The sequence below is a fragment of the Leptinotarsa decemlineata genome, unplaced genomic scaffold, assembly GCF_025532065.1.
Source record: "Leptinotarsa decemlineata unplaced genomic scaffold, Ldec_3_MD MMD2_tig00026354_RagTag_RagTag, whole genome shotgun sequence".
NCBI classification, from domain to species: Eukaryota; Metazoa; Arthropoda; class Insecta; order Coleoptera; family Chrysomelidae; genus Leptinotarsa; species Leptinotarsa decemlineata.
The window spans coordinates 2,133,713-2,277,891 of NW_027412702.1; the positions used below are offsets into that span (position 1 = coordinate 2,133,713).

Here is a 144,179-nt window from a genome sequence, read left to right on the forward strand (position 1 = left end):
GTACCATAAGAAAGTTTATCTGGAATAGTTCTAAATAAAAATCCTTGATAGCATATATACACCTCTTATGTGGTAGCCACTATATGTAAAATACTGAGTCATACATACAATTACATTGGATACTTTTTCACAATGCATATTTTACGCTAAGTAATTTGGACGAATAATTCAAAAGTTATCACGATAAGATTAACTTGACGCAAAGCAGTAAGCCATTACGCGTCGCGTCTACTGTAAGACGACAGGTGACGATGCGCATTGTTAGAGAGGTGGTCTGAGCAATGAAGCGTCATCGCCGAGAACGCGACCCGAACGCGGGCAGACGCGTGAGGGCAGACGTCGTTGACGGTGTTAGTTTTGCGAAATTGCTTCATAAGTAACATAATATGATTCTCGAAGCTATTCATTACTCAGTGCATTTAGCATATTTTTTAGTTAATGTATTTTTGAATTAAAACAATTTGTTTAAAATGATCTGTCACGAAACTTAATGTGACAAATCAAATTATACGCGGGGAACAACTGGTAATACATAAGTTATACTCAAATCTATCATGCATTTCAAGTATTCATTCGCTACTCCATTTTATAATTGCAATGATAATCGGCAGGAAAGTTAGAACGGAAACCTTCATTGTTAAATGTATCCAAAAAGTTGGACGGATTCAACAAAACACACTTCAACTCTTGATCCGTGCCCTTTCGACCCGACACAGGGTTTATCAATGGTACTAGGCTGAACCACGAATTCATCGCTGGAGTCGATTATCCTTAAAGAGCAAGCCTGAGAAAGTGGAGGCGATCATATTTTTTCTTTCGAAGATGCCATCTATGGGATCAACATAAGACTCAATCTATGAATATCCAAGAAAACACTAGGTTCTCAGACATCGACCGTTGAATATGATTAGTTCTCTTCGAATGAAGCTCTCACTTTGAGGTAACTATTCGAAACCAGAGCCCAGAAACAAAACATTGGATAGCCTCGTTCAAATTTGATATTCGTGAACTTAGTACTCTGTTGATCCCGTATTGGTGAGGAAAAAATTTATCTTTTTACTTTCTCAGATTTGTTCTCTGAAGACTGTTGAGTTCACAACTTCATTCATGATTCAGCCCAGCAGCATTGATGAGGCCTATGGTGGAAAGAAACAGTTGTCTGCTTGTGGATCGCGAATGCTTTATTTCCAATCTCCGGGATCAACTGTTTGTCTTTCAGTGGAATATGCAATAAAAAACATAGGACGAATTTTGTTCGGCGTTCTATGTCGAAGCCTGGTTTAGCAACAGACTGCTTCGGGACGCTTCATTCATCTTTGATATGTATGGATTTAGGCTTCTCTCTATTTCATAAATGGCATATCAGAAGACAACTTATGGAGAATATATAATAATAATAATAATCGATTTCATTTAGTTATCAATATTACATAATAGGCGAAGGTTAGCTATACAGGGTGTAACTAAATAAGTGTAAAACATTTAAGGAGGTGATTTCTTATCGAAAAAAAAGATAGGATCTTTCATATAAAAAAATATCATTGGAGCATCCTTTGTTGAGATATAGCCCTTTAAAGGGGGTACATAAAATGTGTATAACAATTTTTTTCACAAGCACTAAAAAAGTTACAATATTGAAATTAACCTGACGTTTTGTACTACCAAAAAGACACTCTGCCAGAAATTTATTTGGTTTACCTCATGGTTGTAAGGGGTGGAAAACGCAACCCCTAAAATTCATTTTCAATGTAACTTTTTGTCTTATTATTTGTTTACCATTTAAAAACTTATTTCCGATAGCCTGTTCCATTCTAATGAAAAAATGTCTCTAGAGTTTCTTGCCCAAAATAAACCAGTTCGCAGCAAAAAATTATTTTACGAAAAACTACAGAGATACATCGTCATGAATGCGAAAATACGAAACTAATCTATCTAGTAGGTCGCTATTAGCGATAGTGACAATTAAATTGGTATGACGCTGTCAGATTGTGAATTTTCGAAATTGAATTGATACTAATGGTGTGTTGTTGTTCTGTTCTCAATTTGTTACTTTAATAATTCACTTGTTATTGAAATGGCATACACAAATGAGGAAATGGCTGATATGCATTACGTTTACGGTCTGTCGCAGGGGAATAGGTTAGAAACTTCTAGAAGATATGCTGAAATGTATCCTCAACGGCAGCATCCTTCACATAGAATTTGCTCGACTTCATCAACGATTACGAGAATATGGTTCATTCGACAAAAGAACGCAGGATTGTGGTCGTCATCGAGAAGTACGAACACCACAGCTTGAGGAAGCAGTACTTAATTTGATTGAAGAACAACCTACTACAAGTACTAGAAAGATTGCTTTCCAGCTGAATATTGATCATATGACGGTATTTCGAATTTTAAAGAAACAACTCTTATACCCTTATCATCTGCAACGAGTACATGCATTGTTACCGCGAGACTTTTCGAACCGTCTTGAATTTTGCAATTGGATGCTGGAAATGATTAGAAGAAATTGTGACTTTCTGAAGACGATAGAATTCACAGACAAATATAGTTTTTCTTGGGACAAGATTATTAATTCTCATAATTACCACATATGGGCTGATGAAAATCCTCACGCTATTGTCGAAACTAACCATCAAGAACAGTTTTCTCTTAACGTGTGACTCGGAGTTATTGGGGATGATTTAATTGGGGTTCATTTTCTACCTCCTCGATTAGAAAGTGAGGCATACGTTCAATTTTTAAGAGAAGTGCATCCAGTAGTGTTGGAGGAAGTTCCTTTGGGTGTCAGAAGGGATATGTTTTTTATGCATGATGTGGCTCCCGCCCATTTTAGTCAAGTAGCACGTTAGCATTTAACTGAAACATATGCAAATCAGTGGATAGGTCGAGAAGGACCACAGAACTGACCTGCTCGATCCCCGGATCTCAATCCTCTCGATTTATTTATTTGGGGCCATTTACAACATTTGGTTTATCGTACTCCCGTTCGCGATGTAAAGGACTTAAGAAACCCCATCATCAATTCGTGCTGGGTAATCGGAGAGACTCCAGGAATATTTGAGCGAATACGTGGCTCAATGCGCCGACGTCTAGACGTATGCGTAATGTCTGAAGGTAGACATATTGAACATTTACTATGATTTCTACATGTTGTGTGTTTTGTTATTAATAAATTAGTTTTGTTTATTACCCTTCAATCGTTTAATGCAGGTACTAACTACAAGATAACAATAAATCCAATTCGCATTTATGACGATGTATCTCTGTAGTTGTTCGTAAAATAATGTTTTGCTGCGAACTGGTTCACTTTGGGCAAAAAACCCAAGAGACATTTTTTCATTAAAATGAAACAGGTTATCGGAAATGAATTTTTGAATGGTAAACAAATAATAAGACAAAAAGTTACATTGGAAATAAATTTTATGGGTTGCGTTTTCCACCCCTTACAACCATGGGGTAAACCAAATAAATAACAGGCTAAGTGTCTTTTTGGTAGTACAAAACGTCAGGTTAATTTCAATATTGTAACTTTTTCAATGCTTGTGAAAAAAATTGTTATACAAATTTTATGTACCCCCTTTAAGGGGCTGTATCTTAAATGCTCCAATGAAGTTTCTTTATATGAAAGATCCTATCTTTTTTTCTATGAGGAATCACCTCCTTAAATGTTTCACACTCATTCAGTTACACCTTGTAGTTACTCTTACACTTAACATAATATGCATTAATAAGAAAAGAGAGTAACTGGACAAAAAAAAATAGATTGTGTGATGGAACAAATTAGTTGAAGTATACAACAAGCAACATAGTTTAAAATAAAAATTTCATTTTTCTGGTCATGTATTGAATTTTGCCTTCAGTTTCTTTTGAAATATGGATTCCGAGAATTGCTTGAGATCTTTGATAATCGTGTTGTGAAAAAATACAGCTAGGAAAGAAAATTATTTTCAGAACATGGCTGACAAATGTGTAGGATTTGGTTATTTCAAAGGTTGAAGGAAAGCAGCTCTAACCTCTTTGTCAATTTATTGAGTAGAAGAACAGGTATTTCAGATTTCAGTACTGAATAAGTGATTTTGCAGTAGTTATTTTCCCTGAGAACGGAAATTGATACCCAACCAAGATTGGCACGAGCTTGGGAAATATATTCCAATTTACGTTCTCCCAATATGGAGCAAACACAGGAATTTTGCATACGTTTTGCACACGTATTTTATATTGATTAGCCGAATCCAAGAAGAGACCATAGACAGGGTCTTTATAATTGATGATCGAAAGGATAAACGATTGGGACTGTAGCTTTTTGTACTAGAACTTTGAGAGTGGCATAGGATTTCATCATAAGCTGTTTTACATGTGCGTTAAATTTTAAATCTTCATCGAAAAAGATGTCTAAGTTTTTGCAGAATCAATCTATTTGACTATTTGGTCACCTATCTATTGTTTCATATGATTTTTAACATATTGTTTTTGGTTTATGTTCCTGAAGAACATGACATGGTATTTGCCAGGATTCTGCTTCAAATTGTGTTTGATTTTGGGATGCTAAGATATTATTAGATGCGATACTATGATATAATTTCGGATGAACTGAACTGAAGGATGAACTTCTATTATCAATATATACCTTTTGATATCGGTTGTTCAAATAATATTTCAAAAAATGTATGTCATTGGCTGAACATTGATAATATTTGAGCTTGGAAAGAAGGAATTGGTGGCTATCACTAACATCAAGTACAGCCGTAATAGTTCCTCTTTCGAAATGATGCCTGATAGTCTGGAAGAATGTTTTCGAATATAATAAAGACTGTTGGTGGAGTGTTAATAGCTGTTCGAAAACAAGATACTTATTGGATAAATAAACTTATTACAGGCAGTTATTGATAGTATGAGTTAAGTAGCCATCAATTGCTGCAGTACTTAAGCATACATAAAGTAATACGGTCTGTTGCACATGCATTAGATTTTAGACTATCGATAATGTCGTTCACTTCAAAAATGGTGACAAATTCAAAATTAAAATTGATGCCGGTATTATTGAAGCCATTATTGTTATAGAAATGAAGTAGGTGACCGTAGGGTTTTTTATCAACTAAGACAGATCAGAAGTATTAGTTGACACCGTCTGTATTCTGGAGGTGACTAGAAACAACGACTGATGATCATGAACTTTAATTGCGAAAACCAATACTGCACTTTGTGACACCAGAAACTTATTCGTCAGTTATTTCTGACGAAAACTGGGTAAACTCTCCCTAGATTCTGTGATATGGATGGGTTGGTGCTGTTTTGGTCATTGAGGCCATGTTAATCACTGAATCCAAGGTGCTAATGTCGAATATGTTTTTGCTCCAACTCTAACAAATATTGTGCTAGGGAAGATGCCGGGACATTTATTCGGAAGTTTTCATATGCCTGGACATAGTTTATTTTAATGCAATCTCTGCGTTATCTTTATGTCCAATCCAACTATGATTATTTTTATAACACGCGGTTATAGAAATGAAATCAACCCCTTTTAGTCGCACCCCTAAACTTTGGAAATCGCTGGTGAGTTGGGGTTTACTTAAATTAATTTTGTAAGGATCCGAATCATAATAATATGATATATTGGCTTTTCAGATTTTTTGGTTTTCTGAAAGTTCTTACTAGTCGGCAGACTGCAAATCACTCTCCTTATCTTCATAAGCGTTCTCAGGTAGAATAAGACTCAAATATTGAAAACAAATTACGTTTGGATGTTTCATCTTGTTTTCGAGTGCTAAGAAGAAAAGGGGATTAAAAAAATAAAGACCTACTTGTTGTTGTTGCACGCTCGGTTACACTTTCTGCCCGCTAGTGTTCATGGCAAAAAATGAGTGTCTAATTCTCAAACTTGAGGGTTGTGGAAGTAGTAGTGCATCTGCACCTGCTCGCAATCACTCCAGATTGCATTCGGATCACTCCATCGCCAAGCTTTCAACTTATGCTACTCTCTGGAGGTGGTGGATCAAATCATTTGAATATCGACTACAGATGTGAATTTTTTTCGTGAATATGCCTAACCGAACATGCTTTCATTGATAAAATGGTCACTTTTCTGGTAAAATGCCATCTTCCATCCTATAACTCTACCAATGAGCCTTAGGACAACCCTAATAAGCCGACTGTGGGCTGTATTTTGGGAGCATACCACCCTCCTTCCTACACGTTTTATGGTTTAGGGGTCGTGTTTGATTAAAGGCTTACATTTGACACTCACATAACTCACAATGTATCGTCGGCATCGAAGCTATTGAGATATTTTTCCAGAAACTGGTAAAACTTTCCAAATGTTATTACGCTCAAATTGTTGTAGGTATGTTACTTCAATAAGAAGTAAGATAGATCATGCATCTTTAATTTGGTCTCCGTTTCGTTCAGCGATTAGAATCTGTTCAGCGTAATTTTTGGTTTTAAAGTGCAATGGATTCTATCCAGATAGGGGCACAGGCAAAAATATTATATTAATCATATTCAACTTAGAAGCCCTTGCGGATAGAAGAAAATACACCGCTATCAAGTTTTTAGTTAAACTCTTGAATAACGAAATTGATTGTAGTGACTTGTTAGGAAAACTTCAATTTCTTCGACCTAGATCACAATCTAGGCATATGAATCCTATGAATTCTATATAGGAATCCTAGAACAAATTTATTGAAAAAGTTGTCGATATTTGTAATGTGTGATTGAAGGTGATTGACAATGTTTCGTGATGAATTTCACTAGTTCGGACTTCCATTGTCTATATAAAATGATTTGAAATCCCTGAAACAAGTAAAAAAGAATAATTAAAAAGAATAGTTGAAAATAACAATTATATTAAGCAACAATAAACCTGAAATGAAATGATAGTGAAATAACCTACAAGTAAAAATATAATAATTGAATAAATAAAAATTAAAGTAATGCAAAAGGAAATAATAAAAAATAAAAAGTGTAGAGATTCCAAGTCACGTTAGTTCACGACGTTTCGATTGTTGGTATCTACAATCGTCTTCTGGTGATGACTGGATTTCACTAGTTCGGACTTCCATTGTCTATATAAAATGATTTGGAATCCCTGAAACAAGTAAAAAAGAATAATTAAAAAGAATAGTTGAAAATAACAATTATATTAAGCAACAATAAACCTGAAATGAAATGATAGTGAAATAACCTACAAGTAAAAATATAATAATTGAATAAATAAAAATTAAAGGAATGCAAAAGGAAATAATAAAAAATAAACAGTGTAGAGGAATCTCTTCAGAGTGAGTTGTTCAATGAAGTGTCTGGCCTGTGCTATATACATTATGACAGCAAACAGTTTATTCAAAGAACAATTAGAAATTTGATGATTGTTTTCCATTTTCTTCTTGTAATCTGAATCTCTCTTAATACTTTTTGCTTCATTTCTACGGCCCAGAAATAAAACAGAAATAAATGGATTGAGACCAATAATTCTCCAAGGCCTGAGAAATTTCATGTTCAAAAATCTGCTGGAAAAGTTCTTATCTCAATATTTTGGATTCGTCAAGGATTGATTATTATTGATTTTCTGAAAAAAAATTGAATAATATCTGAAAATTACTATTTCACGTTAGATACAACTCCACCAGAGAAGTATATGAAGAAAACAGCGGAAAAATATGCAAAAGTATTCTGGCTGCGTCTATCTATCATGTTGTTCCTAAACTAAAAAGATCTGAAAATCGTGAATGTTCCAATGAAGAGGCAATAGATGATATGAAGGTTTTGAAAATAATTAATGTTTTAGCTCTGAAAAAATTTCAGCAAATTGGAAAAATTGAAAAGAAAACTTTTGTTTTTTGAAAATGGCTGATCCTGTTATCCAACTAACCTTTTTGAAAATACTTTGAGTTTCAAATGTTCCTACTATCGTTGGCTATGAATTTGTCAATGCATTTTCGTATTTCCATTCTTCTAACTGAAGAAAGGGATAAAGAAATGCTATATGGAAATCTGAAAAAGCTTTTCGTAGTAGAGTAACCTTCGTGGAAAGGCAATTTCGCAATGCGCAAGAAAGGATAATTTGATGCGTCAACAAAAAACCTAACGAAATTGCTAGGCTCAGATCATCAGCTGTATATATTGGCCAGAACAGAAAATGAATTATTGGGAATCATTGAAAGTACTCAGGAAAAATAATTATTTTGTAGAAGTTATATGTATGAAAGAACATATTACGACAGGAACTAATATGGCACAATGTAAAAATGAAATATTACAATTAGTTTTCACAGTTGGTTATTGCAATATAATACCAAAGATCTTAAATTATGAAAATCAATAGTGAATGTTTTGATATAAATTCTACCATCATTAGAAAATCAATCGATTGATCAGTTTTTTGATGTTCCTGGTGATAACTACTGAAACACAATTTTGTTAGTCTTAAACGAATCTATTCTTCAAGCAAGTGTTTTAGAGGATTATTTCTCATGAGACCGAAATTAAAATCAATTATTAATCAATTCAGAAATATTATATGCTATGAATATTGTGTAAATTTCAATCTACCAAGAGAGTGGATTTCACATTTACTGACCCTTGAGACACACATATACGCGGGCTTAACGCATAGATAAATGCACACTATTATAATTATAAAATATAAAAATATATTCAACCTATAGATGACTAGATAATGTGTCGTAGTGAAATTTTGCTTTCTTTGTAGGAGACTGCTCACTTTGACTCTCTACATTATCACTGTTCAGACATATCTCATTTTTGAATGTTATTAAAAATTATTCATTCAGTGAAACACAGGTTATGTATACTATAGTAAACACAACTCTATATACTATAGCTAAATGCGCTCAGTCTGGCGAGAGAGATGTAACGCCTAATTAGTGGGAGGAGAATCGCTCAGTCGCTTGCGCATGGCGACCGTCGCCACGGCAGATGCGTCGACACGCCAGCAATTGGTTTCAGGTGTGGCTATAGTTGTTCCACATCAAAAATACCTCGAAACGCACATTAGAATATTCATAAATGAACCGTCTAAAAAATGAACAGAAGAAAGGTTTCAATACAGCAAGTATTGTCTCAGAAAAGTTGCAGGGTAATTAGTTATATGGCGATTCTAATACAATAGTTTCGTGAAAACTATTTTGTGGGGTATTATAGTAACTTTCTGAAGTATCACTAACCTTCTCAAAATTGGCCCCTTGAGACTCATGAAGTCCTCTTAGAGGTTTGAGACCAATGAAAACAAACATTCTCTCCACAGGGTTTGTAGGTTGCGGGTCATTTTGAATCTCACAATGGAACACGAATTGTTTTTTGGTGTCTTTTCCTACAAAGGCATCATCTAGAGGACCTACAGAAAATATACTTCATTGAATATGAAATGAAAACTCTGAAAACTCTGATAGTTGTTAGTTTCGAATGCCGCTGATAGGTAAAAAATGATTTTTGGGATTTGATATCAGAAATAAACTTCGGAATAAACCGCCATTGTAGCCCTCTGTTCATCTTAATTTGCACTTCATTACACATGATGTCTAAAAATAATACACCGGCTGATTATAGAAGATATTTAGAGAATTTGTTGCAACATTGCATCTAGCAAAAACATGAAATTGTTAATTATTCTTGCCAGATAACGAAATGTATCGAATTTTCGAACTCGGGTTGAACAGATAATTTCCAAACATACTTTTAATAATCCATTTTGAAGAATGTCATATGCAGTTCTCCTACATTGTCAGTTTTCAAACGTTTTGTTTACAACTGATGATAAAAAATGATACAATGATTTTTGTAACCTTGACTTTCATACCATGACCGTCTTAATATTGTGCGAATAAAAAATAATTGGTATTTGCTGACGTTTGCCTATCTAAGCTCACTAGACCACTTATCTATTTTGGTTGTACGAACCCTAATGGCTTAACTACATAGGATAGGACATGGTCAAGTTAAAAAAGTTCACATCCGGGCCATGAGTGATTGGGACGAATCACTTTGTTTCATAGTCCAAGAGCTAATGACAGAGTGTTTAGATGATATCACCAATCAAATTGAGGATTAATAGATTGATTTTCTACGAGATTGGTTTATCAGATACTCATTTATTTTTCAAATGTTTTACAGTTGGGAAACACATTTCCCCAATTTCCAGTTCTTTAAAATTGACGAACTGAAATTGAGAAAGGAGAAATTTAGACTTACTCGTGAAAAAATTCCATATTTCAAAACAATTTTTTTAAATAGTTTTTACGAAATCATAGTAGTTTTCGTGTGATGCACTGTTTGGAACTTTTGGTGTAGTAATGAATATTACTGGAGTTTTTTCCCAACACCAAATCGTTATTTTCAACACCTCGACACCTGTTTCGATCACCAACTGATCATCTTCAAAGATGAAGATTAAACTAGTAACTAACGCGGAGCTAACGCTATTTATGCTAAATAGATATCCCATACAGGTAAACCATCCAGGTGTACCACCCATACAGGTATACCAACCTAAATTAATTTCACAATTTTGCCTTATCTATTATTTTACAATATATGTTCAATTGTTATAACTGTATATAAAACAATTTTCAGCTATATAAAAATTAATTTCACAATATTGCCTATCCAAATTTATTTTTACAATGTGTCCTTATGTAGTAATCAGTAAACCCAACAACATTATCTTATTTTATTTTAACAAGCTATATAGTATGCTCTTTGGTATAGGTCCGTCATCGTTATTCATAATATAATAATAATAATAATAATAACAATAATATTATTGTTTACTTATTTCTACACTCTCATAGGCAACTAGTTGCTTGTTGTTGTTAACTTGTCTAACGAATCTTAATGAACTGAAGTCTATGGAATGGTTTTGTTGCAAAATATAATGGGCGATTGCTGATTTTTCAGATCTTCCATATTTTAAGTATGCTATGTGTTCCTAATATCTTACTTTAATAGATCTTTTTGTCAGTCCATAATATTTTGCATCGCAGTCCTTACATTCAATTTCGTAAATTCCTGACTTTGTCTTTGGGACTTCCCAAAAGGCTCTGTAGTGTATGACTTGTTTTAAAAACCACCTTCATACCTAGTTCCTTGAAAATCTTTCTAAAGTTCTTCGTATATTGGTGGTATGGAACTAAGATGTATTTATCTTGGTTTTTGTCCTTTCTGAAAGTCGAGATTTCGTTCATCCTCAACCTAAACTTCTTTTTCCTTATTATGTTATCTACAATACCCCTCGAGAAACCGTTAGTGGCTGCTATTTCCTGTATTGTACCTCTTTCTTTTTTGAACCTATCATAAGTTAGAGGGAAAGTCAAAAGACGATGCACTAAAAAATTCAACCCAACACGTTTGTGCTGTTCACAGTGAAATGAACTGTCAGGAATATACCTGTAAGTGCTTGTTTCTTTTCTAAATATATCGTATTCTAACCCTCTATAGTGGGTTCTAATAACCAAAACGTCAAGAAATGGTAGTTGTCCCTTATTTTCTTACTCATACGTGAATTTTATTGATGGACATCTATCATTTAAAATGGAAACAAAGTCCTCAATATTCGATTTTTTGGTATCGAATATCGCGAAAATATCATCCACATACCTTAGCCAATTCCATGGGAAAGCTCAAATCTCAAGGAAAACATTCTTCACCACTACGAGAGTACCGGAGAAAAATTCTAGTGTATACATTTCAGTAGAATACAGTATGTGAAAAATGATTTTTTATCCTTTCAGAATTTGAACCCTCCATAATTTTAGAAATGGATCAATATTCAATATTGTGAGATTCTCAAATATGCTGTGAATACGTAATGGGTTCTCATCAAGTATCAGCCAAAGCAATCACAAACAAATGACTTCGAATTACCACAAAATGTAATATAAAGAGGGAATGGAGAGAAACTGAAATCCGGAAAAGTCAATAATAATAATATGTTTTTTCTTAATAGGTTTACACCCTCGAATATAGAAAATACAAATAATTAGAATATTCAGATTACAAAAAAAAGTGGCAAACAATCATAACCTCGAAGTTCCTAAAATAAATTGTTTGCTGTAATAACGTAAACAGGGTATTTAAAATTCGATCCTCGCCATTGGGATCTCGAAAACTATGAGAGATACGAAGATTTTTAAATTGGGGCAAAGTTGCGCATCTACCTCACTAACAATATGCCGTTGAGAAAGTTCTGAAATTCCGAGTATATCCGGACATATCCGAAAAAAACAAAATTTCGGAAAATGGTTTTTATTTTTTTCTCGTATATAATGATGTTTTCAGATTTGCTATCCGTCGTTTCATCTTCCGGCCAATATCATCAACTTTATTTTTTCTTATGGGCACTACATTGGATTCTTTCTGTTTTGAATAGAACCAGATTTTACCTTTTCAATGGTGTATCAGAAATCATCATTCATTTTCGAAAAATTGGGAATATTGAATTCGCCACTGGAATCAATGAAGTCGCCCCGGAGCGCCAATTAATTTTTATTGTTGTATTTATTTTATTTTTATCGTTGTCTTAAAATTGTGTATGTTGTTAAAAAAAATTCATACTTATCTTAATAGGCTTTTTGATATTTCTGAATTTGACTTTCGAATTCTTTCACTCAATGACATTTTGTTATTGTACTAGTAATTGAAATTTTGGCGAAAAATGGCTATTACAAATACGCTAGAAACAGTGTTTGGACATCGGAAATTTGTGTCCCGAAAGACGACAACCACATCGAACTATGTTCAAGTTATTGGATCAAAATCTCACCGAGTTTGGTTCACTTGAACAGCCCAGGAAATTATACGGAGACGAAGTGGACCAGGAAACTAAAGAAAATTTGATAAATGAGGTATGTATGAGCTAAGTTAGACATTGTGTCCTTTTCAATAAAAATTAATAATTTGCAGATAAACATGAACCCGGGGAAATCTATGTGTGAAATTTTCTCCGAAATGAATATTTGTCATACAAGTGCTTGCAGACATCTCAAAAAAGCGGTTCAAAATGTTTCAAAATACACATATCTCAAAATTTGTATCTAGCTAATCCCAAAAAGCTATTAGAATTTTGTAATTGGCTAATAAGAAGACCTGATTTTCCTGTTTCCCTAGAAAATATAATTTGGACAGATGAAAGCACTTCAACGAGTTGTGGAATATTCAAACGAAATAACGAACATATTTGGAGCATAAACAACCCCAGGTAGTTCCGAGGAATTCGACTTCAAGTGCGATTTAGTATTAATGTGTGGGCAGAAATTCACAAAGATAGAATTTTGGGTCCTCATTTATCTGACGAAATTCTGAATGGAGAAGTCTATTACCAGTTTTAAATGATTTTCAAAGACTATTTGGATGATCTACCTTTGGCTAACTATAACAACATCGGGTTTCAACATGATGGTGCTCTACCGCACACTACCAGTCGAGTATCTAATTACCTGACTGAAAGGGTTGGTAGAAAGACAGTACTTTGCATTTACCTATATGAAAAACACACAGAAAACTCTATAAACTTTTGTTTTTCAACCCATATATGAGCCCAAAATCATGAGAAACGACAGGCTACCCATCTGGTCATTGTGAGGCTGATAATTTATGAAAGATCATCATGTTAACATCATCGGTAGACTTCTCTCCGTATGCCGTGAGGGCATTTGGCTCAAAAAACATGCCGCTACAGACGCCCCAACGTGGTCACCGCAGAAAAGGAAGAAGAGAAATGCAGAAAGGAAAAGTAACTTGACACTATAGTTTGCCTGTGATCCCAAATATCAATTGAAAATGTGAAATTAGGAAATATATTTATTGAATTGGTTGAAATCCTACTGCCGGTAATGCAAGATATTTTTTCGATTCTTATGTATAATTCATCTATTACCGAGATGCCTGGTTTTGCGTGTGATACGATAGTAATCATTGTGATGGATGGTTGACTAAACAGACTCCCAGTGCTAGGAATCGCACGTTAAAGAGTAAGACCTCTGAGTTTCCGTTTACATAGTGGAGGGAAATTAAATGAAATCAGTTTTATAAAATGTTGATCTGATGACGATAATGCTTGTATTAGGTAACTGATTTTCTGTTTTGTTCCATAGAAACATTTCTCACTGAAGAAAAACGGTGATTCAAAAAGTTATTTATAAGGTACATGATTTAATATAGCCTGTATGAAAATTGTTAAAAGTAGACATGAGTATTTTTTTAATACATTTTCATTATTATTTTGAATGTTTTTATTATTTCAATAGCCTCTGGCCTGGTTGATAGTTTTATCAAGGATTCTTCGTATTTCGAGAAAACAAATACTAAAATTCTCAGTGATTTTTTTTTCTTCTGAATAATTGCAATCAAATCAAAAGAATTGATTAATAAAAGATGACCGTGACTAAAAATATTATCCTGATTGCCTTGTTCCGATATTTAAAAACAATATTTACGCTACATGCATGATTTTGTATCACCATTCATCTGACATGTGTTTTGAAACGTGAACAATGAAAAACAATTTGAATGCAGTTTCGAATGATGACCAAGCACAGTTGCAATGACCAAAAAGCAGTTTCAATGATCTTTCCGAACAATTAGCGATTTTTCGAGAAGATATAACTGATATTTTTCTGGAATATAATCGAAATTCTAATTATTGAATTGAACCACATTAGCCGTTGTGTTGCACTTAAAATTTTCTACATGCGACTTCACAATCTATGGTTATTCCACGTACGACATTTCACAGTGATTACTATCATAGGTTGACATGGACTCTGTGTTGAAAATATGTTCCATTAGATCAGACGGTAAAAGTTATCAATTTACGTTAATTGAGAAGCAATCGCGCAAAACCCGATAAATCCACTTTCTGTAGTTCTGAATAAAGCAAGAGAAACATTTATTATGCAATGGGTGGTATATTTTTGGCAAATACGTGATGAAGGTTGATACTTGAAATCCCGAAATTTTGGTGGAATTGATTCAATAGAACTTAAAAAAAAAGAATAATTATTGGATTTTTCGGCTTTTGCACGAAACTCAAATTTTGGCCGTGTTTGCTCAAAATTTTGCCCTGAAAAATCATCCTTCATTAACGCACTCAATATTTCTTATGAGAATAATAGTAATAGTAACAACACAATTATTGTGAAAACATTTTTTTCTTTGAAAATATATGAAAATAAATGAATATGCTTCAAAGCAATCACAAAGTTGCTGCTGTTTCACTATCACTGTCGTCATTGAAATCAATAATGAATTTATTTCCACTATTAATATGGAAGTGTCCAATCTGCCAGGCTTCTTTGGTAATATTGGATACTTCTTCTTCAATTAGCTCTATTACCTTCTTATCAGATTTTGGAAATTTTTTTACACCTGATGCGTTGTTTAAATTTTCCCCAAATCAACTCGATGGGATTGAAAACACAAAAATAGTGTGGAAGTCTCAGTATGGTGTATCATTACTTTTCAGCAATACTCTCAAGGCCATACACTTTTTCGAATGTTTTTGTCTGTAAAACTTCAAGTAGTCAGTTTTTGGTATAGTAATTTTCAAAATAGAAATTGTTATCCATTAAAAAAACTTTGTTTTTCATCTTTCCTCGAATTTTTATTCGGTACTTTGATGAGCTGTCGCGAATGATAGGAGACGTTGTCAAGAACTATTACACTATTCGCATTGAAATTTGGGATCAATGTGTTTTCAAACCATTTCTCGAAAATATTAGTTTCCATGCTTTTATTACAGTTAACATTGCAGTCCTCAAGTTTTTCCACATAGTTTCAAAGAATTCGAAACCCATCCTCCACTTCCTCCGCAATGCACAATGATTAGTCGTGATCCTTCGTCTGAAGGCATGTTAGGCGTACACATTCTCGAACCATCAGTCCACCTTTTCGTAACTGTGTCGTGAGTATCATACCAAGATTCGTTCAAATAAAAAATATGCCGTTGTTCTTGTCTATATTTAGTTATTTGTTCTGAGTATTTGTTACGCAATTCCACTATTCTTCTGCTTTCCATAACTGCTTGACGTTTGTTCATTATTTTAAATCTAAATTATAGTTTCTTTATCCAATTCTGAAGAGTTTTGTCACAGCAGCTCACGTTATGGCCGAAAGTATTCAATTTTTTTCTTATGATTTCAGTTGTAGAAGTCTCATTGCTTTTGTATCAGTCGTATATTGTTTTTTTCAAAGATTTTATTAGATGAACATCTGAAGGTTTTGGTAATCCTCTATCACATCGCGACCTGCGTTCATAAGGTTTGTTTTCGACTATTTTACGTGCAGTTGAGAAAGGAATTTCGGTCAAATCTGATGTTGCTTGTAGTAGTTTTTTTCCTCGAAACCAAACTTGAAATGTAGATTCTTATATACATTGAAACATACTCTCTGTGTTTCAATATTCAAATGCATCCGAATCTTATTTACTGGTATCTCTATTTCGCATTGTTCGCATTGTTCGCTATTGAAATCATTACACTGGATAAAGTCTGCGTTGTTATCACACTCATTATTACTATTAGTACTTGTCCAAGGACGCCACATTTTCAACAGATAACAAAAATTTCAAGTAATCATAACTGCACCAATATCAAATATGAACACTCAAATCGTGATCAGTTCCTGAACTGAACATTGATGATACGTCGGCGATAACCATCCCCGCATTTCCCGATTTTTATTCGTCTCCGTAACATGTCTTCAAATTTAATTTTATGACTCTTCAGCCAATTATAAACCTCGGTTAGTAAAAATTATTCAATACGAACCGCCAATTCTACATTCCACGTGGACTAGTTGGCAGCCGGTTTATTTCTATGAATTGGTTTTTTTTGGCCTTTGAGAGTGCCGCAAACTTTAAGTTTACACAATATCGTCTACTTCGACTATACCATATAATTTCTGGCATATCCATCTCTTCCCAAGTAGAACGAAATTGTTGCTTCAAAAGGTCTTTTAATGATACTTTTTTCCGTAATGCCACGGTGTGAACTGACTGCATATAAAGCGAGATCTTTGTCATTAGCTTTGTTTTTCAGCAGCCACTACACAAGAGATGAAAGTGCAATACAACACAACAGTAACGATTTATCGGGTTTTGTTCAAAATTTGGATTTGTCGCGACTTGCATGAAACGGGAAACTTCATCTACGATTTTGTATGCGTTACATCTCCTTCTGCTCGAGTCTGAATTCATGCATCGACAGAAAGTATTCCAATCAATATAAATCGAAGTTCAACTATAATTTTTCACAGAAAGTGTATTTATCTGGTTGGATAGAAACAAACTATAAATTTTTGTACCGCTCGAATCAACGGAATATTGTTAGATTTCAAAAAAATGTTTCAATGCTCATTTTTCAAATGAAAATTGTTAAAGTTAGAGATTACTACAACCGCTAATAAAAATATGTTTTCTCCCCTACACATCAAATTTCCGACGATGAAAGAGTGAACTTATGACAAAAAAACGAAGAATTTCAGTAAATTTGACAGATGTCCAGTAAAACAGTGTAATCTAGTCACATTCAAACCAATTTGATAAATTCTGATAAAATCAAAGCTGATAAACAAAGCACCCGCGATAAAACAGCATACAGAGCTCTTCCGATAGATCTCACAAGTGATACTAGGCTGAGCCACCAATGCATTGTGTACTAGGTTGAGTATAAATACACATGTGACCAGCTCTTTACCAGCCCTTCACCAGAACGCCATCTGGTCGAAACAGTAACTAAAACTAAGGATCCCCAACTCCACTCATCTTGGATAATATCATTTTAGTGGACTTTATTTTTCCATTCTGGAAACTATATCCATGTTCCTTTATACGAGCTTCGAACGTTTTTCCAGTTTGACCTATATAGAAACTCCCAAAATATTATGAACGATCAAACTGAACTGAATATTTCACTATTACTGAATCTGGTCACTTCTAGGTAAAAAAAATTGAGTGTAATTACGGAACTTTCGAAAATTTAATTTATTCATATAGTAAATGAATTTATACCTGACCTTTTCAGGTAGATTCATTCATTGGAAAGTAGGCATATAAGTAGGTAATATTTTAGAGTATAAAGTAGTAATTTAGAAGTAACGCTTGAAAAAGCTATTGTATAGCGAAAAACGTGTCGCGGCTTTGGTAAAACCCTTTATAGTGAAAATCATACAATGAACTCTATTAATGAGTTATAATATGGATTTTCATCAAGTAACGATATTTTTTTTAATTCTCCATATCCGCAACAGTTCTTGAAATGTAAAAAAACAGACAACTCTTTCTTATTCGAAAAAAATATTTCTAACTTCTCAACTATTTGTTAATGCAAATTAGCTGTGTCGAATCGATTGGCAGTGCAATCATAAATTTTGATGAAGGCGAACTGAAATAATGTGAAATAACTATTCTAACACACTGTATATAATTTCCATTAAAAAGAAAGGGTTTTCATATTCAATGGCGGCTCTGGTTAACATAAGTCGAAAAACAGGTGAAATAGATTATCAAAGAGATAACGGCAGGTAAAGATCACGCCCGACTTTCGGACGCCCAGACATAATTGATGTACTTTTCTTTCAACATCTGCCGAAAGGATTGATTGAAATATGTTGATACAACACTCGGAGTATCTATGCGATGAAAATTAAAGCAATTATATCAACAACAATCAGACACAATGCATAATATTACTGTGTCATCCGAGATGAAATTGAGAAGACTAGCGAGAATTGAGAATGGCATTTCCTTAAACTCATATTTCTTGCATGTTAGAATTTACTTGAGTTACGAAAAGAGGTGACTTTGCAATCATATTTTATGTTTCACGTTCAATACAGTTTTTTTCATTAAACCATTTTGCTGACAAGTATAATTTTTTATCGTTTTACAATCATAACTTTGTCCTGGAATTTTCTCTTGAATGGTTGCTAGTTATTCCCATTTCAGCACAAACAAATTATTATATTTGTATTGAAAACATTGATGTCCTGAGTTGATTAAACATTTTCTAGAATCAATATCATTATTCTTGTCTAGTATATTGAACGAAAGTCATTTTTTGTGGGGGAAAATCAGTTTTTCATCGACCTTTTTTTGGGTATCTTTATCTTCCACACTTTGAAAAATATGAAAATTATAATGGAGAACTTTATACAGGTGTAGAAAAGGGTAAACATTTTAGTTTACACCGATAAGTTACTGCGTAAAATCAAATTATTTTCCACAAAGAAAAATTTTCTATCAGTAAGTTGTCGTATTCAATGATTTTGCCTATGGAAAAAATTGCTTGAAAATAATATAATTCTTATTTGAACGTTTCGGAGGCCAAAATCTGCTTCGTCTTCAGAAATGAGCAAAATTCAAATATATAAGCAGTTATTCCTTTGTTAATTGCTGATTTTTATTTCCCAACTTCTTCGACAGCTGTCAAAAGAGTTTTGAAATATGAATTACGTCAATGTTGGTGATTGACGCCCGAAACATTCGATGTAGTACAAAATGTTCCTCGATATCAGTCTGCTGCTAGTTTGCCACTAGCCATATTTTTTTTCAAGACGTTTACCCAAGTACGATCTATTTCTACGAAGCAGTTCGAAATTTGTATTTTGTTTTGTAAGAAGTTCTAACATCAGTCCTGAAATGTAAGTTATAACGTTAGTTGTGAACGGTGTCGGAGAATGAAGAGTTGGTAATTGTTGAGTTGGATGTTGTTGACTTTTTGATGCTGTTTGTAAGGTCATTTTGTTTCTGATTGACTCTTTATTTTCTATTGCATTCCCCGTTAAATTTATTAACGAATCTGGATAAGCGTAATCTTTCAGAACATAATTTAATAATAATATTTCTTCATTGAAAGTTTCAGTTGAATTGGATATTGTTTTTGCTCTGTTATAAAAAAAAAATATTACCTATACCTTTTTTAACACTCGAATGATGATTTGATGTGTTTTTTTTTTTTCAATAAACATTTATATTGAATTGATCTGATGACATCCTCAGCAGTATGTGTAGCAAAGGGAGTTGACCATCTTGTTCAATCTATATTGAGAATTTTATTGTATTCAGATCATCATGGTTTTTATTCTGCACAGCAAAGATATCGTCAACTGATCTCCACCAAACTTTGGGACCACTCTGGTCAAACATAAAAATAGAGGAGCTAACACATTTTTTCTGAACATGTCCTTTGATACTAATATAACTTTGAGATTTCTGAAAAGCTGAAGTTTTTTCATGAATTAATGAAATGAAGATTTCCATTCAATGCACATCACTGTCCCTTCATTTTTTTTAACTCACGAGCTCAAATGACGAAGATATTTTCTTTCAGAGCAAGCGGAACCTTGATGGCTAGCAAAATATGTTTCATCAATCAGATGTCGTGTCGCCCTGCTACAAATCATAACCCTAGGAAGTCTTTGAAAGCTCATGCAAAAGAATAAATAAAGATTCTGCCTTCCAAAGTGCGAAGAATAGCACCAATGAAGTCAACTGAAATGACTGAACCTTTATTGAATGCTGACATGCATAGTGGTTAAGATCATATTTTATTCCATAAACTGAAAAAAATTGAAGTTACAGGCAACAATAATCGTGTCTGTCAAAAAAGACAACATCAGTTAAATTCTGAAATTTGCTGTTACTTTCATGTCCGAACAGAGAATTCGAGAATAGTAGGAACAACAATGAAACGCATCAACAGGTGATTTGGAAATAGAGTTTTTCATACTGGGGAGCTAAGAGTGTGCCAATTTTTTGTATTTGGATGGAGAAGTGAAAGACAAAGAGCTTCTTCTTCTCAATCACGATACACTTCAGATACAAACTTCGCAGTTATACAGTGGCAGGACTCTGATAAGTAGAAATGTATTTTAGAATCGAAATGTGACGTTAAAGTCGAAATCTCGGTACTATAGTTTATTCACGTTCATAAGAGAATGACGTCACAAGATGACAAGTTACGACGTTGCCAACATGTGCACTATTCGAATTTTCCAATTTTGTTGTACTGTTGATTTGTTTTATTGCTATTAACCTTACTTACTATTAATTCACTTAGTTGAAATGCACCTTTGTTGAGACTGTTTCGACAATGCTTCGAGCATATCAAAAGAAATGATTAGTACTGAAAAGAAAAGAGAGACTGACAGTTTCCGAGTTTTTTTTGATTCGACAACGTATGAAATTTTACTATCAGTTGAGCAACTTACAAAATGAAATTTTTCTAGTTTCATTGCTATTGAACGCATTTCATTAGGAATTTCAAAGTTGTTATGCTGGATATACAAAATTACCAAAAATGACGTCATTCTCTTCTTAACGTGTAATGCCCCTTCCCCGTCAACGCCGTTAGCATCGCTTCCAAACGAAATTCTAGAGCGAATTCTATGCTCGTATGTGTGACAGAAAGAGATAAGTGATAAATGAAGGGTATAGGCACCGTATAGAATGGTATAGGTTATGTTCCGTCATAATTCAATTTTTCAATAATCAGTAACAAGTTTTCATTATTCATTTAATGAAATGGAAAATGAAAATAAAATGCGAGTGACTCATGATCACTGGCAAGTTTTTTTTTAGATTTCGCTGACATTCACTCCGAAGTTGTCACCAAAAGGTTTACTTCCCATTTGCAAGGAAAACAAAAAAATAAATTACTTTGGGAAAGGCTGGCCCTAAAATTGAATAGTTCAGCCCAGGGTAAATGGTCTGTCAAAAAAACGGTGGCAGACTATAAATCCAAAACAAAATTAAAAAGCAGTAAAAATGCAAAAAATTTATTTCAAACCAGTGAAAGGCCTTCATGTGCGGTATCGCTGACCTCTTTTGAGGAGAGATTACCCTCTCATGGAAAGAACTGGAACATTTGGGGACGGAAATGTGGCAGAGAAAGGTATATTATACCAGATACCAATATATAACTCTGAAATATAAGTGTTAAATATTTTCAGGAATCAAAATGAATTTTTCTGAAACATTGAATCCACAAGTACTTTGGAAGTTGAGGATCCTGTTTTAGTGCCTGAAGCAGATGAAACTAGTGAAATAATTATTAATTGAATGGAACTGGCCGATACTTGATGAAAATCCATATTAAAAAACTGATCAATATAGTTTATTGTATGATTTTCACTATAAAAGGGTTTTACAAAAACCGCGACACTGGTAAGAAGTTTCGTGTGTTGGTATAGATATGTGGATGACGTCCTGGTATGTTTCACAGGAACGAACTGACAGTTGACAAACTTTTTGAAGTTCATCAATTCTCTCCACCCTTCTATCAGATTCACAATGGAGATGGAACAGGACGAGTCTATACATTTTTTTGACTTGACAATAACAAACAACAAACATAATTTTTCAATTTATCGTAAACCAGCACATACAGATATTTATCATTCATAATTCGTCAACTCACCCATATCAGCATAAGGTAGCAGCTTTCAACAGTATGATCCACAGACTGATAAATGTGCCCTTGCCAGAGGCGAATTTCAATAAAGATCTGATATATAATGAAGCAAATAGCCTTCAACAATGAATACGATAGCGTTCTGATACATTCTTCATTATCAAAAAAGTTATACAGTCAAGCTTTGAAAGAAGTTTACCCAATTCGAAGAGAAGAGGATAAAAGTTATAGAACCTTAACCTACTTAGGCCAACCCACTACAAATATTTCAGATTTTCTGCACAGCAAAGGTGTAAATACTGCCTTGAAAACCAACAACAACTTAGGCTTGCACATTAAAAATAACAAAGATAAAAGTTCCTCATAAAGGAACACAAATATAGTTTTCAGAATGGAAAAATAAATTACATATATGCCAGTCATTTAATCTCAGAGGGACATGAGTTCAACTATGAATACAAACCCCTCCATTTCCAGAAGAAAGGTTTGAAACTTAACCTGTTGGAGAGTAAGGAAATTAACAAATTCAAAAAATCTCAACATCTTATGAACGATCAAACTGAATTGAAAAATTCGCCATTATTAAATCTGTTCCTTTGTAGGTCAAAATAGTTAGGTATATTTACAGGTATACTTTCAAAAAATTTATTGACAGTGTTAATGAATTCACATTTGACCTTTTCAGGTAGATTTATGATTTAGGTAGACGACTAGGTACTAGGCTAGAGTATAAAATGGTTGTAATTTAGAAGTGACTCTCAGTTTATACTTGAACAAGCTATTGTATAGCGAAACACGTGTCGCGGTTTTTGTAAAACCCTTTTATAGTAAAAATCATACAATAAACTATATTGATTATTTTTTTTTAAATAATTATTGATGAACATAACTATTCAGAAGGTCCTAAAAGTTATTCCTTAGGAACTGAGTTGCCTCATGCTGAAGAAGTTATTGGCACAAGTTAACCGAATAGAGCAAAAAGCTATTCAGAAATAAAAAACAAATGTTGAAAAAATACATGAAGAAATATTAGATGTTTTTCGGAACATTGAAAAGTCAATTGTTGCCGTATCTGTATCTTCGGGCAACATTGCTGACTCACTGAAAAAACGGTAGAATCAAAATGATGATGTAGTCATGTTATTTTTCAAGTACTGAGAATAAGTTCTCATTTGTGGTATTTCAAGTGATAGTACTAGTTTTGTTTTCCTTTTTATATATTTTGTTTTATATTCCTTTTTTGAAACCAAATAAACTATTTTCTAATGTGTGTGTTTTAAAACCTATATCAATTTCAACTGGAATAAAATCAATGCAAACTTAAAATGTTTATTTGAAAGACATATCATGTGAAATATAATTCAATTATCGAATTTCTTTTATTGTCAGGATTCAAATTATCATCTAGAGGAAATGTTTTATTTGGAGTGTCATCAATAAGGTCTGGAATTTCTATATTTCTAGCAATACACAAATTATGTAAAATTGTACAATCTACTTCGACGCTGCCAACAAAATCTGGAGCGTAACGTAATTTTCTTTCGGACATCAAACACTTGAAACGCCCTTTCAAAACTCCATTGCATCGTTCAATACAATGCCTTGCTGAAGCATGTCTTGCATTATATCTTTCTTCAGGACTATTGAAGGTCGGATTCAAAATTGGAGTCATAAGCCAAGGTTGCTGAGGATAACTAGAATCTCCTAACAACCAACTATGATGATCACCTGCAACATAACATTGCCTAAGTTCATCTTGAATTATGAAGTTTCTCCAAATAAATGAATCATGGCAAGAACCTGGATATCTCACGTTAATATTGAGTGTTCGCAAAGTATAATCACAAATCTGAAACAGCTAGAATTGTAGAGAAAATTTAGAATTTCTTGAAAAATACCTACAATTTGTACATTTTTTAAATGGTACCCTTTCCGGTTCAAGTAATTGTGTTCCTCTTCTCGTAGTCTTATAATTGCTATATGAGTGCAATATATTGCTTCTATATCTCCTGGGAATCCTGTGTGTTTCATGAATGTTCCTTTTATTTGAATTTTAAACTCACTATTTTGACGAGATTCAATAAATTTTTCTGACATATGCTAAATCAGTCATGAATTCACTTCCTTGATACATTTTGTAATAGATAAATTGAAGGATTGTCCAATTACTCTTTGGTAACTACCAGTCCAAAAAAACAATATCTGCAAATATTCTTATATTTGGATAATATACTGCGTCATAATGTGTCAAGTGTTTTATATGAGGTGATATTTTTAGAATTGAAAAATGAACCATATCCTTTTTCGACTGAAAAAGTTCTTCAAATCGTTCAACTAATTGGAGTGGATCAGAGCCAAACATCGTCCTTCTCTCTAAATGAAAATTTCTCAACACCATCCTTCGCTCTTCATCAACACGTGAGTGGTGTAGCATCTTGTATATTGATAAAATATATATATAATATATATATAATATATATATATATATATATATATATATATATATATATATATATTAAATTCTTCTTCTACAAATCCTACATAAAGTATACTTCCATGAAAACCAAAAATTCTCCTAAAATTTGCCGGACTCTTTCAACAAGCAATTCTACATCGCAAAGCGAATTATGGAGTGCCAAAATAGATTTCTACCATCACATTTTAGAAACGAATTGAAGCGATTCTGTTCAAATCTGTTTAAATCTGTTTTCTGTTAACCAGCTGTCGCACTCCTACGAACGACAACCCTCAGAAGCCGAAACTTGTGCGAGCTAAGGACTAACGATAAATCTATTTATCACAGTCCCAAAACAGGTATACAGAAACATAAGGCTTATTTCGTAAAATTTGAGTTCGACTTCACAAAAAATCATGAGTGACGTATTACTCGATACTCATTCCACTCAAAATAATTTTCAGTTGCGTAATTTTAGTCAAGATTCGCAAATTGGTCTAAAAAACAAAATGATATTTGTAAAATTTATAGTCATCGCTGAAGCATATGAAAAGGACGCTGAATATATCCGTTCCGTGGTTCTCATGTAATTATAATTTTTTTTCTTACAAATAATTTATGTGATTATTATTTGAAGGTGAAATGCTCTCCCCTATTTTTGACTCTAACGTTTAACGGTTTTCAATCTTCTATGCAGGTAGATATCTAGGTATAGTCATTAATATTCTATTTTATACACCAGATGTAACCTTCTCTCTCTCGAGCGGCGAGTAAGAAAAAACTCATTCACAAAACACCTGTTGAAGTCGTAGTACAATTCTCGTAATATGATTTTGGAATATAATATACAGTTTCCTATTCGTTCTCTTCGAAGATATTGACCCTACGAGATGAAAGATGAGATCAAAGTCATCTTGGAGTATTTCATGTCAATTACAGGACGATTAAGATTTATATGTATACAAAACTTGAATATTGTCTTTGCACTTTCAGCTTGAGTACAAGTTAAATTGTTACGCTAAGAAAATTACCTATCTAATTCAAATTCACAAACTTGTTCGGAAAATAATCTTAAGTATGACACGTATTAGTGTCTACAAAAACAATACAAATGTTATGAATACCATATGGAAGTGAAGAACTCATTTTTAATGACTATTTCCCTCAATTTATAAAAACGAAGAGTAGTTGAAGCTAGGCAGCGTTTTTAGAGTTCACACCTATTGAATGAGTGTTTGTCTCGTGATTTCACCAAATCATTATACACTCAGAAGAAATTCGAAATTTATGGATTTGCACACATTTCAACCGATCGAACCCTCAACTTAGTCGATAATAAGCGTCATCCAACAGTGACATACTTTGGTGAACTCACCAATAACATCGCCCCTTTATTGAAAAAGAAAGATTTGAATGTGGTTTACATAACAAATGAATAATAATTTGAGCAAACTCATTGAAAACATTGGAGACAAATCTTCTGTGTCAGATAGATCAGGAGTATATAAGTTGACTTCTGGTTCTTGCCCGAAACTTTATATTGGCCAAACGATCAAAGAATGAAAGAACATAGGAGCTATGAAGACCATCTCCAAAGGCCATATAGGAAGCAACTGATTATGTCGAATTTTGTCAATATAAACATGCGTGCGGTTTCATGAACTGTTCAGTGAAACTGTCACAAGAGAGTGCAACTTGAATGGAATTCCGCTCATCTCCAAATATGAATCTTCTTTCTCCAATCATTTATACGACACAAGTTTCTCTCAATGACACGTTGGGTTGAAAAACATCACATTATAAAATAACTAAATTCAATATATTTATTTGTTGATTTCAAATGAGAAAACCAAAAGTATTATCTCTAGTCATCTCTGGTGCCCTCAGTTTCGTATCACTACTAACAGTTGATGCCTTCATTCACAAAAGGTCAGAGTATAAACTACTAGGTACCTCATTGAAACTGCACTAGATAGTTTAATGAATTGATGAATCAGAATCAGAATCTAGGACTATCTATCAGTCATCTTCAGTATCCCTGATGCTGAATATTTTTTGAAACTTACCAATATTTAAGTGGATATTCTCCTAAAAAAGGATCGATAGCCTATTATTCAAACATTTCAGGTACTGCCAGATAGAATCAATTTTTTGGCAACCTGAAGAGAACCTGTAAATTCTTTTTAACAAGTATCGTCTGTGGCTTCTTTATAAAAGACTTAATATCAAACCAAATGACAATTTCCACAGTGAAAATTTGCTATCCAAACCTAAATCTTTCATTGACAGTTTTCAGTCAGAATTACAACAATATTGTATTTTCAATTTTTTGAGAAAAAGTTAAATTAAGTACAGAAATAGCGACCTGAAAAGTTACATAGAGCATTTTTTGCAACGAATATTTTCCAGAGATTAAATAGGAATGATGTCTTGTGAAATGATGATCTGTTAGATGAGACAATAAACTAGAAAATCCTTCCAAAATTAATTAGAAACGGTTCCTAACTAAATTCAGTTATGCGAAGAGACTAAACAGACCCATGTGTTTGACTGTGAAAAATACTTAAGTCCTAGACAAATTCATTTTACCAGTTAAAGTTTATCAAGGTCAAACTGGTGGGTGACAAAAAAGTGGTAGATTTGTTAAAGACTGAATAGATCCCTGAAATTACTTCAACCGTTGTCGCAACCAAATGCCCTTCATCCAGAAATGCGGCAACTGGGATCTGAACATCTGCTACAATAACTCTGAAGTGAGTGGAACCATCTTCTTCTCGAAATGTCGTGAAATCGTTGAGACAAATCAACCTCAAGAACCAGAATGTAATTTAGGCTGAAGAAATTCCCTGAATGTCATAACAATATGGACAGAGGAGAATGAGCTTCATATGACGTCATCAACATCGACCATAGTATCATTACCAGGAGAAGCAATAACTTCTACTATTGTAGGAAGAGATAAATATCTGAAACAGATTTTGGATTCTAGATTGAATTGTAACCGTCATTTTGACAGAATGAAGAGAAAAACATAATCTATAAGATTTTGGTTGTGCCTTTGAATTGAAGGCCAAATATTCAAAGACACCAACGACAGCATTGGAGACACTATTGAATCTACCCCTTCAGATTTTGTTATTCTGACGAGATGAGAGGAATTGAGTAAAATAAAAATTTGAAAATATGTAAGGGAACGATAATCATACATTTATACGAACCACATGACATGGAGGTAGACTTCGAGGTTGAATTCATGAACCGCGGACAGTGAATGATGGACAATTATCCCGCTAATATATCAGGCATAAACTCCATAGGGACGTCAGCGAAACGTCAGGAAGAAATTCCAAAAATCTACGGCCCGAAAAATAGTGACACTGAGAACTTCAGCCGCGAAAGCCTAAACCATTTTGTCAAAATAAACAACTGTTTCTACACAGGGGATACCTAAGAAGAAGGGAAATTGGGCTGTATAAAGTGACCTCAGAAGTAGAAGATTCAACAAAGGGACACGAATCACTTTGTCATAATTCATGCGATTTCGAGGCTCTGAATTATGGGGGTAACAAATTTTGTCCAGATTAACGGAAACAAGATTACTGTCATGATTGTCATAAAAAAGTAAAAGTTGGGACTATGGGGATGCAATAATTTCCAAAAATAAAAAAGTCTGACTGTTTTCAAGCAACAAGAATGAACTGATATGGAGAAATCAGCCTCTGACCTCGTAGATCATTGAACTTTTCGAAGCAGGTTGAGAACAATCAAAATTTCTGAATAATTACTCCAATATGGAATAAAAAACAAATTTTGTCGAAAAGGTGGATTTTTTCAGAAAGATGCATACCATTTCATTCAGTTGGGCGGTAACAGGTTGGTCGGCATGAGTGGTTCATTCTAGTCATTCAATCGAATACTATGGGAACGTTGGTTCGATCCCAACTGCAGCATTTCCAAAGTGTATTATTACATCATGAAAATATACAATGAGCATAGCATTGAATTCTCATCAGTTAAAATTCGAAACCCGAATTTAAAGAATTTCCCTTGAGGATATTCTTCATCCGTTTAGCAACTCCCTGGTATAATGTGTTAACTATTACTGTTTCCAATTCATTGCCTCTAACACTTTTTCAATCAATGAAAATCAGGGTCACGAGGATTTCAGTTCAGAAGTTTTAACTACCAAGGAGTGAGCGTATAAGCAATAAAATTATGTCTGGAATTGTTACGTTAGTGGTCTAACATAAAAAATTGATGACATTTCCATTGAAGTGATTGGCCATGAATCTGAAAAGTTATTCATTTTTTTTTCAGTCATTATTGGATTATTGAGATGTATTGAAAGTTGGTTTGAAGCAAATTGATACCATGAAACAAAATTCGTTCTGACATGGAAACAACATTGTTTGTAGGTATTTATAATAGGATAATTACAAAAGACAGAAATAAGAAGGGACAAACTCTTTTTACAAATTATGTCGAATGTTTTTAATTTGAATGAATAATAGATGTTCAAATTTAGTCAATGTCAATCAGAAAAATCAACCAGTCATATAAAGTAGCGACATATGATTGAGGTAAGAAATGGAGGTGAGTTGATTGAATGACTTCTTGAAATTGAAAAATTCGAAAAAATTGAATTATACTTGAGAAAGCTTACCGATCAATGAATGAGTTCTTCATTTTATCATCTGTTTTAAATCTGTATCAAAATCTGTTTTCCCGTTAATAAGCTATCGTCTCCATACGAACGACAACTCTCAGAAGTTGAGAAACTTGTGCGAGCTAAGGACTAACGAGATCTTACCTTTTAACGTGTGATTCCTAACATGTGATTTCTAACTTCAGTAGAAAAAAGAAGAAACTAATGAGTTCTTCAAATATGAAGCACACTTTTGAATTAATGTTATTCGAAAACACTGTCACTCAGACAAAAATAACACTTCACTCAACTATTATGATAATTTCACTGTAAGACTGCCTTTCTATTCTCTCGCTATGATCGCTCATGCCATGACTAAAGTGAATCCTCAGAGTAACTTGTGGAAACCTTGAATAACCAAAACAAATGCAAAGTTTCTGGAAAAGTTCCAGTTTCATCTTTATTCGACCTTCTTTTGTTCTCGATTGTTCTTTGTGTTTTTCGTTATCTCCTTCAACTCCATTATTACTGTTTGTCTAAAGAAGTCCAGATATCAGAATCAAACTCTTCCTCGATCCTATTCCTTGAAAATAGTATGGTAATTTCAGTTTTCCTTCCACATTCTGTCAGTGAAAACTGATATGTTAGTGAATCTTAGATTTTTTTATAAACTCATTCTACAGAGTTTTTACGAAATCAGAAGTTAGGAAGCGCGTACGCCTTCTCGACTCCCTGTAGAATGTATCAATTTTTGTATATGTACTGAATTTGCTAGGATTCATCTTCCATGGAGCCAATCCTCCACCTGATCATTTCAGATCACTAACTCATATTATCCAAACGAAGACTAATGTCAAGATATGATTAGATTCAGTAACTTTTCAACGACCCTTATTCAATTTTTCAGAGAGATATTTGGTTTATTTAATTAATAATAAATAATTTTCAAGGAATTTTTCACTTTTTCTTGACAACAAAGGTGATCCAGATCTCTTTTTCTGTCACATCCAAAATGCATAATTTTTCAAACAAATGCATTTGAAGGAAGAAATAAAATCGATTGAAAAGGTTACCACACTTCAAAACAACTTTCTGATATTTAAAATTACAACGACGTTAACTCTGTTTTCTCTTGGCGTTAAATGCCACTTGGTTATTTGATAAAAACGTCTCTGTTGTTATTTAGCGAAACTTCCCAGTTTTTTCCTGTACTGCCTGTGCGAAAGTAGCGATTTACATTGAATTTGAATCGCTGGAGATTAAATCCATTTAGAAAAACGTTCTCAGGAAGTTCATTTCACATAAACGCAGTTCTACGGATGAAAGAGTTCTCAAACAGTAAAGTTCAAAGTGTACTGAGTTGAACCTCAAAACGATGAGCAACCACAATCCGTCGCGTATTTCTGATATGTACCGATCTTGGTGGAATCAAATGTGCCAAGTCACTTGAACACCTCCCGAGAACGTATCTATAAAAGAGAGACAAATCTACAACCTTTCTTCGATATTCCAGGCTATCAAGGTTGCACGTGATGTTCGCGTCTCTAATCAGCAACTTCAGGGTATGTTTGAGGGCAGAGCTCCATACATGAGAATAATACTCTGAAGAAGGTCTGATCTGAGCTGTATTAAGCATCAAATATTGCTGAAGTGTGTACAGTTTTCTGGTCCGGAACAGTGTTCCAAGATTTTTAGAAGCAGCTTTTGCGATTCCAGCAACATGATTTTGTGCCAAGATATATTGGTGTCCATTTTAACTTAATTAACTAAAACACATTTGTTTCGATCCCTCAGGTAGCTTCGCATTAACTCTAATCCGATCTTTTCCAGGGTATCAAGCAGGCCGACGTGGAAGATACTGTCGAATGCATTTGAGAGGTCCATAGAAATGCATATACTACTGCCTAACTTCCATCTAATGCCTATGAATATCAAAAATAAGAGAAGAAACCGCATTTTATGTGGATCTCGATTCTCGGAATCCAAATTGTTCGTCATTAGGAAATTTGTATTTTTCCAAGTAAACCACTATTCTTCTTTTCGATACAATGACATTGATAACACCGGTCTATAGTTTGCACACTTCAGTTTGCTACCAATCTTGTACAATTGTTTAATGATAGTTTTTCAAACGGTAAAAAATACCCCTTCCTCTGAAATTCTTTAACTAGAACACAGATATGTTTTCCAAGTACTTCGACACTCTCTTTGATTGTATTGACCAATATATCATTCTCCCTTTCTTCGTTTGATATGTTCTGCTAGATTTCTGCCGATATTAGTAAAAAAAATTCACAAAAAGTTCGCGATTTCCTCTTTATTTTGTCAAGTATCCATTTTAACGTGGCAGTTCCTCCACATCATTCTCATCCCTTTTTTCTGTGCATATTTTATTTACCGTGATTTATAATTTTTTGGAGTTGCCAATATTAACCTCAAAGGTTTTTTTATAGAACTCATATCGTGAATATCGTAAAGAATTATTTCATTTGATGTGTCTGTTATATGTTAATTAATAACAGTTCACTATCGTTCTAATTCTCTTGTCCCTCTTTTTTATTGAATATTGCGATCCAGCTTCTTCTCTTCACCATTCTATTATTTGTCAGAATTGTGGAGACGTTGATGTAGTTCAACAATTTATCGATGAAGGTACTAGCTGCTTCTTCTACACTGAAAACGTTTTTCCAAATGGATTCAATCTCCAGCGATTCAAATCTAAGGTAAATCACTACTTTCGCACAGACACCGCTCTGAGAGCTCCACAAGGATTTTTCTGTAGTGTTTGTGTATTGACCTTGAAAAAAATCTGTTGAAGCTTCCCAATTTTCGCTGATTATTTTTGTCTTCATTTCAGAATGATTATTATTCGTATTTGATTTTTGTTTGTTGCTTTAGTCTCTGTGTTGTATGGAAGAGAACAATAGCCACAAAGCTATTCACTCGTATCATTTCTTGAGCGCTTGCGTAAAATCGTTAAGCTGCCAAAATGAAGCTATGAGAATTTGCTGTATCTTCAGTTCCATAGCTTCTCCTGCATCTTTGATAATTAGCTCATTCCAAAAAAACCAGTAGATCAGAGATATCTATAATAGTTGTAATATTTTTGTAGAATTGAATTATGAGTAAATCATGAATGATACTTCACAGAATTTTGACAGTTCAGACTTTCCAGATGATTTCATTCTACTCCCTGGCTTCAATTTTTCTCACCTTTGCATTGGAAATAAAAAAGGTCGAAGAGTACGGTAATGCAAAATCACTCCCGTTTTCGTTACTTTCTTTTGACATTTCTGATTCCTGAGAAAACTGATAGATTCCTGAGCATATTAAACTGACTCACATCAAATAATTATGGAACAATTTGAATTGAAAATGATGGATTTTTGAACTGATTGTATTTGAACAAGCTGAGTTGCTTCCATCTCATTGAATATATTTTTGATGTACAGGTCTTCTTCAAATTTCCACAATCCATATTTGTTACTATTTTTACCACCAATTCAAATATCGTCAACTACATGTCATTGCACTTTCTGCTTCAAAATATATGCATAATATATGCATTCAATACCATTCAAAGCCACGAGCTTGACACACAATGTAAATCTTTTCTCATGAATGTTAAAATAATAGATTTGTAAATTAATTTCTGCAACCAATACATAGTTGATTAGATCTCACAAATACGTAAACAAATTAGCAAGTTCAATTTGCAACAGGCCTGAAATCCACTTTCTGGATAAATAATGCATCGAAGCGCATCATATTCTATCCTGTGTTGAACTGTATAAAAAAGTAGATTTCCAAACTGTTAAAGAAACAATATTGATTCCTTTTCAGATTCCTTTTTTTGAAAGAAGAAACGTTTTGGAAGTTTCTTTATCTTTTGGCATCTGGAATGTTCGTCAAATTTACTTCAATTAAGTTTTCAGAGTCTGAACTACATTTCAATATTGATATTCCATTATTTAAAGAGATATTTTTCATCGATGAATTCACGAAAAATTTACATATGTTGTAGCTATTTGACTGACATTTTTGATGAGTATATTGATAGTTTACTGTCAACATGCAGAGAGGACAGAAATGAACATTTCTATCAAATAATAGTCAGTATAACAATGAATGAATTTTTGGCAATATATAAAAAGGATTCGAAGCTCTATAACTTCTGTTTAATTATCTGCGAGCGCTTTTTTTGACAGCTGGTCGTACTGTCATTCTCTAGGCCTATATATATATATATATATATATATATAGGTTTTTTCATTTTCAACAGTCCTATCGTACATATAAAAACACTGACGTAGTAGTAAAATCTCCTGAGAACACCCACTTGGTTAGCGAAACCCGCGTCGAGAAACAGTAATTTTTTTTCTGGTATTGTGAAAGTGTTTCCAATAGATGTTCCTTATTACTTCATTATTCAAACAACAATAAATTCCACCCAATTATCAACTGAAATGGTATAAATTGAATGATGGACCTCTGGTGAATTTGTTTTTTATGGAGAAGTTGGTAATTATTGAGAAGAAATCGAACTCAAGGGGAATTATTCAGTTGTAACAGCAGAGCTTTACGAATTATTGACCTAATAAATATTTAAAAACATACTGAGTATTTCATTTCTCAACTCCGATTCTGGCAATTTGAATTTTTTCAGTATGCAGACAATTAGACAGCTATTTACTTGAGGTTGAAATAACTATGATATAAAATCTGCTTAGTGTGAAATATGAAAGTGAAATCAACTTTTTGTGTAGTATAAAATAATCGGTAGGACATCTATAATAAGCAATTTATAAACAACGTAAACTATGAAATGGTGTGGAAACCTAATTGCTGTTTTCATCCAAATATGAGCCCCCTTTGATTGAACGTATTTTGTTAATGACGCATGTGCATTATTTAATTGTCCCAATTATATTTTAGTATGAATTTCAACAACATTATTTATTATATCATATATTATAGGAGCCTATGCACATTCAACTGAAATATCCTAGTAATCTACTGCTCGTATTTATGACATATGGCTATTGAAATTCAATGTCGTTTCAAAGTTTACTCCAAGGTCCTTATTACACGTCGTCTTGATTTCAAATAGGTTGGAGCCTGGCTCCCTTACCCTTTGGACTGATAAAAGTCCTTATTATAATGGTTATAATTTTGCTCATACGCCTCTGGTCGAGTCTCTTATGTTATCATCAATGATTGTGGCATCATCATATATCGAATGAAACCGTATCCTCCTGAAGTTCGGATAGACCATAAATTAATTCATATCCCATTCGAATGGTTGAAAAAAATAAAACAAATCCGTATTCCGTGAGAAGAGGTTGGAGTTCTTCAAATTGCCTTTCAATTTCTATTATGATATAAACTCGTCTGCGATTGGAAATAAATTACAATAGCAATTAATTCTGGGAATTCCCAAATTACCTGTTCACAATGGTCTCTTTGAAATGAAGTTTTGGTATATTTATATTGATAGAAAAGTTGATAAATATACAGTATCTAGGTATTATTATAGATCAGCATCTGATCAAAAGCTTCTATCAATAAGAGATATTTCAAATAAAAGAAATCTTATTCTATATAAACCTCTAGCGGAATCTGTTCTAATATATTGTATAAATGTTTGGGGTGAATTGCATAATAAAGCAATCAGTCGACTTCAAACAACACAGAACACTAATGAAAATTCTATTGAAGAAACCTAGGTTATTCTCAATACACCAACTATATAAAGATAATGAGATCTTGAATGTCAGCGGTTTATACTTCTATCAGTGTCTTCAGTGGCTTTCAAAAACAAACAAAACTACGAAAAAACCTGGCAGAATAATACAGGGTGTAACTGAATAAGTGTAAAACATTTAAGGAGATGATTCCTCATCGAAAAAAAGATAGGATCTTTCATATAAAAAAATTTCATTGGAGCATTTCTTGTTAAGATACAGCCCCTTAAAGGGAGTACATAAAATTTGTATAACAATTTTTTTACAAACACTAAAAAAGTTACAATATTGAAATTAACCTGACGTTTTGTACTACCAAAAAGACACTTAGCCAGAAACCTTTAGCCAGCAACCCCTAAAATTTATTTCCAATGTAACTTTTTGTCTTATTATTTGTTTACCATTTAAAAATTCATTTCCGATAGCCTGTTTCATTCTCAACAAAAAATATTTTCTGGGTTTTTTGCCCAAAATGAACCAGTTCGCGGCAAAAAATTATTTTACGAATAACTACAGAGATACATCGTCATAAATGCTAAAATACGAAACTAATCTATCTAGTAGGTCGCTATTAGTGATAGTGACAATTAAATTGGTATGACGCTGTCACTTTGCGAATTTTCGAAATTGAATTAATACTACTTATGTGTTGTTGTTCTGTTCTTAATTTGTTAGTTTAATAATTCACTTGTTATTAAAATGGCATACACAATAGAGGAAATGGCTGATATGCATTACGTTTACGGTCTGTCGCAGGGGAATGGGTTAGAAGCTTCTAGAAGATATGCTGAAATGTATCCTCAACGGCAGCATCTTTCACATAGAATATTTGCTCGAATTCATCAACGATTACGATAATATGGTTCATTCGACAAAAGAACGCAGGATTGTGGTCGCCACACTGAAACCGCAAGACTTTCCGAACCGTCTTGAATTTTGAAATTGGATGCTGGAAATGATTAGAAGAAATTGTGACTTTCTGAAGATGATAGAATTCACAGACGAATGTAGTTTTTCTCGGGGCAAGATTATCAGTTTTCATAGTTACCACATATGGGCTGATGAAAACCCTCACGCTATTGTCGAAACTGACCATCAAGAACAGTTTTCTCTTAACGTGTGGCTCGGAGTTATTGGGGCCTCATTTTCTACCTCCTCGATTAAATGGTGAGGCGTACGTTCAATTTTTAAGAGAAGTGCACCCAGTACTGCTGGAGGAAGTTCTTTTGGGCGTCAGAAGGGATATGTTTTTTATGCATGAAGGGGCTCCCGCCCATTTTAGTCAAGTAGCACGTCTGCATTTGACTGAAACATATGAAAATCAGTGGATAGGTCGAGGAGGACCACAGAACTAGCCCACTCGATCCCCCGATCTCAATCCTCTCGATTTCTCTATTGGAGATCATTTACAGAATTTGGTTTATCGTACTTCTGTTCGCGATGTAGAGGACTTAAGAAACCGCATCATCGATGCGTGCAGGGTAATCAGAGATACTCTAAGAATATTTGAGCGAATACGTGGTTCAATGCGCCGACGTCTAGACGCATGCGTAATTTCTGAAGGTAGACATATTGAACACTTTCTATGATTTCTACAAGTTGTGTGTTTTGTTGTTAATTAATTAGTTTTGTTATTACACTTCAATCGTTTAATGCAGGTACTAACTACAAAATAACAATAAATCCAGTTCGTATTTATGACGATGTATCTCTGTAGTTGTTCGTAACATAAATTTTTGCTGTGAACTGGTTTATTTTGGGCAAAAAACCCAAGAGACATTTTTCGTTTAGAATGAAACAGGTTATCGGAAATGAATTTTCAAATGGTGAACAAATAATAAGACAAAAAGTTACATTGGAAATAAATTTTAGGGGTTGCGTTTTCCACCCCTTACAACTATGGGGTAAACCAAATGAATTACTGGTTAAGTGTATTTTTGGTAGTACAAAACAGGTTAATTTTAATATTGTAACTTTTTCGGTGCTTGTGAAAAAAATTGTTATTCAAATTTTATATACACCCTTTAAGGGGCTGTATCTTAACAAGGGGTACTCCAACGAAGTTGCTTCATATGAAAGATCCTAATTTTTTCGATGAGGAATCACCTCCTTAAATGTTTTACACTTATTCAGTTACACCCTGTATACAAGATTCATTGAAAAACTATCTATCTGAACACCCAAATCCAGAAAGAGTCATACACAAAGATTTATACTTAACTTCGGACCTGTTCTATACAATATGTTACCCCTAAAAGTTAAGCATAAAACAAAACAGGTGACCTACAAACGGAAAACTAAAAGTGTTATTCGCGAAAACAATACACTGAATTATATTTTCAACTGATACATACTCCTCTATTACTCACTGCTTATTCTTTCTTATTTTCTCCTTCCCATTATCATAACCAACCCAACTGATACAAAATAATTCTTATGATGACCATCTACTCAATATTATCATTATTATTTTTCAAAACTCACACTGTATGAAAAGTAAATTAAGATACCCAAATGGAAGAATGAGAAACTACGACACAAGCATTTATTGCTTAGGTATGTTCTGTTTCCTTTATGTTTACGATGGATTTTCTTTATAGTGGATATTGTACCAAAAATAAATAAAGGGCCTTTATTCATTCGAACAAATTATATTTTTGTAAACATGTAACTTCTATACTATAATATATTCAAAAATGAAAGTACTTCTCTTACACTTCATATGGTACAGAGGTTTGATTTTTATATTTTAAAAGTAGTTCTCAGTGAATGTAATGGAATGCAAAAAAAAATTCAATGAGAAAAAGACTAATTTTTTCTATGGTTCCTCTGAAAAAATCTTTTGCCACAAAAACCTGACTAGAGTTTTGCTAAAAAATTATTTTTTAAATGATTCTTTATGTAACACACAATTTCTGCAATGAAATCCGTGAAACCAAAAAAAAAATAATTAACATAAATTGTAATTGACTTAAATAACTTCCTGAAATTTTAGAAACTACCGTGAGCTTGGATCTATGAAAGTTTTTATCGTAAAAGACAATATTGTTTCAATATGCTTTTTACTAGTTTGTTCTAGAGAAGGAATAGTGAATGAATTGCCAATAATACTTACATATGAGTTAATTGATGGAAAGTTGTGAGAGCTTTCTGAAGAACCTCAATGAACATATTTTACCAGTTGAAATTCTATTTGATTTTTTTTTCATCTTCATACAATTTATCATAGCGTTAGAGTACTTGCATTATGGTTTCATGTGTAGTAGCGTTTTAAACTATTTCAAGATTTGTTATTACAATTTGACGACTTTTTCAACATCGAAAAAACAAAGTAATTGATATCTTGTTGAATTTTTATTGTGAATTAAATGGTTGGTTCTTGTTCATTCAGATGATTCAAAAATATAAAATTATCATCAGTGTACCTCCACCGCCCTTTCAGATCATTCCGATAAGTTCCAGTGGAAAATTTAGTCAAATGTTACTCTTGACAGGAGATGGGATAAAAATTATTTCAGTTGATAAAATTCATTGTAGTTAATAATTTCAACTTGTTCTTCTGAATACCAGATTAGTAATTTCTTCAAAATAGTCTATGCCTATTTTTGTTATCGGAAGTATTATCGAATGTGCCCAGAATGTCCAAGATGAAAATAAATGTCTTCAGAAAAGTATTCAGTTTTGATTTTTTCTGGTACTGATCCATGGATCACATTCCTCAATTGAGAGTATGTCTAAGGACAGAGATATTCAGACGCTTTACGTGGGTAACTTCCTCCCTTCTTCTTCCATGGGTTTTTCTATATTCTAAATACCTTAAATGGTCTGATCGAAAGACTGAGGAAATTCTACTCCAACCTCAAAGACATAAAGATGACGTAATATGAATCATATTGGATATGAATCCAATATGATTCCTTCATAAAAAACGAAAATTTTTCTATCCCATACCACTCATGGGTAACCTTTGGTTCTATCGAAAATTTGAAAGAATATCACACAAAGTAGTAACCTATAAAAAAATGCATTATATTACTGTCTGTATTTTTTAAGGATATTAAGGATATGACAGTAGATACTTGATTGATAACGAGCTGGGATAGGAGATATTTTTGAACAGTTATTATAAACTGTATTTTGTTTTCATGCAATATGTTTTTCTCTTTTCCAGTTATTTGCAGGGCCACGTATTAATGAACAACTAGATCATTTTTACAATAATTTCGATTTGAACACCTCGTTGATTCTAACTCAACCGTTGCCTGTTTGAAATATCAAAAAATTAAAGCTGCTTGAGATAATGTTACCAAGTTAGATACAAAATATAAGAGTTACAGACATCTTCTTATCTATATAAATGAAAAATTCTAGAAGAGCATTTAGATGTGAACCGTTCCAAATAAGAAGTTTGCGAAGAGAAATGAAGATCTTCAGGATATGGAATATAATAGGGAGTCGAGAAATACGGACAAAAAATCTAGATCAGTTGAATGAAATCAGAAAGATGAATCGATACAAAAATCAAATATGCACCATATTTACTTAAGATAGGGGTACGGTCTGCTTCAGAATGAAATACATTCAACCAACAAAAAAGATTGGTCCAGAGTACCTACTTTATCTCAGTATACAGTGCATTTCTTTAATGTCCCCCCCTTTTTATTTTTTGAATGGTCAAATCAAAAAATAAAAATATGGGATAATGAAATTAATTCATGAATACTGTATTTTGAAGTGAAATTGACAGATGAAACTTTCAAGATGGCAACTGAGCGCCATCTGGAAAAAAAATTAAATGGAAATGGGGGTCTTGTGACACATCTTTCTGAAGATCCTGACGAATACTTCACAACCCTAGAATATGAAGTCGATATCTTCACCTGCTACAAAATGGAGGAACATATAATAATTTCCTGTTTATAAAAACGACAAAAAATGTCAGTACGACAATGAACATCATTGTTCAGTTAGAATATTTTCATTCAGTTTTCGGTTTTATTAGTAAAAAGGTACCATGTCAATAATCTCTGAAATGGTCAATTCTCGTCCATTGGAAGGAAAAATTGAAACGATTTTAATTTACGTCAGACGCGTAACTTTCACGAGACCGAAAGGATTTTCAATGAACGATTTTCGAATCGTCCTGTCTGTAGAAAATATTTGAGGAAACTTGTTTGTATCCAAGTTCACAACTACCGATAGTATATATAACAAAAAGCCCCCAGGTCATCCGTCCATTCCGGAAGAACAGCAAGTGCAAATAATTGGTGAGATGCTAGTAAACCCTGAACAGTCTACTTATTCCGTCGCGAATGTTTGTGAAGTGTCTCCTTCTACTGTGTGGAAACTTTTGAAGAGGAATAGATATCATCCATATAAAATTAAAATGGTACACCAATTAACTGAAGATGACCCTGATCGAAGAACATAATTCTGCGAAATCATGACGGAAACCATTGCAAGACATCCTACCTATCTCCACAATACTTGTTTCAGTGACGAATATAATTTTTTTTAAACGGCAATGTTTACAAACAAAATTGCCGTTATTGAAGTGACACCAACCCTCACGTTTTCCGGGAAACACATACCTAATATGCAGAAAAAATTAACGTTTGGGCAGGAATATTGGGAAACCATATTGTGGAACCTCTATTCATTGATCAAAATTCAACAGGAAAACTGTATTCGAATATGCTGGAAACTACTGTTGACCCTCTCATCACTGAAATCGTCGAAGCGAATCCTGATGAATTCGATTTGGATATTGTATCCCAACAAGATATAGCACCACCACATTACTCCGGACAAATAAGAAACTATTTGGATACTACTTTTTCCGGTAATTGGATTGGCCGTCGAGGTCCTACAGAATGGCCAGCCCGCTCGCCAGATTTGACACCTCTAGACTTTTATGGGGCTATTTGAAGCAAAAGATGTATGAAACTGAACCTGCTTCAATATTGCATATATGGCAGAGAATGATAACGATTTGTAGAGATATTGACGTTACTGTGTTCGAAAATGTTCGGCGTGAAATATCGGATAGGCTGTTCATATGTCAAGAAGTTCAAGGCAACCATTTCGAGAATCTTCTGAACTGACCTCAAGCTTATTACCTTAAATTATGTAGTTAAATGTCAATATATTCAGGCAATTATTAAAAGTTCCGCTATTTTGTACTTTTGGAAGATATTAATATTATATTCTAGGGTTGTGAAGCAATCGTGAGGAGCTTCAAAAATATGTGTCACCTTTTCCATTTAATTTTTTCCCAGATGGTGCCCAGTCGCCATCGTGAAAGCTTCATCTATGAGTTTTACTTCAAAATAAAGTATTCATCTATTAATTTCATTATCCCAAATTTAAATTTTTTGAGTTGACCTGTTCAGAAAATAAAAGTGGGGGCGGTCATTAAAGAAATGCACTGTATGATATTGTCTCAAAATTGAGACAACCTCATAAAATATATTTTTAAACCGATTGTAATGTTTTCATTAGGTATATATACGAAAAGTCTATGAAAATTACCAAATTTCCTAAATAACTCATGAAATAACTGTATTCTAATTCTTTCTTATGTCCAAATAAAAACAGATACCACCGTTTCAAACTTATAGATGAAACCAATCGTTTATTTCATATCATTGTGTTGTGTTGGTCTTTTACTACAGTGTAATTTGTTTCTCATATATATTTAACAAGACTCATGATTCAAGAACTTAGTTATAGTTTTAACATGGAAAAACTCTTTTTCGGTGGGTAATTTCATTATTACCTCTTAAAATATTGAAGAAGAACAATATTTATAGGGTTTGTTGTAAGAATGAAGTAGGAAAACAATAATTTTTTTGAGATAATTTGATTACCCAGTAAACATTTCTGAATATGAGACATTTGGATCACTATACATTTAACTAATTGATTGAGTTTGGTATTCTAAAAAAATGTTTGAATGACTACTTAATAAACAAAAAATAACCTGTTGAAAATTATATTTATTTCATGTGGCTGCTTCCACTTCAAGTAAGTCACCCTGTATATTTTCTCAAACCGCTTCACAGCAGAGAAAACTGATGGTGAATTGAAATGAAATTTGACTGGGCTACTAAACTGACATAACGTATCTATGAAATTCATGTCTCCCATTTGAATTAATTGTCAACGATTTTTGAAAACGTCAAAAATAAATAAACGTATTCGGAGCTGTGATAACTCAAATCTCGAGCGATGCCGAGGCAACACTTTATCGAGGCGGTAGAACCAACCGTAATAAAATTATCCGCACGCACTGTGGCAGTCCGCACATATATAGGGCCGTCTTATAGCTCTTATAACTCAGTGCATGTTACACACATCTTATGTCCCACACGAAGTGCGCGAAAAAGAGATTGTGACTACACCGGCGAACTGAAATTCCTGAAAATTCCAAATGACTGATTCACACTTTTCGTGAAAAGCTCAACCCAGTCGTGATGACATTGTGATTTATCTTAGGAAATTCAAAAATTGAATGTGATTAGAAAAACCGCCAATCGAAGTTATTCAGTATTCCATTTTTCGTTCCAAATTTCACAGAAGAAAATGAGTGATAAAGTGAAAATGTGATAAAATAATCAACCCCGACTGGTTCGCGAACGAACTTTGTGATAGAAAAACTGACGATTTTGTGATATATTTCGACTGACTTAACCTAAATCAAAATGCCACTAAGTTATGAACAAACCAAAAGGAATCCCTTGCGGATCCTTAAAAAAATAATGACCGTAAGAACTTTCGTAACCTATATTATTTTATTAATATACGTACCATACACATTTAGTAGTGATAGATATGACCACTTCAACAAAACGCATAGTATTAGAAAACGACAAGAAGATACATTAGAATCAGAACATGTACAAACATCGGGATGTCAAAGGTGCAGAGTAAGGGAAGAAATCAAAAAGAGAAACATATACGCGATCAAAGAGAAAATTTTGAAACAAATGGGTTTTGACGAAGCTCCCAATATAACAGGAAAAATTCTTCCTACCGTGCCTGCTGAGTATCTAGCTAGAATTGAGGAGAAAAACGAAGGAATGCAAAGTGATCAACCACATTCTGCAGGAGGATATTATGCAGAGGAGGAAGACGACTACTCTATGAAAATGGAAAAAATTTGGACATATGCACAACTTGGTGAGTTATATTTTATCTCGTTTTTAGAATTTTCAATCAGCAGTTGATATTTTTTGGGTTCAGATAATCATCAGATTGTATACCAACATTTCGATTATTTATTATTTCCCTGGAAACATAAATATAACAACCAAAATACTCGAGAAGTGAATGAGGTTTGTCATTATGTGGAATTAATAATAAACACTCAAAATTCAAGTTCTCTGCAAAAATAGTCAGTTCATCATTACGTTACATTCATCTAATTTATTCATGCCATATATTCTCGAGTAGATTACAGTGAATATTGTTATCTCAGTCCTATTTTGTTTCAATTAAAAAAACATTTCAAATACAATTGTTCTGGAACGGTCCAAAAGTCCATGAAATACATATATTTGATAATTGTTGAAATTTTTTGTGTACATACATGGCTACAGTTGTTATTTGCTATCTCAACGTCTTTGAATTTAAAAAGTAAACCAGATGATTTTTTATGTCATCAAACTTGCAGATATCTTCTCAACTGAACGACTCATTATAAAGATGTCGTCGGTTATTTAAATTAAATTTTTGAGAAGATGATTATACATATATTAAGGGTTATTTTGTTAACAGTAATACTTTTCAATATTTCTCAATTGCAAATTCTGAAGAAAGCTTCCAGAAGATTCGAATATTCGAACCTGAAGAAGGCTCAGTTCCATAACCCGAAACTTTATATAGGTGGAAATAATTTTCAATCTTATTATTTATCAAAAATACTTCTTCCTGAAAATGCTGGAATTCAACAAGGTCGTCTTTGACATTACTGAATGTATTAATGGAAAAAATATTATCAAAACTTGATTGTGCAAAAATTTTTATGAATATTTCATAATAAAAAAAACTTTCAATAGCTCCCGGATTCTGTATAAAATTAAGATGCACACGTGTTATTACAATTTAAATTCCAATTCAAATTGAATCACCTAAAATACCGGGTGTGTGAACTTTGTGAAAATAGTTGACGACATACAAGGGCCAGATTGTTGATAATTCACTCGTCCATCAAATATAATTCCATGGAGTTCAAACAGATCGGTTCAATTACCCAACTCGGAACATAAAATATTCTTTAAATATGTGTTTCCATTAACCAGCTGTCATCTTCAGATGAACAACAACCCTCAAAATTCTAAACATGAGCGACATAAGGATTAACGAGGTTCTACCTTTCAACTTGCGCTGTTTTCTTTTTTACCAGGCAGCAAGTCACATGTCGTTACATTAAAAAGTAATGTTATGGTAACATATCGATAGTGATTCATTTGTGTGTCTTGAATGTTCTTATGCCAGACCTCCGTTATTTTATGAAAGCTGAAACCAGTACCTTTCCCCATCATAGGTAGGGAAAGATGGCATACCCTGAGGAATCATCGTGGCTTCGGCAGATAACAGGTAGCAAATGTATGAAAACTCTTCACCAGATACTCTTGAACTGTAATAAATTTCAACTCTACTTACGTTATATTGAAATAGCCGAATTTTGTATGTATGTTATTTAAGTAACTATGAGAGGATACTTCCTCAGTAATCGGACAAATTCGAAGTTTCTAACACCTGGCCAGACAAAGATAAAAGTTAGGTGTAGATGCAATCGCGAGTGAGACAGTGAGGTGTGATCCAAAAACAAACAGTGCTGTTTATTTTAATTAGTTGTAGTGAAAGACAGAGAACGAATCTTGTCGGTGGTCCATGTCGAAGCTTGGCTATGCAATTGACCGCCTTAGGGAGCCTCGTTTATTTTTGATATTCGAGGCTTGAGTTCTCTGTCGATCTTTTAGGGGGCGCTCTGGTTGATGTTGAAATCTGTTTGTCTATCAACCAATTATCAGGATACCATTGGAAAGAAAATGAACATTTCTTCAGAATGATGTGCCACTTGACCGTCACTTCTCATTTCCGATTCTCAGAGTTGAACTCATGAGGCGTTGAACCAAAAAAACTAAAAATATTCAGATAAATAGATAGAATTCAATAATCTAAACACGAATCATATACATGAGACAGTTTCAGTATAATAGATACACATCATCATATTGAAAATAAAAAAACAAATAGAATACTAATATACTGAGAATTGTGCGTGAAAAATCTTTTGAAAATGCAATTTTGCAACATGTACATTTAACATGACAAAAAGTAGATTTATTGAACGTACATAACTTAAAACTCAAACAAAAACACATTCATGACATGAAAATGTCAAATACAATATTCAAGAAGAAATCTCTTTAGGAATGTTTTGAATTTATAAATAGATATACGATTTTCAATACATGATAGAAATTGGTTGTGAAACTCGCTTTCAGCATACATGGACAATTTCCTATACTGATTCAACTTGAATTTTGAGGTGAGAAGGTTGCCACAACGTCTCGTACGATATGTATTGACATTTTCATTTTCTTTAAATTCAATGATATAGATGGATATTTACAGTTTGTATTAATGAATGCCAGTTACAGATGATATGTTGTCCAAGAAAGTCCTTCGAATTTTACTAAATTTCAGATCAAAAATTAAACGAAGGGATCTCCTCAATTTGAAATTGGGTTAATGAAAGCAATGATAAGAAGTATATGAAGTATATAAAAATTAGATTGAATTTTTGGGAAAGAAAGTTTTTGGCTTTATACTACTCCATCTTGATACAAAAAAAGCCAAAAACTTTCAATTGAAGGGGTTATATTTTTAGGAGTGATTAATTTTTGGGAAAGAAAGTTTTTGGCTTTCTACTACTCCATCTTGATACAAAAAAAGCCAAAAACTTTTCTTCCCAAAAATTAATCACTCCTAAAAATATAACCCCTTCAATTGAAGTAGATTGAATTGTTTTGAACGCGAAATAAATTCAGTTCGATTTCCTAGAAGTCAACTTCAGTTTAGAGTTTATCATTATGTCTAAATTTTCTATTTTCATAAGTACTTCCAAACTATATACATGCAGCTTTATTCAAGTTGTCGATCAGGAAATTATTTCGATACAACTGGAAAAAAATACTAGTACTGCTGTCCCCTTATTTCATTTTTTGAATACGTTTTCCGGTAACAATGATGAAAGTGTCATCAGCATAAATAAATAATCTGCTATGCTCAATGAAGTTAGGCAAATCGTTGATGTATAAGAAAACAAAACAATGGACCAAGTACTCCACCTTGAGGGTTGCTCAAGGAAGTTGATATGACTCGAGAAGCTCCTAATCAATCACAACTTCCAGTGGCTCCGCCGATATACATTTGATGAAACCCTAATGATTTTAATTCAATTTCAAAAAGTTTCGGATTGTATGTTTCACTAGCATGATCCAAATGAAAAAAAACTGTGGTTGAGTAGAAGATACGGTCTCTATTGGGAAGTGCTTCTGAAACCCATTTTAGTAAAGTGGACAAGTTTTCAATTTATGATTTGTTCATGAAGAGCAAATATTCTCGATAATTAATCTCTATGGTAGATACCACGTTAGCTACATCCAATCGATTCGGAAATGATCCTTGTATCACAAATATGTTCGGAATAGATGCTTGATGATATGCCTCACCAATACTAGAATTTCCTTGAATCCAATCAATTTTCATCCAAAGATTCAGCAAACAATTTTCTACTCAAAAAGTTTCCAATAATTTCTACGTGAGAATATCGTCATTTCATCAGTAATATCAAAAAGTGAAATCCAAATCTTTGACGTATGTCATCAAAACTGATATACATATTAATCCATTAATTTGTGATTATATAGCGACTAAATACCAGTATCAAACATATGTTATTCAGCCTGTCTATTTTCAGCAATAATATTACTGAAATAGGTGTTCGCGAACGACTTCTATTCTCAATTATGTAAGTTGCACGCAGATATTTCTTATGAAAACTTGTTAGTGGTCTTAACGCCTATTAAATACATAGCGAATCCAACTTGGTATGCTGTCGTATCAATCATTATGAATTTATTGAATACCGAGTTGAATTCCTCTCAATTTCTGGTTCCATAGGCTTTCCATAAACATAATAAATAATAAATAAAAATTAACACGCGCACTCATTGACAGATGAGATATTCGATAAACGAGGACATGTGCATGAAATTTAATGATAGTTATCAATACGGATAATTATTATACGTTACTAATACACTATTATAGGCTCGGTGTAACAACGTAACAATAATCGTTATCAACTTGAAATTAATTTTCTACTTCCTACAGAAAATATCTTCAAATTTATATTGAGAGTATTGATTGAGTTTTCAAGGTAATATGGTTCAGTATGCAAATTTTACAAAAAAAACATTTGATGAGTAATTTATTCACGTTTCACAAAAATCTTATGTTTCATCTAGTCACCAGAGATCCAATCTAAAATGTGTTTATGTCAAGATCATTTAGATATACGCTTCGCTAACATTTTATGACCAAAGATTGAGCTCGTAGGGCACTGTCTTCGAAGCCCCGATACATTCAGAAAGACACGATAGCGTCATCAACCATTGAGCACTTCCCACACCAAGGGGAAAGTAACCATTGGGTCCGAGAATCATGTGCCCGAAGCGAAAGCGATGAGCCAAGAATGGCAGCCCTCCGCATTTATCCGCATTTCTTTCTCAGGGCGGCAAACCGGCATGATCTTGAGATTCAAGCGGAGAGGGGCATCATTTCATCAAGGATTCCAATAATCAAAACCACCATCTTGGCAGAGTGATCTGGCTAGGTGGAGTTCGAAAAGAAAATTTTTATATTACATTAATGCGAAGCTGAAAATTTCACGACGAATATCATCTTGCTCTGATAGCCAAAAAAAACCTAATCAGGCTCAATAGCTTGCATGGGCCTGAGGGTGGAAAATGAATAGTTTCAGTGAATTCTGTACTTCCCATTCCGCAAAACGTGTTCAATATCTCATGGAGCATAAGGCAACACCGGTGTTGCCTTATGGTTAGGCAACACCTTTCATGGTTAATACCATGAAAGCGCTGTAGGTGCTAAAAAATCTTAGAGCCGCGTTATGTCGATAGATATAGTTTGAGAAAGCATATGCTGGACATGCCGGCTGCAAGTGCATTAGGGTCTCAGCAGCCTTGCGACAGACCCTGCACTTGGTGTCAGGAATCTCTATACCCATCACGCGACTATAGTAGACTAAGATGATGAAACATACCTAACAGAGTATGATGAACCCTTCAGTTTCGGACTCCAATCAACTCGTTCGGAGGAAAGCAACTGGTCTGGTGCTTTGATAACCTGAGATTTTCAATGTTGTTAAAGGAGACTCTATGCGTGTCTTTGTGTTGCCAAAGGAGTGGAGTGATGTCTACGGCGTTCAGACAACTTCTTGATGGCATTTGTTGAGTACAATTTCACTCAAATGTTCAGTATGCTACGCAACAAAAAATCACATATTTTGAAAAAAAAGAGGTCAAACTGTCAAATATCCGACACACCAACTTAATTTTTTTTTATTAAGACATTAGATACACCATAGATAGATTCATGAATTGAGGGGTTTTAGAGTCATATAACCTGAAGTCATGGATTTCCAATTAACCTAAAACCGTTGTTTCTTATATCAATGATTCCATCATATAATGCTACGTTGATACTTCAGATATACTTCAACAGTTATTTACAGGCGGCTTAATGAACTGCTATATTACGAATATCAACCTTTTATATATCATCCCTTCAAAAGAAATCATAAAATCTATAATAATTATTTCAAAAATAATAAATTGAACGGTCTCACTTTCAGCTTTTTAGAAATATCCAATGGGACACTTATAATCTTATATCATGGAAACAAATATAATGTGTCTCCATGAGAGTTTCGCTAACTAAGTTGGGTTTTGAAAATAGGTAATCTTTCGAAAGTTTTTTTAATAGATTTGTTTGTAGTGTTTTTTGGATGTCATGAATTTGCCACAGTTGTTACTTCTCAATAAAAATGAAAATTCATTCTAACCCATCCCATAAAAAAATAATTACTTTTACAAAAATAATATTCAACTAGTATCAACGTGTCAGCAATATTTTCTTGACCAATTTGAGTCACTTTGTTCTCGCTCACACAATCGACCAACTTACCTGTCACAGAATATATCAATTGTCACTGTCAATTGAATTGTCAAACCTATAATGCCATCCAAAGACCATCTTGACCTACTTTGAAAGGCTAAACCATACATTCTCAAGTAATTTGTTGAAGTTCAATATGATGCAAAATTTTCTTGCCGAATACCACGCGTGCTTGAATTTTTTTCTTGCTAACGAATATTTTAAGAAAATTAAGTATTCAAATTATTTTTGATTTTGAAAAAAATTACAGAAATAATTCGTTAGTAGTATTACAAGTGCGTGAATCGTTCATAAAAAGTTCTTGAAGTCGTAGAAATAATTCTATTTTCCTTTTGAGAAATTTCATTCAGTACAATTCTTCACAAGTTTTTGCCTGCATAACAACCTCTTGAGGAATAGTTTTTTCAAAGGTATTTTCGCCAAACAGAGAGGGAAAATACAACTTTTTCATATTCTCGAGTAAGCAAACAATATTAGTAATGATAGAATGAAATATGAAGGATTCGAAGAGATTCAGGTATACCACAGATTTTCACCACGTATATGGTCCAATTCCATCACAAATATCAATATTGAGTTCAAGGATTCTCAATAATCAGATCACACGGTATTTTTAATAGATATTCGACTTCTTCGTTATATAATTTATCGTATGTAATCACACACACCGAATCATTTTTATCACCTTCATTGGTGACATAATTGATGTTTGCAATGAAATTAATACATCATAATAATCATTTTAATCTATTTAGTCGTAACATTGTAAAATGACGACAGTTTGCCACCTAAACAACTGATAATATCGAAATCTCATAGATCATTTCGCAAACTTTTCGATCTCAATTGAAATTCTCTCCAATATTGGCTTGGGGCAGGTTCGCGAACAGGCATAATGATAGCATTCTACCTTTACCACATTCTCGTCGGATCATATGTTCTAAGGCCAAACTAATAACGTGTGTCTAGTAAATGTCTGATGTTCCATTTAAATCAAGCGAGCGTATTACACTTTACTTTCTGTTGACCTCTCCAATCTCAGTTGACCTATGTGTCCACATTTTTAAATACATCATTGCAAATTAGGAAGATCAGCCAAAAATGACTCTCTAGTGATGATAAGATAATACAGAATGTTGAACACGAAAAAAAATTGTGGAAAAATGGTTCATTGGTTTCAAAAAATAATTTAAATGTAAAGACGGTATTGGTATCTTATAATCATAATTTCAAAAGGCCAAAATGAATTTTCCAGAGTTTGACTGAAATCTCTGCCTGTTTTTATGAATAAATGACACTGACAAAACTTTTGATAATTGCCTCAAATGAAGTTTTTGGCTTTCTACTACTCCATCTTGATACAAAATAAATGTGTGAGTATTCCAAAGAAGGAAAGGAAGCAATCAATTTTGAAAGAGGAGTCTCTATACATTATACATAGATATGAAAATCATGCAAAGAAGTAACTTTCAGACACAAACTGGAAAAAAAACTTTCTTGAAACAGTTACTTTCAGATGAAAATTGAATTACACGTAGGAAACGCTTATTTTTATATGAATACTGAATCATACAAAAAAACACTTTTCTCTACTCAGTTTGTATTCCAAACATTCGTTATGAAATTGATTCAGGTATCATTCACAGGATCCCTACACAATATACTAAATGAAAGATTAAAATTTCACTTTCATGGAATACTGTCATCCTACTGGTAGACATCGATGTTTCGCTGTAAGACACTTGTCTTAGGCCTCTTCAGTACCAATGTGGATAACATTATGAAAAAACACACAATTCATTCATAATGACGACTTTATGTCACGGAATGAATTTGATCTATTCATGTCATCGTTGACATCGTAATGACATTCATTCACTCATTTGATTAAATTCCAGCAAAGGGAATCTTGTTTGAATTGAAAGGGTTATAATGATAGGAGTGATCAATTTTTGGGAAAGTAAGTTATTGGCTTCCTATTACTCCATGTTGAAAGTTACTTCTTTGCATGATCCACATATTTTTATATAGTTACTTCTTTTGAAATTGATTGTTTTCTTCCTTTCAAAAGGAAGATTTTTACATTTTTTATATCAAGATGGAGTAATAGGAAGCCAAAAACTTTTTTCCCAAAAATGCATTACTTCTAACAATATAACCTTTTCAATATGCCTCAAATAGCTTTTATTAACATTTGTGAATTTTTCCGTCTTTTTTTGAATGTTTTTTCATTATTATTATTGCAACAATAAACCCAAACGGTAATCTCAAAAAACTGTTTAAAAAAATCAATCAAGTCGAATGAAAAAATATATCTCTTGAACCCCTTTTCCTATATTGCTGTCATAGCTTCTGTGAATGAATATAATTACATACATTTCAGTCGACTTGTAAAACTCTCTAGCAATGAAGTCCCGGGAAGTTCAAATCAATCCGGATTTTCGCTGTGTTCATTGAGTGTGGTAGGTACATCCTCTCCAGAGCTGGTTAAAATAGTATCATCAAGTTTTTGAAATCAATCCCTCATGTAGTAACATATGTTGAAAAAAACTTTATCGCCTCACCTCGTTTTTTCATAAAACCAAAAATAGACCTTCGTGAAAAAATATCTAAACAAAACCTCGTTGCGTAACCCGATATCAACCAAAAGCGCACTCCATATGACGTATTCATTGAGTATTATTTCAGAAGCTGGATGTTTGACACTATAAAATGAATTTCCTTTGCCATGTGTGTCACATATGAAATGATTTTTTACACAGAATCGCCTCCCTTAGCAACTGTGCGTTCACTTTTTATATCGACAGATTTCAGAACGAAACTGAGTCAAGGCCGATAGAAAAAGGTATATTAATCATTGAATGAAAAAAATTCTCCCACACCATACTGAGATTGTTTCCAGTAACATAAAAAAAGTTGCTGAACGTATACAGCAGCGTAGAGAAAAAAGGAAAATTTGTGGAAATTATCTGAACTCAACTTCAGGTTATTCAAAGCTTGAATTGACCTAAGCTAATGAAGATAAAATTAATGCCTCACTCAAAAGGTGAATTTATTGTTAAATCTATAGTTCTCAAAACTAATCAAGAGTCGTGAAATATAATGAGACGTTTGTTTTGAAAATACCCGTAAATCATTTGTCTTCTACATAAAACCGCAAGTTAACACAATGAAAGTCAATATTTTATTTAACTGTACGTTACCTAGAGTTTTTTGTAGAAATAATTTTACATATTCTCACAAAATTGTATAGAGTTAGTCTGATGTGGAACTACATACCACCCAGTTGGTTGGCAGCAAGGGTGATATATATACCTAAAGTGGGTCGGAGGGACCCACACCCTAAATCGGTACAATCAATCAGCCTTATATCCTTCCTGCTGAAAGGATTTGAGAGTATACTGGACGGACATATCAGGAGGATAGCATTATATGCATCCCCCTTGAATAACCACCAGTATGCTTATCAAACCGGCAAATCAAGTTCCCCTTCTGTGGTCGATCCTGCTTGATGCCCTTGACAGAAGAAAAGTTGATAAGCAAGCTTATCCTGGCAAAATCCTGTCATCCTGGCAAGATCCACGTCGGGAAGTGTAGCTAATATCCTCCAAAGCACGTGGGAAATTGTTCACAGTTGGTACCTGAGCAAATGTCTGTCAACCCCAGCGAAACTGTGTTAATTCCCTTCACCAAGAGGAGAAAATTGGACGATATAACGCCAATTTCCCTCAATGGTGAGGTCATTCCATTTAGAACGTAGGTGAAAAATCTTGGCAATGTCCCTGATAAAAGACTGACCTGGAACGCTCACTTGGAAAAAATTTTACACAAAGCCAGACTGTCTCTATGGACATGTCGAAGGATTTATGGTAAAACTTGGGGCTTAGGTCCCAAACAAATCCATTGAATTTAAGTGATGATTGTCAGACTAATTATCACTCATGGTGCAGTTGCTTGGTGGCCGAAGGCTTTACAGAAAACGGCCCGAACGAAGCTCTCTGGCTTACAGAGACTGGCTTGTCTGGCTATCGCTCATGCCATCAGTACCACACCGTCAGCGGCCATAAAGATCCTTCTAGATCTAACTCCTTTCCAAATTTTTCTGGAGAGAGAGGCTAGATGGACTGCATACAGACTTGTGCACATTGCCAATTGCACAAATCAATTCAATGCAGAGTGCAACAAACTGTTGGTTGACATTGGAAGTCACAGCATTCTAAAATGACCTCTGACTTTATGCCTCCAACTGTCAACTACGAACTGCCTTATAAAGTACTATTCCCGAGTAGAGAGGATTTGATCCTCCGGGACAGGGAAATATTAAGAGCAAGTAGTTGTTGGTTCACAAATGGATCGAAAACACCTTTCGGTTCTAGTGCAGGTGTTTTTAGTCGCAGTTCCAGGACAGAAATATCTACCTGCCTAGGAACTTATGCGATCGTATTTCAAGCAGAAATTCACGCTATTGAATTGTGTGCCAACCTCACACACAAGTCAATCAAAATATTTTCGGACAGTCAAGCGGCGTTAGAAGCTCTTGGCTACTACCGAGCAACGTCTAAATTAATAGCAAATTACCAAAACCGACTTTCCTCGATAGGAAGACTTAACAGATTGTCTCTGATCTGGATTCCGGGCAATACTGGCCTGGAAGGTAATGAAGTTTCATCGGACCAGAACCTGTCATTGGCATCGCTTTGGGCTTTGCCAAACAAACATTGAACCCCGGGATGACAAGAAGATTTATGGACTTCTGGCAGAATCTTCCAGGATTGGCTCACTCCAAGGCGTTTATCCACCGTTCGAAGCTTGATAGCAAACAGTTGTTGGACAACAGTAGGGATGAACTACGATGTCTAACAGGCCTTCTTACAGGTCAGTCATTTGAATCATCATATGCAGAAACTTTTGGACTGTCGCAAGACAGTGTGTATCGCCTCTGTTTGAAAAATGATGAAACAGCAAAGCATATACTTTGTGCCTGCCCCGCTGGGGACCGAATCAGGTTTTTAGAATTCGGCAGATCCGTACTCTTACCATCTGACCTGAAAGACCACTCACCATAAAAACTAATCGGCTTCGTTAAGAAGCTGGGTTTATTTGGTGGAGTGTGAATAGGTGTGAGCCACAATAAACCCTTGCGGGTTGCGGTGGAAGGTCGAATAGACCCTCTCACTTTAGACCTAACCTATTCTACCTATAATTTATGAATAATTGATGTTGAGAGTCTGACTCGCATCAATATAATGTATTGTCTAAAGATATGTTCCGAAAATAACCAGACATGTGTATGTGTGATACGGAATACGGTTTTCTGAATATTGGTGAACCAAACGTCAAAATACTAATTTCATAAACTACACTTTTAGATTTGATCTTTTTAAACTTTATTTTCAAAACTATCACATGTTTTGCTAACACAGTAACTTTTTCGTAGTGAATAACATACTAAAAGTTGATTATTCAGACTAATTTTCATATACCTCACGTAATCACATTGAGAATTACCTAGCCAGGTACTTACTCTATTATAATTACCTAATGCATCTACTCAACTTTTATATACCTAAGGTATATCCTCAATTACGATCACCCAGAGCATATTATATCAATTCTACATTAATAATAATATGTCTATTAAGACTAGGACAACATCGATTTCTAAGGAAACCAGTTCAATAATGATGATCTATTCAAATGATCTATGAATGTTTAAGTTGTTTCCCAATGATTCAGCTTCAAACCTTCATTTCCTATGTATAAAATTTCGAAGTCTCCGTTAAAGGATAGATTATGTATGATGATAGTAATGTATGATTTGAGTAAGCACCTGAGTAGGTAGTTCTCAGTGTGATTACGTGGGGTGAGAGTGACAATTCACAGATGACGAGTTTGAATTGGAAATATTTGAACAGGGTTTTATGTTGTTCTGTTTTGAGAAAAACACAAAAAAACTTTCGGAAACTGATAGTTTCTGTAATTGCGAAGTAAAAAACTGTTTTGAAACTTTCTATATTTTTTACCACTTTTATTTGTAACTAACGTTACTGTAGTTTCGTACATTTTCAAATTTGAAAACCGGTGAATAAACTAAATCGATTTGATCATTTAACAAGTTGAACCCGCAATGTTTATGCTTGTGAATTTTCAAGGATTCTAAATAATTTAGTATGCAACCCTTCCTTGCGTAGTGCAAAATTTCCGTATCGTTTAGATTCGGAAACTCGTGGTTGCATGCTAATGTGGTCGAAATTTCCAAAAACGGTATACTGAACATGAAAATTTTTTCAGACTGGAAAAAAATGATTCGACGTTTTCAAACCATTCCTGGCATGCAACCACAAATTCCCGAATCTGAACGATACGGAAATTTTGCACTATGCAAGGAAGAGTTGCAAACTCAATTATTTAGAATCCTTGGAAATTCACAAGCCTAAACATTGCGGGTGCAGCCTGTTAAGAATGATCAAATCGATTTAGTTTATACACTGGTTTTCAAATTAATATCTGTCTTGTAATTAGTAAACAAAATTCAGTTAGAAAAGAGAACATTAGTTACAAATAAAAGTGGTAGAATAAACATAGAAAGTTTCAATTCTCTTCTCTTCATTGTGATTTCCAACCACGTAGTAACAACGGCTTCATCCACCAATTTATTGAAAATTCAGGTACTAATCAAGTCAAATACATTTATTATTACCTACAGGGGTGCTATATGAAAATGTCCTTATAGGACAAAACTGCAATAACGTTAGTTACAAATAAAAGTGGTAAAAAACATAGAAAGTTTCAATTCTCTTTTCTTCATTATGATCTCCTACTGCGTAATAACGGTTACATCCAACAATTTATTAAAAACTATTTTATTTTTATTTCTCATACGTACATGGATAGGATAATATAATTTTTCACAGCATTTCATCATTAACCTTTACCGAAGAAGTAATATAAATACATTATTATGGTACTTTTTAAAGCTAAACAGTTCCGGTCATGAACAAATGACTTATTTAGGTAATATAAACAATAAGATATTCAGGTTGAAACGGGTTAATTTGGGCAATTATGGAGAAAAAACTCCTAAATTAACTCTAATGAAAGACGAATGGTTTCTTGTATCGGTAAGGAATTATTAGACGTTACATAATCATCGGGTTCATTTTTGAAAATTTTATTAATTTTTGTGGATAATTTTCGAAATCAAAAAATGGATCCAAATTTGTTTATATTACTATAAACATCACTGAAATGTGTTATCTTAGATATTATATATACCGTTTCATTCGGATATAGATTTATTCAGTAAATACAAGAACTGTGTTGTTGAAAGTATTTCTCAAAAAGAATTATTCAAATTCAAATTTTTTCCAAAAATGACAAATGAAATTGAAATGATTTGTGAGTATATTGGTGAATTTCGGTAACGAAGTTGTGTCCACCTTGTTCATTAATAGGTATAAATACATTTATTTTATTATTACTCTGAAGTGAGCGCGATGTATTTATATTCAAATGATTCTCGCAACAAAAACAAGTTCGTTTAATGAACCGGTTTCATTTTTGGAATAAAAAAATTGTAAAATGAACCTATTCTGAATAAAATTGTTGTGATCTGGGTATCAACAGTTAGTGAATGTTAGAGGTTTTGAATTCCATTTTTAAAAACAAAAAGCGTTAATTATTCATTTGATATCTATGGAAATGAGAAGAAACAATGGTGCAATATCAAAGATAGCAGCACCGAAGACGATTGTGGATACTAACAATCGAAACGTCGTGAAGTACCTTGAAATCTTTTAATGGAAGTCCGAACTGATGAAATTCATTATCCAGCATTGTCAACCACCTTCAAGCAAATACATTAAATGTCAATAACATACAAATGAAAATTTGAATGAAAAAAAAAAAACAAAAATAATAATGAAGATTACAGAGAAAACACCCGTTTCGAGTGTTAGTATCCATAATCAGCTTTGGATAATCACCCGAAGAGTAATAATCAAAAATTTCATGAAATAGCTTGCTTCGACATTTTTTTTTATTTATCTCTGATTTTTTACATTTTTATAATTGCTATTCAAAAACCTATACTTTTTTTATTGTTTTTATATTAGTGACATTCCATCTATTCTTCAACTATTTATTAACTTTCATTTCATGTCACAATATTTTGTCTTATCACAAAATAATGTTCTTATATTTTTCAATTTTATACTTATTGTTCATTCTTCACATTATATTTCACTTTTTTAAATAACTCATTTGAATATTCATTTTCAATATTTCATATATCACATTAATTTTCTTTTCGAAATTTACGAATCTGTTTACACTTTTGTTTGGAGGTGGTTGATAATGACACGAGATGACAATTAAAAAAATATTAACAAGAAATGAAAATTAAAAATTAGAAGATTTCAAACCAAGTTACTTCACGACGTTTCGATTGTTAGTATTCACAATCGTCTTCGGGTGATAATTCTTAACACTTTCTATACAACGGATATCCCGAACCTCTAATATTTTGTATGTTATTTCATCACTGCATGGCAACGGTGCATATCTAAGTAATAAACTAAAAAGATTTGGAATTGACATCCTTCAGTTTGAAACATGAACAATGAGATACCCTTTGAACAATGAGATTATAAATTGACATGCAAGCGAGATCACTAGTATTGTCGACACTCTGCACTGCTAACTCTGATCACTCTGATCCCAGTACAGACAACCAGTTCATTACATGTTCATTTAATAAATTGATAAATTTTTTTCTGCAATGTTTAAACTTTCAATCAATAATCTAGTAAAATTATAAGTCATCGAATAGATACTTTCTTTCATAATACCTTAATTTTTAATTGTTTCATACCTATAAGAATGATAATAACACTAAATTAGCATGGATTCATGTGCAAAAGATGCACTGTAACAAACCTGGAGAGTATAACTGAATATATTTCTTGTGATTTCGATTCAACAGAACAACTTGATGTCATCTATATATAAAAAAAACTTCAACGAGATAAAATACATTTTACTTTTGGAAAACTCCAAAGAATCGAATTTTCAACTTCTTACATTTCTACTGAAGGGATGACCCAGAGCTCTAATCTGGGGCCACTCTTATTCCTAATTTTTATAAATGGTAAGAAATACATGCTTAGTTTAGTTTTCGCAGATGACTTGGAGGTTTATTCAGTAATTAAGTCCATAGACGATTAGTATCATTTACAGGATCCTCTCAATGAAGTTCAAATCCGGTGTAGTGAGAACAGACTTCAACTGAATGTAGATAAATGCAAAGTACTGTCTTTCTACAGCAAAATTCATTTAGTACTTTTCGAATATTCCATAAATAATACGGCTGTCGAAAACGGTGACACGTTTAAAAATTTCATCTAAGGCTTACATTAGACACTCGAATAACTCACATTGTATCGTCGGCATTGAAGCTATTGGAATATTTCTTCAGAAACTGGGGAAACTTTTCAAATGTGAATACGTTGAAGTCGTTGTATGTTACTTTCATAAGAAGTAAGGTGAATTATGCATCTTCAATTTAGTCTCCATTATATAAAATTTCGTTCAGTGTAAGTGCTTGAAATTCATGTTTTTCAAGTGCAATATATTTTATCCATCTGGGGGCAAAGACTAGTATATTTTACAAAAAACATTCAACTATGAAGCCTTAGCAGATTAAAGAAAATACACCGTGATTATGTTTTTAGTTGAACTCTTAGATAACGAAACTGATTGTACTGACTTGTTAAGACAAATTCAGTTTCTTGTTCCTAGATCACAATCCAGGCATATGATTGCTTTCTACAATAGGAATCATAGTTTATTTTAAGAACTATTGAAAATTTGATGAATCTGAATCTCTTCTAATACCCTGTAATTATATTATATATTATTATATAATTATATTATGAAATTATATAATAATATATAATTATATTATATAATTATATTTTCTCTATTTGTGGGTGTAATCCTGTTGATAATAAACATATTATTTTTTTACCCTAGTATGCGCTGGTCAGGCCCTATCCCCCGAACCCTGATACATTCGGGAGGGTGCGCCAGCATTATCAACTAACGACTACTCCCCACATCGTGGTGTAAGTGATCATTTGGTCCGAGAATCATATGCCCTAAGCAAGCGCAGTGAGCCAAGAATGACAACCTTCTGCATCTGTCCGGCTAAGATTTCAGCCTTAGTGAGGCAAGCCGGTATGATTTTAAGAGTCGAGAGAAGAGAGGCCATCATTCCACCAAGAACTCCAATAATCAGAACGACCTTCTTGACAGAGTGGTCTGGATAGAGTCTGCGGAGTTTGAAGAGAAAATCTAGATATTTTATCCGTTTATCTCTTTTCGGACGATATTCGTCTCGCCAGGAGCTGAAAACTCCACGATAAATATCGTCTTGATCTGGTGGTCGAGAAGGACTACATCAGGATTATTACCTTGCATGAACCTGAGGGTGGGGAAGGAATGGTTCCAATAAATTCGGCACTCCTCGTTCCCCATAACGGATTTGATATCCCCTGGAGCGTAGGGCAACACCGGTGTCTCGTCAATACCGTAAGAGTGCCGTAGATGATAATATATAGCCCTCCCAGAACTTGTATGAACCCTAGAGTGGAAAATGAATAGTTTCAATAAATTCGGTATTTTCCATTCCGTAAAACGTACTCAATATCTCACGAAGCATAACGAAACACCGGTGTCTTGTTAATACCATAAAAGTGCTGTAGGTGTTTAAAAATCTCAGAGCCGCGTTATCGATGGATATAGTCCGAGAACACATATGCTAGACATGCTGATAGCAAGTGCATTAGGGTCTCAGACGCCTCACGGCAGGCCCTGCACCTTCTGTCAGGAACTAAGGTGTTGAAGACACCATCCTGGCAAGTCATGATGAACCCCTCAGTTACCGATTTCAGGCCACTCAACCTGAGAAAAGCAAAAGTCAGGCGCTTTGATAAGCCAAGGTCTTCAATGTTCTTGAAGAAGACCCCATGCATTGGCTTATCCTTGTGTTTCCGCAGTAGTGAGGTGATCTCTGCGACTTTTATATAAGCTTTTTGCTGAACGGGTTCCAACTCGGTTACAGAGTAGTGATCACCTCGTTAAGTGTCGAAAACTAAACCGAGTTCATCAGCTGCACGGGCAGCTGCTTTGAAGAGAATTGTTACAATTTGTGATCTTTCGTGGTCACGGACCATGCAGAGAAGGGTATCGGAACTCCTGACGACTTCAGAAACTACATCCAGTGTCTACATTCTGTCATGTAGACACATGTAGAGATGCATCATTTTTCGGGTCTTTTCGTCGAGTTGATACAGCTCCTCCCGAGTCAACTTCACTGGTCCAAACGAGTAGAGTGAGATTGGAACGGCAAGCATATTTGTTGCAGCAACTTTGTTCTTGCCGCGGTTTGAGTTCTTCACTACTGTTACCTCTTGTGAGTAGCGTTGTTCCACCCCGAGGTAAGTATACGTCTCTCCGGCATCCAAAAGGTGTACGATGCTTCCATCTACGACCTGCACATCCTCTCCGTAGTCCCCGCATGATCCTCTTTTGATATGGACCATTGCACATTCGTCTATCCCGAACTTCATACTGATAGCATGCGTGTACTCTTCCACCACCCTCAAGGACTGATGCAGATCCTTCTCTCCAGAGGCATAAAGTTCAAGATCATCTATATAAAACAAAAAGGTGACCTCGTGCCCCGGTTTCCGGTGGTGCCACAGTTATAATACCCTCGAGTATTTCTGAGCAATAGTGAGATGCAGAAGAGAAGGGGACTGACGCAATCGCTCTGAAATACACCCCTCATTATTTTATTTTTATTGAACTCTGGTCTTATTATTCATTGAGTAATATATGATTGAGTATTCATATGATTCGAATTGTTATATTACATAAGGCCCTAATTAGGTAGAATTTATTCAGTATGAACAAGCCTGATGAAGCTAATGTTTAGCGAAACACGTGTTGCAGTTTTGTGAACTGTTCAGTGAAAGTCTCAAACAAAGTGTTAATTCAATACGTTATGGATTTTCATCAAATAACCAAGTCCATCACATAACTTTTACACAATTTGTATCTCTTAGGATTGTGACCATCCTCATTTTGAACACATTGTGTATTGCATCACCGATGTACTTACTTTATTTGAATTCATACTGAAGACAATGAATTTAACCTATTGTCATTTTCCCTAAACAAATATATAAACTGTGAGATATATTCAAGAACTGAATGTTCATATTCGTATAAAATTAAAAATAGGCGAATAAGTTACTTTTGGGTGACTCTGTAGGATAGAAAAACCACCAACAATTTTCACAGTAACTTTTTTCATTGATTGAAATTCAACACCATCCGTGTTTGATACGAGTGCACTCAAGAGTCAAGACAGATGATATGAGTAGTTACAAGGGTTGCCGTTAAGAGATGCGGCACATTTATCAGCTGTTTTTTATACTTAATAAAGGCAAGTAGGTATTTATAAACACAAGGAAGGATCACTTAACGTCAAAAATTAACATCAACAGCTGTTTAGCTCTTGGGAAGATATGCTTCGGTGGAGATTTAATATATACCTACATTCAGTGCCGTGATGATGAAGCCAACAAGGGGGTTTTCATTTTAAACCAAATTATTTTAATGATTTTATATGACAAAGAGAGTTATGGTGATTTTGACTACTCTCGGACTGAGCAGCGTGATTTTCTTGATAATGATGATCATTCTAGGTCAAATATTTATCCCCTCCACCTGGCATCAAACCGGAGTTTGTTTTGCCACAGAAATTCTATAGTAATAATGAGATGCAGTAAGTCTCCAACAGGGGGCGGACAGTTATAATATTTGTTTCGAAGTGAAGAGAAAATTTGCACTAATAATTTCAAAAAACAATTCAGTCTTGATGTTCTGATTTGAAATTTCATTCAAAATATTAATGGACTCAACATACTTTTTCAGTGAATAATTTTATTTTTCAAATCAATCTTTTGATTTGATATGTGTGTCAAGCACCTCAATTATAATTTTTCGATTTTCTGAAATATTTAAGTAACTGAATTTTCAGGTGTACAATTTACGATAAAGTTTTCATTGTTGAAATTCATATTCTGGTTTGCTTTCAACACTTTGACAAAAATATTTTATCTTCGACAATATATTTTAAGTTGTATATCTTATATTTCTTAGAATAATAACACTTTGTCAATGAGATTTCATCTTCAACAATAAAGTACATTTTGATTTAATTTGATTGCAATAATTGATAGTTACGTACAGCGCCATCTGTTCGCAAATAGATCAAGCAATAATTGATAGTTACGTACAACGCCATCTGCCCGCGAATAGATCTAGCAATTATGCCGATAATTCTGTCAATACAGATCCCGATCTTGAGAGTTACACACAAACATGCATACAAACAATCATACATACATATATACATACATGCATACAAGTGAAGCTAATATAAAGCGTGTAAAAAATCTAGGTTTCTAATAAAAACTCATCACGGTAGTCAACCTTCTTAGTGAAAAAATTAGTAACTAAGAAAGTATAATTCGGAGATAGAAAGAAAAGAAAAATTTTTGCTGAAGGCGAACTCAAACTACACTATTTGTAACTACCCTGCCAAAGCGGGCACGGTTCAAGTGATAATTGTGGTGAAATCACAAGTGTTCATCAATATTTATGAAATGTTTTATAATCCACATTTATGAAAATGTTTTTTATACGCTATAAATGAAACAAAAACCAGTTATTTGATTTTCCTCCTATTGCACTCATCTTGCTGAACCAAAAAAATATATTTGTTGAATTGATATGATTTATATTTCAACAAAATATGTTTTTGTACAACTGTCATCAAAAGTGACGTTCTTAATGGTTGTCAAGAGTGTCAAAAGATTATATTTACAAAGTAGCGTGTTGAAAATATTTTTAACACTAGTGTTAAAAGTATTTTCAACACGATTTTTTTCGACCAGATAGCAATAAACAAACATAATTATTCAATTCTCAAGGAAGAACATATAGATACAATTAAATTCTCTTACAAATATATTATATACATCAATTAAATTATTATTATTATTATTTATGAAAAGTAATATGAAGAGTACAATTAGAACAACTGCTGATATTAATACCTTGCGATGTTGAAGAGCCTTGTAGTATATTTGAACTAGCTGAGTTGACAATTTCATGGACCTTAACATTTAATTCTTGAAATGAAGAGGACGATGCTGTAACGCTGATGCTAGCTGTTGGGATTATTCTTTCAGCGATGGCCTTTTTATAAGAAATAAATTGATCGATGTAACCCTCAGCTACTGTTGAAAACTTCCATCTTTCGTGCTTCCTAATATCCTTTATATTTGTTCCTGATTCTGCTAGCAGACCTGTATATTTCTTTGGTTCTGGGAGGTTCAGAAACTCAGCAGTGATGGAGGGCATTTTCCCAAACGTATTTATACTAACTGGGTTGGCGCACTGCATTTATAATTTGAGTATTTCAGAAAAATACGTTGATAATTGATAACAATAGGGCGTAATGCAACGTATTTATTAAAATAGTCAATGTTTTTTCCAACAATGCAAAAAGAATGACCTATTTCATTATAAAAACAGGACAGTTGTACAAAAAACTTTGTATGATATTTGTATTAAAATTAAGTTTTATTTTGTTCGTGAAATGAAACCTTACTACCACTCATGTCATTAATAGTTATTATTCTACTGCCTGTAACACAATAGTTACTAACCTCTGTTCATTATATCTCAAAGTGGAGTGCAGTAGATTTGCGAAGAATAAAAAATCAAAGTCGTCTCCACAATTCATTACAAATTGTGGAGACGTGTTTTTATTCTTCGCACAACAGTTACTGATAATGAATAGAAAACAAGATTGTACCCACTGTCTTCCGATTATCTAGTATTTCACACGTTGACAAAACCTTGTGATGAAGAATATTCAATTATGTCCAGAACATTCTAAAGTTAACTTTGTGTTCAATCCCATTCTTTCCATATTTTCTTTTCTTCAACCTGATCCTTCGCATCGTCGGTGCTTATGGGTTACTGAAAATGCAATAAAGGCAAAACAGTGAAATGAAATGAATGTGTGAATTGATGGCAAATGTAATAGTTGTCAGATGAGAATATTTACTGTCTTTCACTATAAGGCAACTAGATTGAACCAAAGTTCAATGAAAAAACATTCGTAATACAATTATCCAATACCAGATAGCGCTGTTTCGACACGCCAAGGTCGCATTTGTAGTACTAGGCTGGGACATGATTGCATTGCTGGGCACAACTATTCTTGTAAGGTAACCCTAGTTAAGTATGGAGACGCCAGTTATGGATTCGACAAAAGACTAATTTCGAAAAAAACAAAAATGAATGAGGTTTCTCAAGCCATCAGTCACAAAGCCAACCTTCCATATCAGCCACCGAACGTGGCTGATACGTGTGGCTTATTCGCATACAACTGCGACTCAAGAAAACCCCTCAACAAAAAGTCTAACGGAGTCAAATCGCACGATCTCGGCGGCCAGTTCCATCACCACCACGTGGGATAACAATTCCCCCAAATCGCTCGTGCAGAATATCCAAATGTGGCATGAGCTGTGTGGACGTAGCGCCGTCCTGTTGATACCACATTTCTTTGGTTTCTAGATTATCCATTTCAAGTCAAAAAGAAGTTGATAATCATCGAACTATAGTGCTCGCTGTTGACAGTGATAGCCCGGCCAACATCATTCTCAAATAAATATAGATTGATGTCGCCGCCAGCCCAAAACCCACACCAAACAGTGACTTTTTCGGGAATCATTGGATGCCCTTGTATCTCATGTGGTTTGGTGTCGCCCCAAATTCGTCAATTTGTTTTTTCACGTACTCATTCATTCAGAATTGAACCTCATAGCTGAAAATGATTTCTCGATGAAAATTAGAGTCAGTTGCCAACTGCCCCAGAACCCATTCAACGAACACACGTTGTTATCTATAGTCTTTTACCTTCAGTTCTCGGATCAGTTGACTTTTGAACAAGTACAGGTCCAAGTTACGACGCAAAACTCGCCAAGTTGTGGTCTGCGAAAGGCGGAGTTCTTGTGAACAACGCAAATTAGACTGTTTCGAATTCTTCTGCACACTCTCACGGACAGCTGCGATTTTTTGGCAGATACTACGCTTCGTTGACGTACGGGTGTTAGTCAAGTGTTTACCGAACTAGTGGACTCAAATTTATCCACCACATTGCGAATAGTCCTCTCGGTATGACGATTATGGCGACCGTAAAATGGGCGAAGCGTGCGGTACGTTGCTCGAACACAACACCTATTTTGATTAAACAATTCTTTCATCTGACTGACAACTAATTTGACAGATGTAGCTTCAACAAAATGGCCGTTACCAATTGTCAAAGTTCAGACATTAGTAATGTAAATTTTGTGACCTGTTTCCTCATTTCCTAAAGACACCCACTTAGTTGGTGAAACGTACATTTAAAATAGTATTGCATTTCTGGTGATTGAACAAAAACGCTCGTTTTGAAACTTCAGGTACCATTAGTATTTCATTCACATCATAAGTGCCCTCCGCATCATAGTAATTAAATTATCTTAGATGTCAACGCAAAATCAAAACGAACGCGCGATGAAATGAATTAAAGATGTCTCACATACCGACGCGACACGCGTGATGAAGAAAGGTTGCGGTTGCTTTGGTTTGGTTTTTCGTAGTGAATCGCTTTAAAGATTGAGGTCTCAATTTGGTTTTGTGTTATTTCAAGGTAGATGAGCACCTATTTGAGTGGATTTTATCGAAAGTCATTATTTTTAGTTACAAGCTGATGCGACTCTATGTTGTGCCATCAGGGGACGCCTTGCAGAGGTGAAACATCAATAATAATATTTTGTGACTCTTATGATGATTATTGGGTATTGAAATATCAATAAAAATGTGTATACATGAACCAATTTTTAATGTGGCTTTAATATACTAGTGAACTTAAAAATATTAGCTAGGTATTGCAATATATTACTGAATATCTTGAATTATAAATACCAACAATAAATGTTTCAATTTAAATTTCATCATCATCATAAAATTAATTAATCAATGAATCATTTGATGTTAACAATGAGAGAAACAAAACATCAGAAATGTTGTTTCGTGCATGTTGCCTATTGAAGATTTATATGATAAACCCAATCCCAAAAGGTGATATAATTTATTTATGCAGGTTGCGAAGAAAAATTCAAATAATCACTGACATTGTTTGTGATCTTTTTTCAAGTGTTAATCGAATGTAAGAATGATTATGTTTCAATAACAACCTTGTGATTTCACATATGAGGACTTATTTCTGTACGAAGTAGCTGTTAGTTTCTAATTATATCCCATTCTATTGATACGCACATTATAATTAAATATATTTAGCATTGATAATGAAGAACTTTATGCCGGCTTTTTTGCAAATTCATCAGACCCACCTATAAATAATGCCATAATAACAGGTGATAATAAAACTAGTGTAGTATCATGAACATTCCGAAGTTACTGTTATTTATGCCTCAAGAATGAAGAAAGGAAACTATGCAATTATACAGGCGCCACTTTAGTGAGAAACATAGTTCTCGTGATTTACTTTGGCAAGGCTCATAGTGCATTCCGAAAAAATGATTTGGCAGCGCTTTCCTTGAACAAATTGCATCCCACCTCATTCAAAATGAGTGTGATTTGTTTTATAAAGCATGGTTGAACTTTTATGGATCATATGTTGGTTGAAATACTTTTTAGATAAGCTTCAGATTATTATCAATCAATAAACATATTTTCAGTTTGTGATTTATCTTGTCAAGATTTATTTTTAATAACTGATGATGTTAACTATGTTAGTTTCTCACGAATTACAACTAGACCTCAAGGATTATTTTCACAACGTTTCTGTAAAGTCTCATTTGCCATCTTCTGGTGGAGTCTGAAGGTTCACCAGAAGATAGCAAATATTTGCCGAAACGTTATGGAAATAATCCTTATCAGGATAAAATCACAGAACACGAAGCGAAACCCGAGAAAACAGCTCATCATAATCAAGAACTTTCTGCGAAAATACAAAATTACATCTAGTCTCTTTCTAAAGGTGCGTATTCATATAAGCCAATGCCTCGTAAATGCCTCGTAAATGTTAAGCTCATAATGATATGACACGGTTCGCTTCTAGATCCACAGGAAGTTAAGAGTCTGGGGTGCCGCGTTGACGAGCAGAAAAGCCCGTGACAGGTGGGAGTTATCCTTTATAGGCACCTGAATTTTCAGGAACATCTGAACTTGGCAATCCAACGAGCGGGCGTTCGGCGGTTAAACGCACGTATCCACTCATTGCACGCAACTCGAGGCTCAGTGTTGACAAGTTGCTAATTTACAAGCAAATGATTAAACCAGCTATGTTGCACGTTTGGCCCGTAAATGTGCGTATTCACCAAAAAAGCGCACACGAGCGAACAAGAGTGAACGAGCGTTCTGCATCAATAATCGTCTGGTGAGTACGGGCTAGCAAGCGAGCGAACGTATGCTTGTTCGCGTTCAGAAAAGATTGAGAAGAAGGCGATACATCAAAAGGGGCTCGCACTAAGTAGATGGATCAACTACGACTACGAACTTGAAGATATTCGCTCTGATGTGAACAAGACATCAATATGTCGAGCAAACACGATCGAACATGAGCGAACACGAGCAGACATACACGAATGCTCGCTCAAGCTCGCTTTTTTGGTGAATATGCACCTTGAGCTACTGTCTCAAGACTCCTCTGCGGAGACTCAAGACGATGCAGAATGAGGTGTTCCGTATTTGCACGAATAGTGACAGATATATTTCATTAGTTGATCTGTTAGATCTGGCTGAAGTTGAGACGGTCACTGAACATATCAAGAGAATCCTTTCTACCGAATAGCCCGCTGATGAGGGACATCACGGCACTCAGAAGCTATCATACTCAGCCCTGTAAACACGGGTTGATAAATGAATCGCTTGATATCTTCCATGAACGGCTCGAGCGCGATCGCGATTATTACATGGGAAAACCAGCAAGGTGTTTTTATATAATTTAATGTTCATATAATAGTAGTTGTTTCAAAAGTTTTTTTTCATGTAATCGAATTTTTATATGAAAGTAGGTATTTCGAGGGGGCTTTTTCTTCCACTTTGTGTCTGAAAGTTAGGTCATTCCGTGATTTACACATCTTTGTATAAATTTAATTGTTTTAAACTAATTGCTTCCTTCTTTTCAGAAGATTCCCAATTTTTTTTATGTAAGGATGGAGAAGTAGTAAACAGAATTTATTCACTAGGAATTATACACTCCTATAAATATACCCCTTTCAATTCAAATATATAAAAGTATATCTCACTCCTATACTATACATACATCCTATACTCCTATATTTTATTCTTATCTAGTGTTAATTATCATTCATCTCACGTAATAGCCATATTCAAAAAGATAGTCAGACTCCGCTTTTTTTTCTTTTATTTAGACTCCCGGTATACCACAGTGCCTATACAAGATGTTTCAAATTCGATCCTCACCATTGGGATCTCGAAAACTATGAGAGATACGAAGATGGTTAAATAGAGGCAAAGTTGCGCTTTTACCTGACTAACAAAATGCAGTTGAGAAACTTTCTGGAATTCCGAGTATTTCCGGAGATATCCGGATAAAACAGAAATTTCGGAAAATAGTTTTTATTTTTTTCTGGCTTTAGTTTTCGAAGGGTTCGAAAATAAATTTCACTTCCACATTGCCACTTTTTCCCTGCTACATAACGGTCTTATCAGATTTGCTATCCGACGTTTCGTCTTCCGGCCACCATCATCTACTTCATTTTTTCAATGGGCGCTATATGGATACAACCAGATTTTACCTATTCAATGATGTGTCTTAAGTTATCATTCTTTTTTGAAAAATTGGAGATATTGAAACAAATTCAATTTTGTCATAATAGGCTTCGACTTTGATGTATCTAAATTTGACTTTCAATTTGTTACATTCATTCACATTTTGTTATTGTATAAGTTATTGAACTATGTTCAAGTTATTGAATCAAAATCTCACTGAGTTCGGTTCGTTTGAAAAGCCAATGAAAAAATACGGAGACAGAATCAACAATCTAAATTTGATGAATGAGGTACCTATGAGGTTAATTAGACATTGTGTCGTCCTCTTTAATGAAAATAGAATTTTGAACAAATAATAATAATTAACTAAAATATAAAGACAAAAGTAAATCACAGCAAATGCTCAAAATGCTGGCACAGTTGTGGATAACACAACTGTGCCCTTCTTAGAATATTATTAACTGCACGATTAATTTTCCTCCTCCCCAATATTCCGAATTCTCTAACAATGCTGTGTTGAAGGTCCACAATATTTTCATATTCCCTCTGACCATAAACTCTATTTTTCAGTGTATTCCATAAGAATGTATCCATAACACTCAAGTCTGGAGACCTTGCTGGCCACTTCACCAGCCCATTATTCCCTATCCATTCATCATCAAACCTTTCAGTCAGGTAATTAGATAGGTACTCATCTGTTAGTGTGCGATGGAGCACCATCGTGTTGAAACCAGATGTTGTTATAGTTAGCCAAAGGTACCTAGTTCATCCAAATAGTCTTCGAAAATCGACATAAAAAACTGGTGATAGGTTTCTTCATTCAGAATTCCGTCCAATACATAAGGACCCAAAAGTATATCTTTGAATTCCTGTCCACACGTAAATACTAAATCGCACTTAAGGTCGAATTTCTCGGAACTGATTGGGGTTGTTTAGGCTTCAAATGTATTCGTTATTTCGGTTGAATATCCCACAATTCGTCCAAATTACATTTTCCAGGAAAACAGGAAAATCAGGTCTTATAAGCCAATTACAAAATTCTAATCGCCTTTCGGAATCACCTGAATGCAATTTTCGAGATACTTATGTGTATTATGTAACATTTTGAACCGCTTCTTTTTTTAGATGTCCCCAAGCACTTCTATGACAAATATTCATTTGGAGGAAATTTGACGTGTAGATTTCCCCGGGTTCATGTTCATCTGCAAATTAATAATTTTTATTGAAGAGGACACATTGTCTAACCTACCACATACATACCTCATTTATCAAATTTTCTTTAGTTTCCTGGTCCATTCTTCTCCGTATTTTTTTTCTCGGCTTTTCAAATGAACCAAACTTGGTGAGATTTTGATCCAATAACTTGAACATAGTTCGATGTGGTTGTCGTCTTTAGGGAAACAAGTTTAAATACATTCCCGATGTCCTAATACTACTTCTATCGTATTTGTAATAAATTTGTATCATATCACTTTTTTCTTCATTCGTGAAAGCCATTTTTCGCCAAAAAATCAATGACCTGTACACAAAATGCCATTGAGTGTAACAAATTGAAAGTCAAATTCAGAAACATCAAAGTTAAAGCCTATTATGATAAGAAATAATATTTTCCAATATCTCCAATTTTTCGAAAAAGAATGATAACTTATGATACATCATTAAAAAGGTAATATGTGGTTCTATTCGAAACAAAAAGAATGCAATATAGTGCCCATAAGAAAAAATAAAGTTGATGATGATGGCCGGAAGACGAAACCTCGGATAGCAAATCTGAAAACACCATTATGTAGCAGGGAAAAGTGGCAATGTGGAAGTTCAATTTATAAATAAAGCCAGAATAAAATAAATACCATTTTCCGAAATTTCTGTTTTTCCGAGTACATCTCCGGATATACTTGAAGTTTCAGAACTTTCTCAAAGGCATATTGTTAGTCAGGTAAATGCGCAACTTTTTCCCAATTCAACCACCTTCGTATCTCTCCTAGTTTTCGAGATCCCAATGGTGATGATCGAATTTGAAACACCCTGTATAATATCTCCATTATTTGGAAATACAGAAAGATGAATAAAAAATAATTACAAAATCGGTGAAAAAACTGCTATTTATCATCATCATCAAGAACCTTTTAAACACCTTGTATATTATTTTTGTTCAAATAGAAACGTAATCGTCAAATTTCATTTCTTGCCATGTTTTTCATTTTTAACATATTAGTAATCCTTGAAATGTACAACTTTTCTCCAATTCCACCATGTTTCTTATCTTGGACACACGGTATAATAAATAATTGACAATTGTATTATTTAACTAGTTTTCCGATAATCATGTTGCACTACTATAAACTGATATGTGAGTTCTCTTAAGAATGTCCTCTTTCTATTATTCATTGCAAACTCTATGCATTGAAATTCACATTCGCCATTTTTAGGACTATCTGTATCCGTATAAATTTGAGCCTTTGACGAATTATTTTTTACTTCAATCGCAATTTGAAAACTTATTATGTTTTTCATCTCAATGATTATTCTGGAACAGTTTAAAACCTTCCAATTAAATTCCTCATCAAGCTTATTCTCTGACCGCTCATTGTGAACCAATCACATAATCATTACCTACATCGTTATCCATTATCGGCTTCGTGCAAAGAGAATAATAAAATTCTTCCAGTAATAAACGGGAGAAGAGCCATGAAAGAGTTGTAAAAGAGATCGAAATAAAAACAGTGTAAAAATTGTGACTTATGATGGTAGGTCGACTGGCGTCAAAGTGAATGAATTTCTTGGTCACTGATGACCTTGATGTCGGCCTGGACTGACCCAAACACTGACCCCTCCATGCAATTGCAAATAATTGCACTTGAATCTGACATGGACACTCTCGCGCGTCGGCCGCTTTAATGTCTCAGGTGAAATTATTTTTTGTCGTCCTTCGAAACTATACAAGACGATACGAAATTAGAGGCCTAAATTCGATGTTTTCAATTAATGTAAGGAGCATTGCTGCACTGCTGTTACTTTAATAACAAAACGTTACTTTTTGTAGTTTAAAATTACCATGTGACGTTTTCACCAACTTCCATACCTTTCAAAAACTTTCACTTGTCAGTTTATGCACCAGATCTGACAGTTGACGACAGTCATGATTTGTATCGAAACCTGAAATATCATATCAAAACCGACGGTTGAGAAGCATTTTCACAAGCCTTCGGTCAGTTTTGATGCGTCAAATACGCAAAACTGAAACCCAGTTTCAGTTCTGTTGCCAACTATCAGTTTTGAAGATTGTTACGACGCATTGCGTGCTACACATTAAATTTTCTGACAAATATTACTTATTTCGACACAATCTGTTACAATTTTTTTTTCGAGCTGGAACAACACTGGTGATGAGAGTTCTCTGTTGGAGTTAGGACTGTCATTGAGTTCTTTGGTGACCTGAAATTAGGTTTATTATCATTACAAGATTGCTCTAGCTGAAAAATTTGTTCGGATAATGAATGGATCATTTATTTATCCAGTACACCCTTTGTTTACTTGATTGGATGAGGCTCTGTATTTCTTATCCAAAGGTTGATGATTTCAATGATTCTAAAAGCCTCTTGAACGATATGATTTTATTTGTTCATAATTACAACTGCAAAACATTCCAGAGATACAGAAAAAAATATTTGAAGTTATACTTCTTTAGGCGCATTAGGGAAAAATTAATTTTCATGATGCGCGGGCACATCGTCATGAAAAATCGACAGTCTGAAGTTAGCTTCTTCTTATTTGATTTATATGGCCGTTGCTTCTCGGTCGAGCGCATTTGGCCAGACTCCTTCTGTCCATATTGAACAGAAGCTTCGTACGGGGGCGCGGCTGTCTTGCTCGAGGCAATGTTGCCTCCATAAGTTTCCTCATTCACATTTTCTTCCATAAAAGCACTTGATTTTCACCAGTGGACCGCCAGTCCTCTCAATATGACTTTCACAAATAACACCATCTATTATCGCACTGACGACCTCATCGAATCCGTCGACATCCAGCCTGGGTACTGGAGGGAGCCGCTAGATATCCAAAATGGCTTTCACTTCAATATTTATTCGAACTTGACTTTATTTTTAGAAAATCACCTCAATTTTGGACTCCTTTCCGATCACAACATCGACGTGCCATATTTGAGGACGGTCGTTATCGGCATAACCGTCCTCTGTCGCGATCGAAGAAGAAATACCTTACATGCGTACATGTGTACACACTCTCTTTCTTTATTATACAATCCATCAAATAAATTTCATGTCAGATATACCATTTTTTGAATCGATACCTTTGATTCACTTCAATGGCTGGTCATACTGGCTTCAGTGACTACTAGCTCTAGCCTCTCCTAGAAGAAATGTCGTTGTTAGACATAGGCAATGACCAGAATACTATTCTGTATCGATCAATCCCAGAAAGTTTACAACGAAAGGAGATCAAAATAATATTGGAAGGGTGTATCACTTGAATCAAAAACGATATCGATTTGAAGGTCTGACAAAAAATGTCACGTTCCGAAATACCTATGTTCTTCTTTGCTTTTGCGCAACCAAAACGATCCTTCATTTGGTTCGCATCAGCAGGTGTGATGAAAAGTTGATCCTTTAGGACACATATTATCTAGACAGAACTTTGGTTATTTGGTTATTAGTAATGTTATTAATCTTATTCACCTTCGGGAATTTGTGCCATGAGTAAATGTTTTATCGATATCAACGTATCCGATAGTACTGTTTCATGAACAGGTTCTACGGAATTTTCTGCCATTCAGTTCTATCACAGACTCTCACCTGTTTCGCTGTTTTGCAATTCTGACACTAAGTACAGAACTTGCTTACTTTCTGGTATTTTAAGTTTGCTAACAAGTACCCTCGACGTTGACGTTATCTGACACTGACCCATCCATGAAAATACAAATAATAAAATTGAAGGGGTTATATTTTTAGGAGTGATTAATTTTTTGGGAAAGAAAGTTTTTGGCTTTCTACTACTCCATCTGATACAAAAAAGGGATGAGAGAATCTTCCAAAGAAAGGAAGGAAGTAATCAATTTGATTAGTAGAAAGCCAAAAACTTTCTTTTCCAACAAATATAATCAGTTACATCGATCACATGGATTCGCTTAGTTTTTTAGGGTGCTATCGCTTAATATGGACAAGAATTGTATCAATAAATAAGTAACGTTTTTAATAATCCTTAGGTACCTGCAAAGAAATAAATATAAAAATGAAATAGCAGAAATTTATAGAGAAGTGCCATATGTATATATGTAATCCAAACAATTCAAATAAAAATCTGAGGAATTTTGTTTGAGTGAATTTTAAGTGGGGTAATTATTATCAGGTATTAGCTGGGTTACCCGTTTTCGTTCAGGGAGGTAACATGAGATTGTGTGGCGATTGGAATAAAATACGAATTCCAAACAGTTCTTAAATGTTTCTGGAATGTTCCAGAACATTCCGGAACACCGGAACGATTCACAACGTACCATTTGGTATTGGCCGATTCCATTAAATATGTTATACCTCGAGGTTCCAACAACAACTGACTGACGAGCTACGTATTCATGATGGTGGTGAAGGTGATGGTGGTGAGTGTGGTCAGGGTGATGGTGAGGATGATGAGGGTGATAACGAAGTATCCATGCGAATGTTCTGTTTGGTCTGCTCTGTAACTAGATTGTTCTATTTATTGGTCCTCAGGTATGCTGATGGGATCAGGTATGTCGATCGGTGTTGAATTCTAGTCCATTTCTGGCCTTCTTGAATACAGCTTGGCAAGTCTAGCTGTGTCTCTGAGATGCGCGAGCGATAAAGTGGGATAGTGATTACCCACTATCACTACCGTAAAGTTTTCACTGCACTCCGCCAGCTGATCTACTAGATTTGCCAAGCTGTACTTGTTGCCATGTTATGTTTTCAACTGGAATGAAGATGGTACACGAGCCAACATGAAGATTTTCTCGTTGGTTTTCCCAGATGCATTTTTAATACATACTCATGTACTCCAAAGATAGAACACTGAGCAGCTGTTTCCGCTTATGATTCCTAATTTTTCTGGCATTCAGTTTGGAAACAATCAGTTCCTGTCTGCCAGTTTCTTTTGCTATTTACGGCATATCCAAACTAGCACCCGGTGTTAATTATTGCTCCGATTGCAGTCTGGCAGTCTGAGAGAAATGTTTGAACTTTTCTCCTACAAAATATCATTACAAATCTAACAGTGTTTTGGTTCGGCTCGAAAGATTCGTCTTTTGCTAAAATACCACTTTATAACTGTTTCCAAGAGGCTATGAGTGAGTTATGAACATTTCATTATGCTCCCTACGCAACTTACTAGGTTGTATATTCAAATCGATGAAAACTGTGAATCACTCATGAGAATTATATTAAGAGCTCCTTCAAAAATATTGAAGAGTTTTTGGGAAATATCATTTGTCATGTTACTCCCTGAGAACTATTAGATGATTCAAATTCTGAATTCACGCTGTCCATTATTCATTGTCATTATAACATGAGATTATAATTACACATACACTTGAGGCAATGAAAGATTACAATGCACCGCTAATAAAATTCGCAATAAAATAGATTCATTTTTCTACAGGTTTAAACGAAGACAAAACAACCAACGTGTGCATTTATCAGAGAAAGAAAGATCTTGTTTGTTTAATAGCTTGAATTCGATACATCGAAAATTTCTCAGATTTTGAGACCAATTGGTAACATAATATTATAGTTTGATATTGTTAATTAAAAAATTACTACAGTTTCAATTATTTTATACTACATTCATAGTTGTTTCCATATGTAATGAACTGCTGACATTTCACATGTAATAGTGGGTAAATTTTAAATCGTAAATATCAATTTCAACCTCAAATTAATAATGGACCTCTCCAATATTCTGCATACTGGAGTATACAATAAGTCACCTGATATAAGAGAATGCTGAATATGAAATAAAATGTATTTCTAAAATAACTAATGAAGTGTTGACGGATTTTGTGAAATTATATCAAAATCGTTACATGGCAATACATTTTTCACTAGAAGGTTAGCTCGATCGAAGTAGTAGCCATATTATTTCATTATCATTATCTTGTCTGTAACTGTATGTGCATTATTTTCTTAATTTGTTTTCCTATCTAGTCTGATGTCTCTTAGAAATTTGTGTAGGCACCTCAATATTAATACCCAAGAAATAATGACCTTTTTGATTGGACGGTTCCAAGATTATTTAAAGTGGTGTTTTCCGAAAGTGAAAGATGAATTCTACAAAATCGTTCACACGCATTTCAGGAACGTGCTCGAATGAGCTGGAATAAAATTCTTTTTTGTCATTCTTATGTTGGTAAGATATTGTTTCATTAATAAACAGAATTATTGTTACTGGACGGTTGAAAATTAGTAATTATTCGACAAAATGCTGAATGTTGAACAGTATCTGAATTCATTCGGGATGAATTATTTCCTTTTGGAGCTGTGTTGTTTTCTAATACAGAAGATTTTGAAACACATAATGATAGATTTTGGTTGCAACATGATGACGCGCCACCGCATTATCACTTCAGGAATACTTTAATCAAACATTTCATAACTGGAGGATTGGCAGTAAATTTAACTTTTTGGATTATTTGAAAGAAAGGGTAATTAAAGCTCTCAACCAACCTTGATCATATTTGAGGAATATCTTTGTTAACACAAGTTTTCTGGAATATAGTATATATTCACTATCATTTCGGCCTATAAAGCGGCTAATTTTTGGGCCAATCATAAGTGCATCACAAAGAGACGTCCTCAGCGACACTATAATTAATGATGGAATTGGTCGATACTTGATGAAAATCCATAACTAACGTATTCAAAAAACACTTTATTGTGAGATTTTCACTAAACAGTTTTACAAAAACGCAACACGTGTTTCGCCTAACAATGGCTTCTTCGGATATGTCTTTATCAAATATATTCTACATACCTGAGTTTAACCTAGCCATTTGATGATTTATGGGTACCTGAGCTTTAATCAATTAAATTACCTGAGCTTATGCACCAGTTTCCACATTTGAAAAAAAATTTAGTAACGGGAAGTTATTTAATTATATTTGGTCATTCAATAAATTACTCGGATTCTAGAATCTATCGATTTCTAAACATTCTAGGAGATTGAGTTTCAAAATTTTCGCTTCTGAATGTAAGACCTCGTATTCATGATTGAACTCATGTCCTTCTGCTGAAAAGTGGTTTGCAAAGTGTTATTGGTCTTTCTGTTTGAGAAACTATTTCTATGTTCTTCAATTCTTTGTTTGATCAATAAACAGTTTTGGACAAGACCCACAGTCAACTTATATACTTCTGATCTATTCGACACCAAAGTTTTGTCTTCATTGTTTTTAATATATTTACTTAGACTATTAATCGTTCTCTAAGCTACGTCTACTCATTCTTTTTTAAAAAATGGGCGATATTATTAGTGGGTTCACCCAAACATAATAATGTCCTGAAGCTTGAATTTGTGTAGACCTGGTCCATGGCTTACTTTTGTAGTATGGAGTCGATAATATTTGCCTTATAACCATTGTTGACTGCGATTTGTTTAATGCAAACTCAACTCTCTCTGGAAATTACTCTCAGACAGTTTAATATTCAATAGTATGTGAAGCATACTATTGAATGCGGCTACCTTCTGCTGGTGTGTGGAGGAATTATTTAGATAGATAGAAAGTTTATTCAACCACATTATGTGAAAAAATTACATTTGTAGCAAGTTAAAACAATAATGTTTGAGCTATACAAACATATGAACAACCAACAAATATTTCAAATAGATTACAAGTAAAATAAAAAAAATTCAATTGTCACCAGTGGTGACGCAAATGTTTATGAGAAATACAAACATGATGTAAATGGTTATTAAATTTTAAAAACTAATATGGCAATTAAATGCCACAATTGAAGTGATTCAGATTCAAACATGTGAGTTGGTGTGGCCAGGTACCCATTGACGCTATAAAATAAGTGAAAGAAGAAGTAATTTATATAAATGATGAACAACGGAGGTCCCCAAACGGAACCCTGTGGTACTCCAGATTTGATTGATAACGCATATGTATGATATTGTCCGCATAAGATGGTTTGTGGAAAATTGCAAAACCATGTTTATTATTGATATTTGTAATAGTTAGGTCAAGGTGATTTATTGAATTATTTGTCTCCCTTTCAGTGGTGTATTTTATTAACGGGTGAATAGAGTTGGCATATTCGACGAACTTACCTATTTGCCTATCTGTACCAGTAAAACAGACTGAGATGTCATCTACGTAACTGTTCCAGTACAAGAAACTGTTAGTTAACTGATTATTAAGTATTTCATTCTCATGGATGTCATTCTATATGTGAGCTAATAATGGCAATGTGAGGAACAGTCTTCAGTATGTAAAAAAAGCTCTTCTACTTCTCCATAATGGAACAAAAAATGTGGGAAGCTTCCAAATGAAAGAAGACAACAATAACTGCAATGAAAGATATGTAGTGCATACACAAATTTTTTTTTCAGAAAAAAACTCTTTCAAAACAACAACTTCCACATGAATGTTGAATTACACAAAAGGAAACGAATCCTTCCGAAACAACTATTTTCATATGAACATTGAATTACACGGAAGACATTTTTCTTTATTCAGTTTCTACTAAACATTCGTTATTAAATATATATCATACAATGTGATATATAACAGTGTTCAAATGAAAGGTCACTTATATGGAACACTATCACTTTATTTACTTTACTTTATAATAGGTATATCTACACATCCATATTAACCATAGGATTTCCATTTCGATTTAAATGGATGTATTTTTGGGAGAGTTCAGTTTTTGTTTGACGCCTTTTTCTACCAGAAAACTGAACTCCCCCGAAAATATCCACTTTTCAATGCAGTATCAATTTCTAATGGTTCTGCATTTTTTAATCAAAAGTATTTTAATTATAAACTGTTTCTTCGTTTTTGTTTATACATTGCATTTCTTAAATGTCCCCCTCCTTTTATTTTTTGAACGTGTCAACTCAAAACATTGAAATTTAGGATGATGAAATTAATGCATGAATACTTTATTTTGAAGTGAAATTGATAGATGAAACTTTGAAAATGGCGACTGGGCGCCATCTGGGAAAAAAATTAAAAGAAAAGGGGGTCTTGTGACACATCTTTGTGAAGCTCCTGACGAATGCTTCACAAAATTGCGGAACTTTAAATAATTGCCCGAATACATTGAAATTTAACTACATAATATGGGGTAATAAGCTTGAGGTCAGTTCAGAAGATACTCGAAATGGTTGCCTTGTACTTCTTGACATGTGAACATCCGATATTTCACTCCGAACATTTTCGAACACAGTAACGTCAATATCTCTACAAATATTTATTATTCTCTACCGTATAGTAGTATCCAAATAGTGTAGTACTAATATCCAATGATGGTGCTCCATCTTTTTGGAATGCAATATTCATATTGAATTCATTAGGATTCGCTTCCACGATTTCATTGATGGGAGGGTCAACAGTAGTTTCTAGCATATTCGAATACAGTTCCCCTGTTAAATTTGGATCATTAAATAGAGGTCCTACAATATGGTTTTCCAATATTTCTGCCCATATGTTAATTTTCTTCTGGATATTGGGTATGTGTTTCCTGGAAAACGAGAGGGTTGGTGTCACTACAATTTTGTCTGAGAACATTTCATTTTAAAAAAATGTACAATCGTCACTAAAACAAATATTGTGGAGATAGGTAGGATGCCTTGCAATGGTTTCCGTCATGATTTAGCAGAATTCTATTCTTCGATCAGGGTCATCTTCAGTTAATTGGTGTACCATTTTAATTTTGTATGGATGATACTTATTCCTCTTGAAAAGTATCCACACAGTAGAAGGAGACACCTCGACGGAATAAGTAGACTGTTCAGAATTTACCACCATTTCATCAATTATTTGCACTTGCTGTTCTTCCGTAAATAAAAATCGCTTAAATTTTTTCATCCAATGGATGAGAATTGACCATTTTAGAGATTGTTGACGTGGTACCTCTCTACTAGTTAAACCGAAAACTAAATGGGAATCATCCCAAATTCCAATGTTTTTGATTGATCCGTTCAAAAAATAAAAGGAGGGGGGGCATTAAAGAAATGCACTGTATATCTTAGTGTTTCCACTATTAATTCAAGACTATCATCAAGTCAAATGAATATATAGATATATAACATCATGTTCATAGTTTCTTTCATAGACTACTTTTGGCAATTCCTTTTATATAGCTATATGAATGAATTTTTTCTTCAAATAATTTCGTTTGATTTCTACTAGTCTTGTGAGTAGGAGAAATATACCTATATTATGAAAATTTCGTGATTATATTCATTTACGAAAATTCACTCCAGAAGTTTTTGGAAAATAGTCATGAAGTATTATTGGAGAATTAGGAACTGAAAGAGCACATTTTTTTTTAATACTTGCACTTTGTACTTGAGACCCAGTTCTGCATCATGGTCAAATATATTTCAAAATGAAACAAAATTATTCTCTGATCACTTTCTACATAAATATCTTCAAAATTTTCAACCAGTCCCATTACGAGTTCTGTGTTACTGCTGTGACATTTGTGCTCGGTTCATGCTGTATGTGTACCAAGAGCACAATGTGTCAGTGTTGCATATGAGTCGGTATAGAATTACGGTCAACCCATTACTAGATGTCCGTGAACCTGCAACGTTCAATAAAAATTTACAACCGCAAAAATAAACGCTTTGTTTTGTTTTTTACAATACAAAACAGCGCTTTAAGTGCCAAGTGCATTGCGCTGAAATGACCTGCAAATTAGATGTCAAATCTCTTATACAATGGGTACATTGCCTAAAATTCATTCACATCCTGCTTGCATAAAGTTCATCCTTTTGTAATTGCATAATAGTTTTATTTTTTTGAATTGGCATTTCAAGGTACCGGTAATTGACGTGGTGAAAAAAAGCATTAACGGTTACTTACAGTGATTTCATTACTACCGCTCTCATATATTTTCGAAAATCATACACTAAATGTGATTTTTTTCATTATTTGTTACATGATTTCAATTTCTGTGATCGAAGTTCTCAATATTTTCATGTATATTGTCTCTAAAAGTATATCTGTTGTAGAAATTGAGAACTTTTGTGTTTCTTTCAGAACGATGGATTATTATAAACACTTGGCTAAAGTGGACAATCAGTCAGCCTCGTGTTTTTGATTTCAACTCACTTGTTCAATCTCACTACATTTTGGACTTTTTATTCAAATTGTCGAAATTATCCGTCAAGCAAAGAATCGAGTCATGTGTCCCTACAAAATTATTAGTTCGATCTGTGATAAATTTTCATTTAAAATATATGGATTATTGTCAATGAGAGATTATTCATTTAAATTGCCTGAGAATATTATTTCTAGAAAAAATTCAGTTTTGCGTGGCTTTGTTCCAGAAAAATTATATGTTCAATCACTTGCATAACAACAGTACATTACTTATCTACGTATTAATTGTGGTATAAACGTTGAAGTTGCTTTCGATGTCTCGTCATTCCATGTGGATTCCAGGACATCGGCTACGGAGGCACATCTTCACCGGCAGCATGAGCTTGCAAGTAATTTCGAATTGGGGTAAAAGTAACCAGTTTCAATTCAATGTCACAAAAACCCAGGTATTGGTTTTCTCCAAGAAGATAAATTCTCCGAACCGAATATAACAATGTCAGGTCATACAATTCCACTTTCTGCTTCGATAAGTTTGTTGGAGGGTTAAAATGGACACCAATATGTCATGGCACAATCACGTTGCTGAAATTGCAAAGGCTGCTTCTCAAAAGCTTGGAACACTGTTCCGAACCAGAAAACTGTATATACTTCAGCAACTTTTGATGCTTCATAAAGCTCAGATCAGACCTCCTTTGGAGTATTGTTCTCATGTATGGAGCTCTGCCCCCAAACATACTCTGAAGTTACTGGATTCCATCCAGAAAAGAGCCATTCGTCTGAATGGAGATGCGAACATCACGTGCAATCTTGATAGCCTGGAACATGGCACATTTGATTCCACCAAGAGCTGTAAATATCATAAATATGCAACGGACTGTGGCTGCTCAACGTTTTAAGGTTCAACACAGTACACCTTGAACTTCACTATTCAATAACTTTTTCATGTGGAGAACTGCGTTTATGTGGAATAAACTTCCTGAGAACGTTTTTCCAAATGATTTTAATCTCCAGCGATTCAAATCCGATGTGAATCGATACTTTTGTTTGAAGGTGACTGACAATGTTTCATGATGAATTTCACTAGTTCGGACTTCCATTGTCTAATATATAAAATGATTTGAAATCCCTGAAACAACTAAAAAAGGAAAATTAAAAATGAATAGCTGAAAATAACAATTGTATTAAGCAAAAATAACCTGAAATAAAAGAATCGTGAAATAAAATACAAGTAACGATAGAACGATTGAACAAAAACTAAAAATAAAGTATAAAAATTATAAAGAAATAAAATGAAAATGAAAATTGAAAGTTAAGAGATTTCAAGCCACGTTAGTTCACGACGTTTCGATTGTTAGTATCTACAATCGTCTTCGGGTGATGACTGGACTGATTCCTCCGAAAGATGACTATTTATGGGTCGTTCAAGTACTTTCACTTATCCCCGCTTTCCATTTTTTCCGCTTCACTGAGTCAATGGAAGATGACGTTTGGCGGGAGTTGGCCATTTTTCGCTTAATAATGGGTTTCCATATGTTGTGTATCTCTACCTACACTAGCTTGGCTGAATACGTTGTTGGACACCATGTATGTGGCTTCCTTGACTTTTCTCGGAAACCAATATTCCTCTCTGTGTATGATCTCAGCTTGAGAGCACACGATGTTGTGTTGATGGGTCCAAACATGGTCTGCTATTCCTGATTTGCTGGTTTCTCCACGCTGTGTATGTTTCTTGTGCTCGGCAATGCGAACATTCAATGGCCTCTTAGTTTCACCAATATGATTTTCCGTACTTACAGGGTATCCGGTAAATGCAATTCTTGGAATCGCAGTCCGCGTTTGGTGGCCTGGTTTTCGTGGGGGCTGCTACGGATAGTGTTACCGGATCTGAAACAGGTTCTGATGTTGTACTTGGAACCAATTCTTCTTGTCCTCTCCGATAATCCTCTGATGTAGAGAAGTGCAAGCACTTGTTGTGACAGCTTCTCTTCCTTGCGAGGCTCCTTCTGTCTTCTAACCAAACTCTTTTCTACCATCGCTTTGGAGTAGTCATTCCGTTGAAGATCAATTTTGATGATGTCTATTTCCTTCTCGAGACCTTCCTTCGTATTACAGAGCTCGAAAGCACGGTCTAATAGAGTCTTAATGATTTCTCTTTCAGTCGATTGATGGTGGTTAGATTCGTGGTTCAGATACTGTCCCGTGTGAGTGGGTTTTCGGTATACAGATGTTTCCAACTTTGTCGGTTCTCTTCACCAAAACGTCTAAGAATGGCAATTCGTTGTGGATTTTCTTCTCCATTGTGAAAGTGATGGAAGGTCTCATGCTATTGATGTGCTTCAGGAAGGCGTCTAGTTCAGAATTCTCATGGTTTCATATTATGAAGGTGCCGTCAACATATCTCAACATATCTCAATCAGACTCGGGGTTTCTTGTGGGCTTCTTCAATGGCCAGAGTTTCAAACCACTCCATATATATGTTGGCTATGACTGGTGAAAGTGGCCGGATGTTTCCCACTTAGTGTCGGTCCTCCTCACCAAAAAGTCTAAGAATGGTAATTCGTTGTGGATTTCCTTCTCCATTGTGAAAGTGATGGAAGGTCTCATGCTGTTGATGTGTTTCAGGAAGGCCTTTAGTTCAGTATTCCTATGGTTCCATATTATGAAGGTGTCGTCAACATATCTCAACCAGACTCGAGGTTTCTTGTGGGCTTCTTCAATGGCCAGAATTTCAAACCACTCCATATATATGTTGGCTGTGACTAGTGGAATTCATAATGAATCGATACTTTCACATAAGCACTGCTCTGAGAGCGCTTTAAAGATTTTCCTGTAGTGCGTGTGTTTTGTCCTTAACGGAACGTAAGCGTCTGAGAGAAATCGTAGATGTAAAAATCATATTCCAATCGATTATCCATTTGGAGAATGCATGCCTCTAACTGGAACAAAAATAAATTCCTAAGAAACATCAAAAACAAAAATATTTTTATAAATTACCTCTGCAGAACACTGAACGAAAATAACATTGAAGTGAAGCAGAAAGTGATCAATATACAATCACCTCTGAATAATTGCTGCTATGATGTAGTTGTTGTTGCAGAGAACATTGGTATGTTAGTTGTATTTATGACTTCATTTTTTCTTAATCGAAAATAGTACCTTGTAACTACTTTATTCGACAAAAATAATATGTGCAATAGCTTTCATGGGTGGTTCTTCGCATTTTGTCTTCAATCGAGAACCGTCTGTCCGATACTGATGATGCCCAACAGCTGTCAACCGGTGGCTCTTAAATTAAAATCAAATTGGGAATGATCAGAACAGTACTCATCGCAGAATGTAATCCAAAATCTGTATTTTTTCACCACCCCGTATTGAAGTAAGCTGATTACATTTCAGTTTGAATACTCGTATGAGGAAGGCCATCTGAAATGGTCAGGAACCTTCTATAATTTTATTTACTGGATATTACAAAAAATTGCAAAAATTCACCTTAAGTGCGGGAAGCTTTGAATAAATCTAGTGGAAGGGAAGAGAAGTAAACTATGCAAATCGCTGAAACAACGAGATTTCCGGAAGGGAACGGGTATTTCCTTAACGAAGTAAACATTATCAGATACCTTATTGCTAATAAGTCACTTTGCATGCACTCCAACATGCACGCAAAATATATGTAAGAACCATGTGATTGCTGGATAGTGAAGGTTTCTGTTTCATAAAAGCAGAATTCTATAAAATACATGCGTTACGGTTTTATCAACGGGCGTATCATAGGCTTCCCTGAAAAATTCGAAAAATGAGCCGGCTCTCGAGTTTGGACATATTTGCTTGCATCAAAATCATTCTAAAATTCCAAAGTTCGCTATACAATTCTCATGCAGTGTCGTACCAAAAAATTTAGAAAGTTTCTGGAACACTTCTTCATAAATAACAAAGTGGCATAGCTCTTTAATGTATACCAAAAATGTTATCTGGTTTCAAAAACTACACCTCACGATTTGATCTCCACAAACTTCATTTGAAAAATATATCACATGTTTCGCTAGCACAGTAGCTTTCTCAAGTGATGCATTCAAATTACTTGAGAAAGCAACTGAGCTAGCGAAACATGTGATATATTTTTCAAATCAAGTTTGTGGAGATCAAATTGTGATGTGTAGTTTTTGAAATTACTATGGATCTTTATCAAGTAACGGCTGAATCAATCAGAAAATGTTATCTGGGTCAGTAGGAATTTCAGAAATGCGAATAGTATTAACATTGAGAATAGATTACCAACGTTATAATTTTACAACCAGAAGTGAAATTCACTTCACCAAAATGTAGACTGCAAAGATAAATATAAATTGGTAAGAAAAAAAGCAGTTTACTGTCTATTTGCGTCAAATAAATACTAGAGGAATGCTGTCACTAAATATTGAACTCTGGATGACCATGAAAGTTTGGGAGAAGACAAAACAACAAACTGATGCATTTCTGAAATGACATAATCATTACTCAATACCGATCTGAATATTTTTTTCTATTGAGATAATTCAAAGAATTATGGTTCGGAAATTATATTATTAATATCATTAGTTGATCGCCTATTGTTAAAACGCATTACCTACCAGTCAACACTAGCTCCTCTTTTGATACAATCACAGAATGTATCCATAAATGCGGGAAAATTGTCCCCAGCATGAAGAAACTCCAGAGTGAAACATATTTTCTTGAATAGAAATAAGTTGGTTCATTCAAATTATCGTCAATAGTTATTTACGTTAGTTACAAGGTTGGTATGTAGCAAATAACGGATGAGGTTGAATATTGTATCCGAGGCGCAGCCCAGGATTATAACAACCAAATCCATTATTTGCGTATCGGCAGTGTGTCGTTCAATACTTTTCATAATCCCGCTATAAGATTACATTTTGATTTCCAGATAAGAAAAAACAACGTACCTCTCTCTCTCTCTCTATTGTAGATGGTCGTTGCTTCCTATCGTCAGGCGCATATGACCAATGCTCCTCCTGTTGGTTAACAGGAGCTTCGTCGGGGGGCGCAGCGGTCTTGCACAAAGCAATGCTGCCACCCATTTTTTTTTTAACTTTTTATAATAAAAAACACTAGTTTTTTTTAACAAAAACAATTTGATTGTTTGAAGTCGCCTCCTGCTTGGGAGACCTTTTGATAATTTTTTACATATATTGCCCCCTTTACGTGGTTATCCGAACCACCCCGGCCTGGATACCGGCGTGAATAAAGGAGGCCACTTATTCATCACTTTTTTAGACACTCCACATTTCAATTTCAATACGACACAACACAAAACGGAGCCCCACGATAGCACATGGCATCCGCGTACCTTCTTTGTGGACGGACTTTATCAGCACGTCCGTCCCCTACCACGGCCACCACGGAACTCCAACAAAACAACCAACAACGTACCTCGTAATTTAACAGAAAAATTCCAACATCGAGTTGCCATGGAACAATTTAACAATATCACAATAAAATTATAAACAACTTCAGTTTTGTGTATTGGCGAGTTCGCTTTGCCAACGACCATGGATGAAATTGAAGAAATTGAGGAAGAAAATCAAATATCTTTAGAAATATTAGGAGAATCATGTGCAGCGAGTGTTTATTTACCGCCGAAAATAACTCAAGAGCGATATCAAAAAGAATATGAAAATTTTGAAGAGTGGCGTAAAAGCAAGAATGTAAAGGTGGTTAATGAAGATGCATCATTAGCCTATACGAAAAGAAAATCAGAGGTTTATTCTCCTAACTCGCAGTGGACCGAGATTTAAATGTTGAAATTTCCTTTGAAAGTTTATGACATTGATATTTCAAGGTTAGTTTTTCAAATCGTACATCATATCAGAGCAATACCTACAGAAATGGTATTTTCAGATTTGGAAAATTATTTTTGTTCTTGAGACGTAAGTCTGATGGAGACACACCAAAAAGAGCAAAAATGTTGTCTGAAGTTTGTTGAAGGCAGATGATCATACACGGTTGCTTGTTGAGCTGACTGGATGATTTTGAAAGCACCAATATCAGAGTTTTAATTACATTGAGGTATACTTGAAACAAAAATAACAGGGTATTCGTTATTTCCAAATATAGACTTCCTTTTGATGCCTATGGTTTATACCAAAAATACGTAGATTTGTGGCCTTAAAATTTGTAAAATCGGCGATCCTTCATTGGTTATAGGAATGGTGAATGCGTAAAACAAATTGTGGGCATTCATACTATTGAAACTGTTCCAGAGAAAGCTGCAGCATTCTTAAAATTTGAAAATTTTCAGTTCTACACAGGGCACTCGTTTTTCAGATCCGCGGTTAATATGCTTGTAGAAAATCGTGGCGATCCACTATCGATAAAAGAACTTGAAGTTTGGAACTCCTCTCTGACCTCATAGTAATGAGGTCACACTGACAACAAGTTCAAATACTGATGCTGTATATGGTAAATCCTCATCGATGGAATAGACATTTCAAAAAAATAGGAATTGTCGAAATACTTTTCAAATTTATAAATAGTTATAGTTATTGTAAGCAGAATCAAGTTTCTTAACGGATTCTTAACAATTGTCATGTGAATACCGTAAATTCAAAATAACAGTATGGGATTACGTAAATTAGCATAACTTTTTTGCGAATGCATAGTGAAAAAAATAACTGGAAAATTAACAATTTTTTCTTAAAGGCTAAGGTACATTCAACAATCAACGGTCCACCAATTCAAATCTACCATTCGTGAGTCGCTTTCTCGATGTTATCTTAACTTCAAAGAAGCATGAGATAGAGTCTCACATGAAAGACTACTATGTAAACTACCTACAACATTTTTTTGTTACTTCTTTTGGATTCTAGATTTCATTCAAATAGATCTTACCGAGTTCCCCAGCTTTGTTCCAATGATCAAGAACCTACTACTGAGACCCGTAAACTACCAAAAAGATATCAGTGTTTCGATAAGACATGGCTTGAAGTAGGAAACACACATCAGAAAAACTATTGAAATTGTTTTTTTAAATAGGAAACCTAATATACATATAAAAAAACTATTGAACTATTGAAGCTATCAAAAAAGTTCAACCGTATATTTCACATGAAAGCAATTTTTTTTTCAAAAATATATTTTCCGTTTCCAAGTTCAAATCGTTATATTTCGTTTAAAGGGTTATATTTTCAGGAATACAAACTGAGTAGAGGAAAGTGTTTGTGAAAGTATTTGTTTCCAGAGAATTTTACTTTCAATTCAATTCAATATTTATATGAAAGTAGCTGTTTTAGGAGGTTTTTTTCTTCCAGTGTGTGTCTGAAAGTTACTTGCTGACCTACAAATCTATGTATAGAGTTACTTCTTTAGAAACTGATTGCTTTCTTCCTTTCTTCGGATATTTTCACATTTTTTTTGTATCAAGAAGGAGTAGTAGAAAGGCAAAAACTTCATTTTCCAAAAAAACACCAAGTTGTTCTCACAAATCCATGACCTACGAGGTGATCTTATTGAAACCTTCAAAATCCTTCACGGAAACTACTTAGCGGATTTGGACGTTTTTGGCGGATTGATGATGAAATACTAAGAGAACACCAATTTCAAATATAGTCCGGGAAATATTCTCAAATGTGTGTCGTGTACAGGAAAAAGGATCTGAGATATGTACCGCAATGTAAATTATCGATATTCAACCATTTTCTCTGTCCTTGACTCGCCACTATCTTTTTTTTGGAAATGGCTGACGCTGCAATTGCACTATTCTACTATGATAATCGACTACCTGGAATGGTATCATCTGGTTCCGCAATGTGTACAGTGTACTCCAGGTTCGAAGGACCAAGATTTATACTATATAATCCTGGTTGGAAATATCATTTTGCCCAAAAATGTTGGCCAAGCTGCTGCATTAGTTTCGATAAACGATTTTGTTGAATTTTTTCCGAAATCTAGATCCAGATTGGATAACCAATTGAAAAATGTGCTGAAGTTAGAGAAGAAAAGATTAATTTCCTACTCTAGCAGCAGAAATGCCAGTCGTTAATCGTGTGAAAATTACTGGTTTCAATCAGAAGGACTGTAACCACGAGTGAACAATATGTTTTGCGAGAGATCTACCCAAGTTGGAATTGATTTATGTCTTTCTTTCTTCCGAAGTTTCCCACATTTTTGGTTCGATGATGGAGAAGTACGAAGCTGAAGAGCTTATTTTGAAACTTGTCACTTTCACACCCTCAGCAGATGTTTGTCCAAACGAAAAGTTTCATGAATCAATAACTAGTCAATAAGATGATCGTTATTTTGGGAAAGAAAGATTTTGGGTTTCCACTTCTCCATCTTTATATAAACATCTTTTTATGCAATTACTTCTTTGAAATTGATTGCTTCCTTCCTTTCTTATGAAGATTCCCACTTTTTTATCAAGATGGAGAAATAGAAAGCTAAAAACTCAACCTTTCATAAAAATATACCCCTCTCAATTTAAACAAGATTCCTTTGGCTGGGATTCAATCAAATAAGCGAATGAATGTCTTTGCGATGTCATCGATGACATGGGTAGATCAAACTCATTCCGTAACATAAAGTGATTTAATGAATGAATAGTGCGTTTTTTTTATAATGTTACCAATATTTGGTACTGAAGAGCTGATAAGGCAAGTGTCTTACGGCGAAATATCGGATGTCTACTTTGATAGAGTGCATCAATCTCCAATATTATTTTAAGTCTACAATATCTTCAAAATTTGAAAGAGGTACCTATACTGATATGATATAAAATGATTTGAAATCCCTGAAATAATCAATAAAATTAAATGAATAACTGAAAATAACAATTCTATTGAGCAAAAGCAAAAAAACCCTGAAACGAAATTACAATCAAATACATGCAAAAAATGAATAAAAATTAAAAGATTAGGTTACCTCACGACGTGATGACTGGACTTATTCCTCTGAGAGATGACTATTTATAGGACATTCGATAGTTTTCACCTATCACCTCTCTCCGCTTCACCGGTTTAGCGAGAACTGACCGTTTGGCGGGAGTTTGCCCTTTTCCGCTTGATTATTGATCATGGATTATGATCATCATTTAAGCGGAAAACCAGTGAAGCGGTGAGAGGAAAGAGGGGATAGGTGAAAGCACTCGAATGAGTAGTCATCTCCGCTTGATTATTGATTGAGAATTATGATTACTAATCAAGCGGAAAACAGCCAACTCCCGCCAAGTGGTCAGCTCCCGCTAAACCGTCGAAGCAAAGAGAGGAAAGAGGGGGTAGGTGAAAGCACTTGAATGTCCTATGAATAGTAATCTCTTGGAGAAATAAGTCCAGTCATCACCCGAAGACAAGTAAGTTGGCTTGAATTCTTTCAAATATTATTCCCCTTTTTGTTTAATTTTTCACTTTTCAATTATTACTTGTATTTTATTTCATTGTAATTTCATTTCAGATTTTTTTTGCTGAATATAATTGTTATTTTCAGCTATTCAAATCATTTCATACCATATTAGACAATGGAAGTCCGAACTAACGAAATTCACCATGAAACATTGTCAACCACCTCCAAAAAAACGCTAATAGACTTACTAACCACCCATATTATTGTTACTCTAATGGAATCGTAGTTCTTTGTCGATTTAGGTCGAATATTCTGATTTTGAAATTATCCGCAGTTTTGTTTTCATGTATTGAAGAGGTGGAACATCACGTGCAGCCTTGATAGCCTTGAACATCGAAGGAAGGTTTCATTCCACCAAAATCGGTACATATCAGAAATACACGACGGGCTGTGGCTGCTCATCGTTTTGAGGTTCAACTCAGTACACCTCTTACTTCTCTGTTTGAGAACTCTTTCACCGTTTATGTGGAATAAACTTCCTGAGAACATTTTTTCAAATGGATTTAATCTTCAGCGATTCAAATCCACACGGGCACCGCTCTGAGAGCGGTTTTAAGGATTTTCCTGTAGTGCTTCTGTTTTATCCTTAAAATAGAAAAGAAATATTTCGTGCGCTACTGATTTCTGAGAAGCAAAGCAAACGTTTCAATTATGCATATATCCTGGTTGCAAATTACAGGGAATGATGTAAACACACGCAAAAAGCTGAAATTTACCCTCTTCTAGTAAATGTGCAACAGTAAAATATAATGACAACTGCATATGTTGTCAATAAAATTTGAATATCACTGGAACAATGAAGTTGTGTCCGCTTTATTTTACAAAATGAACTTTCCCATTCAGGTTCATGCAGTAGCTGTCTATTCAATGGAAATACTATGACTACCTATTCGGAATTACTTCGAAACCGACGTAATGTCTAGAAGCTCTAGGAGTGTGAACAGTTTTTAATGGCAAAGTAAATAAATACACCTTTGTGCACAGTCACACTGTCGAACAATGCAGGTTGACCCATCAAAAATAACAAGAACTATGTATGTGATATGAAAAAAACGTGTGCGTCTCAGGACATCCGACAGAAATTATAACTCAAACTAATCTTGTTGAACTGTTTAATATTGACATTGTTTAACTTGAGACAAGCTCAGGTTATTACTCAAATTTTATGTACCTATATTCATATGATAATGTAAGGAAATGTTATTTATTAATAAAAACTTTTATTGCTTATAATTGAATATAACTGGCTGATACTTGATGGTAATCCATATTAAAAAATTAATCAAAACAGTTTATTGTATGATTTTCACTATAAAGGGTTTTACAAAAACCGTGACACGTGTTTCGCTTTACAATAGCTTTCTCAAGCATAAAGCAATTTATGCATAAAGCAGTTCATTTCACTATAAAGGGTTTTACAAAAACCGTGACACGTGTTTCGCTTTACAATAGCTTTCTCAAGCATAAAGCAGTTCATGCTTGAGAAAGCTATTGTATAGCGAAACACGTATCGCGGTTTTTGTAAAACCCTTTATAGTAAAAATCATACAATAAACTGTAGTTTTTTATTGATCTTTTTGTGTATGTACGTATATTACAGCTACCATAAGCCAATTGTTAGTTTTATAGAATCAAATAATGATACTAATAATGTACATATATTCAGCTTGAGAATTCTTTCTCTCTCTCTTTCGCTCTCATACTCTTCTAACGAACGCACATCTAGTGGGTGGGACCATAACGGAATTCAGAAAGTTCTTCCTACATTTGACAGCTGTATTGTATTTTCTATAGCGCCGAGAGCCGTTGCGTGTTTTAGTTTTGAAAGTAACTTTAAAGATTCAATGTTGTTTCGAATATATACTATTTACAATTAATCAGTATTACAATAGATACCAAATATTAAGTAATCGTAAACGTGAAATGTATACAGTCTGACGCCGTAACTAGTTACGTTACAAAGCGGTTTACCCTCCCATAAGAATTTATCACTTCAAAAATGTATGCAGCTTGAAATCTCAAAAGATTTACGAAACTGTATCATTGATGAATGCAAAGAAAGGATATCTGATATTCTTCACAATGTCTGCGAAAATATTGAAAGGATTCTGTAGTATTGTATGTAGGTGTAAGAAGGTGTAAGTACTATTTGATAAAATCGAATTTTATTTTTCGGGAAACCAAATTCCTAATTGAAAAATTTGGTGCCGTTCCAGGCAATTTCTGACATCATACTCCATCCTTTTAAAAAATAAGGATGAATGCCGCCGCGCTGAATGGTTGAAGTTACTGTGATGGAATTAATGTGTCTATATGTCCTCTTGAGAACAAAAGTACAGGATCTGAGTATTTTCTTTATTTACTTTATTTAAGGTTAATCGACCGCCGTCTTGGTCGGTGGTTCAAGCCGCAGAGTGAACTATAGATTTTTACTTGCTATCGTCCAACTCGTGTTAGGAATCATATCTTAAAAGGTAAGACCTTGTTAGTCCTTAGTTCGAACAAGTTTCGACTTCTGAGGGTTGTCGTTCGTAGGGGTGCGACAGTTGGTTAACGGAAAAATATATATTGAACGTATTTTCACAGGCAAAGTACCAAATCTTGATGAACTTATTTCGATAGGCCACCCTGAATATGGTGTGCACTGAAAGTTATACTTATTACAACAAATGAGTTCAGACTTATCTCGGGTCATCAAATCTTTCGAGTGAAAACAATTAGAAAGTTATTTAGGTTTATGTATTCGTCACTAGGATGTCAGGAACTCAATTTCAATAGTTGCAGAATGTATAATGTTTGAGTTCGAATCAACATGAGGCATTCAGGATCATTCAATAATATATTTTTCAATTTCGGTTACATCAATTGAGAACGAGGTTGAAAGAAAAATGTATTAATTTCCCCAGTCGCCTTAATAATTCGTTAAAAGATATAAATTTTTGTTTCGTTTAAATATATTCATCGTATTCGACTGCAGCAAATTTTCATTATTAATATTGATTTGGAATAGTGAAAAAATGGTTTACATCTGGTATGAACTAATGTCTTCAAAATTGCATCTACGAGCTAACCCAGTAATATTGATGATACTTATGAGAGGTCCGTAGTTATAATTGAGGTTACTTCAAATATCCAATTTTTATAATCTCATATAATAATTTACAAAACCGCATGGCATGTTTCACAGTATAGATTCTTCAGGTATTAATGAACTATTCACACAATGAACTTGTGATCCAATACCAGACAGCGCTTTTTCGACCCACCAAAGCTGAATCACCGGACTGTCCTGAAAAAATTAGCTTGAAAGTAAAGGCGACGCCATATTTCGGATCGGCAGAAGGCTCAATATCCGAATACCGAAGATCAACGAGGCTCCCCTAAGGAATCAGTTGCAAATATGTCGTCTTCGTAGGGAAAGATATAATTATCTTTACTTCCAGGCTTGTTATTTTCAAATCAGTTGAGTGATTCAGCCTAGCACCACTGATGAGACCTTACTAACTTGAAACAGGGCTGTCTCGTGTTGGACCACAAGTTCATCAAGGTGTCTCACAGTGAAAGCTGCAGTGTACGACAGAGGACGAATCTCGTTCGGCGGATGATGTCGTAGCTTGGCTTTGTAACGGACCGCTTTAGGGAGCCTCTTTTATCTTTCATAGTTGAGGATTGAGTCTTCTATCACAGAAGAACCACAGTTCAGTGGTTGAGCCTGGCACCACTGACTCTTGACCCCCTTCGTCTAACCTTACTTTTCTGAAAGATTCGATTCTGGCCATTACTTTCTCAAAACCTGTACTTGTTTTTCAATGTTAAAACAATTTGATATTCTTACAGAGTTGTGAAAACTTTTACCTTCGAATTTCAAGTTATTTGAAATATTCCTTAGGGTTTTACCACATAAAGCATATTATTTTGATTATCAGTGGCGTCGGAAAATACTTTTCTGTCGTTATTTTTATTTATCTTTGGGTTTGTGAAAATTATATTGAGAATTTGAGTCCCTTTCACAGATCCATATAGCAAAATATGAATTTGGTATTTTTGTGTTTGAACAATAATCGATGAGTTTTTCGGTTTAACGATATGCAAAATGTGGAAATGTGTTGAAAATCCACCACGAAATGTTTGGTCTTAAACCAAGATCGATCTTCTGGAAATGCTTAATGACAAGCAATTCATCCAAAGGTTCAGATTGGCAAAGTAGATATTTCGGATTTTTTTAGAAAAGCTGTGATGTAGGTTTGTAAATAACTCGCGGATTATTGGAGTGTCCTAAAAAAAGGTGTTGAAAGATTTGGAATCCGTAAGCAAAAAAATAAAATAAAAATGAATGGAACAATGAAAACATTGAAAAAGTAGATCTAAAATAATGAAAGATTCCATTTCTGATAACAACTTCTTTCAATTTTTCTTTGATAAACATATTTAACAAAATTTTTCAGGATTCAGGTACCTATGATGTCGAAATTTGAATTCAGTTAGCGTCCGAGTCCCATTACAATTCATTCTGCATTTTCTCAATGGAAAGGGATATTAAATGAAAGCCATTACTTATCCATTTCGAAAACATGAACCACCATCTTATTTTGGCTTTCAAGGAGTTCAGGGTGGATTTGTAGGCTGTGTTCTCTCACGGCATAATCCTAATTTCTGTTATCTTGAAATAAATGTCATAGTTGCATGAATACCTTCTAGATCCAGACGGTGGACATTTATCCTTGAATTACCAAAAAAAAATCAACAGTCGTGAATGCAAAAATATGATATTTTTCCTAGATTCTAAAATTACCCAAATTCAAAACATTCCATCTACAATAAATCAACAAAATATTTTCGAAAACAGTTGAAATTGTCCACCGACTTGGTAGAATCAAATCTAAAAACAATAATTAAGATCAAAGATCAATACTAATTGACTATAAATAAATATTTCAATCGTTTATAACAATTAAACTTGATCTCTTCACTGCATTTTGAATATTTTATAAGATATGGAGGTCATTATATATTATTTATTACCTCGGTTACTAACTTTGTATTTATCGTGTTGTTCTTGGTTTCTGTTAATGCTAGTAATCACAGCACATCGGCAATTATTCGGAACAGACAAAACACAATTGAACAATATAAAAATATTAGGACTAAGAGATGTAAACTCACTAAAAATAATAAATGATATTGTTAATGTAAATACATGTCTTTCTGAATATCTATTGAAATGTGAATTGTATTCAAAATCTTGTTGAAAATAGTTTTTGAACTCAACAAAATAATGAAGAATCTAATACATGTCATGTTTTCCGTGAAACTTTTCGATTTTGGTTTTTTGAATACTCAATCATTTTGTGGATCAGGTGGATCATAAACTTCAACTCAGAGTGAGTTATTTATGCTGATTAATTTTTTTTCTAAACAGTTTTATTCAGCTTGCCTGTTTGTTTGTTTATTTGGGTCAAATTCAGTAATTGGAGATTGACCCCCTTCCTGTATCATTGTAAATCCAATAAGGCCGCAGCTACAATATGGCGGAATACATATTGATTCACAACTACCTCAATATGGGTGTCAAATGACAGGGCTAGACTATTAGAATAGTAGTATACTCTTAAAAAGATGCAAATTCAAGATGGCCGCAGTAACAAAATGGCGGATTACATAATGGTTCACAACTACTGATACCTATGAGTGTCAAATTACAGGGCTTGACTAGTAATATAGTATTACACAATAAAAAAAAAGCAAATCCAATGTAATCTATACAAAGAACTTAGAATCGGGAAACAATTATGGATCTCCCACCTAAGTCAAGATTTTGTATCGTGTCGAGGGCTGTGTGGCGTTGGAGTGGCTAAAAATGATACGTCGTTAGCGATACACCACCCAAGTTAAGGTGAAACGTTGAACAAGACAAAAACTGTGTGGCATCAGGGTGAATAAAAATTAGTTACTATAAACTGGAAAATGAAATGAGTGAAAATGATTATGTTGAACTGTTTTATTGAAAACAAAATGGTAATGATGTAGATAATGTACTAAAAACTAAAAAATACTTCGGAAGGTCCTAGGTAGCAGTCGTGATACCACTCTCCTCAGCAATCTACGGTATTGATCAGACAAAAAATCAATAAAATCGTTGGGCTTATTATTTACTTATTTACTCAGGTTACGTTACGCCAAACCATTTCATTATTTTTTTTTATCTGATCAATATCGTAGATTGTTGAGAAGAGTGATGTGATGACTGCTAGGACCTTTCGAATCATTTTTCATTTTTTAGTACATTGTCTATATCATTTTTTTTTCAATAAAACCGTTCAAATTTTTTTAAAATTATTTTATTTCCTCCATAATATAATTCTAGATTTCATTTTAGTTTCAGTATATTTTTTGTAGTTTAAAATATTTTCTTCCTTTCCAAACAATAAACATATATTGAGGAACTCTAACTGATGATTTTTAATTGCGTCTGGTAATCTCTATGTTAGACCTTTGCCACATTTTGCCTTTGAAATAGACCAGAGTTAGTTTGTTGAAATATTTTTTGGATTTCTAAAATCCTCTCCAATCCTCCAATTCATAGTGCGGTGTTCACTGTAACGTGCATTATATTTTGCATGAGTTCATAAACTCAAACTTCATTTACTAAATATGTGGAGGTACTCATGGGCAGTTTGAATTCATTATTAATTTGAAGTTCATCATAAAACTGCTTGTCATCTGGAAATATAATTGGCTTTCATGAAGACAGATCTTGAGTGGTCGGTGGTCCTTCGTTTTCTTTGTAAAATTGGTTTCGAACTCAGGAAATCCCCACTTGTTTGTCTCACTGTTTTCGCACTGATTTATATCTTTTATATCTTTATCGTTTAGTTGTTTTTGAAGATTGAAGTATCGCTAATGATTTCTTTCAATTTGATATAATCAACTTTTATGTGCTGTTTCCAACTAATTGCCTGTTTGCATTGAAATTTGTAGTGAGAAAACGAATCTTCATCTGATAGTCGTCATCGAAGACTTCAGATGAGGACAGGAAAACATGGAACCTCTTGGAAGGATGTGTTTTGAGTTTTCTTCCAAGCCTATACATGATATCTACATAGGGAATGTTATTTCGACTTTCTACTCAGTATTGTTCTTGTGAAAGACAGCTGAGCTTAAACCGTGAATCTTACAGTATGTATTTTCCAGTATTAACGAACCAAAGGAAAATTCAATTCAAAAACAGATTTTTTTATTGTTATACATGTGTCCTCTACATTATAGTATTGAACATATAGCAGAAGATATACGAATATAGAATAAATTTGTATGAACTGCTAGCTTTCAGTCCATTTGACTTCCATTTTCATCAAGTATTGACCAAGAATAATACTGTGTTTTATTTCCAGCTCCAAGACTGAGGCACAAAGGCCATGACATTCTCCACTTCTCCTTCAGCAATAGTATAACCAAATTTCAAGTGAGCAACGCAACGCTGTTCTTGTACATCAGAGGGACAGAGAGAAGCTCAGTTTATCATGATGTAATTGTAGACATATACAGAGTCAGGAAGATCACGGACCATTTTGAACCAGCGGCGCTAACCAAAGTCTACGGTAGGAAAATTCCACAACCTCCAGGAAAGGGAGACTGGGTTAAAATCGATTTCACTGAAACCGTATCAGAGTGGTTCAGGAATCCTCGAGACAATCATGGTTTCCTAGTGAATGCAACTGTGAACGGAAAGAAAGTGCTTGTCACCGATATGAATGTGGACAAAGGAAAAAGGGTAAATCGTTATTTTTTATAATAGTTAGAAGTATATGAGGTTAAACTGAAACCTTGGGCGTAAAATAAATCCAAAAACAAGCACGTTTTCCAATCACCAGAACTTCAATACTCTTTTCGACGTGCCTTTTTCCAACCAAGTTGACGTTTTCAGGAGATAAAGAAAACTGCTTTATTCAAGTCGAAGAGGCAATTGAAGTTCTGGTGATTGAAAAAAGTGTGTATTTCTGAAGTAAAAAAATTGTGAATTGGGAATTCACAATTCCAGAAAACAAAAATTCAATTACTGTCTGTGAATATCGACATAAGCTCTTTATGGTCAATTATTGCACATTAATTTTGAACAAATATTGTTCAAACTGGTTTTTGAATTCAACACTAATCATGTGACAATTGGTATTCTAATTAGCGAACCATCGAAGCACTGAAATTGTTTTGGTTTGTTGCTCAAGTTCTTGGTCAAAATTTTCAGATTCCACTTTCACTACTGAAAGAAGAGGAGGAATTCAAAAGTAACAAGAATTGTAGAGAAAAATGTGCATGTGGAACACTCCACAGGTTGATTTCCAAAGGAAAACATCTTCCAATACTGCTAGTGTACAACTTACGATCGCGAATATTATTTTGGACAAAGTCTAATTGAAGGACATCGAAAACAACTGCCAATTAAGTTGCTCTATTTAGTCTCTCCAACCAATCTTTTTGAAAAAGCATAATTCAGTTTTGCTGTAAAACCGCTCGAGTTTTACCTATACTAATAAAAAAATAACCAGATAACCATAGATCAGATGCCTAACACTATCAGTAATATCAGATATCAGAGAAAACTATTAAGAACATTCTCAAATATTTGGTACGCTTCAGCATACCAAATTTTTTTTAATGACCATCTATTACTCTCAAAGATTGCTTCTCATGAGGAAATATCCATCGAAAGTGCTCTCTCTTTGAAATCAAAGCTGATATTCGTCAGAGATCTATATTATTCCCGAACCTTATTTAATTCTACATCTTCGGTGTCTATAACGGAATCTTTGAAAGACCATGCGTCATCTTGTGAAAAAAGTGGTCACGTTAATGCAAGGCTTTGCTGTAATGGACCTCTTTTCTATAGCTTCTCCTACATGAACAATAGAGTAAACGCAATATGTCATTCAGATAGACGTCGACTTAACAACCTCAAACTGTAATATTGGCTCATATTTTGATCCTGCTAACAAACATGTGAACAGTAAGCGACTTGTCGCCTCCTCAAGAACAGGATACCTTATGAGTCTGTGTTGCATCAAATTCGAGAGCAACAGAATCGATTTCAGAAGGGGAAAAGAAATACTTCCTCTGAGCAACACTTACGCTCAAACGGTGATTCATCTAAATCAGAGTCCATATACTTCGAACAACACTCTTCAAAAACTCTTTCAATTGGAAAAAGGCGTTCTTGTACTGTTTTTCGAATGAATATAATTTATAAAATATCAGGTTGTTTCAAACTTTCGTCTGTATTTTTATGAGTCTACTTCCAACTGTAATATCTCAGTTACTACCTATTCAATATTACTGAAGTTTTCCCAACGCCAAACCGTTATTTTAACACCTCGACACGTGTTTCGATCACCAAGTGATCACCTTCAAGAGGAAGATCAAACTAAGTTTTTAGAAGATCAAACTGAGTTTTTAGTTTGATCAACCTGATTTTTTTGTTTGATCTTCCTATTGGAGATGATCACTTGGTGATCGAAACACGTGTCGAGGTGTTAAAATAACGGTTTGGTGTTGAGAAAAAACTCCAATAATATTCATTACTGCACCAAAATTTCCAAACAGTGCATCACAACAACATATTCAATTCAATCGAAATGAGCACCATTTGGATCAGTGCACTTTTGCCAACGAAGGTTCTATCGGTGAAAAAGTTATAGAAGTTTTCGAAAAGATGGTAGTAGGTTGGCAAGAGGTCTGAGAAGTATGGTGAGTGAGGCACGACGCTCAATTCGTTAAATTTTCGAACAGTGATTTGTGATACGTATGGATGGGCGTTGTTGTGAAGCAGGATCGGATCTCTGATGACCAATGCTGACTGCTGTTGATGCACTTTTCGATACATTCATTCGATTTCCTGACAATAGGTATCTGCTGTGATGGTTTGTCCCGGTTGCCTGAGTGGCTCATCGGTGTCCAACTACTGTCCTAAACGTCTCCTGTTTTCATCAGGCGTGACAATCCCACCCAAAAAAGGGTGATTCTGTTTGTGCAGCAGTAAAGAAGAACATACCTCGGAACGTGACAATTTCCGTCGATCCTTCAAATCGTGGATTACCTTTTTTTCGAGCTTTTTATAATGGGTTAGTCTCCACCATGGTCCTCAAATCCTTGTACTAGATTATTGAAGGTCGACTAATTCGTGGCTCTCCTTCGAGGCTGAAATCCCCGGAACGAAATTTTGCAAACCAATGTTGAACGTTCATTAACACTATCATTGCCAAATGCCAGGTTAATTTTTCGGACTGTTTTGACAGCGCTTTGGTTCAATTTGAATTCGTAGAGAAAAAATTGCCGAAAATTGCTCAACGACATTATATAATAAAAATAAGCTGAAAAGAGGCCAAAAACTAAAATTTGAAAAAAAATAACAGCATCAATGTATAGAATACAAAATTCTCTATCGATCAGTATAATTCACGACACAGTAAAATAAATATTCATTGAGAGATGCAGCTTCAGAAGCCCATAACATTGAAACAGACAAAGCTTTTGAAACAACTCCAGTTCCACTTTTTAAGCGTTCACTGTAGTTACAATAAATTGATGGATGTAGCAGTCTACGTGGTAGGAAATCATCATGAAAAATAAGAATTGAAACTTTCTGTTTTTTACCACAGTAACTAACGTTACTGCAGTTTCGTCCTATAAGAATATTTTCAAACTTATACATTAAACTACTCAATCAGGTTAAGTACCTCTGTTATCATCTACAGTGGTCTTATATAAGGGCTCTGGATTGAATGATTCCGTGCAGTCTACCTTGTCTTGTGTTTGTAGATCTTTTGCTGGAAAAATCCTCACTTTGTAGTTAATGTTCAAGAAGTAGCAAAAACGTATGTGATTTTCTGGAACATCAACTAGCGTGTTCTAATATAACTGATAACCAGTCCGTGCAAAGCTTATTGTTAAATCATCTGAAAATGGAACTAATGGAACTTTTAACGGTTGATGATCAACTGTATTGCCAAACATGCGCCAAACTGACTGACTATTATAGGAAAACAAGTATAGCTGAGGCACCAGTCAACCTAAAGATAACACTGATTAATTTCATACATGACTCATCTTCTGACGGAAGCACCAAACTCTCACGAAGGTTCAATATAGATGAACACTTCTATCTAGCAGACCACTATTATCATCTTCATGCAGTCATTGTTCAGTGTGGATCTGGCGTTGAATGTGACCATTATTCGAAGACGAAATAGACTGGTTTAAGTGTGTTCTGGCGATGTCTTGAATTTATTGGAGCCTCTGGAGACACCCTACATTTTGTTTTACGAAAGAGAGGACATTGATTTTCAGCTGTAGGTTTTTCCGGGTTTTCCTGCAACTGAAAAAGCAAAGTCGCCCCGGAGCGCCAATTTATTCATAATGTGTATAACTTTCTTCTTGTTAACAATTGAAGTTCAATGTATGAGTTTGAAAATGTCCTTATAAACGAAACCGCTGTAACTTCAGTTACAAAGGAAACATAGAAAGTTTGAATTCTCATTTTTCACTTCATTCTAGTTTTTGTTCAGTCCAGCATTAAAAAACACTGGTAGATTTTATTATCTGCTGAGAATGATGACAGTAACCACTCAATCAACTATGAGCTGATTGTGCATTTTCAAGTTTCCATTATTCTTTACCCAATGGATGGGCACCATAGTGTACCTATATTGAATAAGTATTTATAGTACATGCATTGAGAGCATATATCAATTATTCACATAGGGACTCAGAATCGGCGTGTGCTGCATCAATTTGATTTTCCTTAATCCTTGATAGCTACAACTTTTACTTTCTATGTAAAATGAATGTATTTTCCACTTTACGAGATGACTGAAAACTGTATTTTACCCATCTCTTGATAATATAGTAGATATTTTTGTTCTGGTGCGGAAAAAAGTTTTCAATAGATGGAATACCAAGTTAAATGTTTTTTAATAAAAAGAACCTGACGCACTACAATATAAAAGTTTCTCGGTGATATGGAGTTTATGAACAGAAAATATTACCGTCATTTAGGGTACGAATTAGTTCATAATAAATTTCTCTCAATAGTGGATTTCTAAATATAGAATGAATATAGGCCAATTTTGATATCAGGATGAAAAAAGTATACACACGTGTTGATTAATATATCTGCTTGAGTAATAATTTTTTTCTTCACATCAAATAACTAATTGGATATTAGATATGAACAATCATTTGTCAACGATCACCCAAACAACAATCGGTTTTTGTTGCCATTCAGTTCATTATCTACATTGGAAACGATATGCAGCAACCTTGAAATCACCAACTGAGATATTTTTAAATAGCGTTGCTATAAACGAATAATTATAAATCAATTGGAATGTTTTACCTTCTTTCATTAAAAATTAGTTTTCATCAGGATTAGAGTTTTGCCCACTAGTAAGAATTTGTTATTTCATTAAAATTTTCTTCATATTTCAATACACATCCTAAACATTTTCACTTTGTAAGCTATAAAACAGTATTTTGTTTCATAATTCACCAAACGCAATACTTCGACTTTTTTGTCGAGAATCCTTCATTGAGCCTTATATCATCTATGTATGATATACATATATGTATCATCTATGTATGATATACATAGATGATATTTTTTGCAGAGTACTGTACATTCAATAACGACATAAATAATAAAATTGGATGAAATTTTTCCATAATTGTGAAACATGAAAAATATGAAGGTATAATATTTTTTTTCTGAAAATGAATATTTTTGTTGTTTATTGAAATAATCCGAAACCTCTTTAGTGAAAAGATGTTGCCTACACTGAAATTGCGTAGACAATCCTGCGCGTAAAATTATATCTCTTCAAATTTGTTAGGATGACCATTTTGTCGCTGAAATTTCCCCTGAAAAAAAAATTCAAATATTAATTGAAATTTTTCTTTCAGATTCCTTACCTGGAAATATCAACTTACGAATCGAAACGTCGAGTAAGACGCAGCACCGCTCTAAACTGTGACGATTCATCGGACCAATCCCTTTGCTGTCGGTACCCCTTCGTCGTAGACTTCGGATATCTCGGATTCGACTTCATCATCGCCCCAAGAACATTCAATTCCTATATGTGTGCGGGAGAGTGCAGCTTCTTGTCGCTTCAAAAATACCTGCATACACACCTCAAACAGATCGCGATGCCAAATAGTTTACCACCTTGCTGTACGCCAAGGAAATTAGGCAGCATTTCCATGCTTTACTTCGATCAGCATATGAATATTTTGTCTGGGTCAATGCCTGGGATGGTGGTGGAGAGGTGTGGATGTTTATAATGAATTGTGCTGGTATCTACTCTGGTTGGCAATTCGTTCAACCTTTGGCAAAGTACTTAATAGCAGTACCATGACTCAAACATGATGTGAAGTTCTAGAAATTGAAATTTCCTGCTGCTCATATCCAATTCCAAATCATTTTGAGGTTAACTTTGCAATTGAAACACTCCCAATAATAATATTCACAAAATGTTTTTTTTTCAATATTGTTCGATATAAACTCACGAAATAGCATATACCTGACGTTTCAAATGGACACCATTTATTAGACCTGAAACATTCAATTAATTAGATAGTATATGAGTGTCTATATCGAATTTGCATTCTAATGGCAAATTCTGATTTTTAATATGTTGTTAGCACCAGTATCATCAATGTGAATCCAAGTTTGCGGCTTGGATTAACCTGAAGCACATTGAATTTACTATATTTTTTAGGATATACTTCGAGAATGAGTGATTTTTCCAAGTAACGAACAAAATACGAAGAGAGTTGTATCCGATGAAGCTGTAGCAAATTTTGTTAGCTTTAATTCAGATATAATATGATGTCAGTAACCCTATAGTTTTCTGACAGCCTTCAAGAATGCCATGAGGTATAAGGTCAACTTTATATGAAATGTCCCTTTATAATACTCAAACGCTGATAATGAATGTCTTTACATCTATACGTTCGTTTCTCAATTTCCATGCAAGTGACCATTGCTGCCTTAGTTCACACTTTGGAAGGAAACCTTTCCAAACAAGTAACCGTTGATTTGCTTTTCAAGTTCTATTCCAATTTTTTTATCCATGTAGGGGATGATTTTAATGGACCCAACGATGACTTTATCAAAACTTCTTCGATGATCAAATAGTGTAGGCCATATCTTTCAGGCCGTCTTGTAGCTAAAACCTAGGAATTGGTGCGTATGTTCCGTTGGTGCGATACCAGTAGAATGGAAAAACAATAGTATTTTTCAAAATATGGTTAGGCGGAGCTCCCAATTTCCTTTCTTTCCTGTCTGAATGAGTTTTCTCATTGGTGCACTGACTGGAATATCCTGCACCCAGAGTTCTTGAGTTTAGACCATTTATTTTCATTTCGATCTGTTCACCATGTTCTTCTTTTGTTAACGGGTTATTTTTTCTTTGAAACAAATAACGAAAGTAGCAAGTGTGGTACTTGACAAACATATTGAATTTTAAAAAAACGTAGTTTTCCAGTTTTTATTTTTCTGAAGTTATAAGGAAATCATCAGGTTACAGGTGTGATTGCGTGCTCCATTTAGCGCTTATTACATTAGCTTCAAATGCTACAACTCAACTCGAGATAACGTTTTTATGTGATAAATATTTTCACGGGTCGGCAAAGATCATTAGAAACCACAAACTTGGATTCACTCAACTGGTATGAGCCATAATATATTATATCTATTTTCAGTTAGCTAGTTGGATGGCTGCTAGTTTCAGTAATCTCAACAGTAAAAATTTCCATTTGTGAAGTTTGGTAAATATAAAATCAATGCGTGTGCTAGTGGTTGTAAGAGAAAAATTTTAACCAACTTCGAATTTTTCTCATCAAAACATGTAAACTTTCACGGCTGGAGATAAATGTATCAAAGATAATTTTCGGGTATGCTAGGTGTGGTCTGCAGGTCTTCTGGCCTACACGACTGTGGTATCAAAGGTGATGAAGCAACGGACAAAGTGATATGATCGTCCTTGAAATATAAACTATCTATAGATTTGGATTGGATCTTTGGTTTCATTCTATTAGTTGTAGGAATGGCATCGATCCTATTAGTTGGAATAAATGACTTGATACGAGATCAACCGAGTGCAGGTAGCCAGATTTTGTTTATAATAACTCCCTTTTCCTTTCGGTTGAAAATTTTTCAGTGTTTCTGAATTTCTATTGTCTTCGTTCATAGTCTTGGATAGTAAAGAGTCCTACTGAGGACTCACTCAGTCTTTTCAAACGTGATAACTTGGATACCTTCTCTAAGTGCATGTTTCGCTTCTGAACCCTTGGTGTTATCAAGTGTCTATTGGCTTCCTTCAGAAATCGATATTCAGGCCAACAAAAACCATCAGAGAGAGAAGGTCTTTGGTAAAACGGGAGGTTTACTGGATAATTGTAGCTATGTCTGGTCTACATTGGGATCACAAAGAGGAATGTATTGGACGAATACAATTCCAACCAAAAGGAAGGGGGATGTTAAATTGATAGAATATATCTATCTGCACTTAATTGCACTCGTATCGGATCGTTTGATTCAGCCAACAGGAAAGAAGTTACTCCGATCACCAATAGAATATAATCGAAGACCCAAAGCAGTTGTGTAGTATCTGCTTTAAAAACAATTTGATCATTTTCTCGTTGCCTCATCACCTTTGATAATGTCTGCCTCATTCGTAGACGAAACGTCAGGGATCAAAACCTGGAGACCATGACACAATCTATGGAATATTCAACATATATACACAACATCAATGGACACAAGTTTGTGTAATTTGTATCATCTCCAAAAGAAGGAGAAATTTCACTTTCTTATTTATTTTCATTAGGTTTTTCATCGTAAATATGTGTACATCAAACGATTATTATGAAAAATGATAATTATGACCTCTACTTTCAAATTAAATCTCGAGTTTTTGGTACAAGGTGAGTCATTCATCACGTTGGACAAGATGTGGAACAATACCTCTCATTTTTGAAAATTTAGCTCACTTTCCTCAATTTTTTTGTGACCATTAATTGGCGACACTGAGACTGTTTCTCTTTACATTCAAATTATTGTAATGAACATAAAACGTGGATTGTTCCTATAACCAATTGACATTTTCTTTTTTCTTATCCGACATATTTTCTTCAAATTTGAATTATATCTTGTCTTGTTCACGTAGGGAAAATCTGTTACACAAATGAAATTATCTCTTAACATTTTGAGAAAACAGATTACTCGTATAGGTAGAGTGAAGTACAGAATTTTAGAAAAATCCTGTACTCAGTCACACTTATTTTTGAAACACTAGAGTCATTGAAGAATAACAATCTTCCTTACGAATCACGTAGATCATGAATGATTAGAACGGTACATAGAGTAATTCAAATTCCATTACTCTCTATTCAACAAGTAGAATGAGATGTTTTTTTAGAATTAGACAGTTAGATTCAAGTTTGTTACGAAATACCAACTGGAGCCGTCGTATAGAAATTGGGATGAAATGATAATGTGATTTGAGGGTCATTCAAATATTACGTAAGCATCAAAGGGGGTAGGGGGTCTTTGCTTGGCTTATTTTTAACAACGAGGTGGGGGTTGAAAATTACTAAAATTCTGCTAACGTGAAACTTGAATGACCCCTATGAATAGGGAGGGACATTTTGGTTTCGTGTGGAACATTATTCAAATTATTGATGGGGTTTGAAGCAAATCAGTTTCTGTGAGTCATAACTTTCAAAAACCTTAGTCTCAGTTGATGGGAAAGCTTAGCTTCATAATTTTATTCAAGTTTCAAGTATTGATATGTTGCTCTGAAAAAAAAAATTAAATACTGCCTTGAAATTGTTTATGTCTTCATTGAACTGGTAAAATCACATTTCAAGTGATTTGACTTCATGATTTATTTCAATTTTGATACCATTATAAAATTATGTTTGCTAATTGTCCAATACTTACTGTAAATATTTTGTATGAATTTATGTGATATGTTTAGATATAAGTTTACCGATCTTTATATTTATTTTTGTAATGAATCGAAGAAGGAGAAATGAACTGGATAGCGATCCAGTATTTGTATTTGTAAGTATCAGATTCGCTTGTCCAAAAATTTTCTACGAAAATTTAGGATCAGTCGAACGACGATTGCACAAAGAAGTGAATTTGAAGTGATAAAGAATATCCAAATTGAATTTTGTGATAAATTGCCTTAGGAGATGTAATTTTTGAGATATTTTTAAATTGGTTGGCTCTGAATGATATTCACTGAAGGCGCGATAACATCCTAAGTGATTAGTTGTATATAGACTGTAAAAATTTCTCATGATATGCCATAATATAGATCTCGTTTTGAAACACATTTCATGGAATTTAGGAAATCCAATATTTTTGTATAGATAGTTGATGTATATAGCGGCAATGTTCAAGAAAAATCATTTTACTAGTATATAAATTAAATTTCTACTTTTTTCCTTTTGAAACAATATTGTCAGTTTTCTATGTGTTTTCGCTTTTTATATGTAAATTAGGTAGATATGTACTAGATTTTACTAAATAAACAGTTAAAAAAGTTCGTATTTCAATATTCATCTACCAACCCAATCAATGAGTTTAATGCACGTTGTTTCTGGAAACCTACGAGGAAATTTGGATTTTTCATTTCCAAATATTTATAAACAATAAAAATATTACTTCACATTGATGAAATGAATAAATATCGAATGATAGTGGTGTTAATTAGGCAGATCTATACTTTGAATATAGTCTGTATTGTGACAGGTAGAAGTTGGAAACCCTGGCATAAAATGAATCCGTTGAATACACTTTTCACACACTGAAACAAAAATATCGTCTGAGTCATTCGCTGGTTAGCAGAACCCGCGTCGAAATACAATATTTTTGTTGTGCGGAAATAGTGTTTTCGATAGATTCATCCTACATTCAACTGAGAATACATTAAAAAATATGGACTATTAGGGTCCATTGAATAAGAGTATGCAGCTTGAGATATAAAAAAAAACGATATTTTTTGCCAAAAGTTGTAGACACTCAAAAGATGACTTAGCTTGGTGGTATTTTTGGAACGTTCGATTCACAACACAACAAAAAAATATTTTTTGAATGTTTCCTACACTAAATTAGTCAATTTCTACTAATTTTGGGGTGATAAAAACGAAAATAACAATGAAAAATTTTTATTAGCTCTGGTTTTTGAGATACACAGTACTTAATCTTAAAGAGTAGTTATACTATAGGTACGTGAGAAGTGAAAGTACAGAAAACAATATTGTTATATTTCTTTTAGAATATTTTAAGTACAAAATTAATAAAAAAAACATTATTCTTAGTGTTTTGACAAATAAAAGAAGTTTGTACCACCAAATTTCAATTAAGTCCATCCGATTCATTGTAAGATCGCTGTCGTTTAGCTTGTCTTTTATAAAACACTTCTGGAGCATCCCTACACACAGACCAGCAGTAGTCTGCAAGCATTGCTTCATTCCAACGGCCCTGATATCTATCCCGACTGTCCCACAGACACAAAAAACAACAGTACTTGGTGAACCCTAATTGTATTCCTAGGAGTATAGCAATGACTTTCAGATCACCACAGATGTGCCACTTGTGTTGTTCATATTTGATTGATTGGAGAAGTGTTTTCATATTTATATACGTTTCCTTCATGTGGACTGCATGACCTATAGGAATAGAGGGTAGCTGATTTCCATTATGCAGAAGTACAGCTTTTAAGCTTAGTTTTGAAGAGTCTATAAACAGTCTCCATTCAGATGGAGTGTGATCCAAATTCAAGCAGTCCATCAAACCATTAACATTAGAACAAACTACGAGGTTTTCTTTTTTCTCAAAAAAAGGAAGCAAATCTTTTTGACGCTGTCTGTACTGAGATATTTTCATATCATGTTTTAGAAGATTCCACTGTTGTAGTCTTGACCCTAACAGCTCAGCCTTTTCCTTAGACAAGCGAAGATCTCTTATAAGGTCACTCAACTCTGCTTGACTAATTCTGTGCGGATCACTAGACCTATCGCTTACCTCAAAATCAGGGCCATAGGATGTAGAAGGATGGGTTGCTCATTCTAAACAGTCTTCATCACCTTCCTCTAAAATTTCATAGTTTTGGGGTGGAGAAGGGACTGGCAAATTGTCTGAGTGTGGTACAGGCCGAAGAGCAGATGGGAGATTAGGGTATTTAACCGTTCCTCTTTTCTTCATAGATAAACCTTGCTTAATGGGAGGAGTTAAGCAGAAATAACAGTCGTCTGTATGATTGGTAGCCTCACGCCAAACCATAGGTACTGCAAAAGCCATTGCCCGGTTTTTATTTTTCAGCCACTCTCGCAATATGACGGAACAAGAATTACAACATATATGAGGAGCCCATGATTTATCTTGGTCCCCAACTTTCACACCAAAATAATGTTCATAGGCTGTCTTAACGATAGGTGTCATTTTACGTTTCTGAGCCTTAAATGTTATTTCACCACATATATAGCAAAAGCTATCGACAGAATTCACACACTTTCGAGGCATTTCAGATCAGCACTTAAATTAATTTAAAAATCAACTTCACACGATAATTTCAATAGCAACCACGTGCGTACAATTGACAAACTCACATAGGTTATGTTTACTACTTAAGAACAGCTGAAGAGAGGGGTGTTATGTAAACAAACATGTGTACCAACTGTTGGTGATGAAATATTTCATTTGTTGAAAACTCAATATACATATATATAATATAATGATACTATATCTTGAAAACAAGAGCTAATATATAATTTTTATGGTCACTTTCGGTTTTAACACGTGGAAATACATTAAAAACATCTAATTTCAACCCCGAAACAAAAACTTTGTTGTGTTGTGATTGGCAAAATTCATTACATGACATTCAAAACTGAGAAGAACACCCACCATTCAGGTATTTCTCAATTTCTGATCATTTTATTTATGATATCTGAGTATATATACCTATTTATACTGATATAAGTAAATGTGAAAGTTTGTGAGGATGGATGTATGTATGTGTATATGTTTGGGGCGCTTTTACGCCTGAATGACTGAACGGATTTAGATGAAGCTTTATATAAATACAGCGTATACATCAGAATAACATTTAGGCTACAATTTACAGAGATTTCATGTAATTTTGGTCAAAATATAACGATTAGTATTGAATGTGTGTGGGAAAAATACTTGCTCCCTGAGAGCTACCTTGGTGTGAGCTGCCTATGCCGTTGGAGTTACATGCAGATAATATACCGTAAGATTGTTTATCTTGAATAGTTCTGAATGAAAGTCTGCGATAGCAAATATCTTCCCCTAATGTGGTAGCCACTATATGCAAAATACTGAACCATAAATGAAATTATATTGGATAAGCCATTACGCGTCGCATCTACTGTAAGACGACGGGAAACGATGGGCGGGGGTAGAGGAGTGGTCTAAGCAATGAAGTGCCATCGCCAAAAACGGGACCCGAACACAGGCAGATGCGTGAGGGCAGATGTCCTTGACGGTTGTGTTGGTTTTGCAAATTTCTTCATAGACAACATATTTCGATTCTCGGAGCAATTCATTATTTAGTGCAGTTGGCAAATTTTTCAATTACTATATTTTTAAATTGAAAATATAAATTACAGCTGTTGCCCGCTCTTATATTAACGTAAGGCCGAAGCTACTGAACCTAGAATCTTGAAATATACAGGTAGGTTCTTTGTATGGCGTAAATAAGCATCAGGAATTTTCACCCCCAAGGGGGAAAATAGGGGTTCAAAGATTGTATTGAATTTCGTCAGTTTTGAAGTTGTGAACCTAAAGTTTTGGGTTAATGAAATAATATTATAAATATTTGTTTGAAATGGTCTATCACGAAACTTGATTCTACGCGGGCGGAGCCGCGAGCAATAATTAATCTTGTACAAATGGATATCAGGCCTGAAAAATCTTTGATGGCAATTTCAAACTTGATGAGAATGCTTTTCAAATTGAAATATCATTTTGCATGTCTCAAAAATTGAACGAAAGTCGTGTTTAGTGGAGGGAATCGATTTTTATCGGCCTCCTGTGGGCATTTTCACCTTCCACAATCTGAATGTATATGAAAATTATGAAGAAGAACATTTTACACTTTTTATTTCATAAGTTACTGCATAAATTCGTATTTTTCACAGAGAAATATTTTTTTTTAGTAACTTGTCATATTTATTGATATCTTAACAAATTTTAGCGCCCGAAACATTAAGATCAGTATCTGTATTTTTTAGCTCTGTTCAGATAAGAAAACTATTGATGGTTAGAACAATTTTAATAACATTCTCCATTACAATTTTTTTTATTTTTTAGGTTGTGAAAGGTGAGAATACGATAAAAGCAAATATCTCATATATATTTCACTACAAAAGTCGCCTGAATTTTCTCACTTTTCATCTTTTCTCCTATCAATCTTTGTTGGAGTTCGGAATTCTAAATACTGAGTTTTGCTAATACTAAGAAAGGAACGGCTTGCTTAAAAACAATCATTAGTACCTGTCAGGATATTTTCATATTTTTTTGGATTAACCTTTCCTGTGAATCGAAGATAATAGATACTTGCAGTTCCTCTATGACAATAACATAAGTTAGAAATGACAAGAACGTCTCTCTAAGGGACGCATAATTCATTTTTTCCTGTAGTCTGAAGATATCTCTTCCATTGTAACATATTACTGCCTACTACCCAAATATGAATGTATCCGTTGAAGAGGTGTAGGTAATCCTATCTGTCTGTATAGCTCATGAAGTGATTATCACAATCGAACGCTCAATACAGATAATATTGAACTTTCTTTTCCTTATCACCTGATTAGTAGGTGGTACAAAATACCATATGCCATAGAATGATCATCGTTTGAAACCCAACAACAGAGATAGGTACATTTTATCGTCCACAGACATATTACCCTCAGATTGAAAAATGATAAAAAATATTATCAGGATTATAGCTGAAAGCAATACCTATTCTTCAAAGTCGATAGGTGATTTCATTTAGAAATTTGAGGAACTTAGTTGATTGTGTTTCAACTTTGCAACAAATGGTATTTTTGAAGTGATAACTTCTTATGGGAAGGTAAACCGCTTCGTTACCTGACGCGTAACGCTGCCAGTTTGTTTGGCTTCCATTTCTCTCACAAAAGTAATAATTTACTTATTGTAGCTATAATATTTGTACATACACAAAATGAGGAATAAAAGATTTTATTAATAAATAACTTTTCCTTACATTATCATATATATATTATACATAAAATTTAAGTAATAACTTGAGCTTTTCTCAAGTTAAACAATTTCAATATTGAATTGGCTTCAACTTAGAATAATTCAACGAATTCCAAAAAACACTTCATTGTGAAATTTCCACTAAACGATTTTACAAAAACGCAACACGTGTTTCGCCATACAATGGCTTCCTCGGGTGTGTCTTTACTGAAACACATTGCCAATCGAATCACTTTGAGACCAATTCTTTCATATTGTAGAATTGGATTTGTATCTCCTTTCGGAAACCGTCAATTTTATCTTTGTTGCAATAATATTCAAAATACAAGGCATGTACATTACTTATGTACTTCAACAAGCATCAGGCAACCCCCAAAACAAGAAACAACGATAAAAAGTATATTGATCGAATAAAATTAGCTACTAACACTTTGAATGAGTCACAACCAGTAGATGATTCTCGCAGGATGGCCATGTAAGGAATACCCTCCTGACAATAACTCATCTAAGAGTTTTGCGAACGTTAAGATATACTTAGTTGTATTAGGGGTGGTTCAATTTCAATGGCTATTCTGGTATAGTACAATTCAACAATAGTTGGCATTACATTCTCAGAAATATTGTTGAATTGATATGAAAACATTGTTGTCAAGGTTGTGATTCTAAATATTCATCATCATTTTTCCTCATACAATGTTAAGTATAATTTCCGTACGCCATTGCAAGAGACAGATTGAGGCAAAAACGTCAGTCATTACTGAGAATTGAACACCTACTATTTTAGAATTATAGTATAAACAATGCATTTGCATTGATTTGAAGATGGTTTTCCGAAAACGTCTACAGATGAGATGATCCCAAAAATGATTATTGAATGATGTATCGTCATCTCAATAACGTTTGTTATGAGATATCTAACATACATTTTATAGTAGAAAAACGAGTATTATAAATATGTTTCTCATCAGATCATTCTCTGATTGATCAAAATCAAAAACAATGAACATTTTCGTATCACTTCAAAGATCAACCAAAAAATATTCGAAGATGAAAGTTTTTATTAGGTTGTTTCGTATGTTTTTCGTTGCTCCATATCTCAATAAATATTTATTCCTATGTGTCGTGGTACCTTCGCCAATCAGAACCAGCCAAAAACTGCCTTCGTCGACTTCATAGATCCCGAGCACACAATATTGATCCTGACGGAATTAACCGACTACGTATCCACTGAAATATTACAGTATAAAGAAGACTCATAAAAACGGACCAAAACTTTTTTGAAACAACCTAATTGAAGTTCAGAGTCCATGTTAAAGATATCATTTCAAGAATATAAGAATACAATAAACAAATTATCTTGATTTTTCATGAAAATTCATATGTTAATGACATTATTTTCATTTTTTTTTTTTTGGGAAAGAAAGTTTTTGGCTTTCTATTACTCCATCTTGATACAAAAAACGAGGATGAGGGAATCTTCCATGGACAGGAAGGAAGTAATCAATTTTAAAATAAGTAACTCTATACATGGATGTGTAGATCATGCAAAGAAGTAACTTTCAGACACAAACTGAAAGAAAGTCCTCCTGAAACAGCTACTTTCATATAAACATTGAATTACACGAAAGAAAAAATTCTTTCGAAACAAATACTTCTATATGAACACTGAATTATACAGAAGATACTTTTCTCTACTCAGTTTGTATCACAAACATTCGTTGTGGAATAAAAATCAGATATCATTCACATAAGTTCTACTTTAAATAAATGGTAATAAATTGCACTCACATGGAACACTGTCACCCTCACTGGTATACACCGATGTTTCGCCTTAAGACACTTGCCACAAGGCTCTTCAGTACCAAATTGGATAACATTATAGAAAATACACACAGTTCAGTCATGAATTACGATTTTTAATGTCACGGAATAAGCTTGATCTGCTTATGTCATCGATGACATCGTAATGTCATTCATTCACCTATTTAATTTGATCCCAGCCAAGAGAAATCGTATTTGAATTGAAGGGGTTATATTTTTAGGAGTGATTAATTTTTTTTTTTGGGAAAGAAAGTTTTTGGCTTTCTACTATTCCATCTTGATACAAAAAACAAGGATGAGGGAATCTTCCAAGGAAAGGAAGGAAATAATCAATTTTAAAATAAGTAACTCTCTACATGGATGTGTAGATCATGCAAAGAAGTAACTTTCAGACACAAACTGAAAGAAAGTCCTTCTGAAACAGCTACTTTCATATAAACATTGGATTACACGAAAGAAAAAATTCTTTCGAAATAAACACTTCTATATGAACACTGAATTATACAGAAGATACTTTTCTCTACTCAGTTTGTATCTCAAACATTCGTTGTGGAATGAAAATCAGATATCATTCACATGAGTTCTTTCCCAAAAAAAAAAATTAATCACTCCTAAACATATAACCCCTTCAATTCAAATTATTTTCATGTTTCAAATATTTAGTAATACTTATTGCATTACAAGCACATCTTATAACATGAGACCATCTTCTGTACGTTGACGAAAATATGTTTCCAATTCGAAAAATTATATTTTCATCATAATAATAATTGAACCTCACTCACCGTGAGGTGAGTGTTTATGAACATTGCAACGAACCAAAAATGACAGCTTTCTGCATTTGTTCGGCCAAGAATCTGATATTTGAGAGTAGAGAGGCATAATTCTACCAAGGACTCCAATAATCAGAACAATCATCTGAACAGGGTCATTTGGATGGCGATTTTGGACTTTGAAGGAGAAATCTTGATATCTCATTCGTTTCTCCTCCTCTTTTCAGGCAATATTCTTCTCAGCCAGAGCTGAAAACTACGTCAAGCTTATTAGCTTGTACGAACCTGAGAGTGAGAGATGAATAGTTTAAATAAGTTCTTTCACAATGGATTAAATATACTCTGGAATCAAAGGCAACATCATTGTCTCGTCGATACTGTGGAAGTGCCAAAGCCAAAACTATAGCATTACCATTCTGTCATATAGATATTCCAAACTCCACGTACTCCCTGTTGCGGGGGAAGTGTAACCGTGAAACGGACGAGATGGAATGCAAACTACTTACCATTACCATTATCCGTTGCGCCTAAAAGTCCTCAAAAATACAATTTTGTCACCCCAAAAATCAAGAGGTATAAGGTCACGGTTTTTTATATAGATAACCTCAAATTTTCCTCTGGAGAAAGGATCTTCATCAGTCATCAGCGGAAGAGTACATAGATGCTATTGGTGGGTAATAATAATAATAATAATAATTTATCGAATCCTTCATGATCACAAGTTGGTATAGGTACATCGACATTATACATACATAAAAATCTTTACAAAACGTGAGATACAACAAATAAATATATGGAAGTGTCACACAAACACAAGGAAAAAGTAGAAAAAATTAGGTATATTGAATATTTATACAATACACTCTCATCGACTTAGATATTCAGCGACATTGTAAAAAGAACCGTTAATTAGGAATTTTTTCAGGGTTTGTTTGAAATTCATTTCTTTAATTTCCCTTTTTATGTAATCGGGAGGATTATTAAAAAGCTTTGCTCCTACGTAGGATGGACTGTTCTCATATACATTAGTTGCATGTTTTTCCAACCTAATGAAGTCACCATTTCTTGTATGATATGTATGAAAATCTAATTGCGAAGATGATTGTGTAAATATTTTCTAAAATTCAGAATAATTTTATATATACATATATATATATATATATACACAGGGTCCTGCAACAGTGGCGCGGTGTTCCATATCTCTATATAGGAAGCAGATAGGAATCTAATTTTCTATAATATTACCTTATTGCTCGAGCTCGACAAAATAAAAATATTGGCGGTCACACAGGGTGTTCGATTTTTTCTGGGCGGATCCCAACTGTGTCTTTTTAAATGGCAACCTATATTTTTTATCGCTTTTTCGGTTTCTTCATAGAAAATAAAATAAACTTTATGTATATCTGCACTTCGAAAATATTGACGGTTTTCGAGATATCTAGCATGACAGGTTTTTTTTTCCAATATTCGTCACTCAGAATATTTGAAATTATAAAGTGGTGCCAAGTCCAGTTGAAATTTTTTTTTGGTCGAATATTCTACATTGGTAACTCTCTCAAACGATATATCTGAAATCGACCTGTGATATACAGGGTATGAAAAACCGCTTGCCAAATATTGTAAATGAAAATTTGCAAAATCTTCCTTAGATTAAATGGAACACCCTGTATATTATTGATCCATAAGAAGCGCCAACGAAACCTCTACAAATTTCATTAAGTATTCCCTATGGCTAAGTTCAATAGTTTTTCTTAAATGAGCATTTCTTTCGAAAAATGGTCATTTTTTCAAAGCGAAATCCATTTGACGACTAATAAAAATATACGAAAGATATCTTGTTTCAATTTTGTACATTAGAAGGTGTCCAAACAAATATTTTTTAACGAAATAAATATATGTACCTATCACTTTTTGCTAAATGGAAAATTATTTTTTCATTGGATGCAGAATTTCACTCATAAATCGTGCAATATCAAACCAAACAAGTTAAAAGAAAGAAACATTATAAATAACTATTTTTTTCATGTTATTATATTCATTCAGAGCTTGAGTTCTAGATATTTAAATTTGTCAACTGGCAAATTACAAAACTACAAAAGGGAGAGTTTAATTAAGGTTGATAATAAAACTTTTATAAAATATGTTCAACATGTCTTCCATTTTCTTGAATGCAGAGCTGAAGTCTATGTTCTAAGTCGCATATTTTCGGGAGAAGTTGGTGGCTCAACGTAAACCATATTTTTTATGTATCCCCATAAGAAAAAATCTAGTTTCGTCAAATCTGGTGATCTAGCGGGCCACCGTACAGGCCCATTCCGTCCTATCCATTTATTGGGAAATACTTCATTTAGATGATCTCTCACTTCTGCCGAATAGTGAGCAGGTGCACCATCATGTTGTAACCACATTCTATTGCGGAGGTCAAGAGGAATATCATCTAACAAACCTGGTAAATCATTTCGTAAGAGATTGAGATACATTGCACCATTCATATGTCCCTCAAAAAAGTATGGACCAATTACATATTCTCCAATGATGCCTCCCCAGACATTTATCGACCACCTATGTTGATAATCCACCTTTCTCAATAAGTGAGGATTTTCTGTCGCATAATAATGGTAATTATGTCGATTTACAAATCCATTTTTATGGAATGTCGATTCATCCGACCATAAAATATTATTGAAAAAATATTCGTTTCGACGAATTTTGTTCATGGCCCAATTGCAAAATCTCACTCTTTTCTCGAAATCAGCATACAGTAGTTCTTGATGTAACTGAACGTGGTATGGATGCAAGCGATGTTTCTTCAATACTCGTTGCACTAATCTCTCACTTATATCCACTATTTCCCCAATTTGTCGTTGACTCCTACTAGGATCTTCTTCAACAGCAAGAAGAACTTGCAATTCATTATCTTCATTAGTAGCTGGCTTGATGCGCTCATGTTTGGAATAATTAATAGATCCAGTTTCAACGAATCGTCCCAAGACCTTTCGGAAAGATCTTTCATCTGGATGCCTTCTATCTGGATACCGTTGAGAATAAATTCTACTTGCCAATAAACAATTCCTGTCTGATTCACCTAATATGAAAATAATATCAATCAAATCACTTTTTGATAACAACATTCTAATGAAATTATACCGACAGTTCAACTTCACGATTGACTAAAAATTTCAATATTCATTTGCAGCCAAATATTTTGTTCTGTCATTTGCCAGACTACTTGATTTCCAATAAATATTTCATTCGCTGAAAGGTTGTTTTAGACCGAAAGAATATGGCACAAATTCCGAGATTTTTGAAATTATTGTAACTATTCAAGAACGTCCATTTTGTGGTGTAATTCGCAACTTGTTTATCTAGCAACAGGTAATTTTAGGAATGGGCGATATTTTAAGGAAAGGGTATTTTTTGTATATTCTTATCAGTCGTCAAATGGATTTCGCTTTGAAAAAATGACCATTTTTCGAAAGAAATGCTCATTTAAGAAAAACAATTGAACTTAGCCATAGGGAATACTTAATGAAATTTGTAGAGGTTTCGTTGGCGCTTCTTATGGATCAATAATATACAGGGTGTTCCATTTAATATAAGGAAGATTTTGCAAATTTTCATTTACAATATTTGGCAAGCGGTTTTTCATACCCTGTATATCACAGGTCGATTTCAGATATATCGTTTGAGAGAGTTACCAATGTAGAATATTCGACCAAAAAAAAATTTCAACTGGACTTGGCACCACTTTATAATTTCAAATATTCTGAGTGACGAATATTGGAAAAAAAAAACCTGTCATTCTAGATATTTCGAAAACCGTCAATATTTTCGAAGTGCAGATATACATAAAGTTTATTTTATTTTCTATGAAGAAACCGAAAAAGCGATAAAAAATATAGGTTGCCATTTAAAAAGACACAGTTGGGATCCGCCCAGAAAAAATCGAACACCCTGTGTGACCGCCAATATTTTTATTTTATCGAGCTCGAGCAATAAGGTAATATTATAGAAAATTAGATTCCTATCTGCTTCCTATATAGAGATATGGAACACCGCGCCACTGTTGCAGGACCCTGTATATATATATATATATATATATATATATATATATATATATATATATATATATATATATATATATATATATATATATATATATATATATATATATATAGAGATTGGAGTGTTGTGTCCACAAATATATATATATATATACGAGTGGAAAAAGTTGAATTGACAGTAGAGATTTCAAATTTCGTTCAAGGTCATAATATTGGAAACCGAGCAAATTTTTTCTTTGGCATTTGTCGAAATTTTCAAAAAACCGATTTTTGGAGGATTTGACTGACAGGTTAAGAGTAGCACATGACAAAAGGAGTCAGGCTGTTTTCCACTCATTTTTCAAGCACAAGCTAACTGTGAAATAGAACTTTCTTATCTATGAATATGTCGCGAACTTTATATGTAACACTGTATATATATATATATATATATATATATATATATATATATATATATATATATATATATATATATATATATATATATATATATATATATATATATATACATATATATATATAGAGATTGGAGTGTTGTGTCCACAAATATATATATATATATATATATATATATATATATATATATATATATATATACGAGTGGAAAAAGTTGAATTGACAGTAGGGATTTCAAATTTCGTTCAAGGTCATAATATTGGAAACCGAGCAAATTTTTTCTTTGGCATTTGTCGAAATTTTCAAAAAACCGATTTTTGGAGGATTTGACTGACAGGTTAAGAGTAGCACATGACAAAAGGAGTCAGGCTGTTTTCCACTCATTTTTCAAGCACAAGCTAACTGTGAAATAGAACTTTCTTATCTATGAATATGTCGCGAACTTTATATGTAACACTGTATATATATATATATATATATATATATATATATATATATATATATATATATATATATACAGAGATAACCAGCTGTTGTCCATCTTTGCAATTGGCTGCACCGCGCTGATGAGGCCAATAGCCAGAAACACGTGTCCGCGGTTTGCCCCAATTTTTTGAGTGTTCTGTCCACGAATTTTCCTCTTTTGATATATATATATATATATATATATATATATATATATATATATATGATGAGCTGTTTTTTCGGGTTTCGCTCCGTGTTCTGTGTATTTTCTCCCCATAAGGATTATTTTCACAACGTTTCGGCAAAGTCTCATTTGCCATCTTCTGGTGATGTCTGGTTTTTTCAACTAGACTGATTACTTCGAACTCTGTGTCTCAATTTATAGGGATGGATGTTTCCCTTTACCTGCGTTGCTGCCACTACCTGTGTTTGTTCGACTACTTGTTTTGGTCTTATTACCTGAGCTGCCTCTCCTGTCTCTGTTATTGTACCTGTATTGTCATGTACCGAGTTTTGCCTCTGAAGTTGAGCGGTCTGATTGCTTGTGCGAAGTGATAAAACGGATCTCCATGTTGATGGTAATCTTTGCGCATCATCCCTCTTGTTCATATTATCAGGTCGTTTTTCAATTTCGATTGCCTCTCTGATTGTTCGTGAGTAAAAGTTTTCGTTGCTTGCTAGCATTTTTGTGTTGTCGAAATTGATGTTATGTCCTGTTTGAAGTACGTGTTGGAAGAGAGAAGACGTGGTGACTTTTCCCTTCACTGCTAGTTTGTGTTCATCTTTGCGAATGTTGATTCGTCTGTTGGTCTGGCCGATGTAAGTCCTGTCACAATCATGGCATGGTACTTCATACACTCCTTGTGATTCCAGTGGTATCTGATCCTTGGGATTACGAAGCATGGACCTTATTGTTCGTTCTGGTACGAACGAAGTTGATATGTTATGTCGGTGAAGAATTCTGCTGATTTTATCTGTTGTTCCTGCAATATATGGTAGTGTGGTTGTTATGACCGGTGTATCTCGAGTCTTTTGTTGTTTCCGTGTGGTCTTGGCAGCCGCTTTTATACTTCTTTCTGAGTAGTTATTCATTTGTAGCGTTGTTTCGATGGTGTTCAACTCTTGTTGTCTGTGATCGTTGTCTGCCAGCCTCCTCGAACGTGTAATGAGTGTTTTTGCCACCGCGTGAATTTGTTTTGGGTGGTGGTGTGAATTTGCGTTTAGGTACCTGTTCGTGTGTGTTGGCTTTCGATATACCGTGTGACCTAATGTTCCGTCTGGCTTTTTCATAATCAGTACATCGAGAAATGCGAGCTGGTTGCCTTCTTCAACTTCTTTCGTAAATTTAATGCGTGGATGGATTTCATTCAAATGATTAAAAAACCTGGACAGTTCCTGGTGACCATGAGACCAAATCACGAAGATGTCATCGACATACCTCAGCCAGAGTTTAGGTTTCAAGTGTGACGTTGCTATTGCTTCGGTTTCGATTTCTTCCATAAAGAGATTGGCAACAACGGGTGATAGTGGCGAGCCCATTGGTGCCCCTTCAATTTGTCTGTATCGTTGGTCGTTATAGATGAAGTAAGTGTTTTTGATGCAATGTTCCGCCAATGTGATGATATGCTCTTCCGGTTTGTATTTCTTTTTGATTATTTCTAGTGCCTCTCCGGTGGGTACCTGGGTAAATAACGAGGTTACGTCAAAGCTGACGAGGATGTCGTCCGGACTAACGGTTTGTGTTTTCAATATGTCTATGAGGTGGTCGGCATTGCGCACATATGAATCGACCTTTTCCGCATGTGGTTGAAGTACATGAGCAACGTGTTTCGCTAATTGATGCTATGGCGAACCTACCGAGCTCACGATTGGCCTAAGTGGTGCCCCTTCCTTGTGGACTTTGGGGAGTCCATAAAGTTTAGGGCACTTGGATGATTTCTCTCTTGGAATCAGATGTCTTTTGATTTCGTCGTCGATAGGAGAATTATTGATGGCAGTTTTTGTGGTTTTCTCTAGATAGGTAGTTGGATCTCTAACTATTTTCTTGTAGGCTGGATCCTCTAGTAGTTTCATCATTTTGGATTCATAATCTATGGTGTTTAACACTACTGTTGCATTGCCTTTGTCTGCTGGTAGGATGATGATATCCTCATTCTCTCGTAGATTTTTCAGTGCTTGGTATTCTTTATGGGGTATATTTCTGGTCGGCGGTTTTGCATTTTTGAGTACGTGTGCAATGTCCTGTCTAATTGACTCTTGCGTCTCCTTGTCGTCTATTCTATTCAGGGCTGATTCTACATTGCTAATTATATTTTCAACCGGTATGCGGCCTGGTGCGACCGCGAAGTTGAAACCTTTAGCTAGCGCCTCAGTGGATGCCTCATCTAGGTGCTGGCTCGAATAGTTGTAAACCACTCTGGTGGCCTCAATCTTTGGTATGTTGTTTTTCCTTGTTTGTGTCAGACTGAGACGGTTGAACTTGTCCTTCTGTTTCTCTGTTGTGATATCGAAGTCATTTTCCGCTCGGAATTCCGCTAGTGTGTCAATCTTATCCCATATTAGTGGATGAATTATGTTGCTTAAAGTTGTGTGTAGTCTAAGCCGTTGTGTGTCTGTTTCGTTTAGTTGTCTTCTGGCGTCATGGATGTTGGCTCGTAAGAGTGCAAAACTTGTTCTTCTCATGATGTTTTCTGTGGCCTGGGTCTTGAGGTGATAATTTATTTTTACGCAGTTTGGAATGATTTTTTGGTCTCTACAGCGTCGAAGGAAAGTGAGTTGGCAGAGAAGCCTGGACCTCTTTGTTCGAAGTTTCTCAAATGTTCTTGTTTGTTGGAATACCTTCTCCCCGTGAAGGTTTAAAATGTTAACTCGAAGATTCTCACGGATAAAGTATGATGAGCTGTTTTTTCGGGTTTCGCTCCGTGTTCTGTGTATTTTCTTCCCATAAGGATTATTTTCACAACGTTTCGGCAAAGTCTCATTTGCCATCTTCTGGTGATGTCTGGTTTTTTCAACTAGACTGATTACTTCGAACTCTGTGTCTCAATTTATAGGGATGGATGTTTCCCTTTATCTGCGTTGCTGCCACTACCTAGCGGAATTCCGAGCGGAAAATGACTTCGATATCACAACAGAGAAACAGAAGGACAAGTTCAACCGTCTCAGTCTGACACAAACAAGGAAAAACAACATACCAAAGATTGAGGCCACCAGAGTGGTTTACAACTATTCGAGCCAGCACCTAGATGAGGCATCCACTGAGGCGCTAGCTAAAGGTTTCAACTTCGCGGTCGCACCAGGCCGCATACCGGTTGAAAATATAATTAGCAATGTAGAATCAGCCCTGAATAGAATAGACGACAAGGAGACGCAAGAGTCAATTAGACAGGACATTGCACACGTACTCAAAAATGCAAAACCGCCGACCAGAAATATACCCCATAAAGAATACCAAGCACTGAAAAATCTACGAGAGAATGAGGATATCATCATCCTACCAGCAGACAAAGGCAATGCAACAGTAGTGTTAAACACCATAGATTATGAATCCAAAATGATGAAACTACTAGAGGATCCAGCCTACAAGAAAATAGTTAGAGATCCAACTACCTATCTAGAGAAAACCACAAAAACTGCCATCAATAATTCTCCTATCGACGACGAAATCAAAAGACATCTGATTCCAAGAGAGAAATCATCCAAGTGCCCTAAACTTTATGGACTCCCCAAAGTCCACAAGGAAGGGGCACCACTTAGGCCAATCGTGAGCTCGGTAGGTTCGCCAGTGCATCAATTAGCGAAACACGTTGCTCATGTACTTCAACCACATGCGGAAAAGGTCGATTCATATGTGCGCAATGCCGACCACCTCATAGACATATTGAAAACACAAACCGTTAGTCCGGACGACATCCTCGTCAGCTTTGACGTAACCTCGTTATTTACCCAGGTACCCACCGGAGAGGCACTAGAAATAATCAAAAAGAAATACAAACCGGAAGAGCATATCATCACATTGGCGGAACATTGCATCAAAAACACTTACTTCATCTATAACGACCAACGATACAGACAAATTGAAGGGGCACCAATGGGCTCGCCACTATCACCCGTTGTTGCCAATCTCTTTATGGAAGAAATCGAAACCGAAGCAATAGCAACGTCACACTTGAAACCTAAACTCTGGCTGAGGTATGTCGATGACATCTTCGTGATTTGGTCTCATGGTCACCAGGAACTGTCCAGGTTTTTTAATCATTTGAATGAAATCCATCCACGCATTAAATTTACGAAAGAAGTTGAAGAAGGCAACCAGCTCGCATTTCTCGATGTACTGATTATGAAAAAGCCAGACGGAACATTAGGTCACACGGTATATCGAAAGCCAACACACACGAACAGGTACCTAAACGCAAATTCACACCACCACCCAAAACAAATTCACGCGGTGGCAAAAACACTCATTACACGTTCGAGGAGGCTGGCAGACAACGATCACAGACAACAAGAGTTGAACACCATCGAAACAACGCTACAAATGAATAACTACTCAGAAAGAAGTATAAAAGCGGCTGCCAAGACCACACGGAAACAACAAAAGACTCGAGATACACCGGTCATAACAACCACACTACCATATATTGCAGGAACAACAGATAAAATCAGCAGAATTCTTCACCGACATAACATATCAACTTCGTTCGTACCAGAACGAACAATAAGGTCCATGCTTCGTAATCCCAAGGATCAGATACCACTGGAATCACAAGGAGTGTATGAAGTACCATGCCATGATTGTGACAGGACTTACATCGGCCAGACCAACAGACGAATCAACATTCGCAAAGATGAACACAAACTAGCAGTGAAGGGAAAAGTCACCACGTCTTCTCTCTTCCAACACGTACTTCAAACAGGACATAACATCAATTTCGACAACACAAAAATGCTAGCAAGCAACGAAAACTTTTACTCACGAACAATCAGAGAGGCAATCGAAATTGAAAAACGACCTAATAATATGAACAAGAGGGATGATGCGCAAAGATTACCATCAACATGGAGATCCGTTTTATCACTTCGCACAAGCAATCAGACCGCTCAACTTCAGAGGCAAAACTCGGTACATGACAATACAGGTACAATAACAGAGACAGGAGAGGCAGCTCAGGTAATAAGACCAAAACAGGTAGTCGAACAAACACAGGTAGTGGCAGCAACGCAGGTAAAGGGAAACATCCATCCCTATAAATTGAGACACAGAGTTCGAAGTAATCAGTCTAGTTGAAAAAACCAGACATCACCAGAAGATGGCAAATGAGACTTTGCCGAAACGTTGTGAAAATAATCCTTATGGGGAGAAAATACACAGAACACGGAGCGAAACTCGAAAAAACAGCTCATCATACTTTATCCGTGAGAATCTTCGATATATATATATATATATATATATATCCAACTATCAATAGAGCTTCCGTACATTTACAATTTTCTATCAATCGGGCGTCCGGTTTCAATGAGGCGTCCATATATGGACGCCGAATTGTTTCACCATGCCAGGCAGTTCAGAGGTTCCCTATCTTCCATCTGACAAAATTTCAGATGGGCGCCTATTTATCAATTTCATTGTCAAAATTATATGTATTGGCGTATATTCTAGTTGAGTCTTTTTTATTTTGGTGGCGCTCGGGAGGTACGCGTATACTTGTGCCGTATATTTTTCATACATGTGAGCGATTATGAGGCGTCCATATAACTGACAACAATGCAATAGTTTTTGCGAGAGGGAAGTCTCAATGATTTGTTAGAAATATCGTTGATTTGGTATGTTTGTAGGTCGGCGCCGGTTTCATACACAGGGTGACAATTTGAAAACTTACAAGGTCTATCTCTGAGCAACCAAATAAAATATAAGAAATCGCTGAAAACAACTTTCATAATACAAAGGGAGAAACAAATGATGTGATGACTAACTTGTTTTTTCTCTCACACCCTTGCCCCCAGCCACCACAACTTCATATTTTTGAAAGGCAACCACCTACTTGTGATACATTATCTGAAAGCTCTTAAGATATGCTCTTCAATGGTACTCTTCAAAGCTACATTCGATGCAGTAAGTTTTGGTTCATCAAATAAAAGAATTCATTCAGAATAAATTTTATTTTCTATTATTAATTTAGTAAATTTTCAAAAACATGATTTTTACCATCGTAGCATTAATATTAAGACTTGAATATTTTACGCCTCTTCTATTTTTTTTTATTCGTCTCGATAATAGATAGGGATAGATAGGGAAGGAGAGTGGCACCTTGTTTTAGAGGTCTTTCGAATACCTTTACTACTCTGTCAACAGAAAATTTTTGTGACGATTAGTTTTCGAGATAATTTGAAGTTTTAAAGGTATTTGCATTGAGTTCAACTCTTTTTAAAATAAATCAAATTGTTTTTAAGGTGCAAGTTACGTTCAGAACTCTCATAAAAAAAATAAATTTTTGCTTTTTATGACAACCTGCTAATACGTGTCCATTTGATGTCGAATTATTTGTTTATTACGAGGAGATTTCTCCGGGGGATGGGGTTGGTTACCACCATTACATTTTAGGTAAATTGAGTGGCACCTACTTATGAAGGTTGAATTGCCTCTTCAAGAAGTTGTTAATAAGAATCACCGGTTGAATTTCCATCAATGAAAAATGAACCTATAATATGATTGCCTAATATTCCGGCCCAGATATTCAACTTTTGGGGATGTTGGGTATGTATTTCTGCGTATTGTCTTGGGTTTTCATCCGACCAATAACGGCAATTGTAACGGTTCACGCAACCATTTGAATAAAATGAGCTTTCGTCCGAATAACAGATGTTATAAAGCAGTTCGGGATTTTGCATTAATATTTCACTCATGCCCTCACAAAACTCCTGTCTTCGGTCAAAATCATCCTCATTGAGTTCACGAACAAGTTTAATTTTGTAAGGATGGTATTTGTGGTTTTTAAGGATTCTCCATGCGATCATACGGCTTATTCCTGCCATTGCGGATAAACCTCTTGTACTTAACCTGGGATTGGCGATGACTTGACCAAACACTACAATCGCATTATCGTCATTCACTACCCTTCTCTGAACATCACTTTTTTCATTTAAAACCGAACCTGTCTCCATGAATTTTGTGACCAAATCCAGAACGTGATTTCTGCTTAGGTGTTTACCAGGTTTTTGCTCGTTAAATAAAATTGATGTTTTATTAGCATTTTGGTCGTTGCCAAAAAATGAAGCAATAACTGAAACCCTTTCGGCAGTAGTGAAAGAAATGTTTAAACAAATAACAATACACGACCCGTTTCAACAAAACAATCGAACGTTGTTATTTAACAAAAAATTGATAAGAAGAACTGCTTAAATTTTTTTTTATTTAGGCATACAAGTTACCGAGTGGTCTGTCTAATGTATTATCAACATGGCAATTTTAACTTCAAATTATCTCGAAAACTAATCGTTACAAAAATTTTCTTTTAACAGAGTTGTGAAGGTATTCGAAAGACCTTTAAAACAAGGTGCCACTCGACCTACTTTCCCCATATAAATAAAGGTCGTCGGACGCACCTCTCTGAGGGGGTGCGTACTACAAAAAATCTGATTAGTCTGAAAGGTGTCCCCCTTCAATTAGAAATCGACGTGTCCGAGCTTTTTTGAAAATCTTACTTTTTATATTCAAAAACGGCTCTGTTAGGTTTTCGTTGTTACACACTGTATATAGAAGAAAATGTAAATGGCGAAATGTATGATCACATGCTAGAAAGATCTATCGAACCTCGGATAGTTCATGAATTAGAGAATCACAGAGACATACACGGCAATTTATCTTTGAAAGAAAATGTATTACATTTTCAACAGAATGGGGAACCTTATTATTTTGTAGTTCCAGTTATTCAATGGTTAGATAATGATTATGCTGATCAATGTATTGGAAGAAGAGATTCTACTGAATGGCCTCTCACATCCCTGGACCTATCTCCTCTAGATTTTTTCCTCTGGGCCACTTACTTAAAATAGGTTGTTTTAAAGACGACGCAATCTGATTCAATAAAGCCACTGAAGGAAAGAATAATCCAAGAATGCTGAGCTATTTTCAGAGAAACATTTGCCAATGTTTCGGAATGACTTTCGGAAATGAAAATTGCGAAAGTTATAAACAATTTAGTGAAAAATAAAAAATGGGTCCAGTTTTTTAAAAATATCTCAAAAACTAATTGGAATTTTCAATCTCGAAAAAAAAAAATTCGAAAAGAGGAAGAAATTTCCTATCGAAAAGTCCTGACTACCGGAACTGTAGGACCAATATTTATAATTTTCCCGGAGCTCTGAAATAGAGCTCTAAATCGGGTGTTTAGCCGCGTGTAGGCCGTGCGTGTTTAGGTTAATTTTACAAAAAAAAATTTATAGCATATAAAATATATAAATTGAGGAATGAAAAAATTCAGTCATATACTCAAAAGATAAATTAACAGTAATCTGTCGGTAAAAAATTTTTAATGCAATTATTAGATTTATTATGCTATTGTTAATTAACAATTTTTTATCACTCGATTATCATTATTGCAAGTGTGATATTTTTCAAACTAAAAGTGTGGAATTTTTTTCCTTCCATAGAGTTATGATTATAACGGTTAGGAATTGATTTACTTCCAAAATATTGAAAAATTATTATTTTTCAGTTATTTATTAACCATTTACTGCATTTTTGAATTAAAAAGTTTATTAAATAATCGAAGAACAATTTTTTTTGATTATTATTATTAGTATATTTTTTTTTTCAAATCAGAAGCTACATAAACATATTTTTTTCATCACCTATTGTTTAAAAATTTGTTATAAACAAATGCGTTTATAACATATTTGAATTTATTTTGGATCCTAATCTTTAATAAAAATTATGATTAAAAAAAAATAGCGTTTCTTGAAAAATTGTGTGCAATGCAAAAAACCGCATTTGTTAATTTACAATTTTTTTACCACTAATTGTCAATATTTCAAAAAAAAATTTGTAAAAAATTAGAATAATTCGAATAAATAATTTTATAAAAAAAATCAAACTTCAGCTGAATATATTCTTTTATTAATGGAGAAAAAATGAGTCTAGCGATTTTTCATTGTATCTCCATTAGTTTAATTTAAATGATGAAAAAATAGATTGATTATAGAGCGCCAAAATTTATAAAATTCGATAAAAAATTAAAAAAATTAAAAAAAAATACAGGGTTGTTTTTCATTCATTAATTGCAACAAGAACAAAAATGAAATGAAAAAATTCATTTGTTTATTACAAATTGTTTATTTATAAAACAATGAAAAATTTTAAAAATTTTAATTTTTTTCTGTTCCAAATAATTGAAAACATTTAAAAACATTAAAAAAAAATTGTCAACTAGTGGTGAAAATAAAAATATTAACAATAGCGTAATAAATCGAATAATTGCAATAAACATTTTCACCGACAGATTATTGTTAATTTAGCATTTGAGTATCTGCCTGAATTCTTTCATTCCTTGATTTATAAATTTTATATGCCAAATTTTTTTTTTGTAAAAACGGCCCAAACAGGCACGGTTCACGGCGGCCAAACATCCGATTACGATCTCATTTTCAGGGCTTCGGGAAAATTATAAATATTGGTCATACAGTTCCGGGAGTTAAGACTTTATTATAGAAAATTTCTTCCTATTTTCGAATTTGAAAATCTCAATTAGTTTTGAAATAACTAAACCCGTTTTTTATTTTTCACTAAATTGTTTATAACTTTTGCTATTTTCATTTCCGAAAGTTGTCCGTTCCCAAAAACTTTCTAGACGCTATTCCGAATCGAATGACACCTCAACCATAATTTTCGGAGACTGCTGAAGAAAGTTCGGAAAAAAGCACTTCTTGATCAGATTAGTCAAGTTCAAACATAGCTTAACAATCTTTCAACAGCTACAGATTGGGGATGAGAAAAAACAGAGACTCTGTTTTTGCCCATGAAAACACCATAATCATTGGCAGGTTTAGAATTACTGAAACTAGTTCATTGTAGTTGCATAGTAGGTATCTAACTGCAGTAAAACTTAAAGCAGTAGAAAAACAGTGATGAGTGCATCCGATGTTGTTGGGATGATGACAATTTCAACTTCGAGTACGGCATGATTGTTGATCAACAAAATACTAACCATCCAGTATATCGAAAACTGATTCAGGCATTCTACGTATCAAACTCAGATACTAACTCTGACGGTTAAGAATGCGTTAATAATAAATTGTTTTGGTAATAAATGATAAAATTAATTATGAAAAATGTTTCTGTCAATTTGTAGAGAAATGTCAATTATGATTTTCAAAATAGAAAACATTCTCCGAATAATCATTTGAACATTCGAGATATATAAAAAAACGTTCATAAACAATTAAAAATCGTATTTTTTTCTGAATATCATATTATGAAGATAAAAATTTTTTGAATTCCCATACGGTCATACACAATTTATAAACAAATTGCGCTAAAACAGTTTGTTCAACTTACCGAATGTCTTTATTTGATACAGAAACAGGATATAATGACAAATATATAGAAAAATTAAAACAATATGTTATGTTACTAAAAAAAATCATAATGAACAAAATATAATGTTTTTGAACTTTTATAATGTGATCTTGTGGAGCACATTGATAAAAAGAGATTCACGTTCATTACAAGACCAAACACGACTATGATACGATATTTCATCATGGAATCCTAGTGCCTATCTTCCGGCTCCATCATCAGATCAGCTCCAGAGTACCTACCATATTGTCATCAAAATCACATAAAACTGCCAATTTTCATAACGCTACGATCTTTAAAAGATGGTTAAATTAGTTTTCTTAGATTTGACTACATAGTTACATACATACAGGTCGACCTAATAAAAGCGTATTAAAAACGAAAAACTCTAGAAAAAATTAAAAAATATTTAGGTCAGTCCTTAAAGAAATATTGAAAAATGCATGACTCGAAAAATCGTATACCATACACGGAAATGAATCTTGACAGGTCTTGATGCCTTCTAGATGGCTATCCTGTATAGTGTGTATCAGCCAAATGGAATAAATATGACACTGAGTAAATATGACTGTGCTCAACAAAACACTCAGGCACGTCCAATTTTCAACAACCAAATTTTTCAATGCTCAATAACTCAGTTAACGGGAACAACAACTCGACCACGAACTCGGGCTTTGCAACCGTTACCACATCGCCTCTGATAATGTATACCGCAGTAGTAGACGAAACGTCAGGCATAAAAACCTGCAAACCACGCAAACGCTGAAAACAGATTTTACACTGTCATCTACGGCCGTGAATATTTACATTCTTTGGTAATTCATATTATTTATCCTATCGTCTGTCATTTTGGCGTCTTCAACTAGTTTGAATACTTTGAATTCTTGCTGTTTTCTAATGGAAATATACAATGAACTTTTTGTAATTAAAGTTGAACTTTCAATAATCACACCATGCATGTGTCGGTTTCACTTCTCCTATCATTATATTCGGCTCGCTTAAATATCATACAGTGTTAAAATGGAAATATGCCAACCAAGACAAAAATTATCGAATGATATTGAAAATTTCGTTATGGAATGAACTTTTCATGATCAGTCAATATCACTTGGTACCTATGTAAAAATGAAATACATACCGGCTACCTGAAATCCATACGCAATTTGTCGTTGGCACAACGCTTGTTGAAAAACAGATGTGAAGAAATTAAAACCCACTTGCTGCCTACATTTAATGCGGTAAATATTGGCAACGTTGTAAGGATTCCCAATAATCTATTTCATGTATGAAAATATACTTATTGGACTCCCTATTATCAATCAGATGTCTGATGATGGTGTATACTGAGGAGTTCTTATGAATGTTTGACGGACGGACGCTCTACTATCGAATCAATAGTGAACTCAATTTTTTTATGGTGGTAAAAATGTCATGCCAGCCTACAGAAATCAGTTTTCTAGTACTTACCATGAAATATATTCGGTAAATTCTTCAAATTATGATGGACGCCCTATCAGCGCATTCAATGTATGGATGCCATATTGATATCGGGATATATATATATATATATATATATATATATATATATATATATATATATATATATATATATATATATATATATATATATATATATATCCGAATAACTTGAACTTTCAACGAAGAATGTTGTGACAAGTAAGAGTCAACTTTATGAAGATAGTCAGCACTTTGTTTGGTGTCATCAGCATCGACTACTATGGTCATCGAACAGAGTTGTGTTCTGGATGAGCAATTTTCCCAAGCCACATTAGGAACATTAAGGTTATTGACTGTCTCGTCAGCCTTGTGGTACCACTTGCACCAATTCACCGATAACACATTATTGAATATTCTGTTAACACATGATATTCAATATTTTATATTCCACATCTGCCAATTCAAATATTCCAGGAAGATAATCATTAGACAGTCATTTCAATTTAAAGTATAATATATATATATATATATATATATATATATATATATATATATATATATATATATATATAAAATATATATATATATATATATATATATATATATATATAAAAGTTGAGAAACTTAGCGACTGGAGAAATGTACATTTGTCAAACCAAAAAACTCCATTAATGTTTAACTTTTTTCGTCGATTCATATGATCAATTAATTGTTTTTTACTCATTTTTACTGTAAGTATGATTTGTAATTTTATTCATTGCCAAAAAAACCCACAACTCAATAAATTATAGGCCCTGAAGAAGCTTCCCACTAGAAGCGATAGCTTGGCAAAATAAAGCAGAGTTTTTGATTTTTTGACTGAGAGACCCCGTTATTCCATTCTACTATATATATATATATATATATATATATATATATATATATATATATATATATATATATATATATATATATATATAATCAAAAACTTTGCTTTACTTTACCAACCTTTCGCTTCTAATGGAAGCTTCTTCAGGGCCTATAACTTAATGAGTTGTGAATTTTTTCGCCATTGAATAACATTACAAATCATATTCACAGTAAAAATGAGTGAAAAATAATAAATTGAACATGTCAATTGACGAAAGAAGTAAAACATACATAGGATATATCTTTATGAATAAGTAGGTTTGACATACCAATCAGTAATCAAGAAATTATCGTTTTTACGGATAACTCTTGTATCAAGAAAAGGAAGGGTCTGATTTTTTTCTATTCCGATAGTGAATTGCAAATTTTTATCATATCTATTGACAACATCAAGAATTCCATTAGATTTGTCATAAGGTATTGCACAGATGACATCTTCAACATATTTCTTCAAAAAAGGAATTTCAAAACTCAATTTGGGAAGCTGATTAACGGAAAAACAAATTTCAAACAGAAAAGATCGTCCATTACATATCGAGCTATAATAGGAGGGAGGAATAGTTGCTTCCATTGGTGTACCAATAATTTTTTTATAGTATTTAACTTCGAAAGAGAAATAACTTGAGTTGAAGATGAAACCAATCATTTCAAAAAAATTTTTTTGGTTTATTGAACATTTTTTATTTATATCATTCCATCTTTTGATAACACTTTTCTCAACTAGATTCATAGGTATATTGCTAAAAAGTGAAATCACATCAAGGCTGATCAGAATATAACCTGGAGGAGTGATTTTTCATTTATAAAATTGGAAAAATCAAAAGAATCCTTAATATAGAATTCATTTTCATGATTATAAGCATCAGTGACCATTCGAGCAATTTTGCTATTTGGAGCATCAATGGAAGTAATAATGAGTCTCAGTTTCAAATCAGGGTTATGCATTTTAGGGAGTACATAATATTTGAGTGATATTGAATTATAAATCATATACATTTTTGCTTCATCTTCTGATATCATTTTAGATTTTTTTAAATCCGTAATGATTTTATTTGCCTTCTGTTGTAATGTTGAAACGGGATCTCTATTAAGTTCAACAGAAGACTCACTATCATAATAACTGTCACGTTGCCTTCATCAGATCTGAATGATTCTTAAGAAATGTTTTTGTTTTTTCAAATAGGAAATTAAGATAATTTTTATTATCATGAGGTTTTTGGAAAAAGTTAGTTACGATATTTATTATTTCCGCTCTGAAAAGATTCTTTTTGCTATCACAAAACCCAGTTATTAAGTTTTCAATATCTGACAGTAAATTTGGTATATTCACCTCTTTGGTAGTTGTTGGTGAGCTGAAATTGAATCCTGAGACGGGAAAATGTTTTATATCTTCTGATATAATGATATCTGATGCATTTTGTATCCAATTTTCTTCAGTTTTGATATCTGATTTTAAATTACATTTGATTATATTGAGTTTATCGATATTCTTCCGATTGTATGAATGAGAAAACTGACGTTGATAATCTCAGCAGTATATAAAATGACTTACTGGAACTACGTCAAGAACATAATGATAATGAAAATTGTATCAATCAATAACTCTTTCTTTAGAGTCAAAAATTATGAAATCATCATACCCATTGAAAAATTACATTTATGTGAAGGTATGACATTTGTCAAACCCACAAAAAATCCTATACATGTTTAACTTTTTTCGTCAATTTATATGTTCAATTTATTATTTTCACTCATTTCTACTGTAAGTATGATTTGTAATGTTATTCAATGGCGAAAAAATTCACAACTCATTAAATTATAGACCCTGAAGAAGCTTTCCATTAGAAGCGAAAGCTTGGCAAAGTAGAGAAGAGTTTGATTTTTGGTTTTATGACTGAGAAACCCCGTTAATCCATTTTACTGTACATTTCTCCAGTCGCTAAGATTATCCACTTTATATATGCAATTTGAACTAGTAGACCAGTAGACCAGACCAGCCAGAAGGGGTTCAATGACTAATGTAAAAATGAACGTATGACCACTAAATCAGATTGTTGGAAGTTATTCACAAGCAAAATATCATTTTTTTTCTTTTTCAAGGTACAACTGATTGATCTGAATTATATTTGTTGACATAAGCTTCATTATTGTGATTTAAAGGTAGTATTGTTTTCTAAAAAAGTATTTCGCGTAAGTTAAAATTTATGGTTATTTCAACATGTAGTTGAAACACAACACGAAGGAGATTATATTATTGAAATTTAAACATAAACAATCCGTGTGTCCCGAACAATAGTACACCTGCAGCTGAAAATAAATTTCCGCTTTGTTGTATAAAGGTCAAACAAATATGTAAAAGTGCTTATTTTATCATGAGAATAATGAGAAAAAAATCATTGACAAAAAAATAATCAGTATTTATTCTTCAGTATCATATTGATACTTGTACTTGATAATTGTACTCCTTTATTCCAAATTTGAAATATTTACTGATTCTTCACTCAACAATATTTCAATAAAAATTCTCGGTTGAATGATTTACCCACTTTTATTGACAGTTTCAAATAAACAGTCAAAATAATATAATGATTATAAATTAGACTAGCATCTTGTTTGTTTTTTTCTGAATTTTCCCCAAGATTCATTGGAAAAAACAGTGATTGCTGTAATTTTTTCCGCACATTTTTGAGAACAATGAATATTCTCACTAATTTCGAAAAGTTTCTGAGCAATATTCTTCCACTCATTCGATAATGAATGTGAATATCAATAAGACATAATAAGACATGAAAATATAGCTGTCAGACTAGTAGTGCTATCAAAACTCGTTTCAAAGAACACACAGCACATATCCGTTTTCGGAGACCAGAGAAATATAGTCTCGCTCAACACTCCTTGAAGAACAGCCATTGAATAAATGTAAACTATCTAAAATTGTTGATATCGGTACATGACACTAAATTTTCGTATGGTTTCGAAAACTGGAGATGGCAAAATGTGGCAGCTATGAACATTGGCAAAGGTTCCACTCCAAACAGCCCATTTTTATCGTCACCTTAAATTATTGTGTGTAGCCTACTCCATCTTCTGAAAACGCTAACTTGGTTGGTGAAAAGCGCCTCGAAAAGAGTATTGCAGTTTTGTTATTTGGAAACAGTGCTTGTTTTGGATTTATTCTATACTAGAGTCACCAGTTTTCTTTTCACTAATGTTAATATTGGGTTTTACCTGGGTTTGGACCTGTTTCGATAATTCAAAACGCCATTTTGAAACGTATTCCCTCAATGAAAAATTTGTTGATATATTATGTCTGTACAACAAAGGAGAGATGGATATGCTGTATCATCATGAAACAAAACCGAACATCACTTCAACGAATAAGCGCTGTCAATCATTGCAACTTTGTTGTAAAACGAGAGCACAAGAACATAACCCCATCGACTAATATTAATGAGCTACCAAGTTGATCTACAAAGTCGTATCAGAAAAAATACCGCTTACAGATATAAACCTGTATCGAGTGACATCAAAGAATTATTGGAATTTAAAAATAACTTCAAGAATGAGATTTTCTCACATATTTTATTGAGCTGAAAAACTCGTTGAAAGATTGCCTATTTATATTCTGGAATCATGTTGTCAACTCTAAAAATGGCAATGGCACTCGAGAGTCATATCAGTTTTTTCATTTGTTAAATGGATATTGTTCTGTTAGGATTAGGTGCAGTTGGCTATGGAAGTGTCATAACGGGATCTCGATTGGCACTTGTTCCACTTTACTTTGTAAAAACTACATCAGATGTATTTTCATTTGAACGACGTATCATTGGTCGCATTTTATATAAATTCTATTATGGTAAATCACAGAGAAGAGCATGTCATTGATTATGTTTGATTGCGGCGGCGTCATTTTCTATCATTATTTAAGGAATATACATTTTTCAATATGTTTTGTGAAGTTCCTTCCAGAGAAAGTCTCGAAATTTTATTCGACATCCAGACAGATGGCCTATATACAAAATTGAATAAACGCATAAGTAAATTGGTTAATAAAAAGTGCACCGCCTGAATTTCGGTGCAATTAAAGTAGCCTAATAGTAGTAATCATACGATATTGCCACGAAAACATATAGTAGTACACAGTGTGTTTCAGACTGACCAACAATTAAAGGAATAAGAAATATGCAAAAATATCAACATTCAGATGAGACAAATTCCGATTCAACTTTGTTCACACTTTACAATACCCCTGCAATATGATGGGGTACACACTATAAAAATCTAAGTATAACTATCCAGGATAATTATATATTTAAACACAATAACTTCTAATCAGCGTTTCACTACACGGTTGTTTTACATTTGAACTGGTTTATAATTGTCATCACAGATAGTGTTGTTAATTTTCGTCAAATAAGGGATCAGTACATAGTATAGTATAGTATAATATAGTATAGTACAGTGTAGCATCTTATATTATAGTATATTAGAGTATATTAGAGTATAGTATAGTATAATATAGTATAGTATGGAGTAGTAGAAAGCCAAAAACTTTCTTTTCCAAAAATTAATCACTCCTTAAAATATAACCCCTTCAATTCAGTATAGTATACTATTCCATTCAGGTCGATATTCCATTCAGGTCGATATTAGTATTACAAATTATTTTCAACTATATTGTATAAACAATATGGAACAATTTTTATCTCTAGTAATTTGAGGTCATCTGAACTCAGCTTGTATTTTGTCCTTAGGGCTGCTGAGTTTTATCAAAAAAAATGTAATATATGTACTGGTGCAAATCTGTCTGATAAGATAACATCTTTTGGTTTTGAAAAGATGGGTTGAATAGAGACATATAGTTATGATATGGTAATTTAGAGACATAGAGGTATAGAGGCACAGAGGTATACAAGGTCCATTTTTCACCCAAAGAAGTCTCTTTTATTATGGCCCAAAGTTGTTCAACCTGCTTCCTGAGAGCCTGAAAACTATAAATGGTATAAACAATTCAAAACTGCCTTCAGAAGTCATATACAGAGAAACCCAATCCGTTTCTGAAATGCATACTGTTCCACCTTTGCTTTTCAATGAATTTTAAATTTGAAATAAGCTTTTTGTGGCTCTCCTGCCAAAAACTCATTTTTACCATTAAAATTGTAGAGCCCTTCTATTACACTCATTGTATTCATTAAGTATATCCATTTCATGTATTTGAGATGTACATGATTTATAATTCCGCTGAATAGACGGGGAAGCACAATTCAGGTATATTTCTTACCTAGCTCAGTGAGATAACTCTGAAGTCATATATCATTTGAAATATTGATGTATAAGAATGTATTGAATGGATGAATGAATTGAATGAAATAATGAAATTATACATTTTCCACCCATACCCAATGAATGTTTCTGTTAAACCAACCATTTGTTTTACAAATATTTGCAACTCTCATATTTCTACTCTTCCATACTCTTCCGTAATCCCATAATGAAGAGATCTAGAAAATTCAGCAATCCATCCACAGAATTTCTGAACGCACTGCTTGACAAAGTCTAGTTGACATTTGAATATGCAATTATCTAAAAGAACAATTCGTTAAGGACAATCTTAACTAACCTACACTGTAGAATGATGGACTGACACCTATCAGAAAGCAACTACTCTCCTGGCTAAAACCACGAAGGGCGTTGGATTATATCCGACAAATGTCAGTGCAAGATTCTTCACAGAAGTAATATTAATGTATCGCCAATAGCATATACAGGAATTATCCTGCATATGATGTTGGCGATACAACTGCCGGAATCGATTTTCTATTATTGGAACAGGTACACTTGCAGACCAGTTTCAACGTACCACCCTCTATATTCGAGCACCAAAAATTCACCAACACATTCACGTTATGTGATAGTTTTCAATTTAATCACATCAACCGTTTGGGCGGACACAACCGCTAGTATTTTGAATGAATAGGGAAGTTGAGTGATACATTTTCAAAATACCTACATACTCGATCTTCTTTTTAGCTGTTCATCAAACTTGCACTGGGCTACACCATTCTGATGACAACTGATGAGCTATAGTGAATGCAATGAAGTGAATCGCAAGGGTGTATCCAGCATCTTAACTAATGCGGCATCTCGTGTGATTTTCAGAAAGACGTCAAGAGAGAAAGCAAAAAAAATCAGAATAAAGCTCCCCACTATATTCAATTTCTTCTCAAAATTTTTGAAACCTTTCCTGAAGACGTTATGCAGCTGAATTCCATTAGGGTAAACGGCGTGAAAAAATAGCATATTTTTGACAACGCAAGCAAAAACGTCACTCTCTTCTCTCCGCCAAAATCAGACTTTTTCTGTTACTTCCTGTATTTGAACTTGAATCTGAAAATTCCCATCGAATCAGCTCAGTTTTTAAACAGATTGATGCAGGATGGCTCATCACAGTGAGGTCCAATGACTTTATTGGACCCCACAGGACATATTTCGGTATATCCTTTCCGAAGCCCTGGTCTGTCAGATATATTCCTCACAATCGTAAGGGACTGTGGAGAAATAATCTTTAGAGTCGTAGGGGACTGTAGAGAATCAATCATTCCTCAGAGCCGTAGGGGACTGTGTGGTATGGTCAGTTTGATAGAAACTCAAGTTTCTAAATGCATAAAACAGTGAGGTTCATTGCAGAGCGAATAAAAACCCAAAGTCCAAATATTTATCTCTACCAGTTGCACTTGTGATTCACAGTACAATCAATGGCTTTTTACACACACGTTATCAATTTGTCTGTCCGAAATTATTAGTAACTGAACAACGTGGAAATTGCTCCAAATAACTTGAACTTTCAACGAAGAATATTGTGACAAGTAAGAGTCAACTTTATGAAGATAGTCAGCACTTTGTTTGGTGTCATCAGCATCGACTACTATGGTCATCGAACAGAGTTGTGTTTTGGATGAGCAATTTTCCCAAGCCACATTAGGAACATTAAGGTTATTGACTGTCTCGTCAGCCTTGTGGTACCACTTGCACCAATTCGCCGATAACACATTATTGAATATTCTGTTAACACATGATATTCAATATTTTATATTCCACATCCACCAATTCAAATATTCCAGGAAGATAATCATTAGACAGTCATTTCAATTTGAGGTATATATATATATATATATATATATATATATATATATATATATATATATATATATATATATATATATATATATATATATATATATACAGTGCTTTTCAGATAAAAGTATCCACCTTTAATAACTTTTGTAATACTGGTATTTAGGAAAAATCCAAAAACACGTCAATTTATGTTGAAAGGGGCAAGCATTATGGCTTATTTAAACTTACTGGAAAAGCCACCCCCTCACCCCTAGCATCATCCCTTTTTTTTAAATTACTTCTCATATTTTTTATGTAAAATTTGGATACTCCTCTTTGAGCTGACTTCAAAAATATATAATACTTGTAGGTTAAAGTGGTTAGTTTATGAGATAAACAATTTTTCTTTTAATAGCACAAATTTTACTTATTTTTTACTTTCACCTTATTTGCCTGTAATAAAATGGGTTTTACAACAGTTCAAACTCTTTAATCTGTTTAACTGTGCTATTTATTCTACTTCAAAAATCCAAACAACAAAAAACTCTACTTTTTATTAAAGTTTGACATTGTCAACTAGAATTTGTAGTCACTATTGATAGTGTACTTTGTTACATTATTTATTTTGTTTCGCTGAAATGGTTTACTCTTTGCAAGAAAGAATTGAAATTGTAGGTTTATACTACCAAAATAATAATTGTGCAAGAGCTGCTGCTAGAATATTTAAACGAATTACATGACGGAAGACATGCAACTCATAAGTATGTAATTCAACTGATGGAGAAATTTACCACAACAGGGTCTGTTTGCAATAAAGTACATAAGCGAGAGGGACTCGTAAATAACGAAGCAATCCAAGTGGCAATTTTAGGGCAAGTCAGCCTAGAGGCACAACAACCCCAATCGTTGTCAACAATAAGTAGAGCGATCGGTGTTTCATCTTCTACAGTTTTCCGAGTTCTACATAAATTCAAGTACCACCCATACAAAGTTAAGTTGGTGAACGAGTTGAATGAAGATGATTTTGATCGTCGTCTAGAGTTTTGCGAATCAATGACGCAATTTATCAATAACAATCCACAATTGTTAAACAATATTTGCTTTTCTGATGAATGCTCATTTTCATTAAATGGCTTAGTAAATAGGCACAATTGTAGATATTGGGCTGAAAGTGATCCACATATTATGCGTGAATTCCATACACAACATCCCCAAAAGTTAAACGTTTGGTGTGGTATCCTAGGTGACCACATTGTCGGACCTTTCTTCATCAACGGTAATTTAAATGGTGAATCATATCTTGAGTTACTCAGGGAAGGGGTTGACCCACGTATTACAACAATAATATAAAATGATGATAACCTTTCCGAAGATTTACTGGTATTTCAACAAGACGGAGCTCCCCCACACTATGCTATGCCTGTCCGACAATTTTTAAACGAAACAATCCCCGCTCGTTGGATAGGTAGAAGAGGGCAGATGATGGAGTGGCCACCTAGGTCACCGGATTTAACACCCCTAGACTTCTTTTTCTGGGGGTATTTAAAAACAAAAGTTTATGCTACCCAACCAGAATCTCTGGATGATTTACGAGAGAGGATAGAAAATGAATGTCGACAATTAAATCCAGCCGTATTAAGCAATGTCAGAGAGGCATTTCAAAATAGATTATACCATTGTATGGAAGTGAATGGTACTCATTTTGAACACTTATTGTAACTTCATAATAAATAGCACAGTTAAAAAGATTAAAGAGTTTGAACTGTTGTACAACCCATTTTATTACAGGCAAATACGGTGAAAGTAAAAAATATGTAAAATTTGTGCTATTAAAAGAAAAATTGTTTATCTCATAAACTAACCACTTTAACCTACAAGTATTATACATTTTTGAAATCAGCTCAAAGAGGAGTATCCAAATTTTACATAAAAAATATGAGAAGTAATTTAAAAAAAAAGGGATGATGCTAGGGGTGAGGGGGTGGCTTTTCCAGTAAGTTTAAATAAGCCATAATGCTTGCCCCTTCCAACATAAATTGACGTGTTTTTGGATTTTTCCTAAATACCAGTATTACAAAAGTTATTAAAGGTGGATACTTTTATCTGAAAAGCACTGTATATATATATATATATATATATATATATATATATATATATATATATATATATATATATATATATATATATATATATATATATATATATATATATATATATACACCAATAGGTGGTTCCACTTATGTTTCGCTTGCGTTTACGCAGCTATTTTTATCAAGTACTTTCTTGGTTTTTTCTCATTTTGTCTTCAATCGAGGACCGCCTGCCCGGTACTGACGATGCCCAATAGGCTGAAACAGCTGTATACCGGTGGCTCTTAAATTGAAATCAGTATGGGAATGATCAAAGAGTACGTATCTATTTATTTTTTGTTTTTATTGAATTATTTTCCAGCAGCTTGACTGCATTAACCTTTCTAGATTTTATATATATATATATATATATATATATATATATATATATATATATATATATATATATATATATATATATATATATATATATATATATATATATATATATATATATGGTAAAATGGATTAAGGGGGCCTCTCAGTCAAAAAATCAAAACTCTGTTCTACTTTGCCAAGCTTGGGCCTATAATTTATTGAGTTGTGGTTACAGAAAAAATGAGTGAAAAACAATGAATTGAACATATAAATTGAAGAGAGAAAGTTAAACATGTATAGGATTTTTTTTTGACAAATGTCATTTTTCAATAGGCATAATGATTTCATATAATATTTTACTCTAAGGAGTCAATATTTTTTTTTTTGGTTAATTGAACATTTTGTATTTATATCACTCCATCTTTCGATAATACTTTTCTCCACTAGATTCATAGGTATATTGATTTCATCTTCAACTCAAGTTATTTCTCTTTCAAAGGTAAATACTATAAACAAATTCTTGGTACACCAATGGGAGCTACTATTTCTCCTATTATAGCTCAACACGTAATGGACGATCTTTTCGAAAACTTCCTAAACTGCGTTTTGAAATTCCTTTTTTAAAGAAATACGTTGACGATGTCATTTGTCCAATACCTTATGACAAATCT

General features: G+C 34.0%; 2 protein-coding genes across 2 annotated transcripts; both read left to right on the forward strand.

The window, feature by feature from the left end:
• The first annotated feature begins 42,428 nt into the window (after window positions 1-42,428).
• myo (growth/differentiation factor myoglianin) lies at window positions 42,429-108,772 on the forward strand. Its single transcript, XM_023163303.2, has 3 exons — window positions 42,429-43,449; window positions 98,569-98,948; window positions 104,126-108,772. The coding sequence occupies exons 1-3, from the start codon at window positions 42,972-42,974 to the stop codon at window positions 104,501-104,503; spliced, it is 1,236 nt and encodes a 411-aa protein (XP_023019071.1). The 5' UTR covers window positions 42,429-42,971; the 3' UTR covers window positions 104,504-108,772.
• A 15,786-nt stretch (window positions 108,773-124,558) lies between these two features.
• On the forward strand, window positions 124,559-136,055 carry LOC141486373 (uncharacterized). The gene is made up of 2 exons (XM_074184237.1): window positions 124,559-125,196; window positions 136,046-136,055. The coding sequence occupies exons 1-2, from the start codon at window positions 124,559-124,561 to the stop codon at window positions 136,053-136,055; spliced, it is 648 nt and encodes a 215-aa protein (XP_074040338.1).
• The last annotated feature ends 8,124 nt before the right edge of the window (window positions 136,056-144,179 follow it).

What these genes read in the sequence shown, in the direction of transcription:
- myo (XM_023163303.2), top strand. Translation starts at nt 42,972, where the DNA reads ATGCCACTAAGTTATGAACAAACCAAAAGGAATCCCTTGCGGATCCTT. An exon ending in TTGGACATATGCACAACTTG is followed by an intron (nt 43,450 to 98,568) that starts GTGAGTTATATT and finishes TTTTATTTCCAG; the next exon opens with CTCCAAGACTGAGGCACAAA. An exon ending in ATGTGGACAAAGGAAAAAGG is followed by an intron (nt 98,949 to 104,125) that starts GTAAATCGTTAT and finishes TTTTTCTTTCAG; the next exon opens with ATTCCTTACCTGGAAATATC.
- LOC141486373 (XM_074184237.1), top strand. Translation starts at nt 124,559, where the DNA reads ATGATGAAACTACTAGAGGATCCAGCCTACAAGAAAATAGTTAGAGAT.